The sequence below is a fragment of the Calonectris borealis genome, chromosome W, assembly GCF_964195595.1.
Source record: "Calonectris borealis chromosome W, bCalBor7.hap1.2, whole genome shotgun sequence".
NCBI classification, from domain to species: Eukaryota; Metazoa; Chordata; class Aves; order Procellariiformes; family Procellariidae; genus Calonectris; species Calonectris borealis.
Genome location: NC_134351.1, coordinates 48,722,806 through 48,866,984, shown reverse-complemented (window position 1 = coordinate 48,866,984; position 144,179 = coordinate 48,722,806). Strand labels below are relative to the sequence as shown.

Genomic DNA, 144,179 nt, shown 5'->3' with positions numbered 1-144,179 from the left:
ATTAATATTTATATTCATATTCATATTCAAAGACATTTGCCATTGACAAGGATTCAATAATAGGGGGAAAGGTAAGACTGAGCAAGAGAGAGCAGAATGCACCAAAGACGTGTGTTGAATGTCCTTTATATCTCCACCAGGGGGTATTTTGAGCTCTTCTTTTTCTAAACGTAGCATGGGTTCTCCAAGCCTGAGATATAGCCATCGAAATGAACAGAGGGCCCACTCTTCACCTTGAAAATTAGACCTGATTCTCCAAGCCCTTATGTCCAGGAGGTAACTTAGCGCTAGCTTTAGTTTGAAGTTGGACTTTTAACATTAATGGCAGCTGCTGCTGAGGTTTCCATTTTATTTTTTCCCTTTGGAGTTGCAAGAGATTTCCCTCCACTGGATATGATGCCTTGGGAATTCAGTAGAGTGGAACGCTGTCAGAGCTGTATAACAACTGCCCTAAATAAGACCAGCTCTTCTGATGATAGCTACAGTGTCATTGCAAGGTTGCATGCTCATCCACTAATAGGGAATACAACAACTGTTAAAAACGGATTGAATCATTACCCTGGTAATGGCCAATTTGGAACCAAGCTTTAGAAGCCAAACATTGTGTGGGAGGAATTTTAACTTATCTTGCACTTTCTGCAGACCACTGAGTGGTATGTTCTCTGTGTGTACATATGCACACACATACACAGTCTCCCAATTAGCTGCAATTGTTTCCTGATGTTCAGTGCATACTCAGTGACAGGAAAGGGAAAAAAATGATACAACAAGGCACTGTAGGATCCTTGTTTTCCATAGCTAAACAGCTTAACTGACAGACAGGTCAGACTATGTTACCCATTAAGCAGCTGCAAAATTGCCTGGATCCTCCCTTTGCAGCTGTTATACCTCCTTTTCTCTACCCTAGTCTCCTCCCAAATAAACAACCTATCACAAATTACTTTTCCCCCACTGGTCTGTTTTGCTACCTCTGTACCCAAATTTTGTATTTCTGATACCAGTCCCTAGGCGCTCTCAGCCTTATATGCTATTACTGCTATAGTTACCCATGCACTGCTGGCCTTGCAAGGTTTGACTCCCCAAAAGGCCCCCAATGCTCCCTGTCAGGTGTCTGTAAAGTCTGTCCATCTCTCACATAGCTCCCCCTTAACCACCTGTGCAATCCAGCCATTCCTCACAGTGCTGCCTTTAACTTTTGGCAGCTTCTCACTGTGTTATCTGTCATGTCCAGCAATTTCTCATGTCACGGCCAATAGTTTTCTACATTTTGTTCAGTTAGCTGAACCTCAGGCCAAGGCCTAGTCAGAGACCCAATCACTTGCCTGAAACTCTAACATTTATGTACCATCCACTGCCCCTGAGAGATGCTTATTTTGCTTAAAGCAAGTGACTGTGCTCTTCCCAAGTGTGAACTCTTCCAGGCGACTTATTAACTCCAAGAGGTCTTACATCTCTGTGAGAGTTTTGTCCCAGAGACTTTGCAAGCCAGAATTCTTTTAATAGGAAGAGGAGGAGATACCTCAATATCTGTTGTAACTATGGCCTTGAAGCCAACTTTAGGTTAGCTGGCTTTGCTGCTGATATCAAAGTAACTCCACATACTATAAGTACGTTTATCCAAGATAAGCAGTGACAGGTGCCACACCCCCACTTCCTGCAGAAGCCCTGCCCCTACTGGCTGTCACGTGTCCCACTTGCCCCAGAAGTCCCTCCCCTGTTCCAGTCATGTGCTTTTTGACTCCTACAGCTACACCCCCGAACAGCGCTGTCTTTCCTGAAAATATCATGGCCTTTTTAAAACAGAACACTATAGACATCACTTTCCAGAGGAAGCAACAGCAACATCCCCACTTGCAGATACCACTGTGCCTTTTTCCTACATCAGCATAGAAAGGGGCCTACCTTCTGAACAGCTTTTAAAACTGCATTCTAATGATTTAGTACAGAATGAATGGATGGTGATGCACTTTTGAAAAAATAACTATAGAGCTTTCCCCATGACCAGGGCTACTCAAAATATGTTTCAAAAGTCCCAGACCTGTATTTCCTGTAATGATTTTCATTAATACGTTATGTAAATAAAACTTACAACCCAGCTGAAGTGTTTTAAAAATTTCTCTGTGTGTGTGTGTGTGTTCTTTAACTGTTCTCCATGCAGGTGTGGGGTTTTTTTATTGTTTTTAAGTAGACAACAAAGTTGAAGGGTTTAGAAATTATTTATTTTCAGCAGTAAACTTTAGAGAGTCAGCCACTGGGGTTTTAGGTTGTTTTCTCTTCTTAGGTGGTGTGGGTGTTGTTCTTTGGTCCTCTCCAGTCACTTTAATTTTTTCCAAGAGATCCTGGTTTCTTGTACTACCCATGACAGAAGATGGGAAATTCACCACAGCCATGGTGTCAGGGCCTTAATGGTTGTGACCAGCCTCATCTGGGGTCTTCACCCACACCCTCTCCCCATGGGTCCAGAGACTCCACTTGAGTTCAGCCCTGGGCCTTCAGTCCCTGCTTGAGCTATGTCACAGGAGTAGCTGTCTGCAGCTGCATCATAGCCATTCCTGTGCCTGCAACGACATCAGCCAGCTCCTTCAACACCCTCAGATGTATCCCATCTTGTCCCATGAAGCTGTGTATGCCCAAATGGTTTAAGCAATCCCTAACTCTTTCTTCCCCTACTGTGGCTACTGCTTGACTCCCACAGATGCCACTAGGAGGCTTAGGGACCTGGGAGGCCTTAGGACAACTCTTCTGTGTGCTTCCTTTTTTTGTGTTTGAGCTCAGTCAGGAGTTCCCTGTTCATCCATGCTGGCCTTTTGCCGTGCTTGCTTGACTTCCTGCACTTTGGAATGGACTGTTCTTGTGCTCTGATGAGGCTGTCTTTGAAAACCAACCAGCTGTCATGAGCCCCTTTGCCCTCCAGTGTAGTTTCCCATGGGATCCTGCCAAGCAGGTCCCTGAAGAGGCTAAAATCTGCTCTCCTGAAGTCCAGGGTTATAATTCTGCTGTCTTGCTCATTCCTCTCAGGATCCTAAATTCTTCAGTCTCATGGTCACTACAGCCAAGGATGCCCTTGACCTTCACATCATCCATCAAGTCTTCCTTGTTTGTGAGGAGCAGGTCCAACATAACATCTCCCCTAGTCAGTTCATTAATTACCTGCATCAAGAAATTATCTTCAACATGTTCCAGAAATCTCCTGAATTGCTTGTGCTCAGTCACATTGTCCTTCCAGCGGATATCAGGGAGGTTAAAGTCACCCATGAATACCAGGGCCTGTGATTGTCAGGCTTTCTCCAGCAGCCTAAACAAGGCTTCATCTGCCTTCTCTTCTTGCTCAGGGAGTCTGTAGCAGACACCTTCTACAACATCATCTGTGCTGGTCTGTCCTTTGATCCTTACTCACAAGCTCTTGACTAGCTCATCACATGTTCCAAGGCAAAGCTCCATGCATTTAAGCCACTCCTTTGGAGAGATCACAACCCCTCCTCCTCCCCTTCCCACTCTGTCTTTCCTGAAGAGCTTCTATCCATCCATTGCATCACTCCAGTCATGAGAGCTATGCCTCCACTTCTCTGTAATCCCAATGAGGTCATAGCTCTGCATCTGTGCACAGGCTTCTAATTCCTCCTATTTCTTTCCCATGCGACGTGAATTTGGGTACAGGTGTTTGAGATGGCCCCCAAGTCATGCTGCTTTAACAGGCTGTGAGGCTAGTACTGCCTTCAGTAGTATAGGGACAACTTTTATCCAAGATAAGAAGTGATGGGTGCCCTGGCAGAAGTCCCACCCCCCTGCAGACAGTCACATATAGCATTTGTCCTGGAAGTCACTCCCCTCTTCCAGTCATGTGGTCTGTTGTGATTGCCTGGAAGGACCAGCCACCCCTTCCAGTTTACATCTGTGGTGTATGGTTGCACGGACTCTCACATAAGCATGCACAGAATCATTTATTGTTACAATACAGGAGAATATATCCTTTACCATAACGGGGAGGTCCCGCTGTCTCCCCCAATCATCACCCAATTCGTATCCCTTATTAACTAAGAAAAACAGTCTCTCTTCCTTTTGGCAAAGATCCACACGACTGCTCTCAGATCCGCTTATTCTCACGGTTAACCAGTTACATAATTCTCTTGATGTTTTTCAGTTTCCTTACAGAGGAGACAACTAAGCCAGGTGTTCAGGTCTTATCTCAGGCTTATGTGCGCGTCTGCTAGTTCTCAGCGCACAGGCCGAATTCCTGTCTTATCTTGGCCGAAACTCCCAACTCCACAAATCTTCTCCACATCTCCCCCTTTTTTGTTTATCACCACCCCATTGGTAAGTAAGGTCACCATGATGCGAGCTTCCATTTTGCGCACGTTGCGGATCGCAGACCGAAGGACCTGCAGGAACACTAGGAACAAAATAAACATTCCTGCCCCTATGCCAATAAACACCCACATGCGTAGACTGAGGCCATTAAACCAATTTTTTGGATTTATCCAAGACAAGTCTTGCTGTAACCTGTCAAACACACTTTGGCTAGTCAATTCCTGTAATCTGTGAATCTGATCCTGCAGCTGATCATGTAAAGATTGAATATTTCGCTGCAATGACAAATCGAATGCTCCCATCAAATGTCGCTGTCGTGGTTTAACCTGGCAGGCAGCCAAATACCACGCAGCCGCTCACTCGCTCCCCCCACCCCCAGCGGGACGGGGAGAGAATCGGAAGGGTAAGAGTGAGAAAAACTTGTGGGTTGAGATAAAGACAGTTTAATAGAACAGGGAAAAAGAAGGGAAAATAATAATGATAATGATAATGATAAAATATACAAAATGAGTGATGCACAATGCAATTGCTCACCACCCGCGCTGACCGATAACCAAGTAGCGATCGGTACTTCCTGGATCACGCCTACCCTTCATATACTGAGCATGACGTCACATGGTATGGAATACCCCATTAGCCAGCTGGGCTGGCTGTCCTGATTATGTTCCCTCCCATCTTGTGTACCTAGCTCCGTCAGCAGGCACGGGAGCTGTCCTTGGACTAGGAGGGCACTTAGCAACAACTGAAAACATCAGTGTGTTATCAACATTCTTCTCATACTAAATCCAAAACACAGCACTAGGAAGAAATTTAACCCTATCCCAGCCGAAACCAGGACAGTCGCTTAATAAAAGTCCAATCATGTTGTGATGAATTCCATGGTAAGGGGGTTACACATAAAGATTTGTGTACGTGTTCCCAATCACACGGCAGACTAATTCTCGTTTTTAACGCTTCCTGCCGATCCCCCAACCACATCACAGTAGCCTCTAGGGCTTGTAGCCGAGATAATACCTCCTCATCAACTTTCTCTTGAATTTGGAATTCTTTAGTAACATTGGTCAATGCCTCACTTACCTCATGTGCAGTTTTTACAGATTGTGTCAAGGAAGCGATAGCTGCAGTGGCACTTGCTAAAATAATAACAGCAGAAATAATTGCAAAAATTAACCAACCTAAGAATCGTTTTGCTCTTTTCTTAGACTTATCTATATCTTCTACTAGAATTCTAACAAATCTACCCAAACCATCCTCCCCTTCCCACTGTCTGGTTAAATTAACTGGTATCCATAGTTCTGCCCGACGTCGAAGGGGAAAAATATAAGCAGTTTCATTAAAATCATGTTTAGATATACAACTTCTAAAAGAAGGAGAATAAAGCTGAATACAAAAGGAGTGATTACATCGAGTAATGTTTACACGCGAAGTCATAGCAAAAAAGATAAGGATGAGTAGTACATACCGTCACATTAATTTCATGTATTATCCTCAGATTAGCTTGTGTTTTGTTGACAATCCATACTTGAGATAGTTGCCTCGTAAAAAAAGGCAAAGCTAAACGCCACACATTCGGTTGTGGAGGAGAAAATGAACCATTATACTCCATCTGCAGGATGGGTCCTGCGGACCCACCATTGTGCCAGACTATTGAATGATTGGCTTTCTGAAAAGGCAAAACAGATTGATTCAAAGATGGATCCCAAAATGACCCATAAGGGCCCCAATCTATAATACGACCAACGGTTAAATTTTGCTCTCGAGGCCGTTCTCCCAAGCATGGCTTCCAGCCAAATCGTGTGATCGATGAGAGTTTGTGCAAAATGCATTGCGGAAAATCAGGAACAAAGTCACCAATTAACATATCATTATTAATAGTATTTTTTGATGCCAACCCAGGAATGGTGACCATAGTAAGGTTCACCCGTTTTCCATGTGACACTGCTACTAAGTGTTGCTGTGTTTCAACGATCACACAATACTCTGACTTATTATCTACGGTAAGACATAATGGAGGAAAATCAGAAACAAACATTGTGTCATTAGCATAATATGTATCATCTTTCCCATCTAGAGATGGGGGAACCCAAATGCCACCTGACCATAAAGTATCACTATTGCTAATCGGTAACGACGCGTCCCACCATGTCAAAGGTCGGAAAAAAGGAGGGTCCACCACATGTGCCCAATAAACGTGAGCTTCCACAGGTTGAAACATCATGGTAGTGCCAATTCCCCATAGCATTATCGTGGGACAAGATTGAACAGAAAACAGCACTATAGACCATATTACTGATGTTGACCTGATTGCATTACTGAACTGTCGTAGGAGCAGCATCCTCTCGTTGTTTTTCCTCGGGTCCTTTTTCTGGGCCATCTGCCAACACTTGCGCTGGCTTGACATTCTTCGCAGGGACCCAATATGGGCCTGTAGGAAGAGAAACACAAGCGTATCCCCGTCCCCAGGTAAGCAAGGGAACTGGACCTTTCCATAGACCAGATTCTAAGTGTTTATAAAATACCTTCGGATACACTTCAGTAACCTCTCCTGTTCGAAAATGCCGGTCAGCAGCTGAATGATATTGCTGCTTTGTCCCTGACAAATTTAAAAAATTTAATACATATGTGGCTTTATCTAACATCTCTTGAGGGGTAGTTCCCAGCGGATTCCCCCTTTTTTGTTTTTCAAGAATCAGCTTTAAGGAAGAGTGAGCATGTTCCACAATTGCTTGACCTGTGGGGGAATGCGGAATACCTGTAACATGATACACGCCCCATGCCTGTAGGAATAATAACAACCGTTTAGAGACATAGACAGGTCCATTATCTGTTTTGAGTTTACGGGGGACCCCCGATACTGCAAAGCATCGAAGAAGATGTTTGATAACATCACGAACACGTTCACCCGTATGAGCCGTTGCGACCAAAAACCCAGAAAAGGTATCAACAGACACATGAACAAAGCGCAAACGACCAAAGGAGGAAACATGAGTAACATCCATCTGCCATAGTTCATTGGAAGTCAGTCCCCTGGGATTCACAGCAGATACTACTGGCATTGGCGTGAGCCGCTGACAATCTGGGCAAGCACGAACGATGTCCTGGGCCTGTTCAGCTGTAAGAGAAAACTGCTTCCGTAAGGAGCGAGCATTCTGATGAAAAAATTCATGGGATAATTTTGCTTGTTCCAAACGGCGAGGTAGGACTGCCATCAGAGTGAGTGCATCCGCAGCAGCATTACCGGAAATGAGCGGTCCTGGTAAATTAGTATGAGATCGGATATGCATAATAAAATACAGAAATCGTCTAACATGCAGCAGCTGTGCTAACTGTATTAGTAAAGAAAATAGTTGCTTATTATCTACTTCTCGAATAAATGCAGTCTCTATGCGCTGTACTATGCCTGTGACATAAGCTGAGTCTGCCACTATATTAAGTGGTATTTGAGAAAACAATTCAAAAGCGCGAACAGCAGCTGCTAATTCAACTACCTGCGTAGATCCAGGTAGAGAAGTAACATCCGAAGACCAGGGGGCCTGATCTGCTTCCTCTACTTGGTGTTCAGACGTTTTCCGTCCTCCCGGCGTCTTCCACGCCACTACAGCTTTACCTGTTTTTCCAGATCCATCAATGAAAACAGTTTGTGCCTGTGGAATAGGCACAGAACTTAATAGTATGCGTGGCTGTAGTGGTAGAGACTGTAAGGAATTCAAAAGTCGATGGCGTGGTAAGTTGTGTTCTATGGAGTTAACGTAATCCGCCATTGCAATCTGAAAACTCAGGCTGTTTTGTAATAATGTCCAAAATTCATCTCCTGTGAAAGGCAAATGCATAACATCTGGATCTCGACCTGTCAATTGTTGACATCGTAGTCGGCCTTGTGATATCAAACGAGAGATCATTTCAATTGCAGTGGTCAACGTCTTACTAAATGAGTGAGGTAAAAACAGCCATTCCAGAATGCGTAAGGCATCCTTTTCAGTTTGTGCCCTAGCATCCCATTGTCCCAGTAAGGCAAACGGCTGAAAAGAGTGGTAAATAAGGAACAATCGAACTGGCAACGATAGCCGGATTCGATGTGCGAAGGTATCATTAATTTTATCCATTACCTGTTGCAATGCTTCTTGGCCTGGTTCCGAAAGAGATCTGGGGGATGCCAAATCAGGATCCCCTTTCAGCAACGAGAACAAGGGTGACAGTTCATGAGTGGTAATTCCCAATAGAGGTCGCACCCAATTGATCGTGCCCAACAACTTCTGGAGATCGTTCAGAGTACTTACAGTAGTGGCAAGCCGCAAGGCTTGTGGACACACATGCGACTCGAAGAGTTTCCAGCCTAGGTATTTCCAAGGAGAAACTGACTGTACCTTCTCTGCTGCTATCTGAAATCCATATCGATGTAATTCTGTGGACAAACACTCAAAAATTTGAGAGAGATATGATTCTGTCTCAGCTGCCAACAAGATATCATCCATATAATGATACAATACAATATTTTTATACCGTTGACGAATTGACAAAAGTGCCTCTCCCACCACTATTTGACAAATGGTAGGACTATTCTTCATGCCTTGAGGTAAAACAACCCAATGGAACCGTTGCATAGGTCGATCATTGTTAATTGTAGGAACAGAAAAAGCAAACCGAATACAATCCTCTGGGTGTAGATAAATTGTAAAAAAACAATCTTTGAGATCAATAACTTTTAAATGCCATTCATCAGGGATCATGGTAGGATTTGGGGTCCCGGGCTACAAGGCCCCCATGGATACCATAACGGCATTAATAGCTCGCAAATCCTGTAACAATCTCCATTTTCCTGATTTTTTAGGTATGACAAAAATAGGCGTGTTCCAAGGACTGGTGGATGGCACTATGTGTCCTAATTGTAATTGCTCCTGTACTAATTCCCAAGCTTTTTCTAGCCGCTCACCTTTCAAAGGCCACTGGTCAACCCACACTGGCTTGTCTGTAAGCCAAGTCAGTTTCAGGCGCGGCTGTACTTCAGTGGCCTTCATTAAAAAATGTGTCGTAAGTGCTACATTCCATTGTTGCAACAGATCACGTCCCCATAGGGTACATGGGACATTTAAAACATAGGGTTTCAGCATGGCATGTTTATTTTCCGGACCTTCCACCAGTAAAGAATGCAAGCTCTGCCATGGTATTTGGGTACCACCAACTCCGGTAACGGCAGCAAAAACTTGTACTAATGGCCAATCAGAGGGCCATTCAGATCTCTGAATTATCGAGACATCTGCCCCTGTATCCACCAGTCCAGTAAAAGCACGGCCATTTACTTTACACATCAACATAGGCTGACCCGTAGTTATCTTTTGAGTCCAGAATATTCGAGGCAAACCTGTGCTTCCAAATCCTGCTGACCCCCTCTGCTGGCCTGATATAGGATCTCCCTTCTCCCTTTGAACATTAGGTAACAAAATTAGCTGAGCAATGCGCTCCCCCGTGGGAATAGTACACGGAGGAGTAGGAGTCCAAGCCATAATTTTAATTTCCCCAGTATAATCAGTATCAATCACCCCAGGAAGGACAAAAAGTCCTGCCTTGGAGGTTGAGGAACGTCCTATCAATAAGGCACAAAACCCTGCTGGTAAAGGGCCGTACACTCCAGTGGGGAGTATGTTAACAGATTGATCTCGTATTACTGTTGATTGGCTGGTGGCCAGATCCAACCCGGCGCTTCCGAGTGTAGCTGGCTTAAGGGCATGGACGGTTGGCAATTGTTGACATTTGCTTCGTGTGAATTCACCGCCCAGGTTGAGGCTTGAGCCACCGGCCTTGAAATCGGGGTCCTGTTGAAGGTTCTCGGGGCGCCGGACCTCGCGCCCCTCCTCCCGTTTCCCTGCATCAGTCCTGGGAGCAGGTTACCATTCTTATCAAATTTGGATCGACATTGGTTACCCCAGTGATATCCCTTCTGACAACGAGGACACAGCTGAGCGGGACCTTTAATTTGGCCCTTTGTTCCTTGTCTTGCTCTGGGGCAATCTTTTTTAATATGACCTTCCTGGCCACATACAAAACACTTAGTCGTCGCTCGAGCCACCGTTAGTTGTTGAGCCAACGCCGCTGCTAATATCTCCGCTTTAAACTGTTCTGACCCCACATTTTGACAAGCTCTGATCAAATCAGTTAAAGTCTTTGCCCGATTCCGAATGGGATCTATAGCTTTTCTACAATCAGAATTAGCATTCTCAATTGCAAGCTGAAAAAGCAACAACTCGGTGGCTTCAGGAGACTCTATCTGACGTTGTACAGCAGTTTGTAATCGATCTAAAAATTGCACATAGGGTTCTTGCGCCCCTTGCCGGATCGTAGCAAATGATGATTCCGGCTTGCCAGAATCCGGCACTCGCCTTAATGCTTTCATAGCCAAATCAGCCGCCTGTGTAAGCAGTTCACGGGGTAAGGTGGCTTGTGCAGCAGGTGACGCCCAATTCCCTTCTCCTAACATTTGATCTCGCCCATAGGGTAGTTGCAAATTGTCCAAATTGTCTACTACCTTTGCAATAACAAGTTCACGATACTCAAAAAACCACACAGAATACTGCACCGCTGACAAAACAAGGCGTAATACAGACTTCCAATCTAAAGGAGTCATCGTATAAGATTCCCCTATTGCTTGCAGTAAGTTTATAGTAAATGAAGCCTGTAACCCGTACTCCTTTATCGATTTGCGCACCTCCTTAATCACCTCATATGGTAAATGAGCATACTCTGGTGCTCTGCCAGGTTGATAAATTACAGGCATTGCCTGGAGAAGCGTTATATCCCCCTTTTTTAATGCCTCTGTACGACACTCATCAAAGGACAGCCTTGGCGCTACCGTACCTAAAGGCTGATATGTGGGGGGGGTGCGCGGATCCCTGCAGCGGATCTCCTTGGGCGGGGGGGAGGGGGCAAATGGTGGTGGTTTCATGACGGACAACTGAGAAAGTGTCTTTTGTCTCTGTCGATGTAAGATTTCATCCGCCGTTGGCGCAGATGCAGCCATTGCTTTAACTGGCGAAAGTGGAGGGTATAAATCAGGCTCTCGTTCGGGGTCTATCAAGCCCGTGTCAAGGGGATCGTCTGGCTCCGAATCATCCTTCAGAGGCGGGGGCTCCGCGTGAGGCATTACAGTTTCATCAGGAGCCAACAGTTCAAACGAATCTCCCCCATCTTTTGATTCTCCCCCCGGTATTGCTGGATCAGTCACATTTTGCAACACCTGTTCGGCAGGGCATAACTTTTGCAGAGCCGTATACACAACTCGCCAGGTAATCAATATTCCCTCTGGAACTTCTAGTTGCAAAATCTGTTTAGTCTGTAATTCCTCACCCACTTTTTGCCATTGCTTTAAATCATAACACCCAGCCGTTCCTACAGAAGGGAACCAAGGGCAGTGATCCCGGACCCACGCAAGGAGTCTCACCAATTGTATTGGAGCGACCTTAAAACCTTGTTCCTTTAAAATACGTTGAAATATTTCAAGTTGAAGCTTTTGTGACTGAGATGCCGACTGCCCCATGACCAATGTATAAAGTTCGTATAACTTCCCCGCGGCTGCTCACCTGAATCGTCCTGCGACCGGTGATGAATCGAGCTCGATATGTTGATCCTCCGTTTATCCTCCGTCCAGCTCAACAGGGGTACACCACCGGATATTTCTATTTCCTTTCTTCAAGACCTTCTTTCTTCAGGTCGCCGTCTCCTTTTTTCTTTTCTCTCTCAATCGTGCCCCACGTTGGGCGCCATTTGTGGTGTATGGTTGCACGGACTCTCACATAAGCATGCACAGAATCATTTATTGTTACAATACAGGAGAATATATCCTTTACCATAACGGGGAGGTCCCGCTGTCTCCCCCAATCATCACCCAATTCGTATCCCTTATTAACTAAGAAAAACAGTCTCTCTTCCTTTTGGCAAAGATCCACACGACTGCTCTCAGATCCGCTTATTCTCACGGTTAACCAGTTACATAATTCTCTTGATGTTTTTCAGTTTCCTTACAGAGGAGACAACTAAGCCAGGTGTTCAGGTCTTATCTCAGGCTTATGTGCGCGTCTGCTAGTTCTCAGCGCACAGGCCGAATTCCTGTCTTATCTTGGCCGAAACTCCCAACTCCACAATTCTTCTCCACACACCAGCACCAGTGTTTCATGCCTGTGATCAAAAATCCAGGAGGAGGGCAGGGCTATATTATCTATGAGATGGAATGTATGCAGGAAACCAGAACACATATCCTGAATGACATTTTTGCCATGGAGTTAGCACCGAATGCCCCGTGGGATGAAGAAGGGGCAGAAAGGAAAACTGAATGAGAGCGGGAGTTTAAAGGGGACACATGTCTTGTGGACTTTATTCAGTTGTTTATGGACACAAAGTTTTGGGGCTACATGTTCCTAGGGCATAACGCCAAAGGCTATGATGGCTACTTTGTTGTTACTTAGCTTCTGAAGGAAAAAATGGACATGCAATTAATCCCCCATGGTAGGAAATGCATGTGCATAGAAGTACCCAGCCTGAGTACATGTGGTGGGTTGACATTGTACTGCAGCCAGATGCCCACCCAGCTGCTCACTCACTCCCCCTCCTCAACAGGACAGGGGGAGAAAATAGGATGAAAAAACTTGTGGGCTGAGATAAAGACAGGGAGATCACTTACGAGTTACCATCACAGGTGTTCTGGGTTAAACCCAATAGGCAGCTAAGCACCACACAGCTGCTTGCTCACTCTCTCCCAGTGGGATGGGGAGGAAAATCAGAAGGGTAAAAGTGTGAAAACTCATGGGTTGAGATACAGACAGTGTAATAGGTAAAGCAAAAGCTGTGCGCGCAAGCAAAGCAAAATAAGGAATTCATTCACTCCGTCTCATCGACAGGCAGATGTTTAGCCATTTCCAGGAAAGCAGGGCTCCATCATGCATAATGATTGCTTGGGAAGACAAACATCAAAACTCCAAATTTCTTCCTCCTTCTTCCCCCAGCTTTTATTGCTAAGCACGATGTCGTATGGTATGGAATATCCCTTCGGTCAGTTGGGGTCAGCTGTCCCAGCTGTGTCCCCTCCCAACTTCTTGTGCACCCCCAGCCTACTTGCTGGCAGGGCAGTGTGAGAAGCAGAAAAGGCCTTGACACTATGTAAGCAATGGTCAGTGTTGTGGTTTAACCCTGGCCGGCAAATAAGCACCACACAGCCGCTCACTCAATCCCCCCACAGTGGGATGGGGGGGAGAACAGGAAGGGTAAAAGTGAGAATACACATGAAAAAAAACAGTTGAGAAAAAAACAGTTTAATAATTTTTAAAAAAATGTAAGAAAAAAAAAAAACCAAACCAACAAAGAGAGAGGAAAATAAAATCCAAGAAAAACAAGTGATGCAAGAGAAAACAATTGCTTACCACCAACTGACCAATGCCCAGCCAGTCCCCAAGCAATGGCAGACCCCGCTAACCTCCACCCCCCCAGTTTTATTGCTGAGCACGACATCATATGGTATGGAATATCCCTTTGGTTGGTTGGGGTCAGCTGTCCCAGCTGTGCCCCCTCCCATCTTCTTGTGCACCCCCAGCCTACTCACTGGCAGGGCGGTGTGAGGAGCAGAAAAAGCCTTGACTCTGTGTAAGCACTGCTCAGCAATAACGAAAACATCCCTGTATTATGGATACTGTTTTTGTCACAAATCCAAAACATAGTCCCATACAAGCTACTGTGAAGAAATTTAACTCTATCCTGGCCAAAACTAGTACAATGTCCACCTCTTATTCCATACTATTTACGTCATGCTCAGGTCCCACACTATCCAATACAACCTCATTAACCATCACCCCCTCCTTCCCATCCTTTGATATATACACAGATATCATTCCCTTAGTGTGGTGTATGATTGCACGGACTCTCACATAAGCATGCGCAGAATCATTTATTGTTACAATACAGGAGAATATATCCTTTACCATAACGGGGAGGTCCCGCTGTCTCCCCCAATCATCACCTGATTCGTATCCCTTATTAACTAAGAAAAACAGTCTCTCTTCCTTTTGGCAAAGATCCACACGACTGCTCTCAGATCCGCTTATTCTCACGGTTAACCAGTTACATAATTCTCTTGATGTTTTTCAGTTTCCTTACAGAGGAGACAACTAAGCCAGGTGTTCAGGTCTTATCTCAGGCTTATGTGCACGTCTGATAGTTCTCAGCGCACAGGCCGAATTCCTGTCTTATCTTGGCCGAAACTCCCAACTCCACAAATCTTCTCCACACCTTAGACTATGGACCACCCCTGTAAAATGTCCACTGAGTTCATTTAGTCCATGACTTTGGGCTCCATCTGTTATGGAGGTCACTCAGGACAGGAGAGGTGGTGTGTTGCGTGGAGTTATTGGGCACCAAAGCCAGCTCAGGTCGGGTCACTGCTGCACTTGCACTGCTTCTTGTAAGGCTTGTCCTCCATTGGTTCGGGTGGTTACTGCTGTAGTACTTCCTATAACATGCAACTCAAATCATGGGTTACAACAATTTAAAGGTATTTCCACTACAGTCTCCACCCCTGGTCCCTTTGGGCCAGGTTATAGGGTTTAACATTGCAATGAACTCCTCCACTTGCCTCTAGCCTGGCTAGCGGCTGGGGGTTCCTGCTATAATACCTTTGATATATGGCAGCCACAGCAGTGGTGACATACAGCATCATGTAACACTGCCATCATACAACTCAAATCATGGATTATTTTCACCCAGGATTAAATCCCCTTGAGGTACACATTGGACTCCCCCATCCTTCTGCATTACCCACCAAGTGCACCCAGGTCCTTGAGCAAAACCAATCCCACGAATGGGTTTGCCTTTTCCGGAGGAAGGAATAACCCAGACTGTTTTTCCCAACAAGTTCCTTATATGTACTACGGGGACCTTATCTCCTTCCACAGTGTGCAGGGGTTGTGGTTGGGCAGGGCCAGGTCGACTGGCAGATCCTCTACTGTTAACTAGTCAAGTGGCTTTTGCTAAATGTGTATCCCAATGCTTGAATGTCCCACCACCCATTGCTCTCAGCATAGTCTTTAGCAGCCCATTGTATCGTTCGATTTTCCCAGAGGCTGGTGCATGGTAGGGGATGTGATAGACCCACTCAATGCCATGCTCTTTGGCCCAGGTGTCTATGAGGGTGTTTCGGAAATGAGTCCTGTCGTCCGATTCAGTTGTTTCTGGGGTGTCGCGTCAACATAAAACTTACTTCTCAAGGCCCAAGATAGTATTCCGGGCGGTGGCATGGGTCACAGGGTATGTTTCCAACCATCCGGTATTCACTTCCACCATTATAAGCACATGGTGCTTGCCATGGCGGTTTCGTGGTAGTGTGATATGATCAACCTGCCAGGCCTCCCCATATTTGTATTTCAGCCATCGTCCTCTATACCAAAGAGGCTTTACTCGCTTGGCTTGTTTGATTATGGAGCACGTTTTGCATTCATGAATAACCTGTGCAATGTTGTCAATGGTCAAGTCCACCCCTTGATCAGAAGCTGATCTGTATGTTGCGTCCATTCCTAGATGTCCTGATGTGTCATGGGCCCACCAAGCTTTAAATAGCTCACCCTTATGTTGCCAGTCCAGATCCACCTGAGCCACTTCAATCTTAGCAGCCTGGTCCACCTGCTGGTTGTTTTGATGTTCCTCAGTGGCCCGACTCTTGGGTACGTCAGCATCTACGTGACGTACTTTTACAACCAGGTTCTCTACCCGGGCAGCAATATCTTGCCACAATGCGGCAGCCCAGATGGGTTTCCCTCTGCGCTGCCAGTTGTTCTGCTTCCGTTGCTGTAGCCACCCCCACAGGGCATTTGCCACCATCCATGAGTCAGTATAAAGTACTGGACGTTTTTCTCATTCAGCAATGTCCAAAGCCAGCTGGATGGCTTTCACCTCTGCAAACTGGCTCGATTCACCTTCTCCTTCAGCAGATTCTGTGACTTGTTGCGTAGGACTCCACACAGCAGCCTTCCACCTCCGATGTCTTCCCACAATACGACAGGACCCATCAGTGAACAGGGCATATTGCTTCTCATTTTCTGGTAATTTATTATACAGTGGGGCCTCTTCAGCATGAGTCACCTCCTCTGGCGACACTCCGAAGTTTCAGCCTTCTGGCCAGTCCATGGTCTCTTTCAGTATTCCTGGGCAGTTGAGGTTTTCCCCATTCAAGCCTGTTACATGACGAATACTACCCACTTACTCCATGTAGCAACAGTTCCATGATGTGTAGAGGGGACCTTCCCTTTGAACATCCAGCCCAGCACAGGCAATCGAGGTGCCAAAAAGAGCTGTGCTTCAGTACCAACTACTTCTGAAGCGGCTCGAATTCCTTCGTATGCTGCTAATATTTCCTTTTCAGTTGGAGTGTAGTGGGCTTCAGATCCTCTATATCCCCGGCTCCAAAACCCTAGAGGTTGACCTCGAGTCTCTCCAGGCACTTTCTGCCAGAGGCTCCAGGTGGGGCCGTTATCCCTGGCTGAGGTGTAAAGCGTTTTTCACATCTTGTCCTGCCCGGACTGGCCCAAGGGCTACTGCGCGAACTATCGCCCGTTTAATTTGTTCAAAGGCTTGCTGCTGCTCAGGGCCCCATTCAAAGTTGTTCTTCTTCCGGGTCACTTGCTAGAGAGGGCTTACAATCAAACTGTAATCTGGAATATGCATTCTCCAAAAGCCCACAACTCCTAAGAAAGCTTGCGTTTCCTTTTTGCTAGTTGGTGGGGACATGGCTGTTATTTTGTTGATCACATCCATTGGGATCTGACGACGCCCATCTTGCCATTTTATTCCTAAAAACTGGATCTCCTGGGCAGGTCCCTTGACCTTACTTTGTTTTATGGCAAAGCCGGCCTTCAGAAGGATTTGGACTATTCTCTCCCCTTTCTCAAAAGCTTCTTCTGCTGTGCTGCCCCATACAATGAGGTCATCAATGTACTGCAGGTGTTCTGGAGCCTCACCCTGTTCCAGTGCGGTGTGGATCAGTCCATGGCAAATGGTAGGGCTGTGTTTCCACCCCTGGGGCAGTCGGTTCCAGGTGTACTGGACGCCCCTCCAAGTGAAAGCAAACTGTGGCCTGCACTCTAGCATGTTCTGGTACAGCAGCACTCAGTGGTGGTGTGACTTCATTCAGGCCACAGTAGTCCACTGTGAGCCTCCACTCTCCATTAGATTTTTGCAGTGGCCGTATGGGGTTATTAAAGGGTGAGTGAGTCTTGCTGATCACTCCTTGGCTCTCCAGTTGCCGGATCAGCTCATGGATGGGAACCAGGGTGTCTCAGTTGGTGCGATAGTGTTGCTGGTGCACTGTTGTGGTAGCGATTGGTACCTGCTGTTCTTCGACCCACAGCAACCCCACCACAGAAGGATCCTCTGAGAGACCAGGCAAGCTTAATCTTCTCCATACTCAAGGCAGCTACACCAAAAGCCCACCGGTACCCTTTTGGGTCCTTGAAGTACCCTCTCCTGAGGTAGTCTATGCCAAGCATACATAGAGCCTCTGGACCAGTCACGATAGGATGCTTTTGCCACTCATTCCTTGTTAGGCTTACCTCAGCCTCCAACACAGACAGTTCTTGGGATCCTCCCGTCACTCCAGAAATACAAATGGATTCTGCCCCTTTGTAATCTGATGGTGTTAGGGTACACTGTGCACCAGTGTCCACTAGAGCTTTATACTCCCATGGGTCTGATGTGCCAGGCCATTGAACCCATGCAGTTCAGTAAACCCGGTTGTCCCTTTCCTCCACCTGGCAGGAAGCAGGGCCCCTCTATTCCTGGTCGGAGTCTTCATTACTTGATTTTTGTAACTGCAAAACAGAAGTCCCTTCATCAGGGTCAAAAGTATGATCAGCCCTTCTACTCTGCCCAACAGACACCGGAGCAGTAATTTTCCTGGAGGGATGCCTTTTGGCTGTTGTTTTTCCTTGCAGTTCCTGTACCCGAGCTTCTAGTCTCCAGGTAGGTTCACCATCCCACTTCCTCATGTCCTCCCCCTGGTCATGCAGGAGGAACCATGGGGTGGTACGTGGTGCGCACCACCGGTACCCTTTCCCTTGAGCAGAAAAAGGCTGACTCTTAATAGCTGAGGCCTTGGTTTGAGTGCGTGAGGAAGACCTATCCTTCTCTGACAATTTTTGGGTCAGTTCCTTCACAGCCGAGACGCAGGCCCACATGGAGGAAGCGAGATTATCTTCGTATTCTGGGAGTTGTCTGGCCAGTCCGTGTATACTTGGTGCCTCCGTGTCTGTCCAGCTCATTATCGCCAGGGTGTTGGCATATGATGTCAGTGCATTTTGTATAAACTTTTGCCACATGGACCACGTGCACCAGATTTCATCCGGGTCTTTGGACACCTGGTCATCATCCAGGTTGTTATAGATCACCTCCAACACAGGTAATTCCCTCAGATACTGGATACCTCCCTCAATGGATACCTCCCTCAATGGTGGTCCATTTGCTTTGGAAATTTGCAAGTTCTTCCTTGAAGGGATACCTGTCCTTCACACTTGACAGGAATTGCTGCCAAAGACCAAGGACTCCTGCCCTTTTTCCAATCCCTTTGTCAATGGCTTTATCCTTAGCAAGGGATCTCAGCTGCTGGGCTTCCTTACCCTCTAATTCCTGACTACTGGCCCCAATATCCCAGAATTGGAGTAACCAGCTGAGAATAAGCTCACCTGGTTGACAGCTAAAATCTTTTCGCATATCTCGCAGCTCATTTAGGGATAGGGATCGGGTGGTTTCTGACTCGTTTATGATTTCAGTCTCTTCCTCCTCCTGTTCTTGTGACTGCTCTGCTGCAGAAGAGGCTGCCTCTTCTGATTCTTTCTCCTGCTCCGTCTTAGGAGAAGCTTCTTCCTCCCTTACTAAACGAGTTGACTTCCGCTTCCATTGTTTCTTTTTAGTTATAGGGGTGACTGATATAGTGTCTGGTTTAGCCATAGTGTCTGTTGGTATTTTTTCAGATCTAGAGACCCTCTCTTCTCCCTGAGGGTGCTGCATAATATCGAGCAGTGTTTGGTAGATGCTGGCCAGGGCCCAGCACAGTGCGGTAAGTTGTGCCTCTTTGGAATAGCAACGACATTTTTTTTTCAAGCATTCTATCAGTTCATCAGGATCCTGCAGTTGTTCGGAAGTGAAGTTCCAGACTACTGAAGGTGAGAAGTTCTCTAGATACCTGCCCATATTCTCCCACATACCTTGCCACCCATGACCATCCTGTCGCGGAGCCTGGGTCATATTCCTAAATTGCTTGTTAACCTTAAACAAAACCGAAGCAATATTCCTAAGAAACACCAATAGAAGTATTTTAACTACCCAAGGATGTTCAAGATACTGAAAAGTTATTGTAATGAGGGAGAAAACATCACAGAAGAAGGTGGTGAAGGTGCCATTCTGTATTTCCTCCACAAAAAACCTCTCAGAGGAAGAAGTATAATTGTTAATTGTCTCCATGAGATGGTACAGTAACAGCTTCAGTACAGAGCCCAAATACCAGATTAAGCTCAATGCCAGTGTTTTAATAACAAATCTCCCAGGCAAAACATCACTAAGCACTACAGAGCAGAGCAAACTCCAAAAGCCAACACCAATCTTTAACATGTATAACAAAAAAAAGAGCATGGTGCAGATCAGATAAACTAGTATTGAGAACAGATGAATCAATATCGTGACCCGCAACTGCCAACACACATAAATCCCTTCTAATACGCTCTGGTCAATCTGTTATTATCTCAAACAATTCGAGCCCCACGTTGGGCGCCAAAAAGGACTGTTGTGGTTTAACCCCAGCCGGCAACTAAGCACCACACAGCTGCTTGCTCACTCCCCCACAGTGGGATGGGGGGAGAGAATCGGAAGGGTAAAAATGAGAAAACTCATGAGTTGAGATAAAAACAGTTTAATCATTGAAATAAAAATAAAAATTAAAAAATAATAATAAATTGTAATGAAAAGGAAAAATAACAAAGGGAGAGAAATAAAACCCAAGAAAGACAAGTGATGCAAATGAAAACAATTGCTCACCACCAACCGACCGATGCCCAGCCAATCCCTGAGCAGCGCCCCCCCCACCAACCTTTCCCCTAGTTTTATTGCTGAGCATGACGTCATATGGTATGGAATATCCCTTTGGTCAGTTGGGGTCAGCTGTCCCAGCTGTGTCCCCTCCCAACTTCTTGTGCACCCCCAGCCTACTCGCTGGTGGGGTGGTGTGAGAAGCAGAAAAGGCTTTGACTCTGTGTAAGCACTGCTCAGCAATAACGAAAACATCCCTGTGTTATCATCACTGTTTCCAGCAGGAATCCAAAACATAGCCCCTTACCAGCTACTGTGAAGAAAATTAACTCTGTCCCAGCCAAAACCAGCACAATGGTCATCCTGGTGGTTTGGGTCTGGCTGTGAGGGCCTCTTGTTTCAGCTCACAAGATTGGTCTCTTCTTTGCCCCGGGGCAGGGGTTACATAGATGTCCCTTAAGTAGCCTCCTAGGAGGGGTCCATAGCCCTTGTGCATGTTCAAACTTCTTTGTGTGTCTCCGATCCTTTAGGCACACCCCATTCTCTAAACTCCTCCTCACAGAGAACACAGAGAATAACAGATAGAGCAGGGGCACAAAGGGACCAAGCACTTCAGAATAGGAATGATGCTCTGGGCACTGGTGAGGACAAACAAGACCCTTCAGGGGATTCATCAGAGCTAGGTGAGCCAAAGCCTCATGTCTGCACGAAGGAGAAAAGGCATGTGATAGTTACTGGAGACTCCTTCCTGCAGGGGATGGAGGCATCAATCTGCCAACCTGACCTGATGTCTCAGGAGGTTTGTTGCTTGCCAGGAGCTAGGATCCAGGATGTTGCAGAGGGACTGCCAGGGCTTGTCCGGCCCTCTGACTATTACCCCTTTCCTGTTCTTCCATGTAGGCAGGAACAGTACTGTCAAGGGTATCCCAAAGTGTATCAAGAGTGACTACAGAGCTCTGGGGATGAGGGTAAAGGGCATGGGGGCTCAGATGGTGTCTCCTCAGACCTGTCAGTGAAGGGGAAAGTCTCATGTAGAACCGGACTCATTCAGCAGATCAACACCAGATGGGTTTACCTCTGCGCTGCCAGTTGTTCTGCTTCCATTGCTGCAACCACCCCACAGGGCATTTGCCACCATCCATGAGCCAGTATAGAGATAAAGTACTGGCCATTTTTCTCGTTCAGCAATGTCCAAGGCCAGCTGGATGGCTTTCACCTCTGCAAACTGGCTCGATTCACCTTCTCCTTCAGCAGTTTCTGCAACTTGGCGTATAGAACTCCATACAGCAGCTTTCCACCTCCGATGCTTTTCCACAAGGCGACAGGACCCATCAGTGAACAGGGCATATTGCTTCTCATTTTCTGGTAGTTTCTTATACAGTGGGGCCTCTTCAGCACGTGTCACCTCCTCCTCTGGGGATATTCCAAAATCTTTGCCTTCTGGCCAGTTCGTGATCACCTCCAAGATTCCTGGCCGACTAGGGTTTCCTATTCGGGCCCGTTGTGTGATCAGTGCGACCCACTTACTCCACGTAGCATCGGTTGCATGAGGAAGCAGATAATGACCTGCTACGCCACCTGGACGCTCACAAGTCTATGGGGCCGGATGGGATCCACCCAAGGGTACTGAGGGAGCTGGCGGAGGAGCTTGCCAAGCCACTCTCCATCATTTACCAGCAGTCCTGGTTAACTGGGGAGGTCCCGGACGACTGGAGGCTTGCCAATGTGACGCCCATCTACAAGAAGGGCTGGAAGGAGGATCCGGGGAACCAAAGGCCGGTCAGCCTGACCTCGGTGCTGGGGAAGATTATGGAGCGGTTCATCTTGAGGGTGCTCACAAGCCATGTGCGGGACAACCAGGGGATCAGGCCCAGCCAGCACGGGTTCATGGAAGGCAGGTCCTGCTTGACCAACCTGATCTCCTTCTATGACCAGGTGACCCGCCTAGTGGATGAGGGAAAGGCTGTGGATGTGGTCTACTTGGACTTCAGTAAAGCCTTTGACACTGTCCCCCACAGCATTCTCCTAGAGAAGCTGGCGGCTCATGGCCTAGACAGGTACACTCTTCGCTGGGTAAAAAACTGGCTGGACGGCCGAACCCAGAGAGTTGTGGTGAATGGAGTTAAATCCAGTTGGCGGCCAGTCACGAGCGGTGTTCTCCAGGGCTCAGTTTTGGGGCCGGTCTTGTTCAATATCTTCATCAATGATCTGAAAGAGGGGATTGAGTGCTCCCTCAGTAAGTTTGCAGACGACACCAAGTTGGGTGGGAGTGTTGATCTGCTGGAGGGTAGGAAGGCTCTGCAGAGGGAACTGGACAGGCTGGATCGATGGGCTGAGGCCAACTGTATGAGATTCAACAAGGCCAAGTGCCGGGTCCTGCACTTTGGCCACAACAACCCCATGCAACGCTACAGGCCTGGGGAAGAGTGGCTGGAAAGCTGCCCGGAGGAAAAGGACCTGGGGGTGCTGGTCGACAGCCGGCTGAACATGAGCCGGCAGTGTGCCCAGGTGGCCAAGAAGGCCAATGGCATCCTGGCCTGTATCAGAAATAGTGTGGCCAGCAGGAGCAGGGAGGTGATCGTGCCCCTGTACTCGGCACTGGTGAGGCCGCACCTTGAATACTGTGTTCCGTTTTGGGCCCCTCACTACAAGAAGGACATTGAGGTGCTGGAGCGTGTCCAGAGAAGGGCAACGAAGCTGGTGAAGGGCCTGGAGCACAAGTCTGATGAGGAGCGGCTGAGGGAACTGGGACTGTTTAGCCTGGAGAAGAGGAGGCTGAGGGGAGACCTCATCGCGCTCTACAACTACCTGAAAGGAGGTTGTAGCAAGGTGGGTGTTGGTCTCTTCTGCCAAGTAACAGCGATAGGACGAGAGGAAATGGCCTCAAGTTGCACCAAGGGAGGTTTAGACTGGACATTAGGAGAAATTTCTTTACTGAAAGAGTGGTCAGGCCTTGGAACAGGCTGCCCAGGGAAGTGGTTGAGTCACCATCCCTGGAGGTATTTAAAAGACGTGTAGATGAGGCGCTTAGGGACATGGTTTACTGGGCATGGTAGTGTTGGGTTGACGGTTGGACTCGATGATCTCAGAGGTCTTTTCCAACCTTAATGATTCTATGATTCTTTGTGTAGATGGGACCCTCCCTTTGAACATCCAGCCCAGCACCGGCAGTCGGGGTGCCAGGAGGAGCTGTGATTCAGTACCAACCACTTCCGAAGCAGCTCGAACCCCTTCATATGCTGCCAATATCTCCTTCTCAGTTGGAGTGTAGCGGGCCTCGGATCCTCTGTATCCCTGACTCCAGAACCCCAGGGGTCGACCTCGAGTCTCCCCTGGTGCTTTCTGCCAGAGGCTCCAGGTAGGGCCATTCTCCCCGGCTGCGGTGTAGAGCACATTCTTCACATCTTGTCCTGCCCGGACTGGCCCAAGGGCTACTGCATGAACTATCTCCTGTTTAATTTGTTCAAAGGCTTGTTGTTGCTCAGGGCCCCATCTGAAGTCGTTCTTCTTCCGAGTCACTTGACAGAGAGGGCTTACAATCAGGCTGTAATCTGGAATATGCATTCTCCAAAAGCCCACAACGCCTAAGAAAGCTTGTGTTTCCTTTTTGCTCGTTGGTGGGGACATGGCTGTTATTTTGTTGATCACATCCATTGGGATCTGACGACGTCCATCTTGCCATTTTATTCCTAAAAACTGGATCTCCTGTGCAGGTCCCTTGACCTTACTTTGTTTTATGGCAAAACCAGCCTTCAGAAGGATTTGAATTATTTTCTTCCCTTTCTCAAAAACTTCTTCTGCTGTGTTGCCCCACATGATGATGCCATCAATGTATTGCAGGTGTTCCGGAGCCTCACCCTGTTCCAGTGTGGTGTGGATCAGTCCATGGCAAATGGTAGGGCTGTGTTTCTACCCCTGGGGCAATTGGTTCCAGGTGTACTGGACGCCCCTCCAAGTGAAAGCAAACTGTGGCCTGCACTCTGCCGCCAAAGGGATTGAGAAGAATGCATTAGCGATATCATTTATGGCGTACCACTTGGCTGCCTTTGACTCCAGTTCATATTGGAGTTCTAGCATGTCCGGCACGGCAGCACTCAGTGGCGGCGTGACTTCGTTCAGGCCACGATAGTCTACTGTTAGTCTCCACTCTCCATTGGACTTTCGCACTGGCCGTATGGGACTGTTAAAGGGTGAGCGAGTCTTGCTGATCACTCCTTGGCTCTCCAGTCGACGAATCAGCTTATGGATGACAATCAGGGAATCTCGGTTGGTGCGATATTGCCGCCAGTGCACCGTTGTGGTAGCGATTGGTACCTGTTGTTCTTCAACCCTCAGCAACCCCACAACAGAAGGGTCCTCCGAGAGACCGGGGAAGGTGGACAGCTGTTTAATTTCCTCCATCTCCAGGGCAGCTATACCAAAAGCCCACCGGTACCCTTTTAGGTCCTTGAAATACCCTCTCCTGAGGTAGTCTATGCCAAGGATGCATGGAGCCTCTGGGCCAGCCACAATGGGGTGCTTCTGCCACTCGTTCCCGGTCAGGCTCACTTCGGCCTCCAATACAGTTAACTCTTGGGATCCCCCTGTCACTCCAGAAATACAGATGGGTTCTGCCCCTTTATAGCTTGATGGCATCAGGGTACACTGTGCACCGGTGTCTACGAGAGCCTTATACTCCTGTGGGTCTGATGTGCCAGGCCATCGAATCCACACAGTCCAGTAAACCCGGTTGTCCTTTTCCTCCACCTGGCCGGAGGCAGGGCCCCTCTAGTTCTGGTCATAGTATCCGTTTCTCACTTCCTGCAAACGTGAGTCAAGAATTCCTTCATTACAATCCAAAGTAAGATCAGCCCTTCTACTCTGTCTGGGGAACTGTTCACTGGAAACTGGACCATCATGAGACAGGTTTTTCCGGAAAACTGGAGCAGCATTTTTCCTGGGAGAACCCCCTTCTGTCATTGTTTTTCCTTGCAACTCACGTACACATGCCTCTAGGGTCAAGGTAGGTTTTCCATCCCACTGCCTCATGTCCTCTCCGTGGTCACGCAGGTAAAACCACAGGGTGCCCCGTGGTGTGTACCTTCTATATCCTCTCTCTTGAGCAGAAAAACGCTGACTCCTAATGGCTGAGATACTGGTCCGTACAGGTGGAGAATAGGACATATCCTCTTCGAGTTGCTGGACCTCCCGGGACAGTTTCTCCAGAGCTGAGACAAGGGAGGAGGAGATAGTTTCTTCGAAATCCCGGAGTCTGCTAATAACGTCATCCACCGTTGGTGCTTCTTCCTCTTTCCAGCACAGTACTGCCAGCGAACTGGCATACGACGCTGGTGTGCTCCGTACCAACTTCTGCCACATGGGTCACGTGCACTGGATATTTGGGCGCTTGCTCGTTGTCCAGGTCACTATAAACCACCTCCAGCATGGCTAATTCTCTCAGGTACTGGATACCTCTCTCCATAGTGGTCCATTTGCCTGGGCAATATATAACATCTTCCTTGAAGGGATACCTTTCCTTCACGCCTGACAGCAGTCGCCTCCAGAGGCTGAGGACCTGTGTCCCTCTTCCAATTGCTTTGTCAATGCCCCCTTCCCTAGCAAGGGATCCCAGCTGTTTGGCTTCCTTCTCCTCTAATTCCAGGCTACTGGCCCCATTATCCCAGCATCAGAGCAGCCAGGTAACAATATGCTTGCCTGGACGACGGCTGAAATCTTTCCGCATATCTCGCAACTCATTCAGGGATAGGGATCGGGTAGTTTTTGTCTCGTTTATGAGTTCTTCCTCTTCCTCCTCCTCTCCTCGTGATGGCCCTACTTTTCCATCATCCCTTTCTAAACGACCTGACTTCCGCTTTAAAGATTTCTTCTTCTGTACAGGGGCGACAGATACCGGCAAGGGTTGGTCCTCTGGTTCAGCTGTAGTACCCGTTGCTGGGGTTTGGGTAGCTGCAGTGCCTGTCGCGGGGGTTGGAATAACTGTAGTGACTGTTGCCGGGGTTTGAGTACCCACAGTGACTGTCGCGGGGGTTGGAGAAGCTGCAGTGCCTGTTTTGGGGGTTTGAGTAGCCACCGTGTCTGTTGCCGTGGTTGATCTCTGCACGATATTCCTAAATAGTTTTTTAACCCTAAACAAGACCTGAACCACATTCAGGAGACATAGCAATAGGAACATGCTTGTTTGAACATCCCAAGGATATTCAAAATTCTCAAGGAATATTGTGGACATCTTCATGAAGAGGATAGAAGAAAAAGGAGTTTCTGACAATATGGAAGGGAAGATGAACAAGTGGGAGAGAGTGTCCCATCCTGTCTCCCCTCTAAATTCATTCTCCGAGGAGAAAAAAGCGTAATTACTAATAGTTTCTAAGAGGTGATTCCCAAGGTACAGAGATGACGGCAGTGCCGTGTACAGATACCGTATTAGACTTACGACCAATGATTTTATCGCCTCATAAAACAGCAGCAAAATTATAATCTTGGCCCAGTTCTGAATAATGATAAACAGCACAAAAGGGAACATATACTGCAAGCAAGGTATTACATGACCCAACATTGAGAGCCAGCCCCAGAACTTTGACAGCCAATAAATCAGCATTTTGACCAATCAATATAATGGATGCTTATAACAATTTTGCCTTAACACACTTTGGTCAGATCTATCGTTATCTCAACCCTTCGAGCCCCACGTTGGGCGCCAAAAAGGACTGTCGTGGTTTAACCTGGCAGGCAGCCAAATACCACGCAGCCGCTCGCTCACTCCCCCCGCCCCCCCAGTGGGACGGGGAGAGAATCGGAAGGGTAAGAGTGAGAAAAATTCGTGGGTTGAGATAAAGACAGTTTAATAGAACAGAAAAGGGAAAATAAGAACAATAATGATAGAATATACAAAATGAGTGATGCACAATGAAATTGCTCACCGCCCGCGCTGACTGATAACCAAGTAGCGATCGCTATTTCCTGGAACACGCCTACCATTCATATACTGAGAATGACGTCACATGGTATGGAATACCCCGTTGACCAGCTGGGCTAGCTGTCCCCATTTTGCTCCCTCCCATCCTCTGCTTGGTAGTATAAGAGCTGTCCTTGGCAGGGTACTTAGCAACAACTGAAAACATCAGTGTGTTATCAACATTCTTCTCATACTAAATCCAAAACACAGCACTAGGAAGAAATTTAACTCTATCCCAGACGAAACCAGGACAGATGGCGACAAACTTTTTAGCAGGGCCTGTTGCGACAGGACAAGGGGGAATGGTTTTAAACTGAAAGAGGGTAGATTCAGACTAGATATAAGGAAGAAATTTTTTATAGTGAGGGTGGTGAAACACTGGAACAGGTTGCCCAGAGAGGTGGTAGATGCCCCATCCCTGGAAACATCCAAGGTCAGGTTGGACGGGACTCTGAGAAACCTGATCTAGTGAAAGATGTCCCTGCTCACGGCAGGGGCGTTGGACTAGATGACCTTTAAAGGTCCCTTCCAACTCAAACTATTCTATGATTCTATGAATATAATCCATGATTTGAGTTGTATGATGGCAGTGTTACATGATGCTGTATGTCACCACTGCTGTGGCTGCCATATATCAAAGGTATTATAGCAGGAACCTCTCGCTGCTAGCCAAGCTAGAGGCAAGAGGAGGAATTCATTGCAATGTTATAACTTAAGACCTAGTCCAAAGGGACCAGGGGTGGAGACTGTAGTGGATATACCTTTAAATTGTTGTAACCCATGATTTGAGTTGCATGTTATAGGAAGTACTATAGCAGGAACCATCTGAACCAATGGAGGACAAGCCTTACAAGAAGCAGTGCAAGTGCAGCAGTGACCCGACCTGAGCTGGCTTTGGTGCCCAATAACTCCACGCAACACACCACCTCTCCTGTCCTGAGTGACCTCCATAACAGATGGAGCCCAAAGTCATGGACTAAATGAACTCAATGGACATTTTGTGGAAATTTTACAGGGGTGGTCCATAGACTAAGGGAATGATACCTGCATATTATAATAAAGGACAGGAAGGGTGGTGGTGGTTAATGAGGTTGTATTGGATAGAGTGGGACCTGAGCATGACGTAAATGGTATGGATTAAGGGGTGGATATTGTCCTGGTTTCGGCTGGGATAGAGTTAATTTTCTTCACAGTAGCTGGTAAGGGGCTATGTTTTGGATTCCTGCTGGAAACAGTGATGATAACACAGGGATGTTTTCGTTATTGCTGAGCAGTGCTTACACAGAGTCAAGGCCTTTTCTGCTTCTCACACCACCCCACCAGCGAGTAGGCTGGGGGTGCACAAGAAGTTGGGAGGGGACACAGCTGGGACAGCTGACCCCAACTGACCAAAGGGATATTCCATACCATATGACGTCATGCTCAGCAATAAAACTAGGGGAAAGGTTGGTGGGGGGGCGCTGCTCGGGGACTGGCTGGGCATCGGTCGGTTGGTGGTGAGCAATTGTTTTCATTTGCATCACTTGTCTTTCTTGGGTTTTATTTCTCTCTCTTTGTTATTTTTCCTTTTCATTACAATTTATTATTATTATTTTATTCCAATTATTAAACTGTTTTTATCTCAACTCACAAATTTTCTCATTTTTACCCTTCCAATTCTCTCCCCCATCCCACTGTGGGGGAGTGAGCGAGCGGCTGTGTGGTGCTTAGTTGCCGGCTGAGGTTAAACCAGAACAGCCATGTAGTATTACTGGGGCAGCCTTTGGGCTTTGTGCTGTGTTGCAAGACACAGGCAACACTGTCCTCTAAAATGGAAACCCAGAGCAAAATGCCAATTTCAAAAGAACGTGTGCATGGTGATGTAGTGATCCTAACTAGAAGACAATTGTACATCGAGGAGTTAGTGATTCACACAACAATTAACCTAAGTAAGCCCAGGCCTGCATTATGCTGCACATATCACTTAGCCACAGGATAAACTTAGCCAGCTCATTGTAACAGAGGAGCCTGCAGGCAGCTCCCACCTGGTATCAGTGATTACACCCCCTGCATTTCCTTGCCTTGATCTAAAAGTAAAGCAGTGAGTTCTCACGTAAACATCCTTTCTGTTTGACAGTAGAAATGAACAGAGTTGTTTTCTTGTAAGAAATCCCTATAAGAGCTCAAATGACCAAAATGGGGTAACCCTTTCTACAGACAGGGTTTGCATGGTGTGCTGCACCCTCATCAGAGGCCCATTCAATGCTGCACAACTCGGGGTTCACAGCTTCTGAAGGGATGTAACATTATCTATACTATCCTCTCCTTCTTTATAGTGTTAGCGCTAATAAATAGCAGTTTTAATGATACGTTACAGAGTCTAAGCGCCTTTCTTACCGTGATCATCATGAACCAGCACCTCCTGGTGCAAAACACCCTCCTCCCTCTCTACTCCCGAATCCCTATCCCCCCAATCCCCTTCTGCTCTCTCCCCCACCCCTCCCTCTTTCCACCTCCCCACACTCCCTCCCCCTTACCCCCAACCCCCTTCTCCTTTCCCCCTCCCCCACAACCCCCTCTCCCTACTTTCCCCTCTTCCCCTTCCCTTCAACCCCACGCCCCTGTACCTCCTCCCCTCTCCCTCCCCTCCCCTCCTCCCTACTCTCCCTTCTTCTCCCCTCCCCATACCTCCCTCTCACTTCCTTTCCCCCTCCCCATTTTCCCCATCTCCCCCTTCCCCCCTCCCTTCCCCCTACCACCCCTCTCCCATCCGATCCATTCTTCCCCCCTCCCCCCATCTCCCTCTCCCCTCACATGATAGGTGTTTTACCTTTACAATTTCTTCTCTAGACTAATGTCTTTTCGCAAAAGACAAAAAGTTGCAGGGAAAGCAAATAAAATTCTGCAATTCACAAACTTTTTGCTTTTTCATCGTTCTTTATAAGGTTCTGCCTACCCCCTTCCCAACTATGTGGCTCTTACTTCTCGGGACACGTCTGTCACAGTAATCAGGCATGCTGCTGCTATCTTAGACCTCTTATGGGAAAGCTCCTGCAGCAGTCAGGGGCTGTGCAAGGTTTGGAGCTCCCCCTCCCCATTCTGAAACACACATCCCTATCCTTTGGAGCCTAACACTAGTAAGAGGCAGAATGGAAAAAAAAATGCACAGAAAAGTATGTGAAAATCCCACTAAAATGGCTTAGTTCATCTATGACAAATCAGCATGTTACCGTGGCCATAAGGTCGCCCTCTTTTCACCTCACTTCGCAGCCTAAGCAGAAACACTGAGAATTATCAAGACTAGGTAAAACCCACACGTGTGCAATATGGCACCTGTTGCAGGCAGGCTGGCATTTACCTTTCTCGGCTGATTAAGAAGTTACCCGAGTACCCTCAGCATTGCAGGAGTCAGGCAGCCAGGACGGGGCAGGAAGCATCAGGGCATGTGCCAGATTCATTACTGCTCGCTACACCTCCCCGAATTACAGAGAGGGTTTTGCAAGCCACACTGGAAAGGAGAGAGAATGGGAAGTACCGCGAACCACCTCGCTGAACTTGTCCCCCTCCTCAAGGCTGCTTTCGGGTTGCTGCCATTCCTCGCTCTCTGGCGTCCTTACTAGGGGACAAGGGCGGAGATCTCCGTGCACCCGCAAAGGCGCAGCCCCACCGCTACAGTAGTGTGTTCTACAACAGGAGCGAGCGGGATGACTCTTCTCCCTGCCTCCCACGGCACGCGGGCAGTTGTCAGAGGCCGAAATGGTGGAGGAGGCTGTGCCTCTGGTGAATGTCTGGAGACAGCGGTATTTCCTAGTTTGGAGGAAGAAGGGGAGAGCCCTATCCAGTACATGTAAGCTACGCTCAAACCCGCGGCTTTCCCTGCGTTGGGTGGTGCCGATCCTCCTTTCCATTGGCTGTGTATTTCCTCTTCCTTGTTGTGTGCAGTAGCAGCGGCTATTGGACAGAGAAGGAATGAAGAAAAAAAGAGAGAAAGAATTAAAAAAACCAAAACAGGTGGAGAAGGAAAGAAACTGGGAGACCTTGAGCCTAGGACGGGAAAGAGCTGAGGGGTGCAAGAAGGAGTCAGTAACAATAGAAGAGGGAACAGAGGTGGGGACTCAGGAAGGGGGGTGTAGATTAAAGCGGCGGAAGAGGAAGAGGGGCCTAAGATTCACTGTATCGCGGCGCCTGGGAAGTCATTGCTGGTGGATCCGCCCCCCCTGAGGGAGGGAGGGAGAGAGTGAGGCAGGCAGGCAGGCAGGCAGGCCGGCTGGCCGGCCGGGGCCGTTGGAACAGATATCTCTTTGCTTCACCCCCCCCCCCATTTCTTTCCCCTTTTTGTTGCTTGTTCGCTTCGCGTTTGGGGGTCAGTGCGTAAGGCGGGAGGGACCTAGGCTAAAGCGACGCCTGAGCAGCCCAGCGGGAGCCTAGGGACAGGCCTGGGCTGCAGCCTCAAAATTAGGATGTCCCGACATGAAGGTGAGAGACCCGAGGCCGCGGGGATGGGGGCGGGGAAGAGATGTCCTTGAGCCCTGTACGGCGTTAGGGCCTCGCATGCCGCCGTGTGAGGTGGGTCAACATGGCGGCGCCGCCGTCGCTGAGAGCGGGGCCTGTGGAGTCTGTCGCGGAAAGTGGCCATGGTGGGAGGAGGAAGGCGGCGGTCAGGCCTCGCTTTGCAGTGTCGCGGGAAGGGAGGTGGCGGCCGTGTCCATTACGGGTAGGCCCCGAGTCCCTTTTCTATCGCCACTAAGCACACACGTCAGGCCCGTGCTTGCTGAGGTTGAAGGGCCTGCTGCAGCTTGAAGGGGGTCTGGTCTCTGTCACCCCTCACTAGCCTGCGACTCGGGCCTTGCCTCCCCCCGGACAAGGAGTGTGTCCGAGGCAGATAATAGAGGGGAGGAGACAGGAGAGCTGTTTATTTTCACTCCTCTTACTTCACTGTTTGAAGGATGGGCCTGAGAGGTGGGCCTGGAGGAATCTGTTTTGGGGGAAAGGAGGAAGGTGTAAGGGGGGTGAGAGGTGTGTGGCGGGGTGGGAGGTGTGTGTCAGGGTGGCTTGCTGATGTGTCCTGGGAGTTGTGAATGGCATGATGAGAAGGGGTGCAGGAGGGGAAGGGGAGGCAAGCTTGGCATGATATGCTCCCTGTGAGGGGAAGTACCCCCAGGTTTCTTAGAGTAGGGAGGAGAAGGGACTGTGGGGCATGAGGCACGGGGAGGTGATGCAAGGAGGGTGGCCTGGCATCCAGGGTAAGTGGATTGGGGTGTGGTCTGCTTTGGTATAATGAAGGTGGGGGGGGTTGCGTGGCAGGTGTAGAAGGAACTCATGCACGTAATTGGCTGTGGTGTTGGGATTGGGAGAAAGAGTTTATGCAGTCTTCATGGCCTTGTTCAGGTGTAGTTTGTATTTTAGTAGCTTTGGCAGGTTGAGAAGTAATATATTCTTTTTTAGTTTTGTATTTTAAAAGAGGAAACATGCCGATGTAGTAGCAGCTTTTGTAGAGAGGTCATCATACAATTATTTTGTGTGTTTGACCTTGTTCTTCTGTTTGTGGTTTTTTTTTTGTTTGTTTGTTTTGTTTTGCTATGGGTAAGTGAAGTGGATAGTTAAGGATTAATAAAAAAAAAGTGAGAAGAATGGAGAGAAAAATGAAAGAAGGGAATTCATGTAGAGAGAAGTTGTGTGTGATATTTGTAAAGAAACTTGCTTGGTTTTCTACCTCTTCTTACCGGTAGTTGCACTAGTATAAAATATTCTGTAGAAGTTCTGCATTGTATCTTGAAAGGATAATTTTTTCCTCTGTTAGGAACTAAATTTAGCACCTGTCTCCATACATAATTTTGATTCTCCTAGAGCTGTGAGAATAATCTTTTTAAAAGGAATGGAGATATCTTTATTTAATCTTAATGTTTTGAAAGCAATGTGCTAGAAGACTTCAATGTTTGGGAGTAATAATATTGACTTCTAGATGAAGGGTTGGTAGCTTTATACTGAACTAGAGTAAGTATGATGGCTATTCAGTGTATAGCTACAGCATTTTGTTAGTGTGTGTGCTTGCCTATCTAAGACCAGTCTTGCCTGAATCTAACACTTTTTTTTTTTCTAGTAAAGGTACCAAATCCTCTTGGTTCTTTTCTGATTAAGATGTGGTTTTGTGTTTGTTTTTTGGTGGTGTGTGGTTTTTTGGTGTGTGTGTTGGGTGGTTGTTGTTGTTGTTGTTGTTGTTTTTTTTGTGTGTGGTATTTCCTCCCCCCCCCCCAAGGGGGGGTTGTTGCATTATCTGCATCCTATGCAGATAATGAGGCAAATGCTAACAACAGTGAGTAAAATAAGGGTTAATAAAAAGTTTTTGTTTGTGGCTTTGTTGGAGAAAGTACTCTGTAAACTGCTGCTGTGATAGATATCCATGGTATGCAATTTAAAGCACTGGTAGTAGGATGTGACTTGTTAGATTGCACTGGTTAAAGCTACAAAAGTGGTATGATGTGTTGTTCAGTGTTGCGATGTTTTAATAAAGGAGAAGAATTATCAAAACAGTTTTTTTAAAAAATGTGTTTCTGATTGATAGAGGTTATGTTTTGAGGTTTTTCTAGTGGATGTTAGGTTTTGTTTGTAGCATGGGGAATAATGTTTTTCTCAGTCTTTCTATTCATCAGCAGAAATCGAAGTATGGAAATAACGTTAAGTGTGGTTTTGTTAAAAATTGGAAACTGGTATATCAATGTTCTTTGAAGTTGCATGTTTTTAAAAATGAAAATAGTTATCTTCTAATAAACTGTTGATGGTAATGTTACATTGTTGACATAAATATCATCTTATATGAAGAAGGAAAAACCCCGTCAAAACTGAAAAGATATAAAGCTGCAGCAACAGTTGTGCTTTGTGATAGATTTTTTTTTTTTTTATAGGAACCTGGTTTGTCTTGAGTTTTCTTAATGTTTTTCTTTTATTCCCCATTTAATGTGTTTTAAGTGTTAATTTTATATTAGTTATAAGGTTAGAATAAGTTGCCTTGATGTAGGGTCTGTGGTTGGCTGAGAGTTCTCAATCTGTAAGTTGATGGAAGTTGTTTTTTGCAAGGATAAGATATAGGAGAAAACTGAGTTTCAATCATGTTAATAAATTGTATCTCTGCTGTGTATTTTTGTCAAAATGGCTTGTTCTTGCCAGAATCAGTTTTGTGATGGGAAAGGATGTATTTGAGAAGATAAATGCTGGAGAACTTGGAATTCCAATGTCTCAGGGCTCTAAATAAGTATCTGATAGAGGTATAAGCTTACTTTTCATCAGGGTCTCTTGACAATTTTCTTTGCTTTGTGGCAAGAAATTAAGTCATGTTGTGGATCAGAAGTTGGTTGGGAGACAGAAAAAGAGAGAGTAGAATTCAGCCATTGGCCTTTTGCCGTTGACTGTTTAATACCTTCAGAAATGGAACTGGTATAGAACTTTAAAAATTATCCAGAGTGGAGGATGTGGGGGAAGGGAATAGTGGGATAGAAATGTTTGCAAATAAGACAGTTATTTGAGGTAGTGGTGACTAGAAGGTCTTCCAAGGAACTTTAGAAAGAGCTAAATAAGCTCAGTGCATGAGCAGCACAAGATGAGTGAAATTAACTTGTGTTAAAAGGAAAAGCAATAGGGAGAAATTAACTCTTCAGGTACCTTAAAGTGTCTACTTCAGTGGTATCAACTTGGGAAAGGTTGTGGGGTATCACTGTAGATAATCATGCTTCTGTTTTTACTGCTACTGTGTTTGTTGGTAAGATGTGAAAAATATTACTGCATTCAAGAAGCTGCTCAGAACAGCAAGGTTGTCAAGTTGAGCACTCGGGAGTTGGGATGTGCCAGAACTAGCTTGCGCAGAAAAACCTAATTCAGCCCTCTTTGAGTACGTGCACTGTGAAATTACATAGCCACATATTATCTTCTCTGTTGTACCCTGCCTTGTCAAGGGTGTATAGAGAAGGAGGCCATTGTATGTAGGGGAGGACCCTTGTTCTTTTTTTGGAGGTGGACAGTAAACAAGGAGATGAGGCATTGTAGAAGGAAAGTATTTTTGTGATGTTGATAGTTGAATTTTGTTGTGGAAAGCTGGATTCATTCCTGCCTCTTCTATGGAGTTCTTGGGAAATGCTAGGCAAATCACTTGGACAAGAGTTTACAGGTGGCTGCTATCTGTGTGTTTCTTGTTTCATAAAGGCCCAACTGAAAATTTTGGGCATTCACAGCTGCAATTCTAATACCTGCAAATTAGTGGCTTTTCTCCTATTTTAGTTCTTAGAAATGTTTTGGCTTAAACTTCCAAACAAAATGCATTCTTGGCCTAGGGAACTTCAACTAGGTGGACAAATGTGGTAGTTAAAGGCTGTGAAAATGAGTCGTAAGGAGAAGACCAACAAACAGTTAAATTCAGGCAGCATTGTCAGATTTCAGTATAACAGTGTTATAAACTATTGTATGCAGCTTGAATCCCTTCCAAAGAACTCAAGAAGTGATGTGACTGGGGGGGGAGGGGGGAGACAAAGGACTATGGCATGAATAGAGACTGAAAAAAATCTATCTTCTAGGTTGACAAAGAGAATCTAAAAAGAATGAATAGCTTAAATATAGATGAAGAGTGCCTATAAGTGTTTTTTTATAATACAAGAACAGGAGGTTATACAATTAAGAGGCTGATGATTCAAAACTGATTAACAGAAGTGCTTTTTTCACACTGTGTAACTAGACTGTGCAATACTTTTTCTGTGAAAAAGTTATACCACCTGGTTTCTGTTTGAAGGATTAAAACTTTGGATTCTATCTCAAACTTCGTATTTCATGTCTCTTAACTATTTGAGACTAAAAGGTTGCTGTAGAGAATCTAATGTCTGATATTCTGTGATGTTCTTACAACTTTCCATGAATAGTCAGCTGAATCTCTGATCTGAACTCATGCTAATTCCTATGTTCTTATGTAAATATGATCCTTAATGTTATTCACATGTATTGGGTTTACGTGGTAAGGTTGTGGTGGTGGGGGGCTGCAGGGGTGGCCTCCGTGAGAAGAGACATGGGGCTGCCCATGTGCTGGACAGAGCTGGTTCTAGCTGGCTCTGCAAAGGACTCGCTGCTGGCCAAAGCTGAGCCAGTCATTGAAGCTGATGGCACCTCTGTGAAAACAAATTTAAGAAAGGGTAAAAATGCTGTACAGCAGTATGTGTAAGAAAGGGGGGAGGGGAGTAGAAGTATAAGAAACAATCTTGCAGACAGCAAGGTCAGAAAAAAAGTAGGGGGAGGAGGTGCTCTGGGTGCTATAGCAGGTATATTTCCCTGTAGCCTATGGAGAGGAGTGGGAGCAGGCCAGTGATGGGACCTGTGGCCCGTGGAGAGGACCACAATGGAGCAGGCTCCAGGAGGAAACTGGCCTGTGGAGAGGATCTGGTGCAGGAGCAGGCTAGTGGTGGAAACTGCGGCCCATGGAGAGGACCCCATGCTGGAGTAGTCTTTTCCTGAAGGACTGTAGTCCGTGGAGAGGACCTGTGCTGGAGCAGGGGAAAAGTGTGAGGAGAAGGAGCGTGTTGTGGTTTAACCCGGCGGGCAGCTAAACACCACACAGCCGTTCGCTCACTCCCCCGCCCAGTGGGATGGGGGAGAGAATAGGGGGGGGGGAAGGTAAAACTCGTGGGTTGAGATAAAGACAATTAAGACAATTTAATAGGACAGAAAAGGAAGGGAAAATAATAATAATGATAAAAGAATATACAAACTAAGTGATGCACAATGCAATTGCTCACCACCCGCTGACTGATGCCCAGCCAGTTCCCGAGCAGTGGCCGCACCCCCCCTGGCCAACTCCCCCCATATTTTTTTTTTTTGTTCAGTATGATGCCATATGGTATGGAATATCCCTTTGGCCATTTTGGGTCAGCTGTCCTGGCTGTGTCCCCTCCCAGCTTCTTGTGCACCTCCAGCCTCCTCGCTGGCAGGGCAGTATGAGAAGCTGAAAAGTCCTTGACTTAGTTGTTGCTGAGCAGTACTTACACTAAAACATCAGTGTGTTGTCAACATTATTCTCATCTTAAATCCAAAACACAGTACTATACCAGCTACTAGGAGGAAAATTAACTCTATCCCAGCTGAAACCAGGACAGAGCGGCAGAGACAAACTGTTATGAACTTACTGCAAACCCCAATTCCACATCCCTCCTGTGCCTCTTGGTTTGGGGGGAGGAAGTAGAAGAGTTGGGAATGAAGGAGTGAAGTTGAGCCTGGGAAGAAGGGGGGACGGGGGAAGGGAGGGAAGGGAAGGTGTTTTAGTTTTTTGGGTTTGTTTCTTGCCATCCTACTTTAATTGGCAATAAATTAAATTAATTTTCCCCAAGTAGAGTCTTTTTCGCCTGTGACAATAATTGGTAAGTGATCTCCCTATCTTTATCTCTACCCATGAGCTTTTCCATCCTATTCTACCCCCCCCCACCACCCCCTGCCCTCTTGAGGAGGGAGAGTGAGAGTGTCTGGGTGGCTATCTGGTAGCCAGCTGAGGTTAACCCACCACCACATGTTTGTTTCAAAGTTAATGATAATGCTGTGATAAAGTAACAATGAAATAAGATAATTTTGAATTTCTTTCAGTGCAGAGTATAGTGACGTGCTCAGTAGTTTCACTGGTTTCCAGTATGTGTAAATGAATTTCTTGGTTTTGAGCTATTTCATGAAGCTTTATTTTGCGTAAGCTCGACAACTGTCTAGAGCCTAAAAGTGAGTGAGGTCTCTGCAAAGTTAAAATATTGTTTTTCCCTCATAGAAGTGCCTTCAACTTTTCTTATCGCTTTCATAAGTGCTCTTCATTCATAGAATTCAGAACTGAATCTCAGAAGCGAGTACAAGCAGTTGCTTGACTCATATCTTTTGCAGTCTTTGGTTCAAGGTTGGAGCCCTTTTTGAGCATGAATAAAACCCTCAAGGTACTTTGAAAAGTGACTAGGTTTGTTGTTTAAACTGAAGCTGTCTTCTCTACCTCCGCAAAACATTTGAGTTGCTCTACAGATTCATGGTAGTGTGGCAGGAAATTGGTGGTAGCCTCTGTGAATAAATATATGGGCATGTGCAAGTGTGCTAGAAAGCCTTCAGTATTATTTGGGGTCTGGACATAAGTGTCTTGAAGGTATCCAACTGGATAGTCATGCTCTAAACTGCTTTATTAGTGATGTCTGGATACCTATCTCAAGTATCCCAGCCCCAGAAGCAGTGGATCATAGGAGTTTCTCAAGGTTGGAAATGTATTAGGAGATATTAGTAGAAGGGCTCATTGTGTACCTGTCAGTAATTTCAACCTTTGCTGGGAAAAAAAATTATTAAAAATAGTGTTCAGATTTATTTGCTACACATTTATTGCATAATTTATATACTTCTGTGTACGCTGGTTGTATTTTAGAAAATTTTTTGCTTGGGTGGATCTTGAAATTTCTGGGAGTCTCAATATAGATAAGCCTTTGTCAGCTGGACTTCTATGATTATTAAAAAGTCCTTGTAGCCAGACAACAGATTCATTTACAGCAGATTTCATTCTAAATTTGACTATGGAAAGGTAGGTGTCTGAAAGAAAAATTCAAGATGCCCTTTAAGAAGGGCACCAAAGCTTTGCCAAAGTAAGCCATAGAGAACACAACTCTTTGCAGTTTAAGCTTTTAAAACACACCCCCCAACTCTTAAGATCATGTGAACTACCTTATATACATTTTAATTCTGTCCCTGTCCCCTCCTATTGTATGTATTGCCCACGTAAGATGAAAATATCAACAAGTGTAAGTTGACTTGATTGCTGTACAGATAGAAGGCTCATCCTCAGACTCTTACTCCTGCTGTAAACCATGACCATCTTTCATCTTATAGACTTGTAATTGTAAGTTATATTCATTAAATCAATTGCAGATTTATTAAGTTGAATTTGAAGCTGGGTGGTATCAGTTGACTCCTAGAGGCTTAAGATATGCTTCCAAGCACTCTTCTCCCTTGGTTATCTTCAACTTCAGAGACCTCTAAGGATTAAAAGCTTTTTGCCCTGCGTTTTTGGATACTGAAAGCAGAATAGATGCAATGATCTGCAAAATGTTCTCTTTCGGGTCTCTTGGTATAAGGCCTACAAACTGCCAGACTATTTGGTAGGCAGGACCCAACAGTATAAAAAAAAAACTTCCAGGATAAGGAAGACTTGGTGTGAGGAACTGAAAAAGCAATATGGAACATTCTTATAGAAGAGTGCTTTATAAGTAAAGGATGTTCTTAGAGTAGTTCTGTGACCATCATGGGTCAAACTACTAGTGGTAGGTGTTGCTATAGATGTTATTCCAGATAGCTGTCTGAAGGAACAAGGGATCTGCAGAGCACAAGTTATTAGGCTTAATGCATGGCGGCATATTAAAGAAATCATATTTAAATGGTGTTTTCACATATATGGGCATGTTTTATAGTCTGTAATGGTGTGAGAAAAGTAAATTATTCAGTCTTTTACATAATGGAGAATCATGGCTTTCCAGTAACTGGTTCCTTGTAATATAGAGCTTAGTTACTCTTTTGTTTCTTGTATCCTGGAAGCAGGAACGATTTAAGCAGTGTGACCAAAAAGCTGAATAAGGAGCTCATCTCTGATAGGATTGTTGAGAATCATATGTAAAAATATGACAGTCTATTCAGGAATTAAAAACAACTTTGAAATAATAATTGGTTGGGGGTACAGAACTCTCAATTCTGGCTTGGAGGGATGCCACAATGGATGTTTTCCGAGCAACTGCATCAGATCAGCAGCTAATGGCTTCTGTTTGTGATGCTTGCATTGAATTTCATGTTAAACTTGCTCCAAACACATTTTCCCTTTCCTCAAATGTTCTTTTTGTTAACTAATGCTTTTGAAGACAATGGAATTTTTTTAAACTATGTAGGATAATGCGTTAAACCTCTCTAGACTGCAAGAAGTTGCCTGCGTTCTTTTTTGTGGCACTAAGGACTTGGATCTCAGCTGTATGATGCAGTTATAGTAGTCTATGCTGCTTTAGTTTCTTTTGGTTAAAATGAGGCAATACCTTTGAATTATTAGATTTATATAGTTCAAGCAAAAAAAAATTAGAAGTTCAGGAGGCTAGAGAAGTTGTGTATAAACAATAGGGTTGAGAATACTTTTGTTTTCTACCTGTGGTTGTTCTAAGGCCTCTGCAAATGGTGCAGAAGAAAAGCAGACCTGTTCATAACTTGAAAAAGCTCGAGCTATTTTTGTAAAATATATTCTGTGGTCAATATTACAGCTGCTACACTAGGGCCTTTGCTGTATCATACCTCTCTTTTCTTTGACAGGCTAATGCAGGATTAAAAAAGTTTTGGACATCTGTTGGTATTGTCAAGAGGCTGGTATGAGGTGCTGAGCTGCTTCTGAATTAGTGTTCTGCAAAGCAACATTGCCAGTGCTGTAAGGTGGTGACTGCTGTGGCGTGTGTGGCAGAACGTAGAAGGAGATCAATTCATCCTTAGGATCTCCTGAAGGAGCCAGGGTGGGCTAACTCTCTATATAGAGAGAGCTCATAAAAGATGTGAAAATAAGTTTGTTTAAAGTAGTACTAGGAATATGGAAGTTCTGTGCTACAGGTACACTTACTCTATAGGCTAGAGCGCCCCCCAAATGCCACCTTGTTAAAAATTGCTCTGAAATGAATTGATGGAATATCAAGCTCATGTATGTGTGTACATAATATCCTAGACTAGAGAACTGTGCTGTCTTGATGTGGTAAAACAATAGGGTGATAGTTGTACATTTGTGATGTGCATTCTTAAAAGGAAACTTGAGAATACAGCACATGGGTGAGACCATCTTATGTGCAGCATCAAATCAAAGAATGGTTTGGGTTGGAAGGGACCCTTAAAGGTCATCTAGTCCAACCCCCCTGACATGAGCAGGGACATCTTTCACTAGATCAGGTTGCTCAAAGCCCCCTCCAACCTGACCTTGAACACTTCCAGGGATGGGGCAACCTTCCAACTTCTCTGGGTAATCTGTTCCAGTGTCTCACCACCCTCATCGTAAAAAATTTCTTCCTTATGTCCAATCTAAATCTACCCTCTTTCAGTATAAAACCATTGCCCCTTGTCCTGTCACTACAGGCCCTGGTAAAAAGTCTTTCTCTGTCTTTCTTATAAGCCCCCTTTAAGTATTGAAAGGCCGCAATAAGGTCTACCCCAACTCAGCCTTTCTTCATAGGAGAAGTGTTCCAGCCGTCTGACCACTTTTGTGGTCCATGTCTGTCTTGTACTGGGGGCCCCAGAGCTGGATGCAGTACTCCAGGTGGGGTCTCACCAGAGCAGAGTAGAGGGGCAGAATCGCCTCCCTCAACCTGCTGGCCACGCTTCTTCTGATGCAGCCCAGGATATGATTGGCTTTCTGGGTTGCAAGCACACGTTGCCAGCTCACGTCCAATTTTTCATCCACCAGTATACCCTCTAGCATATCAACTGCACCACTCAGCTTGGTGTCATCTGCAAACTTGCTGAGCGTGCACTCAATCCCACTGTCTATGTCACTGATGAAGATATTAAACAGTATTAGTCCCAGTATGGACCCCTGAGGGACACCACTCTTATTGCTGGTTTCCACTTGGACATTGAGCCATTGACATCTGTCGTGGTTTAAACCCAGCCAGCAAAAATAAATGCCACGCAGCCGCTCGATCACCCCCCCACGGTGGGATGGGGGAGAGAATCGGGAGGGCACAAGTAGGAAAGCTCCCGGGTTGAGATAAAAACAGTTTAATAATTGAAATAAAACTAAGTAGAACAGTAATAATAACAATGAGAACAACAACAATAACAGAATACACAAAGCAGGCAATGCACAACACAACCGCTCACTGACCCTGTGTCACGAACGGGGGGCGAGCCCCCCCCCACACCTGGTTTTTATACTGAGCATGATGTCACATGGTATAGAATACCCCATTGGCCAGCTGGGTCCACCACCCCGGCTGTGCTCCCCCCTCCCCGGTGCAAGCATCACCCAGCAACAGCCAAAGCATCAATGGGCCATCAATGTTCCTTTCACACCCAACCCAAAACACAGCACACCCCCCAGGCTACTGGGAAGAAAGTTAACCCTGTCCCAGCTGGAACCAGGACAATATCCACCCCTTATTCTATACCATCTACATCATGCCCAGGTCTCACATTTTCCCATACATTCCAATTAGTCACCGCTACTTTTCCCTGCCTTTTCATACGTATACACACAGAGATATCATTCCCTTAGTCCATGGGCCATCCCTCTAAAACGTCCATTGAGTTCATTTAGTCCATGACTTTGGGTTCCACCTGTCATAACAGTCTTGCAGGGCAGGAGAGATGGTGTGTGGTGTTGGGCTCTTGCATGCGGAGGCCAGTTCTGGGCGCTCGTCCGGTTCTATCATTGTTGCACCTTGCTCAGTTTCATCGGAGTTCATCCTACATTGATCTGGGTGATTCTTACTGTAATACTGTTAATATGGCATATGGTAACCATAGAAGTGATGACATACAGTACTGTGTAATAACTAACATCGTACAATTCAGTTCATTGGCTATTTTCACCCAAAATTAAATCCCCTTGAGGTACACACCGGACTTGCCCATCCTTTCTCATCACCCACCAAGTGCACCCAGGTCCCTGAGCAAAAGCAATCCCACGGATGGGTTTTCCCTTGCCAGAGGCAGGAGTAACCCAGACTGTCTTCCCCAGCATATTTCTCATATGCACGACAGGGACTTTATCCCCCTCTACAGTACATAAGAGTCTTGATTGGGCAGGGCCAGCTCGATTGACAGATCCCCTGGTGTTGACTAACCAGGTGGCTTTTGCTAAATGTGTGTCCCAATGCTTGAATGTCCCACCGCCCATTGCCCTCAGTGTTGTCTTTAGCAGCCCGTTGTATCGTTCGATTTTCCCAGAGGCTGGTGAATGTTATGGGATGTGATAGACCCGCTCAAGGCCGTGCTCTTTGGCCCAGGTGTCTATGAGGGTGTTTCGGAAATGAGTCCCGTTGTCTGACTCAATTCTTTCTAGGGTACCATGTCGCCATAGGACTTGCTTTTCAAGGCCCAGGATGGTGTTCCTGGCAGTGGCATGGGGCACAGGGTATGTTTCCAGCCATCCGGTGGTTGCTTCCACCATGGTGAGCACATAGCGCTTGCCGTGCCGGGTTTGTGGGAGTGTGATATAATCAATCTGCCAGGCCTCCCCATATTTGTATTTCAACCATCGTCCTCCATACCAAAGAGGCTTTACTCGCTTGGCTTGCTTGATTGCAGCACATGTTTCACATTCATGGATAACTTGTGCAATAGTGTCCATGGTCAAGTCCACCCCTCGATCACGAGCCCATCTATATGTTGCATCTCTCCCTTGGTGGCCTGAAGTATCATGGGCCCACCGAGCTATAAATAATTCACCCTTATGTTGCCAGTCCAGATCTACCTGAGCTACTTCGATCTTGGCAGCCTGGTCCACCTGCTGGTTGTTTTGGTGCTCTTCACTGGCCCGACTCTTGGGTACGTGAGCATCTACGTGACGTACTTTTACAGTCAGGTTCTCTACCCGGGCAGCAATATCTTGCCACAACGTGGCAGCCCAGATGGGTTTACCTCTGCGCTGCCAGTTGTTCTGCTTCCACTGCTGCAACCACCCCCACAGGGCATTTGCCACCATCCATGAGTCAGTATAAAGACAAAGTACTGGCCATTTTTCTCGTTCAGCAATGTCCAAGGCCAGCTGGATGGCTTTCACCTCTGCAAACTGGCTCGATTCACCTTCTCCTTCAGCAGTTTCTGCAACTTGGCGTATAGGACTCCATACAGCAGCTTTCCACCTCCGATGTTTTCCCTCAAGGCGACAGGACCCATCAGTGAACAGGGCATATTGCTTCTCATTTTCTGGTAGTTTGTTATACAGTGGGGCCTCTTCAGCACGCGTCACCTCCTCCTCTGGGGATATTCCAAAATCTTAGCCTTCTGGCCAGTTCGTGATCACTTCCAAGATTCCTGGGCGACTGGGGTTTCCTATTCGGGCCCGTTGTGTGATCAGCACGACCCACTTACTCCACGTGGCATCAGTCGCATGATGTGTAGAGGGGACCCTCCCTTTGAACATCCAGCCCAGCACCGGCAGTCGGGGTGCCAGGAGGAGCTGGGCTTCAGTACCAACCACTTCCGAAGCAGCTCGAACCCCTTCATATGCTGCCAATATCTCCTTCTCAGTTGGAGTGTAGGGGGCCTCGGATCCTCTGTATCCCCGACTCCAGAACCCTAAGGGTCGACCTCGAGTCTCCCCTGGTGCTTTCTGCCAGAGGCTCCAGGTAGGACCATTCTCCCCGGCTGCGGTGTAGAGCACATTCTTCACATCTTGTCCTGCCCGGACTGGCCCAAGGGCTACTGCCTGAACTATCTCCTGTTTAATTTGTTCAAATGCTTGTCGTTGCTCAGGGCCCCATTTGAAGTCGTTCTTCTTCCGGGTCACGTGATAGAGAGGGCTTACGATCTGACTGTAATTTGGAATATGCATTCTCCAAAAGCCCTCAACGCCTAAGAAAGGTTGCGTTTCCTTTTTGTTAGTTGGTGGGGACATGGCTGTTATTTTATTGATCACATCCGTTGGGATCTGACGACGTCCATCTTGCCATTTTATTCCTAAAAAACTGGATCTCCTGTGCAGGTCCCTTGACCTTACTTCGTTTTATTGCAAAGCCGGCCTTCAGAAGGATTTGGACTATTCTCTCCCCTTTCTCAAGAACTACTTCTGCTGTGTTGCCCCACACGATGATGCCATCAATGTACTGCAGGTGTTCTGGAGCCTCACCCTGTTCCAGTGCGGTGTGGATCAGTCCATGGCAAATGGTAGGGCTGTGTTTCCACCCCTGGGGCAGTCGGTTCCAGGTGTACTGGATGCCCCTCCAAGTGAAAGCAAACTGTGGCCTGCACTCTGCCGCCAAAGGGATGGAGAAGAACGCATTAGCGATATCAGTGGTGGTGTACCACTTGGCTGCCTTTGATTCCAGTTCGTATTGGAGTTCCAGCATGTCCGTCACGGCAGCACTCAGTGGCGGCGTGACTTCGTTCAGGCCACGGTAGTCTACTGTTAGTCTCCACTCTCCATTGGACTTTCGCACTGGCCATATGGGACTGTTGAAGGGTGAGCAAGTCTTGCTGATCACTCCTTGGCTCTCCAGTCGACAAATCAGCTCATGGATGGGGATCAGGGAGTCTCGGTTGGTGTGGTATTGCCTCTGGTGCACTGTTGTGGTAGCAATTGGTACCTGTTGTTCTTGGACCTTCAGCAACCCCACAACAGAAGGATCCTCTGAGAGACCGGGCAAGGTGGACAGCTGTTTAATTTCCTCCGTCTCCAGGGCAGCTATACCAAAAGCCCACTGGTACCCTTTTGGGTCCTTGAAATACCCTCTCCTGAGGTAGTCTATGCCAAGGATGCACGGAGCCTCTGGGCCAGTCACAATGGGGTGCTTCTGCCACTCATTCCCGGTTAGGCTCACTTCGGCCTCCAATACAGTTAACTCTTGGGATCCCCCTGTCACTGCAGAAATACAAATGGGTTCTGCCCCTTTATAGCTTGATGGCATCAGGGTACACTGTGCACCGGTGTCTACGAGAGCCTTATACTCCTGTGGGTCTGATGTGCCAGGCCATCGAATCCACACAGTCCAGTAAACCCGGTTGTCCCTTTCCTCCACCTGGCTGGAGGCAGGGCCCCTCTAGTCCTGGTCATCATATTCGCTACCCACTTCTTGTAAGTATGAGTCAGAAGCCCCTTTATTAAGGTCGGAAGTGGAATCAGCCCTTCTACTCTGTCTGGGGAACTCACTGGAGAGTGGAGCAGCAGTTTTCCTGGAAGACCCCCTTTTGTGGTTGTTTTCCCTTGCAACTCACGTACCCGTGCCTGTAGGACTGAGGTAGGTTTTCCATCCCACTGCCTCATGTCCTCTCCATGGTCACGCAGGTAAAACCACAGGGTGCCCTGGGGTGTGTACCCACGATGTCTCCTCTCTTGAGCAGAGGGACGCTTGCTCCTAATGGCTGAGACACTGGCCCGTTCAGGTGGGGAGCAGGACATATCCTCTTTGAGTTGCTGGACCTCCTGAGACAGTTTCTCCACAGCAGAGACACAGGCCCGTAGGGAGGAAGAGAGACTTTCTTCATATTGCCGGAGTTAGCCAGCCAGTTCATCCACCGTTTGTTCCTCTCCATCTTTCCAGGTCATTATTGGCAATGAGTTTGCATGTGACGCTGGTGCGCTCCGTACAAACTTCCGCCACATGGGTCGCGTGCATTTGACTTCATCTGGGTCTTTGGATAACTGCTCATTGTTCAGGTCATCATAAATCACTTCCAGCACGGCTAATTCTCTCAGGTACTGGATACCTCTCTCCATGGTGGTCCACTTGCCTGGGTGGCATATAACATCTTCCTTGAAGTGATACCTTTCCTTCACACCTGACAGGAGTCACCTCCAGAGGCTGAGGGCTTGTGCCCCTTTTCCAATCGCTTTGTCAATGCCCCCTTCCCTAGCAAGGGATCCCAGCTCCTTGGCTTCCCTACCCTCTAATTCCAGGCTACTGGCCCCGTTATCCCAGCATCGGAGCAGCCATGTGACAATGTGCTCGCCTGGACGAGGACTGAAGTCTTTTCGCATATCTCGCAGCTCACCCAGAGATAGGGATCGGGTGGTCACCATCTCATTTACGGGTTCTGCCTCTTCCTCCTCCTGTTCTCATGATGGCCCTGGTTCATCTTCATCCTTTACTAGACGAGCTGATTTTCTTGTGCATTTTCTTTTTTGTATAGGGGCGACTGATACCGGCATGGGTTGGTTCTCTGTCGCAGGGGGCAGAGTAGCTGCCGTGCCTGCTATGGGGGGTGCGGTAGCCGCAGGGCCTGTTGCTTTGTCATCAGCTGCAGAGACGTTTACTTCCCCTTGGGGGTTCTGAGTGGTGTTAAACAGGGCTCGGTAGGCGTGGGCCAGGCCCCAGCACATTGTAGTAATTTGCGTCTCCTTAGAATGGCCAGGGTGACAGCATACTTCTTCCAAATATTGTACTAATTTTTCAGGGTTCTGCACTTGTTCAGGGGTAAAGTTCCAGAACACTGGGGGTGCCCATCTCCCTAGGCATTTGCCCATGCTATCCCACTCGCCCTGCCACTCATAACTGTCCAGCCTTGGGGCAGATCTCTGGATGACATTCTTAAATTGCTTACTAACTTTGGATAAAACCACAACAATATTCCCAAGGAGTACCAAGAGATGTATCTTAACTACCCAGGGATGTTCAAGGTACTGGCAGGTTATTTTAACAAAGGAGACGACATCATAGAGGAAGGTAGCGAGGGTGCCATTCTCTATTTCCTCCATAAAAAATCTCTCAGAGGAAAAGGTATAATTGCTAATGGTCTCCATGAGGTGGTACCCGAAATGCAGAAACGGCTTCATTACGAATCCCAAATACCAAATAACCCCCAATGCCAGCGTTTTAGTAACAAATCTCCCAGGCAAAACATCATTAATCACGGCAGAGCACAGCAGACTACAAAACCCAACTCCAATTTTTAACATGTACAGTAAAAACAAGAGCATGGTGCAGAACAAATTAATATGTTACCAGATATAAATTCCTTAATATGCTCTAAATAATCTGTCGTTATCTCAACCCTTCACTGCCCCACGTTGGGTGCCAAAAAGGACTGTCGTGGTTTAAACCCCAGCCAGCAAAAATAAACCCCACGCAGCCACTCGATCACCCCCCCCGGTGGGATGAGGGAGAGAATCGGGAGGGCACAAGTAGGAAAGCTCCCGGGTTGAGATAAAAACAGTTTAATAATTGAAATAAAACTTAGTAGAACAGTAATAATAACAATGAGAATAACAACAATAACAGAATACACAAAACACGCAATGCACAACACAACCGCTCACCAACCGCCGACCGCGTGTCACGAACGGGGGGCGAGCCCCCCCCCACACCTGGTTTTTATACTGAGCATGATGTCACATGGTATAGAATACCCCATTGGCCAGCTGGGTCCACCACCCGGGCTGTGCTCCCCCCTCCCGGTGCAAGCATCACCCAGCAACAGCCAAAGCATCAATGGGCCATCAATGCTCCTTTCACACTAAACCCAAAACACAGCACACCCCCCAGGCTACTGGGAAGAAAGTTAACTCTGTCCCAGCTGGAATCAGGACAACATCTTATGTGCATCTTATGTTTTTAAAGAAGGTGCTAAATACTGGAGGTGCATTTCATGTGAGGGTGGGCATTTCCTCACAGGCATCTGACAATTTCAGATTGCTCATAAATGTACTGAGCAAAAATGACCCTTTTGAATGGCATTTGAGTGAAGCTCAATAGAAAAGAAGATAGGGCTTATAGACTAGTTCTTCGAAATTTAAAGTTGGAGCTGTTTGCTCTTCAGTGTTTCAGCTGTCATCTATCTCTTTCCCCAAGATACTTTTGTATTGTTACCTCATGTTTTTTTCTGTATTTTCAGCGTGTCCTCTCCCTTTATTTATCTAGGTTTTCTTCCTGAGCATCTAATTTCCTTTCTACTTTAGTGGTCAATACATGTAAAAACATACTATGCTTGCAGCAAGAGAGCACTGGACCTTTCTTTTGAACTAACTTACAGCATTGTCTTTCTTCTTACCTTTTATATGCAGATCAGAGACTCATGCTTTTCCTGTTTCATGACATTAACATAGTCCAGAGATAATAATGTTTTCATATCTTAGCTTCTACAGGCAGTTTTTACCATACTGCTATTTATTGTTCAGTTGTGAGCTTCAATCAAATCTACATTCTCTCCTGTTATTTATCAGAACTACTGGGTCTTATTTTGCCACCTAGCAGACTTTTTAAGTCTGAAGTGCTGACTGTATCTCAGTTGTCATCCAATTCCTTTAGCTAAATATTAGATCAAAAAACTTGTTTCTCTGAATAAGTGAACAAGACTAAAATATACTGACTTAAAGATCAAGGGGAATCTTAGATAATCAATTGTGGTTTTTCTGAATGTGACTCTGCATCATATAAAAGGTGTAATTGACAGAGTAGCTGTCTCTAGGCTTCTAGCTTTATTTAAAATCTCCTAATTCTCAAGCATTTTGTAAGCTTTTATTTTCTAATAGACAGGTCACTGAAATCATAATTATCCTGGTGAAGATTTGTCAAACTTGTGTTAATATAGTTGACATCCCCCCCTCAGCCTGTTAAAATACTATTAAATAATATTATACTATTTTGTGCCTTTTCTTTTTGTAGTTGCACCTTGGAGTCTGAGTATATAATTAGGAATCACGAGACCTGGATTTTGATGCTCTCTTTGCTTGTGTCTCAATCTATGGAGTGGGATGCATGTGTGTTGATGCAGTGATTTATTAAATACAATGTTGCATCATATATTTCAACATAATAGTATAATAAAGTTTGTATTTTCAGAAAGCTAGTTCAGCAAATAAAGGAAAACATCTCTGTAGCATAGAATCACTTAAATTTAGGAAAAAGCTTTTTGGTTTCAAGTTTAATGTTCTAATTTTTAAAACTTGGTGTGTATGTGTCTTGTTCAGTAAGTCAATTACTAAATTTGGGATTCTGTACTAAGCCTTTTGAAAGGGGTTTATGTTGAGCATAAAACCACAGTGACTGTTTTAAGGGAACTACTTTGGAGTCATTGTCCCCAAATAAAAATAAATGCTCTAAGTAATGGTCTTAATGTGTTTTCAGTTTCTAGACATGCAGAAATAGATGAATTTTTCTTTTAAATTGCATGCGATTCTTCTGTTTTGCAGAAACAAAAGTGAATTCTCTCTTCTTGTCATGAAATTTCCTAATATGATTTGGATTGTATGGCACTGTAATAGTGAGGCTGATAAACTTGTATTTCTTATTTGTTCTCTACAGTATGTTGATCCATTGCTATCTGGTGTTGACAGAATTATGAATTTGCTTTTTCCCAACTGTAGTCAGTGATGTCTCTCCTTCTAGCTGCATTAGACTAAAAATGAAGCTGCATAATGTTTTTGTTGTGGATCAGATTTTTATTTTCAGAGGATGGGTTTTCACACATACTCTTAATTAAAAAAGCATAGCGGTTTCACTTAAGTGTTAATTTGTAGTGAAAAACTGAATTATGAAAGATTCTTCACCAAGAGGAAGTGGTGGGTGATGATAGTTGGAGGCCTCCTGTGGGGGACTGAGGCACCCATCCACCAGCCTGACTTGCATTCTTGGGAGGCTTGTTGCTTATCAGGGGCTTGGATTAGGGCAGTTGCAGAAAGAGCAAAGACTTATCTGGCCCTTGGAATATTATCCCTTTTTGCTCATGCATGTGGGCGCCAATGATAATGCTAGGGTGATCTTGAGTGTATCAAGAGTTTTTATAGAGCTGTGGGGAGCCCAGGATGTTGTCTGAGCATGCAGGGATGGTTAGGAAAGCCTGAGATCAGCTGGAGTTGCAATTAGAGAGGGATGTGGAGGACAGCAGGAAGGGTTACACTGGCAGCAAAAGGCCCAGTTTTCTCCTCAATGAACATGGTAAAAGGCTGAGGTACTTAGGTACTAGATGCCACTTTGCCTTGGTTTTCACTGGTAAGGTCTGCCTTCTGGCCTCTCAGGTCTCAGAGCCTAGTGACAGTCTGTGGGAGTGAAGTATTGCCCACAATAGACAAAGACAAAGATTAAGTTAGGGACCACTTAAGCCAATTGCAGATTCACAAGTCCATGGGACCAGATGGGATGCATCTGAAGGTGCTGAGAGAACTGGCTCATGTTATTGTGAGCCTACTCTGTCATCTTTGAAAGGCCATAGTGATTGGGAGAGGTTCCTGATGACTCGGTTGGGGGGGGGAGAGAAGGCAAAGATTATTCCCATTTTCAAGGAGGAGGATCTGGGAAACTACAGGCTGGTTAGCCTTGCCTCAGTCCTTGGAAAAGTTAAGGAATAAATCCTCCTGGAAGTCATGTCTGAGAAGAAGTGCAAGAAGGTGATTGCGAGCAGCCAGCATGGGTTTACCAAGGGTAAATTGTGCCTGATTGCCCTCTCTGCGATGACTGGCTGTGTGGACAAGGGGGAAAACAGTGGATGTTGACTTTAGAAAGGCTTTTGATGTGGTCTCCATACCTCACAAATTTGGTGAAGTGGATGATAAGGTGGGTGGAAAATTAGCTGGACTGCTGGACTCGGAGGGTTGTGATCAGCAGTGCAAAGTCCAACTGGTGGCCAATTACTAGTGGTATCTTCTAGAGATGGATATTGGGGCCAATACTGTTTAATGTCTATTAACAACTGGATAATGCAACTTTGTCCACTCTCTGCAAGTTTGCAGATAAGACCAAATTGTGGGGAGCGGTCAATATGTTATAAGGCTGGGCTGTTATTCAGAGGGACCTCAACAGGCTGGAGAAATGGGCTGGCAGGCACCTCGTGCAGTTCAACAAGGACAAATGCCAAATCCTGCACCTGGGGAGGTATAACACACCACACCAGTTCAGGCTGAGCACCAACTGACTAGAAAGCAGCTTTGCAGAAAAGGACATGAGGGTCCTGGTGGACAAGTTGAATATGAGACAGCAGTATGCCTTTGTAGTGAAGGCCAACCAAATACTGGGCTGTGTTAGCAAGAGTGTAATAGCAGGTCGAGGGAAGAGAATCTTTGCTTCTATTCAGCACTTGGGACTCCAGGTGTGATCTTGTGTGTCCAGTTCTGGGCTCCCTAGTACAAGACTGACATGGACACGTGGTGCGGTTGACATGCCTGAGGGATGGGATGCCATCCAGAGGGACCTGGACAAGCTCGAGAAGTGGGCCCGTGTGAACCTCATGAGGTTCAACAAGGCCAAGTGCAAGGTCCTGCACCTGGGTCAGGGCAGCCCCCGGTATCAATACAGGCTGGGGGATGAAGGGATTGAGAGCAGCCCTGCCGAGAAGGACTTGGGGATATACTGGTGGATGAAAAGCTGGACATGATCAGGCAATGTGCGCTCGCAGCCCAGAAGGCCAACCGTATCCTGAGCTGCATCAAAAGAAGTGTGGCCAGCAGGTCGAGGGAGGTGATTCTGCCCCTCTACTCTGCTCTGGTGAGACCCCACCTGGAGTACTGGAACGAGCTCTGGAACCCTCAGCACAAGAAAGACGTGGACCTGTTGGAGCGGGTCCAGAGGAGGGCCACGAAGATGATCAGGGGGATGGAACGCCTCTCCTCTGAAGAAAGGCTGAGAGAGTTGGGGTTGTTCAGCCTGGAGAAGAGAAGGCTTCGGGGAGACCTTATTGCGGCCTTTCAGTACTTAAAGGGGGCTTATAAGAAAGATGGGGACAGACTTTTTAGCAGGGCCTGTTGCGACAGGACAAGGGGGAATGGTTTTAAACTGAAAGAGGGTAGATTCAGACTAGATATAAGGAAGAAATTTTTCACGATGAGGGTGGTGAAACACTGGAACAGGTTGCCCAGAGAGGTGGTAGATGCCCCATCCCTGGAAGCATTCAAGGTCAGGTTGGACGGGGCTCTGAGCAACCTGACCTAGTTGAAGATGTCCCTGCTCATTGCAGGGGGGTTGGACTAGATGACCTTTAAAGGTCCCTTCCATCCCAAACCATTCTATGATTCTATGACATATTGGAGTGAGTCTAGCAGGGGCCACCAAGATAGTTGGGGACTGGAGCATGTGATATGTGAAGAGAGGCTGAACAAACCCAGATCTCTTGAAGAGAAGGCTCGGGGAGATCTCATTGCTGTCTAAAACTACCTAATGGGAGGGAGTAGAGAAGATGGAGCCAGTCTCTTCTCAGAGGCATGCAGGGATAGGACAAGAGGAAATGGGCAATGAGTTGGAACATGGGAAATCCTGATTAGATAAAAGGAAAAACCTTTTTCCCCCATGAGGGTGGTTAAATGCTGGAACAGGGTCCTGGAGAGGTTGCGATATCTTCATCCTTGGAGGTATTCAAACCTCAACTGGACAAGGCCCTGTGCAGTCTGCTCTCACTGGCCCTACTTTGAGTAGGGGGTTAGACCAGAAACCTTCAGAAGTCCCTTCCCACATAAGTTATTCTGTGATTGCATCAACTGTGATCCATAGGTCAGTGATGGCTCTTAAAGTCTTTATTGGTATATGTAAAGTTGTTTTGTCATTTGTTTTTACTACTTTCCTTGTGTTCATGTACTGTTAGGGAGGAATGTTTAGGCACTTTATGTTGAGAAATAGGTCTGAGGCATGTAAAAATGATGCGAGACTGGAAGGGGAACATATTGTGGTATATTTTGGATACTTCCTGTGTATGCCAACAGGAGAGAAATTAGAAACTTTGAATCATGAAGCTAATGGGGTGACCCTTACTTATGAGACCAAGAGAAAGCAAGATGGATGTGTGGTACGGCAGGCAGATGTTTGGGTTGTATATTTGGGGAAAGAACAAGCCAATAGCTAAGAAGCATGTACAGTGGTGAGTGAAAGAAGGGGGGGAGAGGAACAGAACAAGTTTAAAGCTTGACTGAAGTAGGCGTGAAAGTTCTTGAGGCTTTTTATCATAAAGACTGTACAATTCCCATATTAAAGACAGTACTTTCTTAGTATTGCTTTTCCTTGTAAGCAATTGTAGTTTCTGCGGGTGTGTTATCTGACTGAAAAGAGAGATTCTCTGTGATGGTGAGTGGGAGTGGTTGTGAAGCCATTCTCTTCGTTATGTTTCCATTGTAAGAAAATGTTTGAGTATTCCTCAAGGTAGAACATGGGTAATATTTAAATGATCCAGTGTAGGTTTTTTTTATGTTCTACTATAATTTTTTTCAGTACACTTGTGTCGTGGTTTAACCCTAGCCAGCAACTAGACACCACACAGCTGCTCGCTCACCCCGCCCCCCCGGTAGGATGGGGGAGAGAATCGGGAGGGCACAAGTAGGAAAACTCGTGGGTTGGGATAATAGCAGTTTAATAATGGAAATAAAACAAAGTAGAACAGTAATAATAACAATGATAACAACAACAATAATAGAATATGCAAAGCAGGTGATGCACAATAGAACTGCTCACCACCTGCTGACTGACGTCGCACCTGTCCCGAGCACCCCCCTTTCCTGGACCACGCCTCCTAATTATATACTGAGCATGATGTCACATGGTATGGAATACCCCATTGGCCAGCTGGGTCAGCCATCCTGGCTGTGCTCCCCCTGCCCAGCTTCCCGTGCACCTGGCAGAGCATGGGAAGCCGAAAAGTCCACTGTGTCCTCGGTGCAAGCAACGACCAAAGCATCAATGGGCCATCAACGTTCCTCTTGTACCAAAGCCAAAATACAGCGCCCTCCCCAGCTACTAGAAAGAAAGTTAACTCTGTCCCAGCCAGAACCAGGACAACTTGTATTATTTTGGGTTCAAAGAAACCCTTATTTTTGCAAGTCAGCCCATTGTCTGGGTGTGAGACCTGCTGAGAGGAGTCAACAAGAAGAGAGGCTCTCCTTATATTACTGTGCAGACTCTGGGGGATGGGGGGGTGTGTGTTCTGCCTTCAGGGATATAGGATGCAGGGGAAAAGCATTTTGGGATTGTGCAAGACTTAGTATGGGGTATTTAGGGGAAGGCCCAAAGGCAAGGGGAGGGGAGGTATCAAGGTGGATTGGAAAGGAATAAGTATGGGAAAATAGAGGGATAAGGGGATAAAAGGCCCAGTCACATGTAAACAGGTTGCTGATCAGTATGCTTGTCTGTCCACGCCCTGTGCCTGATCAATGCAGCCTGTCCTGTCTTATTAAACTCCCTAACTATTTTTCCTAGGTGAGGAGGTTCTCTATTTTGTGTGCATGTGTGTGTATGGAGGTCTAGATGTCAGCAACTGGAGAAGGGGCCATGGAATTATAGGGGCTCATGAGCCTGAGGTCCCAGCAACTGGAGTGCTTTCCAGTTGTGTGGGTGCATGTAATAGCTAGTAAACTTCAAGCTGGACTAGCCAGAAAGTAGGATGAGATGCTTGGGAGACAGGTATCGGAGAGGTTGTAAGTCTGAGTCAGTTACTGGAGAGACCAGAGGGTCTGAGAGACAGCTACTGTAGAAAGGCCATAAGTCTGGATGAGCTACCAGAGAGACCTGTTTGTGTGTGTGTGTGAGGCAATTGGAAGACCAGGGGATCCAGGGGCCAGCTACTGGATAGACTGAGTGTCTAAGGCCAGTTACTGGAGGAATCCACAGTATGTGTGTGTGTGTGTGTATGTATGTGTGCATGCATGAGGTCTGAGTACCAGCAGCTGGAGTGGGGCTGCAGGCCTTGGGAGTTCATTGGGAGTTCACATGCCCAGTTGCTAGGAATGGGGGAGACTAGGGATATAGGGGCCAGCTACTGGAGGGATTCATATTGTACATATGTATGTATTTTCCATTAACGGGCTTTCATCCTGATCAGCCAGAGAGAGGAACAGGCCATTGGTGCTGTTTGTGAGAGTGCTGCTGTATTTTTCTGTCAGTGTTGATCTGTGTGTCTGGCTTTGCGTGTATGTATTGTGTGCATATGTGCCTATTGGAAATACATGCTCACTCAGTCTTGCTACTCTTTGGACCTGGGGGTATGGCACTGTGGTAGCCTTGCCTTTATTGAGCTACCAGCTTCAGCACCTCCTAACAGAGTGTACCTTTTAAATAGAATAGCCAATTTCCACCTAGCCTTATGTAAAGGTAAGAGTTTACAAGGAAAATTGAGTTGTACTATTGCCAGATGTGTTAAGTAATCAGTGGCTGAAAGAAAAAGCTTGGTTAAGTCTATAAAAGTATGAGTTAAGGTGAAGGCAATTTGTCTGCTCAACTGAGCCGTACTACTTAGTTCTCTGAAACCTAATTGGGTATATCACTTGTTCCCATTGTTTGCTTTCTCCTTTTTTGTCACTCTTCTGTGTGTGTTTTGTTGTGTCTTAAGGCAAGTTCTTAAAAACCTTCAAAACTTTTCTTCAAGAAGACAACCCCTAAGCCTTGCAGGACTCAACAGAGAAATGTCAGTTCTTAATTTTTGTTTTGTCTACCCTTAGGATTTTTTGTGTTCCTTCTCTTCACACTTATTCTAACTATAAAATTAATTTTCAGGTGATTCCTTCCCCCCCGCCCCCCTTTAGCCTGTGTTCTCTCCCAAGCTGAATCTTTGTTGTCCTTTCCACAACTACAGAAACCTCAGGACCTTGATCCCATGCTATTAAATGAGAAACTTCACCATTGATTTTAATGAGTGCAGGGTTAGGGTGCTGCTATTAATTTTTTCTTGCACTTGTTACTGTTTAGAGCTCTCCTCAGTTCAAGTATTCTCTGTTCATCAAATTCATGTGCTGTTTACCAATTTCCAAACTAACAGAAATGTTAAGTAAGACCACGCACAGTGCCAATTCTTATGCTGCCACATAAGTCTTTCTGTGCTGATATAATGCATTGCTGTTTACTTAAATTACTGTATTTATAGTAGTTAAGCAAGCTTTCATGTTGTGATGGTGTTTGAAGACTAAATTATCTTAATTGAAAGATAAGGCTACTGAGACAACATCAGATATTTAATTAAAACAAAGTCTGCTTGATTACAAGTTCTTGCATTGTCCGCTAAGTTTGTAATTCTATTTTATAAAATTATTAGGTATGAAAAAACTTTTATTGTAAATAAGTTTTGCTTATAGCTTATGACTTCTGTTATCTTCTAAATGTTTAGATATGTTAAATGTAATATTTTGAGAAGATACCTAACTTTTTTCTTAAATGCAAAGGTCTATAGTAGTCTGAATACAGGCATATCTGTGTGCTGTAGGAGGAAGTGCTTTATTAATATTTCTTTAAACTAACTCAGAGAAAAGTAGACTATAATCATAAACAGACTGATTAGGGCATCAGGCATAAAGAATAAATTTTGGATGGTCAGTATTACCAATGTGAAGTTCTTTGCTTCTTTAATTGTGAAAAACGTGGTTTTACTCTTTTGCAGTGTTTTCTGGAGGTCGTAAAGCTAGCAAAAAAAAAAAATGTATAGAAGGCAGCAAATAGAAGTGTTATTCTTGGAGGTTTCAGCAATAATGGCTCTTCTCCAATAATGTGAATTAAGCAATTGCATGTTGCTAAACAAACTAAAGCATTCTTGAGATGAAGAGAGTTTTCTGCAGCTGTTTTATCTAGATGAGTTGCCTGGGAATCCTATAAGCATATTAAAATTGTCGTCTCATCCATGGTTGCTTTCTGAATTTGCCATAAGGGTGTCCAGTTCTTTTGTCTGTGCTTTCTCTTTAAAGTGGATAAAGGTTTGCTCTTCACTAGAGCTGAGACTGAGAAGTGTTCATCCTGGCTTGTCAGGAAGATAGTTGTATTAGATTGTAGGCCATATGATGATTTTTTTTTTTTTTTTTTTTTTTGGTGTGTGTCTGTGTGTCAAATGCTGTCTAGAGAGCAGGTCCAGTTTTCAAAAGTGTCTAACTAGAGGAGTCTCTGATTCATGTGCTTGGTGTCCCAGAGGTATACTTGAAGTGCTGAAAGCATCTGCAGATTTGCATGTAAATCCTTAGAACTGATTTATCTTCTTGGCATATTGAGAGAGAGTATATGTTTAATATTAGCAGAAACTGATCCAAGTTATACCTAGAGTGTTTTGATATAGAACCCATTCTGGTCTACTTCAGTATAAATGGGTAATGTTTATATTTTATCCCATAGAAGTACTTGTATTGTATCCTCTCAGTGGCTTGGTTCTTGTGATAATCAACTTGATAACATCAGTGGTGAAGTGATTTGGGGGGGGGGCGGCGCACAAAGTTCAGTGAACTTGATCACTTGTTAGAATGTAACCTTATATTGAATACATTTAAAAATAAACTGCATTCCCTGGGTCTACTAGTAATCTATGTTATGACATCCAGCTACGACTGTAAGAAAAAAAACTTTGGCCAACAGACTGTTCCACCTAGGGTGGTAGTGAAACTGTTTGGGTGACATAATATAAAAGGGAAAAATTAAGCACTTGGTGTTTATACTTGGGTTGCAAGATTATTCTTAGGCCTGTAGCATTGGTGTTAGTTGTGGCATGCCCTCTCCTGATATGATAGATGTACTCAAGAGGTACTCAACAATTTTTTTTGCCTCAGTTTTCACTGGCAATCTCTCTTCCCACATCTCTCAAGCCCCTGAATCTCAAAGCAGGGATGGGGAGCGAAGTCCCTCCCATTGCAAGAAAAGATCAAGTTTGAGACCACCTGAGGAACCTGAATATAAACAAGTCCATGGGACCTGATGAGATGTATCCCAGGGTCATGAGGGAATTGGCTGATGTAGTTGGCAAGCCACTGCATCATATTTGAAAAGTCATGGCAGTAAAGTGAAGTCCCCAGTGACTGGAGAAAAGGGAAACATCACACCCATATTTTAAAAAGGGTAATAAGGAGGCCCCTAGGAACTACTGACCCGTCAGCCTCACCTCTAACCCCAGTAAGATCGTTGAACACATGTCAAGGCATATGGAAGGCAGGGAGGTGATTAGAGACAGCCAACATGGCTTCACCAAGGGCAAATTGTGGCTGACTAATCTGGTGGTCTTCTATGATGGAGTGACTGCATCAGTGGACAAGGGAAGAGCTATGGATGTCATCTACCTAGATTTCTGTAAGGCCTTTTGATACAGTCCCCCATAACACTCTTGCCTCTAAACTGGAGAGAGGTGGGTTTGACGGTTGGACTGTTAGATGGATAAGGAATTGGCTGGATGGCTGTGTCCAAAGAGTTCTAGTCAATGGCTCAATGTCCAAGTGGAAACCAGTAATGAGTGGTGTCCCTCAAGGGTCCGTACTGGGACCAATACTGTTTAATATCTTCATCAATGACATAGACAGTGGGATTGAGTGCACGCTCAGCAAGTTTGCAGACGACACCAAGCTGAGTGGTACGGTCGACATGCCTGAGGGATGGGATGCCATCCGGAGGGACCTGGACAAGCTCGAGAAGTGGGCCCGTGTGAACTTCATGAGGTTCAACAAGGCCAAGTACAAGGCCCTGCACCTGGGTCGGGGCAGCCCCTGGTATCAATATAGGCTGGGGGATGAATGGATTGAGAGTAGCTCTGCGGAGAATGACTTGGGGATACTGGTGGATGGAAAATTGGACATGAGCTGGCATTGTGAACTTGCATCCCAGAAAGCCCATCGTATCCTGAGCTGCTGTTGTGGTTTTAACCCGAGCCAGGAACTAAACGCCACACAGCGTCTTGCTCACTCCCCTGACCTTCGGTGGGATGGGGGAGAGAATTGGGAGGGTAATAGTAAGAAAACTCGTGGGTTGAGATAAAGACAATTTAATAATTGAAATAAAGTAAAATAATAATAATAACAATAATAATAATCGAATATACAAAGCAAGTGATGCATGATGCAATTGCTCATCACCCACTGACCGATGCCCAGCTAGTCCCTGAGAAGCGATCACTGCTTTCTGGACCACACCTCCTAGTTTATATACTGAACATGATGTCATATGGTATGGAATATCCCTTTGGTCACTTGGGTTAACTGTCCTGGCTAGGCTCCCTTCCAGCTTCTTGTGTACCTGGCAGAGCATGGGAAGCTGAAAAGTCCTTGACTAGGGTAAATGCACTACTTAGCAACAACTAAAACATCAGTGTCTTATCAACATTCTTCTCATTAAATCCAAAACACAGCACTATACCAGCCACTAGGAAGAAATTTAACTCTATCCCAGAAAAAAACAGGACAATATCCACCCCTTATTCTATACCATCTACATAATACCCAGGTCTCACATTTTCCAATACATTCCAATTAACAATTACCACTTTTCCTGCCTTTTGATGTATATACACACAGATATCATTCCCTTAGTCCATGGGCCATCCCTCTAAAATGTCCATTGAGTTCATTTAGTCCATGACTTTGGGCTCCATCTGTCAGAACAGTCCTTCAGGGCAGGAGAGATGGTGTGTGGTGTTGGGCTGTTGCATCCTGAAGCCAGTTCTGATTCCATTATTGCTGTGCTCGTCCGGTTCTATCATCGTTGCACTTTGCTTGGTTTCATCGGAGTTCATCCTACATTAATCTGGGTGATTATTGCTGCAAGACCGTTGATATGGCATATAGCAACCATAGAAGTGATGACATACAGTATTATATAGCAAGTAACATCATATAATTCAGTTCATTGGCTATTTTCACCCAAAATCAAATCCCCTTGAGGTACACACCGGACTTCTCCATCCTTTCGCATTACCCACCAAGTGCACCCAGGTCCTTGAGCAAAAGCAATCCCACGGATGGGTTTTCCCTTGCCAGAGGCAGGAGTAACCCAGACTGTCTTCCCCAGCATATTTCTTATGTGCACGACAGGGACTTTATCCCCATCTACAGTACGTAAGAGTCTTGATTGGGCAGGGCCAGCTCGATTGACAGATCCCCTGGTGTTGACTAACCAGGTGGCTTTTGCTAAATGTGTATCCCAATGCTTGAATGTCCCACCACCCATTGCTCTCAGTGTAGTCTTTAGCAGTCCGTTGTATTGTTCGATTTTCCCAGAGGCTGGTGCATGGTAGGGGATGTGATAGACCCACTCAATGCCATGCTCTTTGGCCCAGGTGTCTATGAGGGTGTTTCGGAAGTGAGTGCCGTTGTCTGACTCAATTCTTTCTGGGGTGCCATGTCGCCATAGGACTTGCTTTTCAAGGCCCAGGATGGTGTTCCTGGCGGTGGCATGGGGCACGGGATATGTTTCCAGCCATCCGGTGGTTGCTTCCACCATGGTGAGCACACAGCGCTTGCTGTGGTGGGTTTGTGGGAGTGTGATTGTAGTGGTTTAACTCGGCAGGCAGCCAAACACCAGACAGCTGCTCGCTCACTCCCCCCGCCCCCACAGTGGGATGGGGGAGCGAATCAGAAAAAAAAAAGTAAAATTCATGGATTGAGATAAAGACAGTTTAATAGAACAGAAAAGGAAGGGAAAATGATAATAATTATTATAACAATAATAATAATGATAGAATATACAAAATGAGTGATGCAAAATGCAGTTGCTCAGCGGGTGGTAAGCAGTGACCAAAAAACAGCAATCGCTACTTCCTGGAACATGCCTACCATTTATGTACTGAGCATGACGACACATGGTATGGAATACCCCGTTGGACAGCTGGGCGAGCTGTCCTGGCTATACTCCCTCCCAGCCCCTTCCAGAGCATGGAAGCTGAATGTCCTTGAGTAGCAGAGTACTTAGCAACAACTGAAAACATCAGCGTGTTATCAACATTCTTCTCATACTAAATCCAAAACACAGCACAAGGAAGAAATTTAACTCTATCCCAGCTGAAACCAGGACAGTGATGTAATCAATCTGCCAGGCCTCCCCATATTTATATTTCAACCATCGTCCCCCATACCAGAGAGGCTTTACTCGATTGGCTTCCTTGATTGCAGCCCATGTTTCACATTCATGGATAACCTGTGCAATGGTATCCATGGTCAAGTCCACCCCTTGATCACGAGCCCATCTATATGTTGCATCTCTTCCTTGATGGCCTGAGGCATCATGGGCCCACCGAGCTATAAATAATTCACCCTTATGTTGCCAGTCCAGATCCACCTGAGCCACTTCAATCTTAGCAGCCTGGTCCGCCTGCTGGTTGTTTTGATGTTCTTCAGTGGCCCGACTCTTGGGTACGTGAGCATCTACGTGACGTACTTTTACAACCAGGTTCTCTTCCCGGGCAGCAATATCTTGCCACAATGTGGCGGCCCAGATGGGTTTACCTCTGCGCTGCCAGTTGTTCTGCTTCCACTGCTGCAACCACCCCCACAGGGCATTTGCCACCATCCATGAGCCAGTATAGAGATAAAGTACTGGCCATTTTTCTCGTTCAGCAATGTCCAAGGCCAGCTGGATGGCTTTCACCTCTGCAAACTGGCTCGATTCACCTTCTCCTTCAGCAGTTTCTGCAACTTGGCGTATAGAACTCCATACAGCAGCTTTCCACCTCCGATGCTTTCCCACAAGGCGACAGGACCCATCAGTGAACAGGGCATATTGCTTCTCATTTTCTGGTAGTTTGTTATACAGTGGGGCCTCTTCAGCACGTGTCACCTCCTCCTCTGGGGATATTCCAAAATCTTTGCCTTCTGGCCAGTTCGTGATCACCTCCAAGATTCCTGGGCGACTGGGGTTTCCTATTCGGGCCCGTTGTGTGATCAGTGCGACCCACTTACTCCACGTAGCATCGGTTCATGATGTGTAGAGGGGACGCTCCCTTTGAACATCCAGCCCAGCACCGGCAGTCGGGGTGCCAGGAGGCGCTGTGCTTCAGTACCAACCACTTCCGAAGCAGCACGAATCCCTTCATATGCTGCCAATATCTCCTTCTCAGTTGGAGTGTAGCGGGCCTTGGATCCTCTGTATCCCCGACTCCAGAACCCCAGGGGTCGACCTCGAGTCTCCCCTGGTGCTTTCTGCCAGAGGCTCCAGGTAGGGCCATTCTCCCCGGCTGCGGTGTAGAGCACATTCTTCACATCTTGTCCTGCCCGGACTGGCCCAAGGGCTACTGCCTGAACTATCTCCTGTTTAATTTGTTCAAATGCTTGTCGTTGCTCAGGGCCCCATCTGAAGTCGTTCTTCTTCCTTGTCACTTGATAGAGAGGGCTTACGATCTGACTGTAATCTGGAATATGCATTCTCCAAAAGCCCACAATGCCTAAGAAGGCTTGTGTTTCCTTTTTGCTAGTTGGTGGGGACATGGCTGTTATTTTGTTGATCACATCCATTGGGATCTGACGACGTCCATCTTGCCATTTTATTCCTAAAAACTGGATCTCCTGTGCGGATCCCTTGACCTTACTTTGTTTTATGGCAAAACCGGCCTTCAGAAGGATTTGAATTATTTTCTTCCCTTTCTCAAAAGCTTCTTCTGCTGTGCTGCCCCACACAATGAGGTCATCAATGTATTGCAGGTGTTCCGGAGCCTCACCCTGTTCCAGTGTGGTGTGGATCAGTCCATGGCAAATGGTAGGGCTGTGTTTCCACCCCTGGGGCAGTCGGTTCCAGGTGTACTGGACGCCCCTCCAAGTGAAAGCGAACTGTGGCCTGCACTCTGCTGCCAAAGGGATGGAGAAGAACGCATTAGCGATATCAATTGTGGCGTACCACTTGGATGCCTTTGACTCCAGTTCGTATTGGAGTTCTAGCATGTCCGGCACGGCAGCACTCAGTGGCGGCGTGGCTTTGTTCAGGCCACGATAGTCTACTGTTAGTCTCCACTCTCCATTAGACTTTCGCACTGGCCATATGGGACTGTTAAAGGGTGAGCGAGTCTTGCTGATCACTATTTGGCTCTCCAGTCGACGAATCAGCCTATGGATGGGAATCAGGGGGTCTCGATTTGTGTGATATTGCTGCCAGTGCACTGTTGTGGTAGTGATTGGCACCTGTTGTTCCTCGACCCTCAGCAACCCCACAACAGAAGGGTCCTCCGAGAGACCGGGCAAGGTGGACAGCTGTTTAATTTCCTCCGTCTCCAGGGCAGCTATACCAAAAGCGCACCAGGACCCTTTTGGGTCCTTGAAATACCCTCTCCTGAGGTAGTCTATGCCAAGGATGCACGGAGCCTCTGGGCCAGTCACAATGGGGTGCTTCTGCCACTCATTCCTGGTTAGGCTCACTTCGGCCTCCAATACAGTTAAGTCTTGGGATCCCCCTGTCACTCCAGAAATACAGATGGGTTCTGCCCCTTTATAGCTTGATGGCATCAGGGTGCACTGTGCACCGGTGTCTACGAGAGCCTTATACTCCTGTGGGTCTGATGTGCCAGGCCATCGAATCCACACAGTCCAGTAAACCCGGTTGTCCCTTTCCTCCACCTGGCTGGAGGCAGGGCCCCTCTAGTCCTGGTCATAGTAGTCATTACTCACTTCTTGTAGATGCGAATCAAAAGTCCTTTTATTAAGATTGGAAGTAAAATCAGCCCTTCTACTCTGTCTGGGGAACTGCCTGCTGGACACTGGAGCAGCAGTTTTCCTGGCAGAACCGCCTTTTGTGGTTGTTTTCCCTTGCAACTCACGTACCCGTGCCTCTAGGGTCGAGGTAGATTTTCCATCCCACTGTCTCATGTCCTCTCCGTGGTCACGCAGGTAAAACCACAGGGTGCCCCGGGGTGTGTATCCACGATATCCTCTCTCTTGAGCAGAGGGACTCTGACTCCTAATGGCTGAGATACTGGCCGGTGCAGGTGGAGAATAGGACATATCCTCTTTGAGTTGCTGGACCTCCTGAGACAGTTTCTCCACAGCAGAGACACAGGCCCGTAGGGAGGAAGAGAGACTTTCTTCATATTGCCGGAGTTGGCCAGCCAATTCATCAGGTGGGGAGTAGGACCTATCCTTTTTGAGTTGCTGGAACTCCTGGGACAGTTTTTTGGACAGTTTCTCCGCAGCCGAGATGAGGGAGGAAGAGAGACTTTCTTCGTATTGCCCGAGTTGGCCAGCCAATTCATCCACCGTTTGTTCCTCTCAATCTTTCCAGGTCATTATTGCCAATGAGTTTGCATGTGACGCTGGTGTGCTCTGTCCAAATTTCCGCCACGTGGATTGTGTGCACTTGACTTCATCTGGGTCTTTGGATAACTGCTCGTTGTTCAGGTCACTATAAACCACCTCCAGCACGGTTAATTCCCTCAGGTACTGGATACCTCTCTCCATGGTGGTCCACTTGCCTGGGTGACATATAACGTCTTCCTTGAAGGGCTACCTTTCCTTCACGCCTGACAGCAGTCGCTTCCAGAGGCTGAGGACTTGTGCCCCTCGTCCAGTCGTTTTGTCAATGCCCCCTTCCCTAGAAAGGGATCCCAGCTGTCTGGCTTCCTTCCCCTCTAATTCCAGGCTACTGGCCCCATTCTCCCAGCATCAGAGCAGCCAGGTGACAATGTGCTTGCCTCGACGATGGCTGAAATCTTTCCGCATATCTCACAGCTCACTCAGGGATAGGGATCGGGTGGTTACCATCTCATTTACGGGTTCTGCCTCTTCCTCCTCCTGTTCTCCTGATGGCCCTGGTTCATCTTCATCCCTTACTAAACGAGCTGATTTTCTTGTGTGTTTCTTCTTGTATATTTCTTGCGTATAGGGGTAACTGATACCAGCATGGGTTGGTTCTCTGTTGCAGGGGTTGGAGTAGCCGCAGTGCCTGTCGTTTTGTCATCACATCCAGAGACCTGTTCTCCTTGGGATTTCTGAATAGTGTTGAACAGGGCTCGGTAGGCATAGGCCAGGCTCCAGCACGTTGCAGTGATTTGTGTCTCTCTGGAATTGCCAGGGTGACAGAATACTTTTTCCAAATACTTTACTTGTTTTTCTGGATTCTGCACTTGTTCAGGGGTGAAGTTCCAGAACACTGGGGGTGCCCACCGTCCTAGGCATTTGCCCATGCTATCCCACTCACCCTGCCACTCATAACTGTCCAGCCTTGGGGCAGATATCTGGATGATGTTCTTAAATTGCTTATTAACCTTAGACAATTCCAAAACAATATTCCCAAGAAATACCAATAGAAGTATCTTAACTACCCAGGGATGTTCAAGATGATACTGAAAAGTTATTGTAATGACGGAGGAAACATCATAGAAGAAGGTAGCGAAGGTGTCATTTTGTATTTCCTCCATAAAAAACCTGTCAGAGGAAGAGGTATAATTGCTAATTGTCTCCATGAGGTGGTACCCGAAGTACAGTAATGGCTTCAGTACAAAACTTAAATACCAGATTATGCTCAAGGCCAGTGTTTTAATAACATATCTCCCAGGCAAAACATCGCTAATCACTGCAGAGCACAACAGACTGCAAAACCCAGCACCAATCTTTAACATGTACAGCAAAAACAAGAGCATGGTGCAGATCAGATAAACTAATATCGAGAACAGATGAATCAATATTGTGATCGGCTACTGTTAACAGATATAAATTCCTTAGTACGCTCTAGTTAATCTGTTATTACCTCAAACCCTTTGTGCCCCACGTCGGGTGCCAAAAAGGACTGTCGTGGTTTTAACCCTAGCCAGCAGCCAAACACCACACAGCCGCTTGCTGTCTCCCCCCACCTCCGGTGGGATGGGGGAGAGAATCAGGAGAGTAAAAGTGAGAAAACTCGTGGGTTGAGATAAGAACAGTTTAATAATTGAAATAAAGTAAAATAGTAATAATAATAACAATAATAGAATATACAAAATGAGTGATGCACAATGCAATTGCTCACCACCCGCCGACTGATGCCTAGCCAGTCCCTGAGGAGCGATCGCTGCCCCCCAGCCAACTCCCCCCAGCTTATATACTGAGCATGATGTCATATGGTATGGAATATCCCTTTGGTCAGTTTTGGTCAGCTGTCCTGGCTGTGCCCCCTCCCAGCTTCTTGTGCACCTGGCAGAGCATGGGAAGCTGAAAAGTCCTTGACTAGGGTAAATGCACTACTTAGCAACAACTAAAACATCAGTGTGTTATCAACATTCTTCTCATCCTAAATCCAAAACACAGCACTATACCAGCTACTAGGAAGAAAATTAACTCTATCCCAGCCAAAACCAGGACAGCTGCATCAAAAGAAGCATGGCCAACAGGTTCTCCTTTCTATTCAACTACAAATCTACCTTGCCTTTGGCTGCAGCCTCAGTCATACCAATTAATTTTGGAAACACTTCAGTCTCGTTGCTTCCTTTCCCATGCTGCTGTAGGATGATGTTGCATGTTGAAATTCAGTGGTATTCTTGCATGTAATTCCATTAGTCTTTGAGAAGGTTGAACCTACTTAGCACTCCATGTAAGTTAGGAAGAAAAGTTTAGATAACTGGCACTTTTCTTTTGGAGAAGACATCATTGTTAGGCTAGTTTTGTATGTACATAGGATACCAAAAGGATTTGGTAATCCTTAGTTTGTGTATTGTTGAAGGAAGGACTGTAATAAAGTTACAGGCCAGAAGGCTAGTTCTTGAACACTTAACTCGAATGTTACATTAGTGGAACTACCCACAAACATCACATTGCTTCAGTGTCCTGGTAAAACTAAAGGGTTTTAGTCTAAATTGTTTTTCTAACCTTGAGATACTGTTCTGTATCCACAGCTATATCTTGCTGTCCTCATTGAGCTTTTTCAGCCAGGAACATTTTCTACTTCAATACCTTAGATGCAGGTTTCATGTCCATTTTAAGTAGGTTTTATAGTGATTAGGGGATAATCTTTTCTCCCTTTGGTATTTCTAAAAGTTAAACATATGCATCCCAAAATATTGCTAAATGTGCAATGTTTCATAATGTTTCAGGCAGAGAGCAAGAAACAACTGAATATTTCAGTTGCACTGTATGATTCCCCTTGACCATGCATTCTTCATAAGAAAACTAGCTACTGAGTTCTAGTTCTGACTTAGTCTATTGATGAGTGAAATTTGCACTGCTTTATAGTTTTGGCAGCTTAGATCTTGAGCTTTTCACTTCAGATGACAATTCATCTTCAAGACATCTTTCATGTGGTTTGAAAATATCCTTTACATGGCTGCTTTAAGTCATGCCAATTGAAATAGAATCATAGAATCATTTAGGTTGGAAAAGACCCTTAAGATCATCGAGTCCAAGCGTTAACCTAACACTGCGAAGTCCATCACTAAACCATGTCCCTAAGTGCCACGACTACACGTCTTTTAAATACCTCCAGGGATGGTGACTCAACCACTTCCCTGGGCAGCCTGTTCCAGTGCCTGACAATCCTTTCAGTAAAGAAATTTTTCCTAATATCCAGTCTAAACCTCCCCTGGCATAACTTGAGGCCATTTCCTCTTGTCCTATCGCTTGTTACTTGGGAAAAGAGACCAACACCCACCTCACTACAACCTCCTTTCAGGTAGTTGTAGAGCGCGATGAGGTCTCCCCTCAGCCTCCTCTTCTCCAGGCTAAACAGTCCCAGTTCCCTCAGCCGCTCCTCATAAGACTTGTGCTCCAGGCCCTTCACCAGCTTCGTTGCCCTCCTCTGGACACATTCCAGCACCTCAGTGTCCTTCTTGTAGTGAGGGGCCCAAAACTGAACACAGTATTCGAGGTGCGGCCTCACCAGTGCCGAGTACAGGGGCACGATCACCTCCCTACTCCTGCTGGCCACGCTATTTCTGATACAGGCCAGGATGCCATTGGCCTTCTTGGCCACCTGGGCACACTGCCGGCTCATGTTCAGCCAGCTGTCAACCAGCACCCCCAGGTCCTTTTCCTCCGGGCAGCTTTCCAGCCACTCTTCCCCAAGCCTGTAGCGTTGCCTGGGGTTGTTGTGACCCAAGTGCAGGACCCGGCACTTGGCCTTGTTGAACCTCATACAGTTGGCCTCAGCCCATCGATCCAGCCTGTCCAGGTCCCTCTGCAGAGCCTTCCTACCCTCCAGCAGATCAACACTCCCGCCCAACTTAGTGTCATCTGCAAACTTACTGAGGGAGCACTCGATCCCCTCATCCAGATCATTGATGAAGATATTAAACAGAACTGGCCCCAGTACTGAGCCCTGGGGAACACCGCTCGTGACCGGCCGCCAACTGGATTTAACTCCGTTCACCACAGCTGTCTGGGCTCGGCCGTCCAGCCAGTTTTTTACCCAGCGAAGAGTACACCTGTCTAAGACATTAGCAGCCAGTTTCTCCAGGAGAATGCTGTGGGAAATGGTGTCAAAGGCTTTACTGAAGTCCAGGTAAACAGCCTTTGGATATTTGGTACCCCGAGAACAATTGGTCTTGCTATTAAATACTGAGGCAAAGAAGGCATTAAGTACCTCAGCCTTTTCCTCATCCTTTGTCACTGTTTCCCCCTCACATCCAATAAAGGATGGAGATTCTCCTTAGCCCTCCTTTTGTTGTTAATGTATTTATAGAAACATTTTTTATTGTCTTTTACTGCAGTAGCCAGATTAAATTCTAGTTGGGCTTTGGCCCTTCTAATTTTCTCCCTGCATAACCTCATGACATCCTTGTAGTCCTCCTGAGTTGCCTGCCCCTTCTTCCAAAGGTCATAAACTCTCTTTTTATTTTTTTTTTCCTGAGTTCCAGCCAAAGCTCTTTTTTTAGCCAGGCCGGTCTTCTTCCCCACCGGCTCGTCTTTCAGCACATGGGGACGACCTGCTCCTGTGCCTTTAAGATGTCCTTCTTGAAGAATGTCCAGCCTTCCTGGACTCCTTTGCCTTTCAGGACTGCCTCACAAGGGACTCTGTCAACCAGGCCCCTAAACAGGCCAAAGTCTGCCCTCCGGAAGTCCAAGGTAGCAGTTCTGCTAACCCCTCTCCTTACTTCTCCGAGAATAAACAACTCTATCATTTCGTGATCGCTGTGCCCAAGATGGCCTCCAACCATCACATCACCCACAAGTCCTTCTCTGTTCACAAACAACATGTCCAGCGGGGCGCCTTCCCTAGTTGGCTCCCTCACCAGCTGTGTCAGGAAGTTATCTTCCACACCCTCCAGGAACCTCCTAGACTGTTTCCTCTCTGCTGTATTGTATTTCCAGCAGACATCTGGTAAGTTGAAGTCCCCCATGAGAACAAGGGCTAGTGAATGTGAGACTTCTCCCAGCCTCTTGCAGAATGCTTCATCTGCCTCTTCATCCTGGTTAGGTGGTCTATAACAGATTCCCATCATGATATCTGCTTTGTTGGCCTTTCCTCTGATTCTTACCCATAAACATTTGACCCTTTCATCACCATTGTCAAGCTATAGACAGTCAAAGCACTCCCTAACATACAGGGCTACCCCACCGCCTCTCCTTCCTTGCCTCTCCCTCCTGAAGAGTTTATAGCCATCCATTGCAGCACTCCAGTTGCGTGAGTCATCCCACCATGTTTCCGTGACTGCAACTATATCATAGTTTTCCAGCTGCACAATGGCTTCCAACTCCTCCTGTTTGTTGCCCATGCTGCGTGCATTGGTGTAGATGCACTTCATTTGGGCTATTGATCCTGCCACCTTTTTGGGGGAAAAGCCCTAATTCCTATGTGTCTATTCTCAGGTGCCTCCGTGGTTTCTAACACATCAACAACCCTTGCGTCTTTGCTGCCGTATGGATCTCCATCCCCTACCTCCACCAAGATGGCTAGGGTGCTGCGCGCATTAGTACAGGGACGTTTCAAATGTGCCCCGGTGTACTCAGCACATCGTGGAGAAGACTGAAGGACCTCGCTAGCACACCGTCCCTCAAACATTGGTGTGCCGCCCCCAGGCTTATCTCTACTGAGTCTGGTTTTATCCCTTTCCCCCTTCAAATCTAGTTTAAAGCTCTTTCAATGAGCCCTGCTAACTCCTGCACAAAGATCCTTTTCTCCCTTTGAGACAGGTGTACCCCATCTGTTGCCAGCAGGCCTGGTGTTGTGTAGAATGACCCATGATCAAAAAACCCAAAATTCTGCTGGTGACACCAGTCTCGGAGCCAGTTATTGATCAGCTGGCTCTTCCTGTTTCTTCCCTCATCCTTCCCTGCAACTGGAAGGATAGAGGAGAACACTACTTGTGCTCCTGATCCCTTAACCAGTCGTCCCAAGGCCCTGAAGTCTCTTTTGATTGCCCTCGGACTTTTTATTGCAACTTCGTTGCTGCCTACATGAAAAATCAATAATGGATAATAATCCGAGGGCTGTACCAGGGTAGGAAGTTTTCCTGTAACAACTTTAACCGAGGCCCCAGGGAGGCAGCAGACTTCCCTAAGAAATTGGGCCTTCTGTTCCTCTCAGAAGAGAGTCTCCTATGGCAATAACCCGTCTTTTTTTCTTTATGGAAGTGGTTTTGACACAGTGCATAGGCCGACTTAGCCTCGGTGACACCTCCAAGCTAGATGGACCATCATCCTCATCATTGTTTGGTTCCATTTGCAGAGCTTCGTACCTATTGTACAAGGGCACCTGGGAAGGTGAGGTAGTCACAGAGGAGATGCACCTGCTGCACTGGGCAGGAACTTGTCGCCATTCCCCCCTATCCTTTAAGTCACTGCGTTCTGCCGGGTGGAGAGAGGATAGGGAACCCTCCATATCATGTGTCCTGTCTGCCTGACAGGCCTGTCCCAGGGAAGGTAGGGTGCAGTTCCAGTAGTCTCTCTCTCAGACTCCCTGATACTCCTCAACCTACTCACCTTCTCCTGGAGCTCTGTCACTAAGCTGAGGAGTTCCTCTACCTGGACACACCTCCCACAGGTGTACTCACTGCTGCCATCCAGTACTGGCATAAGAGTAGGGCACACCTTGCAGCCTGACACCTGGGTGGCAGCGTGTTCCCATAGGAGCTCTGTCTGCGAAGCTGTGTCAGTCATGGTGGGTGCAGAGTTTAGAGAGGCCATGGCCTTCTGCCGGGTAGATACTATTGCTCCGTGGTTGGGCCAGCAGAGTTACAGCACCCTTCTGTGCAAACTGCTGTGCCACGCCCTGTTTGCCCCCCCCCCGGTTGCTAGTGCTCTCTAGGAGCTTCTTTTATACATGTGGCGGCTTGGCCACTGTTGCTCCTGGCCCTGCCCAGGTCTCATCAGCCGCTGTCATGCGAGCTGCAGGCTCCTGGCGGGTCTCTCCACTCCCCTGAGGTTTCCCTGGTTCAGGAAACCCCCTTGTACACCACGCTAGAGTACTCCGCTGCGGATCATGCCGGCACCAGAGCTGATCACCTTGGCAAACATAGACCATGTCTTTTAACTCATCCCTTCACAGTCAAATTATTACTCTCTACTTTGCAACTGTTCCTTATTCTAATTAAAATTTGTTATCTTTCCAAGATATCCGGCTGGGATAGGGTTAAATTTCTTCCTAGTGCTGTGTTTTGGATTTAGTATGAGGAGAATGTTGATAACACACTGATGTTTTCAGTTGTTGCTAAGTGCCCTCCTAGTCCAAGGACAGCTCCTGTGCCTACTGACTGAGCTAGGTACACAAGATGGGAGGGAACATAATCAGGACAGCCAGCCCAGCTGGCCAATGGGGTATTCCATACCATGTGACGTCATGCTCAGTATATGAACGGTAGGCGTGATCCAGGAAGTGCCGATCGCTACTTGGTTATCGGTCAGCGCGGGTGGTGAGCAATTGCATTGTGCATCACTCATTTTGTATATTCTATCATTATTTATTATCATTATTCTCCCTTTTCTGTTCTATTAAACTGTCTTTATCTCAACCCACGAGTTTTTCTCACTCTTACCCTTCCGATTCTCTCCCCGTCCCACTGGGGGGGCGGGGGGAGTGAGTGAGCGGCTGCGTGGTATTTGGCTGCCTGCCAGGTTAAACCACGACAGTCCTTTTTGGCGCCCAACGTGGGGCTCGAAGGGTTGAGATAACGATAGATCTGACCAAAGTGTGTTAAGGCAAAATTGTTATAAGCATCCATTCTATAGATTGGTCACAATGTTGATGTATTGGCTGTCAAAGTTGTGGGGCTGGCTCTCAATGTTGGGTCATGTAATACCTTGCTTGCAGTATATGTTCCCTTTTGTGCTGTTTATCATTATTCGGAACTGGGCCAAGATTATCATTTTGTTGCTGTTTTATGAGGTGATAAAATCGTTGGTCGTAAGTCTAATCTGGTATCTGTACTCGGCACTGCCGTCATTTCTGTACCTCGGGAACCACCTCTTAGAAATTATTGGTAATTGCACTTGCTTCTCCTCGGAGAATGAATTTAAGGGGGAGACGGGATGGGACACTCTCTCCCCCTTGTTCATCTTCCCTTCCATATCGTCAGAAACTCCTTTTTCTTCTATCCTCTTCACAAAGATGTCCACAATATTCCCTGAGAATTTTGAATATCCTTGGGATGTTCAAACAAGCATGTTCATATTGCTATGTCTCCTGAATGTGGTTCAGGCCTTGTTTAGGGTTAAACAACTATTCAGGAATACTGTCCAGAGATCAACCCTCAGGAACAAGAAAAGAGGGAGGGCAAGCAGCGGTGCCTCATCGGGGCGGGCGGAGCGGCGAGTCTCGGGGGCGGCTACAGACACGGTGGCTACTCAAAACCCCACGACAGGCACTGCGGCTACTCCAACCCCCATGACAACCCCTGTGGCTACTCAAACCCTGGCAACAGTCACCATAGCTTCTCCAACGCCTGCGACAAGCACTGCAGCCACTCAAGCTCCGGCAACAGGCACTACAATTACTCCAACCCCCATGACAAGCACTGCAGCTACCCAAACCCCAGCAACGGGTACTACAGCTGAACCAGAGGACCAACCCTTGCTGGTATCCGTTGCCCCTGTACAGAAGAGGAAATCTTGGAAGCGGAGATCAGGTCGTTTAGAAAGGGATGATGAAAGAGCAGGGACATCACGAGGAGAGGAGGAGGAAGAGGAAGAACTCATAAACGAGACGGAAACCACCCGATCCCTATCCCTGAGTGAGCTGCGAGATATGCGGAAAGATTTCAGCCGTCGTCCAGGCGAGCATATTGTTACCTGGCTGCTCCGATGCTGGGATAATGGGGCCAGTAGCCTGGAATTAGAGGGGAAGGAGGCCAAACAGCTGGGATCCCTTGCTAGGGAAGCGGGTATTGACAAAGCAATTGGAAAAGGGACACAGGTCCTCAGCCTCTGGAGGCGACTGCTGTCAGGCGTAAAGGAAAGGTATCCCTTCAAGGAAGATGTTATATATCGCCTAGGCAAATGGACCACTATGGAGAGAGGTATCCAGTACCTGAGAGAACTAGGCGTGCTGGAGGTGGTTTATAGTGACCTGGACGACGGCCGAACACCCAAAGATCCAGATGACGTCCAGTGCACGCGACCCATGTAGCGGAAGTTGGTACGGAGCGCACCAGCGTCGTATGCCAGTTCGTTGGCAGTACTGTGCTGGAAAGAGGAAGAAGCACCAACGGTGGATGAGGTGGTTAACAGACTTCGGGATTTTGAAGAAACTATCTCCTCCTCCCTTGTCTCGGCTGTAGAGAAACTATCCCGAGAGGTCCAGCAACTCAAAGTCGATAGGTGCTATTCTCCACCTGTACGGACCAGTATCTCAGCCATTAGGAGTCAGCGTTTTTCTCCTCAAGAGAGAGGATATCGAAAGTACACACCACGGGGCACCCTGTGGTTTTACCTGCGTGACCATGGAGAGGACATGAGGCAGTGGGATGGAAAACCTACCTTGACCCTAGAGGCACGTGTACGTGAGTTGCAAGGAAAAACAATCACACAAGGGGGTTCTCTCAGGAAAAATGCTGCTCCAGTTTTCAGGAAAAACCTGTCTCACGACGGTCCAGTTTCCAGTGAACAGTTCCCCAGACAGAGTAGAAGGGCTGATCTTACTTTGGATTGTAACGAAGGAATTCTTGACTCACGTTTGCAAGAAGTGAGAAGCGGATACTATGACCAGAACTAGAGGGGCCCTGCCTCCGGCCAGGTGGAGGAAAGGGACAACCGGGTTTACTGGACTGTGTGGATTCGATGGCCTGGCACATCAGACCCACAGGAGTATAAGGCTCTCGTAGACACTGGTGCACAGTGCACCCTAATGCCATCAAGCTATAAAGGGGCAGAACCCATTTGTATTTCTGGAGTGACAGGGGGATCCCAAGAGTTAACTGTATTGGAGGCCGAAGTGAGCCTGACCGGGAACGAGTGGCAGAAGCACCCCATTGTGACTGGCCCAGAGGCTCCGTGCATCCTTGGCATAAACTACCTCAGGAGAGGGTATTTTAAGGACCCAAAAGGGTACCGGTGGGCTTTTGGTATAGCTGCCCTGGAGACGGAGGAAATTAAACAGCTGTCCACCTTGCCCGGTCTCTCAGAGGACCCTTCTGTTGTGGGGTTGTTGAGGGTTGAAGAACAACAAGTACCAATCGCTACCACAACAGTGCATCGGCGACAATACCGCACCAACCGAGATTCCCTGATTGTCATCCATAAGCTGATTCGTCGACTGGAGAGCCAAGGAGTGATCAGCAAGACTCGCTCACCCTTCAACAGTCCCATATGGCCAGTGCGAAAGTCTAATGGAGAGTGGAGACTAACAGTAGACTACCATGGTCTGAACGAAGTCACGCCGCCACTGAGTGCTGCCGTGCCGGACATGCTAGAACTTCAATACGAACTGGAGTCAAAGGCAGCCAAGTGGTACGCCACAATTGACATTACTAATGCCTTCTTCTCAATCCCTTTGGCGGCAGAGTGCAGGCCACAGTTTGCTTTCACTTGGAGGGGCGTCCAGTACACCTGGAACCGACTGCCCCAGGGGTGGAAACACAGCCCTACCATTTGCCATGGACTGATCCACACCGCACTGGAACAGGGTGAGGCTCCAGAACACCTGCAGTACATTGATGACATCATTGTGTGGGGCAGCACAGCAGAAGAAGTTTTTGAGAAAGGGGAGAGAATAATTCAAATCCTTCTGAAAGCCGGTTTTGCCATAAAACAAAGTAAGGTCAAGGGACCTGCCCAGGAGATCCAGTTTTTAGGAATAAAATGGCAAGATGGGCGTCGTCAGATCCCAATGGATGTGATCAACAAAATAACAGCCATGTCCCCACCAACTAGCAAAAGGGAAACACAAGCTTTCTTAGGCGTTGTGGGCTTTTGGAGAATGCATATTCCAGATTACAGCCTGATTGTAAGCCCTCTCTATCAAGTGACCAGGAAGAAGAACGACTTCAGATGGGGCCCTGAGCAACAACAAGCCTTTGAACAAATTAAACAGGAGATAGTCCATGCAGTAGCCCTTGGGCCAGTCCGGGCAGGACAAGATGTGAAGAATGTGCTCTACACCGCAGCCGGGGAGAATGGCCCTACCTGGAGCCTCTGGCAGAAAGCACCAGGGGAGACTCGAGGTCGACCCTTAGGGTTCTGTAGTCGGGGATACAGAGGATCCGAGGCCCGCTACACTCCAACTGAGAAGGAGATATTGGCAGCATATGAAGGGGTTCAAGCTGCTTCAGAAGTGGTTGGTACGGAAGCACAGCTCCTCCTGGCACCCCGACTGCCGGTGCTGGGCTGGATGTTCAAAGGGAGGGTCCCCTCTACACATCATGCAACCGATGCTACGTGGAGTAAGTGGGTCGCACTGATCCCACAACGGGCCCGAATAGGAAACCCCAGTCGCCCAGGAATCTTGGAGGTGATCACGAACTGGCCAGAAGGCAAAGATTTTGGAATATCCCCAGAGGAGGAGGTGACACGTGCTGAAGAAGTCCCACTGTATAATAAACTACCAGAAAATGAGAAGCAATATGCCCTGTTCACTGATGGGTCCTGTCGCCTTGTGGGAAAGCATCGGAGGTGGAAAGCTGCTGTATGGAGTCCTATACGCCAAGTTGCAGAAACTGCTGAAGGAGAAGGTGAATCGAGCCAGTTTGCAGAGGTAAAAGCCATCCAGCTGGCCTTGGACATTGCTGAATGAGAAAAATGGCCAGTACTCTATCTCTATACTGACTCATGGATGGTGGCAAATGCCCTGTGGGGGTGGTTGCAGCAGTGGAAGCAGAACAACTGGCAGCGCAGAGGTAAACCCATCTGGGCTGCCGCATTGTGGCAAGATATTGCTGCCCGAGTAGAGAACCTGGTTGTAAAAGTACGTCACGTAGATGCTGACGTACCCAAGAGTCGGGCCACTGAAGAACATCAAAACAACCAGCAGGTGGACCAGGCTGCTAAGATTGAAGTGGCCCAGGTGGATCTGGACTGGCAACATAAGGGTGAATTATTTATAGCTCGGTGGGCCCATGATGCCTCAGGCCATCAAGGAAGAGATGCAACATACAGATGGGCTCGTGATCGAGGGGTGGACTTGACCATGGACACTATTGCACAGGTTATCCATGAATGTGAAACGTGCGCTGCAATCAAACAAGCCAAGCGAGTAAAGCCTCTTTGGTATGGGGGATGATGGTTGAAATACCAATATGGGGAGGCCTGGCAGATTGATTATATCACACTCCCACAAACCCGGCACGGCAAGCGCTATGTGCTCACCATGGTGGAAGCAACTACCGGGTGGCTGGAAACATATCCTGTGCCCCATGCTACCGCCAGGAACACTATCCTGGGCCTTGAAAAGCAAGTCCTATAGCGACATGGCACCCCAGAAAGAATTGAGTCAGACAACGGGACTCATTTCCGAAACACCCTCATAGACACCTGGGCCAAAGAGCACGGCATTGAGTGGGTCTATCACATCCCCTACCACGCACCAGCCTCCGGGAAAATCGAACGATACAACGGGCTGCTAAAGACAACACTGAGGGCAATGGGTGGTGGGACATTCAAGCATTGGGATACACATTTAGCAAAAGCCACCTGGTTAGTCAACACTAGGGGGTCTGTTAATCGAGCTGGCCCTGCCCAATCAAGACTTTTACGTACTGTAGATGGAGATAAAGTCCCTGTCGTGCACATAAGAAATATGCTGGGGAAGACAGTCTGGGTTACTCCTGCCTCTGGCAAGGGAAAACCCATCCGTGGGATTGCTTTTGCTCAGGGACCTGGGTGCACTTGGTGGGTGATGCGAAAGGATGGAGAAGTCTGGTGTGTACCTCAAGGGGATTTGATTTTGGGTGAAAATAGCTAATGAACTGAATTTTATGATGTTAATTGTTATATGATATTGTATATCATTATTTCTATGGTTGCTATCAATGGTATAGCAGTGAAAATCACCCAGATTAATGAAGAATGAACTAACTCCGATGAAACCGAGCAAAGTGCAACGATGATAGAACTGGAGCGCAGCAGTACCGAAATGAGAACTGGCTTCAGGATGCAACAGCCCAACACCACACACCATCTTTCTGGCCCTGAAAGACTGTTATGACAGATGGAGCCCAAAGTTGTGGACTAAAAGAACTCAATGGACATTTATATATATTTATGTATATATATGTATGTATATGTATTATATATGTATATATATATAAAAAAGATAGTGGTGATTAATTGAAAGGTATCGAAAAAATGTGAGACCTAAGCATAACGTAAATGGTATGGAATAAGGGGTGGATACTGTCCTAGTTTCGGCTGGGATAGGGTTAAATTTCTTCCTAGTGCTGTGTTTTGGATTTAGTATGAGGAGAATGTTGATAACACACTGATGTTTTCAGTTGTTGCTAAGTGCCCTCCTAGTCCAAGGACAGCTCCCGTGCCTACTGACTGAGCTAGGTACACAAGATGGGAGGGAACATAATCAGGACAGCCAGCCCAGCTGGCCAATGGGGTATTCCATACCATGTGACGTCATGCTCAGTATATGAACGGTAGGCGTGATCCAGGAAGTGCCGATCGCTACTTGGTTATCGGTCAGCGCGGGTGGTGAGCAATTGCATTGTGCATCACTCATTTTGTATATTCTATCATTATTTATTATCATTATTCTCCCTTTTCTGTTCTATTAAACTGTCTTTATCTCAACCCACGAGTTTTTCTCACTCTTACCCTTCCGATTCTCTCCCCGTCCCACTGGGGGGGCGGGGGGAGTGAGTGAGCGGCTGCGTGGTATTTGGCTGCCTGCCAGGTTAAACCACGACACTTGGGTATACGTTCTGAGTAGGAAGTAATTGTGGCTTAATGTCTTCAAGTAAAGAGTGCTTCTTTGTTTATAATGGACATGTTCTCTTTAACTGTTTTATATTTACATCAAAGTGTTGTTCCTACTTTGTCTAGTAGTTAAGTGGGATTCAATATTTCTTTGCTTTTCCTGTGAAATACTGAAACAGGATAGAGCCAGTCATGGATAATACTGACAAAGGAAGCAAGTTATTTAAAATGTTATCTCAGATTGATGTCCTCGAAATGCTATTCCTGAGGTCTTTTGATAAGCCTGAAGTCTTGCATATCTTGTGTGAGCTGAATGTGAAATTTCCAATGTTATTTTTACCTGCTCCTAATATTATCTTGATTGTCTATAGTATTTGGGGAAGTCAAATGGAAAAGTCTTTTACTGTTCAGAGTGAAAACAAGTCGTTATTTCTGCTTATCCAAGGCTACTCATTTTTTCATTTTGGATGTTCAGGTTATCTTATTATATGTCACACCTGAGTTTTGTTTGTAGTTTTAAAAATTAATCCCAGTGCAAGGTGGTATTTGAACCCTAATATTATTCAGCACTATTCTCCTTTTCTTGATGTTAGATCAGATGTTCATCTTAATCTGATAAATACTTAGCTCCTCATTTCTGTTTATTTTTATTAGAAATTAACCAAATTTTATAGCATAAGAAAAAATTATATTTGATTGGGAAGATGAAAATAAATATGGAACTATATATATTTTTAATATGTTAGTATTAAGCATGTTGCATATAAAATGCTTCTGTGATAACTTCTCTGAAATTTTCAGCCATGATAGAGGTAAAAAATGTGGTTAACTTGGCATACCAGGATAGAGAGTCCAATGTGTTAAAGGAAAACAACCTTTTTTTTTTTTTTTTTTACTTCATGGGACTGTTATGCATCTCTTGATTCGTCCATAAATTCAAAATGCTTACCTGTAGAAATTGATTGATATTACCGAGAAGGGAATACCGGAATACCGTTGAAAATACTTTTAGGAGTGAGGTTTGATCATTAAAAGGTATAATGAGTAAAAAATCTTTAGGCTTTTAGCTCAATGCTACCCTCTGGTGGAATACTGTTGCATTAAAAAGCAAGCACATTTTTGTCCATGAGCAACAAGTTTTTTAGCTAGACCTGGTAGCCCCAGTTATTCTGATTGTGAGGAGAGGGTACATTGGTATAAATGTCATTATTTGGGCCTGTTTATCAGTCTACATCTGTATTTGTGTATTGATAATTGACAGTAGAAAACCTGAAAAAGTCTCCTTGCTATTCTCTACGGTAAAATGCATCAAAAACTTTATTTAAAAATAAACTGGATTATTTCTCTTCTGTGGTCATTTCCATAAGGTCATTCTGGAGAAGATGCAGGAGAACAGTTTCCATTGAATAGGAATTAATTTTAAAAGCTTTTAAAAAGTCGCTAAAATGTCATGTAAATCAGAACTTCGTGAAGAATCTGAATTATTTTCACAACTTCTTTATTTGGTTGCTCTTTTTGTTCCCTGCTTATAACAGAACCCTTCCTGAGTGTGTGTTTTTCCTCAAAACCTGAGATTAATATGGATGCATCAAGTTCAATTTGGCATTCTGTTATCTTTCAGTGTGGGGGTTTTTTTAAGGGGCAGAAAGGCAAACTTCTAAAATTTTAATTAACACAGTGTATGGGTTAAAAAGAACAGAGCCGAATTTATAAGGCTTTTTTTTCTTGACACTTTCCTCTCCTGTTACATTAAAGGATATGAAAGTAGTGTGTTATGCTACCTGCTGTCAGGTTATCAAAATGAAAACATGGTAATTTAGAGTGATATGAAGAAATACTAGCTTGGAGAGATGTTGAGAGAATTCTCTCTATGTAATTTAATTTTGTCCTCTGTACCTGACGTTGCAAGTAGTAGTGGTGACTTGTGTTAATACTAGATTTTTATCTGATCATAGAATTTACAGTTAGGAAATGATCATTGGGATATTTGCAGGTTTGAGACCTTGTTGATCTTCCTCTACTAATCCTCTTGGAGTCAATGTCGGTGCTTTCTTCCAAGAACATTGTTTCTATAATGTTTTCTGCATTTGCACTGAAGTATGAAAAGCTTGTTTAAATTGATCCTGAAAGAGGACTTCAATCAAAATATTGCATGTGTTGTACACGCTAGTTATTTTCATGAAGGCCCTTAATTTACTACTGCAAGTGAAAGAAGTTTTCGTGGGCCTTGACAGATGAAAAGATTATGATGCTTCCTTTGCCCTTAACTAAATTAACAGCAGAGAGCTGAAATGACACAGAGAAAATTGCAAAAACATTTATAAGATAATGAAGCCTTTTCCTGACACAGGCAGCATGACTGATTTACAGTGCAAAGATTGAACTTCCAAAAGGAAGAAGCTGAAGAGCTGATGCAACATAAAATTAAGATGTATTCAAAGTTCTTCCGTACTTCAAAATAGAAGACCCAAATTTCTGCTCCCAGATATGTATACATTGTGAAAAATGGTTGTGGCATTCTTCAGAACTGAACTATTAGAAAGTATAAAAAAAACCACAAAAGCCAGGGAGGGATAGTATTATGTGGTGGTGGTGTGTGTTTTTGTGTGGCTTGTGGGATGGTCTGCTGTGGGCTTTTTCTTTGTTTGCTTGTTTTCACAAAAATTCCAGATCAACCACTGTACAATTTAACCTCGAGAGTATTTTCAACCAAGCTTCTGAACAGGGGAAAAAAGTGATTAAAAAGAATTTATAGCCTAACCAATTATCATTTTGAGTGCTTGACTGGTTTTTATTTTACTTTGAGTTTGACTTTCACTTTGGATGATTATTACCTTTTTAAAGATATAAATATGCTTAAAATTGAGTCTTATTGTGCATCAGTTGCATAAAAGCTTCTCAGCTGAATTCCTTTTGTTGTTGGGGAGCGATAGCAACAATGTGAAATTACTGTTGTTTTCAAGCAATTTTCTTTGTTCACAGGTGTCAGCTGTGATGCATGTTTAAAAGGAAATTTTCGAGGTCGCAGATACAAGTGTTTAATTTGCTACGATTACGATTTGTGTGCAACTTGTTATGAAAGCGGTGCAACAACAACGAGGCATACAACTGACCATCCAATGCAGTGCATACTAACAAGAGTAGATTTTGGTAAGTAATAATTTAATTCATATTAGAACTGTTTGCAGTAGTTAAAAACTTGTATTTTTGTTTCACTACTTAGGAACTTTTTTCCCCAAATAGCGTGCTGAAAATTATAGCAAGTTCCTATCTCTGTGATATAATGCTTGTTTTCATAGAATCAAAGAATCATAAAATAGGTTGGAAAAGACCTCTAAGATCATCGAGTCCAACAGTCAACCCAACACTACCATGCCCACTAAACCACGTCCCTAAGCACCTCATCTACACGTCTTTTAAATACTTCCAGGGATGGTGACTCTACCACTTCCCTGGGCAGCCTGTTCCAAGGCCTGACCACTCTTTCAGTAAAGAAATTTCTCCTAATGTCCAGTCTAAACCTCCCTTGGTGCAACTTGAGGCCATTTCCTCTCGTCCTATCGCTTGTTACTTGGGAGAAGAGACCAACACCCACCTCGCTACAGCCTCCTTTCAGGTAGTTGTAGAGCGCGATGAGGTCTCCCCTCAGCCTCCTCTTCTCCAGGCTAAACAGTCCCAGTTCCCTCAGCCGCTTCTCATCAGACTTGTGCTCCAGGCCCTTCACCAGCTTCGTTGCCCTCCTCTGGACACGCTCCAGCACCTCAATGTCCTTCTTGTAGTGAGGGGCCCAAACCTGAACACAGTATTCGAGGTGCGGCCTCACCAGTGCCGAGTACAGGGGCCCTTTTCTCTTTGGTTCTAGCATATGAAATCTGCTTTACTCTTTTGGTTTAAGTGTTTTGGCACACAGCAAATTATCAGACTATTAGATATATATCTGATAAAAAGGATTACTCCTAAATTAACTTCCAGTTCAAAAGGTGCAACAAAACTACATGCACCACCACCCCCCCTTCCCCCAATATGTTGTACCAGAAAGTACCATGGTGAAGAAGAGAAATAGTGGTGAGAGTTTGGGGAAAATGTTGTTTTCTAGTTACATCAGGGGATGTTAATGCAGCAGGGGTGGTAGGCTGTACTGAATGTGGAAGACTAGTTGCAAGGGCTAGGAAGTAGTCCTCTTAGTTGCTGTTTTCTCTTCCCTGAGTGTCGTGGTTTAACCCCAGCCAGCAAATAAACCCCACGCAGCCGCTCACTCACCCCCCACCTCCGGTAGGATGGGGGAGAGAATCGGGAGGGCACAAGTAGAAAAACTCCCGAGTTGAGATAAAAACAGTTTAATAATTGAAATAAAACAAAGTAGAACAGTAATAGTAACAATGAGAACAACAATAACAGAATATACAAAGCAGGCAATGCACAATGCAACTGCTCACCAACCGCCGACCGCGTGTCACGAACGGGGGCGAGCCCCCCCACCCCGTTTTCTATACTGAGCATGATGTCACATGGTATAGAATACCCCATTGGCCAGCTGGGTCAACCACCCCAGCTAGGCTCTCCCCACCTCCCCGCCACAGCTTCCCCTGCATGTGGCAGGGCATGGGAGGCCGAAAAGAGAAACAAAAACTCAAAAACTCCCCGGTGCAGGCACCACCCAGCAACAACCAAAGCATCAATGGGCCATCAACGCTGGAAACACAGCACACCGCCCAAGCTACTGGGAAGAAAGTTAACTCTGTCCCAGCCGGAACCAGGACAGTATCCACCCCTTATTCTATACCATCTACGTCATGCCCAGGTCTCACATTTTCCCATACATTCCAATTCGTCACCACTACTTTTTCTGCCTTTTGATATATACGCACACAGGGATATCATTCCCTTAGTCTATGGGCCATCCCTCTAAAACGTCCATTGAGTTTATTTAGTCCATGACTTTGGGCTCCATCTGTCATAACAGTCCTTCAGGGCAGGAGAGATGGTGTGTGGTGTTGGACTGTTACATGCTGAAGCCAGTTCTGATTCCATTATCACTGCACTTGTCCAGTTCTATCATTGTTGCACTTTGCTTGGTTTCATTGGAGTTCATTCTTCATTAATCTGGGTGATTTTTACTGCAATACCATTGATATGACATACAGTGTGATATAGCAGTTAACATCGTACAATCCAGTTCATTGGCTATTTTCACCCAAAATCAAATCCCTTTGAGGTACACACCGGACTTCCCCATCCTTTCGCATTACCCACCAAGTGCACCCAGGTCCCTGAGCAAAAGCAATCCCACGGATGGGTTTTCCCTTGCCAGAGGCAGGAGTAACCCAGACTGTCTTCCCCAGCATATTTCTTATGTGCATGACAGGGACTTTATCCCCCTCTACAGTACGTAAGAGTCTTGATTGGGCAGGGCCAGCTCGATTGACAGATCCCCTGGTGTTGACTAACCAGGTGGCTTTTGCTAAATGTGTATCCCAATGCTTGAATGTCCCACCACCCATTGCTCTCAGCGTAGTCTTTAGCAGCCCGTTGTATCGTCCGATTTTCCCGGAGGCTGGTGCATGGTAGGGGATGTGATAGACCCACTCAATGCCATGCTCTTTGGCCCAGGTGTCTATGAGGGTGTTTCGGAAATGAGTCCCGTTGTCTGACTCAATTCTTTCTGGGGTGCCATGTCGCCATAGGACTTGCTTTTCAAGGCCCAGGATAGTGTTCCTGGCGGTAGCATGGGGCACAGGATATGTTTCCAGCCACCCGGTAGTTGCTTCCACCATGGTGAGCACATAGCGCTTGCCGTGCCGGGTTTGTGGGAGTGTGATATAATCAATCTGCCAGGCCTCCCCATATTTATATTTCAACCATTGTCCTCCATACCAAAGAGGCTTTACTCGCTTGGCTTGCTTGATTGCAGCACACGTTTCACATTCATGGATAACTTGTGCAATAGTGTCCATGGTCAAGTCCACCCCTCGATCACGAGCCCATCTGTATGTTGCATCTCTTCCTTGATGGCCTGACGCGTCATGGGCCCACCAAGCCATAAATAATTCACCCTTATGTTGCCAGTCCAGATCCACCTGAGCCACTTCAATCTTAGCAGCCTGGTCCACCTGCTGGTTGTTTTGATGTTCTTCAGTGGCCCGACTCTTGGGTACGTCAGCATCTACGTGACGTACTTTTACAACCAGGTTCTCTACCCGGGCAGCAATATCTTGCCACTATGCGGCAGCCCAGATGGGTTTCCCTCTGCGCTGCCAGTTGTTCTGCTTTCACTGCTGCAACCACCCCCACAGGGCATTTGCCACCATCCATGAGTCAGTACAGAGATAAAGTCCTGGCCGTTTTTCTCATTCAGCAATATCCAAAGCTAGCTGGATGGCTTTCACCTCTGCAAATTAGCTCGATTCACCTTCTCCTTCAGCAGTTTCTGCAACTTGGCATATAGGATTCCATACTGCAGCTTTCCACCTCCGATGCTTTCCCACAAGGCGACAGGACCCATCAGTGAACAGGGCATATTGCTTCTCATTTTCTGGTAGTTTGTTATACAGTGGGGCCTCTTCAGCACGTGTCACCTCCTCCTCTGGGGATATTCCAAAATCTTTGCCTTCTGGCCAGTTCGTGATCACCTCCAAGATTCCTGGGCGACTGGGGTTTCCTATTCGGGCCCGTTGTGTGATCAGTGTGACCCACTTACTCCACATAGCATCGGTTGCATGATGTGTAGAGGGGACCCTCCCTTTGAACATCCAGCCCAGCACCGGCAGTCGGGGTGCCAGGAGGAGCTGTGCTTCAGTACCAACCACTTCTGAAGCAGCTTGAACCCCTTCATATGCTGCCAATATCTCCTTCTCAGTTGGAGTGTAGGGGGCCTCGGATCCTCTGTATCCCTGACTCCAGAACCCTAAGGGTCAACCTCAAGTCTCCCCTGGTGCTTTCTGCCAGAGGCTCCAGGTAGGGCCATTCTCCCCGGCTGCAGTGTCGAGCACGTTCCTTACATCTTGTCCTGCCCGGACTGGCCCAAGGGCTACTGCCTGAACTATCTCCCGTTTAATTTGTTCAAAGGCTTGTCGTTGCTCAGGGTCCCATTTGAAATCGTTCTTCTTCTGAGTCACTTGATAGAGAGGGCTTACAATTTGACTGTAATCTGGAATATGCATTCTCCAAAAGCCCACAACGCCTAAGAAAGCTTGTGTTTCCTTTTTGCTAGTTGGTGGGGACATGGCTGTTATTTTGTTGATCACATCCATTGAGATCTGACGACGTCCATCTTGCCATTTTATTCCTAAAAACTGGATCTCCTGGGCAGGTCCCTTGACCTTACTTTGTTTTATGGCAAAACCGGCCTTCAGAAGAATTTGAATTATTCTCTTCCCTTTCTCAAAAACTTCTTCTGCTGTGCTGCCCCATACAATGATGCCATCACTGTACTGCAGGTGTTCTGGAGCCTCACCCTGTTCCAGTGCAGTGTGGATCAGTCCATGGCAAATGGTAGGGCTGTGTTTCCACCCCTGGGGCAATTGGTTCCAGGTGTACTGGATGCCCCTCCAAGTGAAAGCAAACTGTGGCCTGCACTCTGCTGCCAAAGGGATTGAAAACAACACATTAGCGATATCAGTTGTGGCGTACCACTTGGCTGCCTTTGACTCCAGTTCGTATTGGAGTTCTAGCATGTCCGGCATGGCAGCACTCAGTGGCGGCGTGACTTCGTTCAGGCTATGATAGTCTACTGTTAGTCTCCACTCTCCATTAGACTTTTGCACTGGCCGTATGGGACTGTTAAAGGGTGAGCGAGTCTTGCTGATCACTCCTTGGCTCTCCAGTCGATGAATCAGCTTATGTATGGGGATCAGGGAGTCTTGGTTGGTGCGGTATTGCCTCCGGTGCACTGTTGTGGTAGCGATTGGTACCTGCTGTTCTTCGACCCTCAGCAAACCCACAACAGAAGGGTCCTCCGAGAGACCAGGCAAGGTGGACAGCTGTTTAATTTCCTCCATCTCCAGGGCAGCTATACCAAAAGCCCACCGGTACCCTTTTGGGTCCTTGACATACCCTCTCCTGAGGTAGTCTATGCCAAGGATGCACGGAGCCTCTGGGCCAGTCACAATGGGGTGCTTCTGCCACTCATTCCCGGTTAGGCTCACTTCGGCCTCCAATACAGTTAACTCTTGGGATCCCCCTGTCACTGCAGAAATACAAATGGGTTCTGCCCCTTTATAGCTTGATGGCATCAGGGTACACTGTGCACCGGTGTCTATGAGAGCCTTATACTCCTGTGGGTCTGATGTGCCAGGCCATCGAATCCACACAGTCCAGTAAACCCGGTTGTCCCTTTCCTCCAGCTAGCTGGAGGCAGGGCCCCTGTCGTTCTGGTCATCGTATTCGCTATCCGCTTCTTGTAAGTATGAGTCAGAAGCCCCTTTATTAAGGTCGGAAGTGGAATCAGCCTTTCTACTCTGTCTGGCGAACTGCCCATTGGAGACTGGAGCAGCAGTTTTCCTGGCATAACCCCCTTTTGTGGTTGTTTTCCCTTGCAACTCATGTACCCCTGCCTCTATGGTTGAGGTAGATTTTCCATCCCACTTCCTCATGTCCTCTCCGTGGTCACGCAGGTAAAACCACAGGGTGCCCCGGGGTGTGTATCCACGATATCCTCTCTCTTGAGCAGAGGGACGCTTACTCCTAATGGCTGAGACACTGGCCGGTGCAGGTGGAGAATAGGACATATCCTCTTTGAGTTGCTGGACCTCCTGAGACAGTTTCTCCACAGCAGAGACACAGGCCCGTAGGGAGGAAGAGAGACTTTCTTCATATTGCCGGAGTTGGCCAGCCAATTCATCAGGTGGGGAGTAGGACCTTTCCTTTTTGAGTTGCTGGAACTCCTGGGACAGTTTTTTGGACAGTTTCTCCGCAGCCGAGATGAGGGAGGAAGAGAGACTTTCTTCGTATTGCCGGAGTTGGCCAGCCAATTCATCCACCGTTTGTTCCTCTCAATCTTTCCAGGTCATTATTGCCAATGAGTTTGCATGTGACGCTGGTGTGCTCTGTCCAAATTTCCGCCACGTGGATTGTGTGCACTTGACTTCATCTGGGTCTTTGGATAACTGCTCGTTGTTCAGGTCACTATAAACCACCTCCAGCACGGTTAATTCCCTCAGGTACTGGATACCTCTCTCCATGGTGGTCCACTTGCCTGGGTGACATATAACGTCTTCCTTGAAGGGCTACCTTTCCTTCACGCCTGACAGCAGTCGCTTCCAGAGGCTGAGGACTTCTGCCCCTTGTCCAATTGCTTTGTCAATGCCCCCTTCCCTAGAAAGGGATCCCAGCTGTTTGGCTTCCTTCCCCTCTAATTCCAGGCTACTGGCCCCATTCTCCCAGCATCAGAGCAGCCAGGTGACAATGTGCTCGCCTGGACGAGGACTGAAGTCTTTCCGCATATCTCGCAGCTCATTCAGGGATAGGGATCGGGTGGTCGCCATCTCATTTACGGGTTCTGCCTCTTCCTCCTCCTGTTCTCCTGATGGCCCTGGTTCATTTTCATCCCTTACTAAACGAGCTGATTTTCTTGTGCATTTTCTTTTTTATATAGGGGCGACTGATGCCAGCATGGGTTGGTTCTCTGTGGCTTGGAGCAGAGTAGCTGCCGTGCCTGCCGTAGGGGTTGGGGTAGTCGCAGTGCCTGCCGTGGGGGGTGGGGTAGCCGCAGGGCCTGTTGTTTTGTCATGAGATGCAGAGACCTCTTCTTCCTCTTGGGGGTTCTGAGTGGTGTTAAACAGGGCTCAGTAGGTGTGGGCCAGGCCCCAGCACATTGTAGTGATTTGTGTCTCCTTAGAATGGCCAGGGTAACAGCATACTTTCTCCAAATATTCTACTAATTTTTCAGGATTCTGCCCTTGTTCAGGGGTGAAGTTCCAGAACACTGGGGGTGCCCACCATCCTAGGCATTTGCCCATGCTATCCCACTCGCCCTGCCACTCATAACTATCCAGCCTTGGGGCAGATCTCTGGATGACATTCTTAAATTGCTTACTAACCTTGGATAAAACCGCAACAATATTCCCAAGGAGTACCAATAGATGTATCTTAACTACCCAGGGATGTTCAAGGTACTGGCAAGTTATCTTAACGAAGGAGATGACATCATAGAGGAAGGTAGTGAGGGTGCCATTCTCTATTTCCTCCATAAAAAATCTCTCAGAGGAAGAGGTATAATTGCTAATGGTCTCCATGAGGTGGTACCCGAAATACAGTAGCGGCTTTATTACGAATCCCAAATACCAAATAACCCCCAATGCCAGCGTTTTAGTAACAAATCTCCCAGGCAAAACATCATTAATCACGGCAGAGCACAGCAGACTACAAAACCCAACTCCAATCTTGAACAGGTACAGTAAAACCAGGAGCATGGCGCAGAATAAATTAATATGTTAACAGATATAAATTCCTTAATATGTTCTAATTAATCTGTTGTTATCTCAACCCTTCGCTGCCCCACGTTGCGCGCCAAAAAGGACTGTCGTGGTTTAACCCCAGCCAGCAAAAATAAACCCCACGCAGCCGCTCACTCACCCCCCACCTCCGGTGTCATGGGGGAGAGAATCGGGAGGGCACAAGTAGGAAAACTCCCGGGTTGAGATCAAAACAGTTTAATAATTGAAATATAACAAAGTAGAACAGTAATAATGACAATAAGAACAACAACAATAACAGAATACACAAAACACGCATTGCACAACACAACCGCTCACCGACCGCTGACCGCGAGCCCCCCCACACACCTGGTTTTTATACTGAGCATGATGTCACATGGTATAGAATACCCCATTGGCCAGCTGGGTCCACCACCCGGGCTGTGCTCCCCCCTCCCGGTGCAAGCATCACCCAGCAACAGCCAAAGCATCAATGGGCCATCAATGCTCCTTTCACACTAAACCCAAAACACAGCACACCCCCCAGGCTACTGGGAAGAAAGTTAACTCTGTCCCAGCCGGAACCAGGACACTGCCCTAGCTTCTCCTGCTTGTGGCAGGGCATGGGAAAACTCCTGCCCAGCAACAACCAAAGCATCAATGGGCCATCAATGCTCCTCTCATACCAAACCGGAAACACAGCATACCCCCCCAAGCTACTGGGAAGAAAGTTATCTCTCTCCCAGCAGGAACCAGGACACTGAGTCATTTCTATCACATTGTATTTATAACACCAGTGTTGTAATTCAGGAGATACTTCCATAGCAAATCTTTACATTAAGATGATGTTGACATTGGATGCTTATTTCTTTTTATACCTGTTTTAAGCCTACAAGGCTAATGTTTTAGTAAAAACTGTTTGTAGTGATTCAAACTATATTGTTTTTGGTTTTTTTCAGCTCTGTTAGTCATTTTTTTACTTTTTTGATTTTAAAAAAAAAAGTATTGAATATACACATTATGCCACTTCCTGTATGCATTTAAAGCTCGGAACAGCTGAATATACCAATATACAGCTTCTTTCTCAGAGGTCTCTTTGAGCACAGAAGCATCTCGTTCACGTGTAATTCTCAAGTAGCTGCTTGCCCTAAGCCTGCCTTGTAATGACTTTGAAATCTATGCTCTGAGAATCCAGAGTTTGGAATGACAATTTTAAATATACAAATATTTTTTTGAAAATGTATATATCACTTAAGTTTCTAGATATTTCTTCTTGGGCTTCTTTTTTTTGCTTTTCCTTATTCATGAGTTAAAAATATTTGTGTAACAGTATATATTGATTCAATGTTCTGGTCACTATTTGAGATATATGGTTCAAACTTATTTGTCCCCTGATGACAGTTATTCTTGTATATTACATATAGGGTTAAATGGCAGCATCATCATAAACATTAAGTGTACATGATTCATAGGGAAAAGAGGACTGATGTATGCTTGCTGTGGAGCCATAAGTTAACATTCAGTGCTAAAAGTTTAAATGTAATACAATGGGAAAATTTATTGCAAGTCATTTAAGTTTTTAAAAGTCCTTCCAACCAATCTTGTGCGTGTTCTGTGCATCTAGAAAACATTTTGTTTCTTGGAAACCTCAATATTTTTCTTTGAAAGCCTCTAAGTAACCACATGTTTGGATTAGGGTGTGTTACTCATATAATTTTAAAAACCCCACTAGGGATACATGTGGACAAGTAGAGGCTTGTCTGAACAGGGGGCGTTCCCCAAGCAACTGACCCCAGACCTGCTGATTGGAAGAGACAGCAAGGGGCGGAGCCTGCACCCGGCAGCACGGGAGATTTAAGCAGGCAAAAACAATAGCCCAGCTGATTGCAACAGATGAGCATATATATTCCCAGCGGGCAGGCGCGCGGTGCGTGGCAGCATGGTGACCACCCGGCAAAAAGCAGTGTCCTCTGCTGCTCCTGAGCTTCTAGCACCCAGTAGAACCAATGCAGCCACACAGACAGAGCTCCTGTTCAGGCATGCGCCCACCCAGGTTTCCGGCTGTGGGATGTGTGAAGGGATATTCCTAGAGGTGGAAAGTGATTGCAAGCAAGACTGTGGGAGGTGTGACCAGATTGATGAACTGCTCTGCTTGGTGGCTGAGCTGCAGGAGGAGGTGAGCAGACTGAGGAGTATTCGAGAGTCTGAGAAGGAGATTGATCAATGGAGCCGTACTCTGCCATCTATGATGCATAGAAGCCAACTCAGTGTGGCAACTATGGAGGCGGGTCCTGGATCTGCTTTGTGCCAGGAGGAAGGCAGTGTCACAAGGGATAAGGAGGGGTGGAAGAAGGTTACAGCACAGAGCGGTAAGAGAAACCCCTCCTTACCCTCTAAGATAACCTTACAGAATAGGTACGAGGCCCTGGGTACGGTAGATGAAGCGCATAATGAGAAAGAGGAGGAACCTGTGCAAGCAGTCTTGCCAAGATCAGAGAGACCAACCCCTCGCAACAAGACCTGCATTAAGACCAGTGCCGAGAAGGAACAACGGCGAGTTATGGTCATTGGTGATTCCCTCCTGTGCAGAACAGAAGCACCCATTTGCAGACCGGACCCTCTTTTCAGGGAAGTTTGCTGCCTCCCTGGGGCCCAAATTAGGGACGTCACCACAAGACTGGAGAGCCTAGTTCAACCTTCAGACTACTATCCATTCCTGCTCTTTCACGTGGGTACAAATGATGTCGCAACAAAAAGTCTGAGGTCAATCAAAAGAGACTTCAGAGCCCTGGGAAGAATGCTAAAAACTTCGGGAGCACAGGTAGTATTTTCCTCAATCCTCCCAGTAATGGGGGGAGACCTTGGAAGAAACAGGCGAGACCAGGATATCAATACCTGGCTCCAGGACTGGTGCCTCCGCCAAAACTTTGGGGTTTTAAACCACGGAAGAGCCTTCAAGAGACAAGGTATGCTGGGGCCTGACAGGATCCACCTGTCCCGATGGGGAAAACACGTCTTTGGGCGTAAGGTGGCAGGGCTGATCGAGAGAGCTTTAAACTAGAATCGATGGGGGAAGGGGATACCAACAGGATTGCCGTAGGTAAACCAAGGGTTGCCCATGGCAGGGGGGTTGGACTAGATGACCTTTAAAGGTCCCTTCCAATCCAAACTATTCTATGATTCTATGGCATTGCCTGAGGGTGGACATGCTAATGGGAGCATTTATGCTGCTCCTGGGAGCACGGAGGGCTCAGGAGCGTATCTGAAATGCTTGTACGCCAACACATGCGGTATGAGAAACAAACAGGATGAACTGAAAGGCACTGGTTAGTTCCCAGAGCTACGATATCATTGGTATTAGTGAGATTTAGTGGAATGAGTCCCACAAATGGAGTGCTACAGGCTGTTCAGGAGGGATAGGCTGGGCAGGTGAGATGGAGGTGTCGCACTATATGTAAGGGAGAGGTTTGATTGTACGGCCCTTACAGTTAGTGATGATGTGGTAGAGAGCCTCTGGGTGAGGATTAGGGGGATGGAAAACAAAGGAGATGTTGTAGTGGGTGTCTACTGCCCAGCCAGGATGCTAGCACTGGTGAGTTACTCTATAGGCAATTAGGAGACATCTCTGGATCGGTAGCCCTTGTCCCTATGGGAGATTCCAACTTCCCAGACATCAACTGGGAATACCATACTGGTGTGACAAGCAAGTCTGGGAAATTCCTGAAGTTTGTGGAAGATAACTTCTTGTCACAAGTACTCAGTGAGCCAACTAGGAAAGATGCCCTCCTAGACTTGTTATTTGTGAATAGAGAAGGACTCGTGGGAGATGTGATGGTAGGTGGCTGTCTTGGCCACAGTGATTGCAAAATAATTGAGTTTAAATTTTCGGTGTAGTGAGAAAAAAGGACAGCAGAGTTGCTACCCTGGACTTCAGGAGAGCAAACTTTAAGCTACTCAGGGAGCTGCTTAGCAAAGTCCCCTGGGAATCTGCCTTTGAGGGCTTAGGAGTCCGCGAGTGCTGGTCAGTCTTTAAGAACCACCTTTTAGAAGCACAGGAGCAGGCAATTCCACTGTGTTGAAAGTCAAGCAAGCGGGGCAGAAGACCAGTTTGGCTGAACAGGGAACTCCTCGTGGAACTCAAGAGGAAAAAGAAATTGCGTGATCTCTGGAAGCAAGGTCAGGCTTTGCAGGAAGATTACAGAGCCATGGTTTGTATATGCAGGGAGAAGACACAAAAGGCCAAAGCTCAATTAGAGTTGAAACTGGCCAGTGTTGTGTCAGACAAGAAGAAAGGCTTTTTTAAGTATGTTAATAGCAAGAGGAGGTCTAAAGAATACATTGGACTGATACTTGTTGAAGATGGTCACCTGACAAATAAGGATGAAGAAAAAGCAGAGGCATTCAATGCTTTTTTTGCCTCAGTCTTTAATAATACTGATAGACCTTGGGCTGCCTGGTCCTCTAAGTTGGAGGACCACGACTGCGGGAACAGTGACTTTCCATTTGTGGACACTGAAATTGTAAGGGACCAGCTGTATCAGCTGAATGTTCACAAGTCCGTGCGACCTGATGGGATTCATCCCAGAGTACTGAAGGAGCTAGTGGATGTTACGGCAGGACCCCTCTTGATCATCTACCAAAGGTCTTGGGAGTCTGGGGAGGTCCCCGCTGACTGGAAGCTAGCCAACGTTATTCCAATTTACAAGAAGGGCATGAGGGAAGACCCAGGAAACTACAGACCTGTTAGTCTAACCTCAGTTCCTGGAAAAATTATGGAGAAGATCATACTGGGTGCTACTGAAAGGCATTTAAAGGACAATGCAATCATCAGGCACAGTCAACATGGGTTCACAAAGGGAAAGTCCTGTTTAACTAATTTAATATCCTTCTTTGATAAGGTCACCCACCTAGTGAATGAAGGGAAGGCGGTGGATGTAGTTTTTCTGGATTTTAGTAAGGCTTTTGATACTGTCCCTCACAGCATCCTTCTGGATAAGTTGTCCAACTGTGGGATGAGCAGGTACACGGTGCGCTGGGTGAAGAACTGGCTGAAGGGCAGGGCTCAAAGGGTTGTAGGGAATGGGGACACATCTGGCTGGCGACCAGTCACCAGCGGTGTTCCTCAGGGGTCAATTCTAGGGCCAGTCCTGTTCAATATATTTATCAATGATCTGGATGCAGGAGTTGAATGCACCATTAGCAAGTTTGCTGATGATACCAAAATGGGAGGTGCTGTTGACTCTCTCGAGGGACAAGAGGCCTTGCAGAGGGATCTGGATAGATTGGAGCATTGGGCTATGATTAATGGGATAAAATATAACAAGTCCAAATGCCGGATTCTGCACCTGGGACAGAGTAATGCCGGGCACAAGTATAAATTGGGAGAGGAGTGGCTGGAGAGCAGCCCTGCAGAAAGGCATCTGGGGGTGCTGGTTGACAGCAGGCTCAATAGGAGTCAGCAGTGTGCCCTGGCAGCCCAGAGGGCAAACAGCATCCTGGGGTGCATCAAACACAGTATAACCAGCCAGTCAAAAGAGGTGATTATCCTGCTGTGTTTAGCATTTGTGTGGCCTCACCCTGAGTACTGTGTGCAGTTCTGGGCCCCACAATTTAAGAAGGATGTGAAGGTCCTTGAATGTGTCCAGAGGAGGGCACCAAAGCTGGTGAAAGGGCTGGAAGGAATATCCTATGAGGAGCAGCTAAGGACTTTGGGCTTGTCTAGTTTGGAGAAAAGGAGGCTGAGGGGCGACCTCATTGCTCTCTACAGCTTCCTGAGGAGGGGAAGTGGAGAGGGAGGTGCAGATCTCTTCTCCCTTGTATCCAGTGACAGGATGCATGGGAATGGTTCAAAGCTGTGCCAGGGGAGGTTTAGACTGGACATTAGGAAGTAGTTCTTTACCAAGAGGGTGGTCAAACACTGGAACAGGCTTCCTAGAGAGGTGGTCAATGCCCGAAGCCTGTCAGTGTTTAAGAGGCATTTGGACAATGCCCTTAACAACATGCTTTAACTTGGTCAGCCCTGGAGTGGTCAGGCAATTGGACTAGATGATCGTTGTAGGTCCCTTCCAATGAAATAGTCTATTCTATTTTATTCTAAATCTGCTTGAAGAATCAAGCCGGGAAGGTGGAAGAAACTTTGCAGTTGTCGTGGTTTAACCTGGCAGGCAGCCAAATACCACGCAGCCGCTCACTCACTCCCCCCACCCCCCCAGTGGGACGGGGAGAGAATCGGAAGGGTAAGAGTGAGAAAAACTCGTGGGTTGAGATAAAGACAGTTTAATAGAAAAGAAAAAGGGAGAATAATAATGATAATGATAAAATATACAAAATGAGTGATGCACAATGCAATTGCTCTCCACCCACGCTGACCGATAACCAAGTAGCGATCGGTACTTCCTGGATCACGCCTGCCATTCATATACTGAGCATGATGTCACATGGTATGGAATACCCCATTAGCCAGCTGGGCTGGCTGTCCTGATTATGTTCCCTCCCATCTTGTGTACCTAGCTCAGTCAGTAGGCATGGGAGCTGTCCTTGGACTAGGAGGGCACTTAGCAACAACTGAAAACATCAGTGTGTTATCAACATTCTCCTCATACTAAATCCAAAACACGGCACTAGGAAGAAATTTAACCCTATCCCAGCCGAAACCAGGACAGCAGTGAAGTAGGGAGGGGGGCTGATCCAAAAGATTTTTAGGACTACTTCCAAATTGTTTGGTTTCTTTGGAGTATAGGAGACATTTCTGTTTCTATAGCTACTTTAAGTAAGAAGAACTAAAAATATATTCTTCTAGCATTTTCATGTGGCTTAATACTTGAACACTGTTCCCTTAGAACCAGTGTTAGTAAGAGGAGAAGAAAATGCTGAAGCTCGGCCCTTCAACAAGACTTTTTGTTTTATTAAACCTGGAACAGCATGAGAGGAAAGCACGTCACTGTATTCTGAACCGCAACAAGGGCTAACGGCAGAGAACACCAAAGTAGAAGTCACCTTGTTGATTTATGCAGCAGAGTAAAATAAAAAATGTTTATAAATGTCTTTCTGCTTAGGCTTTAGGAAGGATTATGATGTCGTTCTGAAAATATTTATGCCTTGTATTACAATCCTGTATGGAATGTAATGTAAGAAAGAGTATGTACAGTGTGGTTAAAAATCAGATGCTTAGAGAAAGTGTAATAACTTTTTAAAGGGCATTTTATAAATAAGGAGATCATGTGACTTAGAGGAACATAGAGGAATTTAGTAGATAAGGAAAAAATATAATTAATGCTGGAGTTAGTCTAAACTTGTTTCAGAGTTGTCAGGTTAGCTGTTCTAGTGAAACTAAAAATCACGAAGCAAAGATGTACAAGAAGGTTAAAAGAAAACATCCTGAAGGGAAACATCAGCAATATAAAACTAAATGAAAAAAGATGGAACTGGAAGGAGATGTCATTTGCCATCTATGGAAGTATGAGTGGGAAACATAAGAATAAAGAACACTGGGAGGAAAACACCTGAAGTAAGAACATAGAATGGAAGACTGTTAATGGAGGTAGATGTGTGATTACTAGAATACCTTTCCATTGACAAAAATCAGAGTTATTGCTTGCAGTCAGATTTGAATAAAAGATGCAAGGTTATGCATGTGTGAAGACTGTTTTAATGGGAATAAACTCATTGTGGTTGTTATTAGTTGATGGAGTTGGGGAGTGGACAGTAGGGAAGATGGTGAACACTTTATTTTGTGGTAAAGAGGAGGCAGGACACTGTATTTTTTTTTTTTTTTTAATTGGAAAACTGAAAGTTCAGAGGAGGTCAATATCCTCACCCCCCCCTTTAAAGATGGGGGGGGAGATGTGTCATAGGAATGATTTGTTTAAGATCCGTCTGTAGTTGATGACGAAGATGGACCTAAGGGAAGGACCTAAGTATCTCTAGTTCCATTCAGCATGCTACCCAGTAGGCAGCACTGTCTCTATATAGAAACCTGTGGAGACTATACTAGTAATCTGTGCTTGAAACCTTGTTCAAGTTCTAGTTTGTGATGGGGCAACAAACCAAATAGATTCTCCTAGGTGTCAGGGATAGCTTGGACATCTAATGAAATTAGTGTGCAGTTGTATAACTCTAAGAATACTTGCCATGTAAACCCAATACACCAGGATTTGGTAGCGGGGTGGGGGGGATGCAGGGGTGGCTTCTGTGAGAAGACACCAGAAGCTGCCCCCATGTAGGATAGAGTCAGTTCCAGCTGGCTCCAAGACAGACCCACCACTGGCCAAAGCTGAGCCAATCAGCAGTGCCGGTGGTGCCTCTGTGATAACATATTTAAGAAAGGGTAAAAAACACTGTGCAGCAGCTGTGAGAGAAGAGTGAGAAAAATGTGAGAGAAACAACCCTGCAGACACCAAGGTCAGTGAAGAAGGAGGGGGACAAGGTACTCCAGGTGCCAGAGCAGAGGTTCCCCTGCAGCCTGTGGAGGACCACACACCAGGCTCCTGGCAGGAACTGTGGCCCGTGGAGAAGAGCCTATGTAGGAGCAGGTTTTTCTGGCAGGATCTGTGGCCTATGGGGGACCCATGCTGGAGCAGTCTGTTCCTGAAGAACTGTACCCTGTGGAAAAGGACCCATGTTGGAGCAGTTCGTGAAGGACTGAATCCTATGGGAGGGACCCCACACTGGAGCAGGGGAAGAGCGTGAGGAGGAATTAGTGGCAGAGATGAAGTGTTATGAACTGACTGCAACCCCCCATTCCCCATCCCTCTGCGCCGCTCGGGGGAAAGGAGGTACAAGAATCATGAGTGAAGTTGAGCCTGGGAAGAAGAGGAGGGTGAGGGGGAATGTGTTTTTAGTTTTGTCTTTGTTCCTTACCATCCTACTCTATTTTTAATTGGCAATAAATTAAGTTGATTTTCCCCAAGTAAGAGTCTGTTTTGCCCATGACAATAACTGGTAAGCAATCTCCCTGTCTTTATCTAGACCCACAAGCTTTTCCATCTTATTTCCTCCCCATGTCCTGGTGAGGAGGGGGAGAGTGAGAGCGACTTGGTGGGCACTCAGCGGCCAGCCAAGGTCAACCTGCCACACCTGGTCAATTATTATAGTGCTTTAGGAGCTTTAAAATGCTGTGAAATATATACTAATGAGAGGTTCCTGGAGGAGCTTTAGTCATGGCTTTGAATTTCCAGAGACTTGGACCAGTATAGGAACTCATGTGAGACTGTTGGAAATGAATAAGAAGCACTAGTGACTTCCAGCTTCACCCATGTTCTTGTTTATGAGCCTAGTTGGCTCACTTCTTCTGCAAGTCAATGTGCAATCTAGTATTTCTTCTGAATGAGGATGGTGGAATTCTGAACGGTGACAGCTGTATTATTCTTCAGTTCCTAGAGTGATGCTGGGAAATGATGCTTGTTAGACATAAACTTTAAAATGCTGAATGGGCACAAACATAGGTATGCTGTCATAGCAAAGGACAGAACAGCATTGCAATAGGTTTATTTAAAGAATAGGGATGTGCATATCTAGTAGTCTCTGTAGAAATTATACTTTTTGCTAGAACAGCATAGAAGTTCAGAGCAGACGTCCCAGTTTTGGTGTTCCTGAAAAAGAATTGCTGGCAGTGAGCCACAAACTCTACATTCTAAGCTGTTAGGATGCTTTATGATTTGTATTATATGGAAGCATGTTGTTTCCTCACTATCCCTGCCATTTTCAAGGGGTTAGACTAGGCAAAGAAAGTAATATGATTTTCCTGGAAAATTGTATTAAGAACTTATATTGTGTTACTTCTGTTTAAGTCCCCAGTGTAAGTTCAGCTCAGGTGCTTATAGGGTACAAGATCAAAACCCTCCAGCTACCTTTTGCAAAAACGTGAGCTGCTTACATGAAGTTTAAGCTTAAAAATGCCAAGTCTGAGATCTGGATAGATTGAATAGAATTCAGCTTGAGGCTTGTCATGGTTTAACCCCAGCTGGCAGCTAAGCACCACACAGCTGCTCGCTCACTCCCCCCACAATGGGATGGGGGAGAGAATCAGAAGGGTAAAAGTGAGAAAACTCGTGGGTTGAGATAAAGACAGTTTAATAGGGAAAGCAAAAGCTGTGCATACAAGCAAAGCAAAACAAGGAATTCATTCACTACTTCCCATCGGCAGGCAGGTGTTCAGCCATCGCCAGGAAAGCAGGGCTCCATCACGCGTAACGGTGACTTGGGAAGACAAACGCCATCACTCCGAACGTCCCCCCCTTCCTCCTTCTTCCCCCAGCCTTATATGCTGAGCATGACGTCATATGGTATGGAATATCCCTTTGGTCAGTTGGGGTCAGCTGTGTCCCCTCCCAACTTCTTGTGCACCCCCAGCCTACTCGCTGGTGGGGTGGTGTGAGAAGCAGAAAAGGCCTTGACTCTGTGTAAGCACTGCTCAGCAATAACGAAAACATCCCTGTGTTATCAACACTGTTTTCAGCAGAAATCCAAAACATAGCCCCATACTAGCTACTATGAAGAAAATTATCCCAGCCAAACCCAGCACATTCTCCACCCCTTATTCCATACCATTTACGTCATGCTCAGGTCCCACACTATCCAATACAACCTCATTAACCACCCCCACCCCCCTTCCCATCCTTTGATATAATACACAGGTATCATTCCCTTAGTCTATGGACCACCCCCCTTAAAATGTCCATTGAGTTCATTTAGTTCATGACTTTGGGCTCCATCTGTTACGGTGGTCACTCAGGACAGGAGAGGTGGTGTGTTGCATGGAGTTATTGGGCACCAAAGCCAGCTCAGGTCAGGTCATTGCTGCACTTGCACTGCTTCTTGTAAGGCTTGTCCTCCATTGGTTCAGGTGGTTCCTGCTATAGTACTTCCTATAACATGCAACTCAAATCATGGGTTACAACAATTTAAAGGTATATCCACTACAGTCTCCACCCCTGGTCCCTTTGGGCCAGGTTATAGAGTTTAACATTGCAATGAACTCCTCCCCTTGCCCCTGCTCCAGTTTGGACTTATCCACAGTCTGCAGTCCCTTAAGGTTGTACCTGCTCTAAGTGTGGCTCTATGAGCCACAGTCTCTCCAGGGGTATACCTGCTGCAGCATAGATGTATCCACAGCCAGTCGCTTTGAGGTGCACCTGTTCCAGCGTGGCCTTATTCATAGGCCACAATGCCTTCAGAGATATACCTGCTCCAGTATGGCCTTACCCACAGCCACAGTCCCTTCAGAAGTAAACCTGCTCTAACATGGCCTTACCCATGGCTGCAGTCCCTCCAGGGGTGTACCTCCCCTGTCATGGGCTTATCCATGGCCACATGCTTTGAGGTGCTCCAGCATGGCCTCATGCACAGCCACTGACGCTTCAAGGTGTACTTGCTGCAGCATGGACTTATCCACAGCCACAGATGCTTCGAGGTGTACCTTCTCCAGCGTGGACTTATCCTTGGGCCACAATCCCTTCAGAGGTATACCTGCTGCAGCACAGACATAACCACGGCCACAGACACTTCGAGATGTACCTGCTCTGGTGTGGACTTATCCACGGCCACAGATGCTTTGGGGTGTCCTGCTCCTGCGTGGACTCATCCACAGGTCACAGTCCCTTCAACTCGAGTTCACACCGGAGTTCCAGCCTGTCCAGCACAGGAGCACAGAAATAGCAGCGATGCCCTGGCCATCTGCCAGCCCAGGCGCATCCCCATTGCTGTTATCAAAATGTTCCCAGGCACAGCAGAGTAAGACGATCAGCAGTACAGCAGCACAGCAAAAGCAAAAAGCAGCCACTAACGAGCACTAGGGTCTAATATACAGTAAGGCAAGCAAGCCCCATGGCAAGCACAGGAGCCTGTCAATTAATAGCTAAACAGCAGTAACAGCTATAAATTCAATCTAGCACATTCCAATCAAACCTGTTGTTATCTCGAACCCTTCAAGCCCCACGTTGGACACCAAAAAGGCTTTACCAGTCTTAAACTATTAGAAGATGATCCATTTAATCTTGCATGTCTTGCTAAGTCAAGTAGTGACAGCTGTGTTGGCAGCATTAGGTGTTGACAACTGGGCATCAAATCAAATCCTTTGTAATCTGCATCATCACCTGTGTGTGTTTATGGCTTTGGTATGAGGCATCAAAAACAGAATGTCCAGCTACTGCTGGATGAATTAACTGAATCCCTGCCATGGGGTCTCTGTCAGACCCAGCAGAGTGTTTCTGATTCTCAAGTAGTTAGCCCAGTAAGCACTACTTAGCTCTGTAGCTGAACACCGAGAAACTAATAAATTTGCATGAAGAAAAACAGAGAACGTGCTGTTTCTTGCTACTGGACATGGCGGCAAAAACCGCGAAGGCAAAAGCGCAGGGAGCGAGAGGGTGCCCCAGCCCCCGCCTCCCCTGAGCCGGAGGAGTGAGCTCCTGACGAGCGACAGCTCTGACTCAGCGTGGGCGGGGACAGGAAGGACGGCGGCCAAACCCCCTCAGATACAAGAGCAGCCCCCAGGGAGCGTGAGCGACCTGGAGCGCGGCGCGGCAGTTTGCGCAGGCAGGGTGTGCGGGGAAGGTGCAGCCCCCCTCCTGGCTCTAGGGGCTCGCTCAACTTAGTGGTCATCGCCCTCCCAGAAGAGGACCTAGCCATGGTTTCCACTCGGCCGAAAGCCATCGCCAGAAGAAACGTGGCGACCCAGACGGAGCCCCCACACAAACACACATCTGTCCAGGTCTCCGGCTGCAGGGAGTGCCTGAGCCTGTCACTTGTACCGGAGGGCAGCAGAGACGACGCCTGTGTGCGCTGCGACCAGGTGGATGATCTGCTCAGCCTGGTGGCAGAGCTGAAGGAGGAAGTGGAGAGGTTAAGGAGTATCAGGGAGTGTGAGAGGGAGATAGACTGGTGGAGCCACACCCTGCCATCCCTGAGGCAAGGGCAGCAGATGGAGGCTCCGCAAGAAGCAGAGGATCCCCTGCCCTCTTGCCACCAGGCAGAAGGAGGGGACCCAGGAGACGGGGGGGGAATGGGCACAGGTCCCTGCTCGGGGCGCGAGGCGAACCCCCGCCCGGCCTCCCTCACCTCAACCTTCCCAGTTGCCCTTACACAACAGATATGGGGCCCTGGAACTTGAGGGCCAGACAAATGAGGATGTAGATGAAGGTCCATCCAGGGGGTTGCTCAGGGCGAGTCAGTCAGCCCCATGCATTACGACTGCCTCCGCTAAGAAAAAAAGGAGGGTAATTGTCATAGGTGATTCCCTTCTGAGGGGGACGGAGGGCCCAATATGCCGGCCAGACCCATCCCACAGGGAAGTCTGCTGCCTCCCTGGGGCCTGGGTTAAGGACATTACTAGGAAAATCCCTGGACTGGTACAGCCCTCCGATTACTACCCACTATTGGTCATACAGACTGGCAGTGAGGAGGTTGCAGAGAGAAGTCCCGAAGCGATCAAAAGGGACTTCAGGGCACTGGGGTGACTGGTGGAAGGATCGGGAGCACAGGTAGTGTTTTCCTCAATCCCTTCAGTGGCAGGGAAGAATACTGAAGGGAATAGGAAAACACACCTGATTAACACGTGGCTCAGGGGCTGGTGCCCTCGGCGGAATCTTGGCTTCTTTGACCAGGGGGAGGTTTACACGGCACCAGGCCTGCTGGCGACAGACGGAGTTCAGCTGTCTCATAGGGGGGAAAGGATTCTCGCGTATGAGTTGGCGGGGCTCATCGAGAGGGCTTTAAACTAGGTTCGAAGGGGGAAGGGGATAAAACCAGACTCACTAGAGAAGAGCCTAGGTGCGGCACGCCAATGTCGGGGGAGAAATCGGTAGCCCAGCTCAAGTGCATCTACACCAATGCACGCAGCATGGGTAGCAAACAGGAGGAGCTGGAAGCCATTGTGCAGCGGGGTACTTATGACTTAGTCGCCATCACGGAAACATGGTGGGATGAGTCGCACGGTTGGAGTGCTGCAATGGATGGCTATAAGCTCTTCAGAAGGGACAGGCGAGGAAGGAGAGGCGGTGGGGTAGCCCTGTATGTTAGGGAGTGCTTCGACTGTCTAGAGCTCAATGGTAGTGATGATTAAGGTCGAGTGCTTGTGGGTAAGGATGAGGGGGAAGGCCAACAAGGCAGATATCCTGCTGGGAGTCTGTTATAGACCACCTAACCAGGATGAGGAGGCAGACGAAGTATTCTACCAGAGGCTGGCAGAAGTCTCCCAGTCGCTAGCCCTTGTTCTTGTGGGGGACTTCAACTTTCCGGATGTCTGCTGGAAATACCACACAGCAGAGAGGAAACAGTCGAGGAGGTTCCTGGAGTGTGTGGAAGATAACTTCCTGGCACAGCTGGTAAGTGAGCCTACCAGGGGAGGTGCCTCACTTGACCTGCTGTTCACAAACAGAGAAGGACTGGTGGGAGATGTTGTGGTCGGAGGCCGGCTTGGGCTTAGCGACCATGAAATGATAGAATTCTCGATACTTGGTGGAGTAAGGAGGGGGGCCAGCAAAACCACTACCATGGACTTCTGGAGGGTAGACTTTGGCCTGCTCAGGACACGGGTCGAGAGGGTCCCTTGGGAGACAATCCTGAAGGGCAAAGGGGTCCAGGAAGGCTGGACGTTCTTCAAGAAGGAAGTCTTAAAGGCACAGGAGCAGGCTGTCCCCATGTGCCCTAAGAAGAACGGGCGGGGAAGGCGACCGGCCTGGCTGAACGGGGAGCTCTGGCTGGGACTCAGGAAAAAAAGGAGAGTTTACCACCTTTGGAAGAAGGGGCAGGCAACTCAAGAAGAGTACAGGGATCTCGTTAGGTCGTGCAGAGAGGAAATTAGAAAGGCAAAAGCCCAGCTAGAACTCAACCTGGCCACTGTCGTGAGAGACAACAAAAATTGTTTTTGCAGGTATATTAATGACAAAAGGAGAGCCAAGGAGAATCTCCATCCTTTATTGGATGCGGAGGGGAACATTGCCGCCGAGGACAAGGATAAGGCTGAGGTACTTAACGCCTTCTTTGCCTCAGTCTTTAATAGCCAGACCAGTTATCCTCAGGGTGTTCAGCCCCCTGAGCTGGAAGACAGGGACGGAGAGCAGAATAAACCCCCCATAATCCAAGAGGAAGCAGTTAACGACCTGCTACGCCACCTGGACGCTCACAAGTCTATGGGACTGGATGGGATCCACCCGAGGGTGCTGAGGGAGCTGGCGGAGGAGCTTGCCAAGCCACTCTCCATCATTTATCAGCAGTCCTGGTTAACGGGGGAGGTCCCGGATGACTGGAGGCTTGCCAATGTGACGCCCATCTACAAGAAGGGCTGGAAGGAGGATCCGGGGAACTACAGACCGGTCAGCCTGACCTCGGTGCCAGGGAAGATTATGGAGCGGTTTGTCTTGAGGGCGCTCACGAGCCATGTGCGGGACAACCAGGGGATCAGGCCCAGCCAGCACGGGTTCATGGAAGGCAGGTCCTGCTTGACCAACCTGATCTCCTTCTATGACCAGGTAACCCACCTAGTGGATGAGGGAAAAGCTGTGGATGTGGTCTACTTGGACTTCAGTAAAGCCTTTGACACTGTCTCCCACAGCATTCTCCTAGAGAAGCTGGCGGCTCATGGCCTAGACAGGTACACTCTTCGCTGGGTAAAAAACTGGCTGGACGGCCGAGCCCAGAGAGTTGTGGTGAACGGAGTTAAATCCAGTTGGCGGCCGGTCACGAGCGGTGTTCCCCAGGACTCAGTACTGGGGCCGGTCCTGTTCAATATCTTTATCAATGATCTGGACGAGGGGATCGAGTGCTCCCTCAGTAAGTTTGCAGACGACACCAAGTTGGGCGGGAGTGTTGATCTGCTCGAGGGTAGGAAGGCTCTGCAGAGGGACCTGGACATGCTGGATCGATGGGCTGAGGCCAACTGTATGAGGTTCAACAAGGCCAAGTGCCAGGTCCTGCACTTCGGCTACAACAACCCCAGGCAACGCTACAGGCCTGGGGAAGAGTGGCTGGAAAGCTGCCCAGAGGAAAAGGACCTGGGGGTGCTGATTGACAGCCGGCTGAACATAAGCTGGCAGTGTGCCCAGGTGTCACGAATAGGTGGTTTTAAGGCCGCGTTAAGAATCACTGGCAAAGGTATTGGCAAAGGGTGATTTTAATAGAAATTTATAGAAACGTGACTTAACAGAATTTTATGGCAAGGTTCACTCTATTACTTATTACATGGATTAAGTTTACACAGGGGAAAATCATATTAGAATTGTGTTGGAATGATTTGTACAGAGATTAAGGATAAAAGGGTAAAAGGGGGACCCTCCCGTTGAGTCACGAGGTTCAGAAAAGATCCAACTGGACCCAATCTTAGTCTCAGACTTGGACAATGGTTTGTGTCTAAAGGGTTAAGGGTTTTAGCAGCAACTTAGAGTCTTACAACACTTAAACATTAATCAATTTGACAGCTATACCAAGAATTAGTCAAGTTACTACAAATACTAAAACAACTTAACTACAGATTATACTTGTTAGTAACTGTACAGATAAGCGTGCAAAAAGATCTAGATCAATCAATACGTGTATATATATGCATATGAATATGGTACCAAAGCTAAATGAAAGGCCTAGAGTTAGCTAATTTATAAAGGTATACCTGTTAAAAATTCCCCTTGAGTACCGTGAAAGACTCACGTTAAATGCTTTGGCATTTCCCAACGGGCGAAGAGTTGAGCCCCGAGAAGCGTCTCAGCCCAAAATCTCGGTGATCCTCCGAGTATCGCAAATTCGAGTTTGCGGACTCTGAGAGGCGTCCCACTCAGAGGGAGGTTCTGGATGCAGCCCGCTGCGGTCCAGGAGAGCTCAAAGGGTCTCACTTGGTACCGCTGTTTATAGGTTTGCAAGATGATTGGCTTCAGTCATCAGTAAATTTCCATTTTGGCTACTATCTGAGGTGGTCCAGGGTAGTAATTATGGTATTGTTTCACGGTAACAATGGTATTGTTCCACTTGAGCTATGATCCAGGTAGGGAAAGCTTCAGAGCTGTCAGAGATGACGAATTATTTCTTGTTTCTGTTCCCTACTTTGATCATGTAGCTAGTGTCCCTGGTACGATCAGTGTTGTTCCCCACCTTAGCCATGCAAGAGTGCTTGGTACGGCCAAGGGACGCTTAACTGCCCAACTCATACACAATGGCTAAAGCTTAACAGAAGGTTCTGAGATCGTATCGTAGCCCAGAGGAAAAGAGGGGGAGGAATGCACCACCACACCAGGTGGCCAAGAAAGCCAATGGCATCCTGGCCTGTATCAGAAATAGTGTGGCCAGCAGGAGTAGGGAGGTGATCGTGCCCCTGTACTCGGCACTGGTGAGGCCGCACCTCGAATACTGTGTTCAGGTTTGGGCCCCTCACTACAAGAAGGACATTGAGGTGCTGGAGTGTGTCCAGAGGAGGGCAACGAAGCTGGTGAAGGGCCTGGAGCACAAGTCTTATGAGGAGCGGCTGAAGGAACTGGGACTGTTTAGCCTGGAGAAGAGGAGGCTGAGGGGAGTCCTCATCGCGCTCTACAACTACCTGAAAGGAGGCTGTAGCGAGGTGGGTGTTGGTCTCTTCTGCCAAGTAACCAGCAATAGGACGAGAGGAAATGGCCTCAAGTTGTGCCAAGGGAGGTTTAGATTGGACATTAGGAGAAATTTCTTTACTGAAAGAGTGGTCAGGCCTTGGAACAGGCTGCCCAGGGAAGTGGTGGAGTCACCATCCCTGGAAGTATTTAAGAGACGTGTAGATGAGGCGCTTAGGGACATGGTGGTGTTGGGTTGACTGTTGGACTCGATGATCTTAAGGGTCTTTTCCAACCTTAATGATTCTATGATTCTATGATTCTATATTTCAAAAAGGTTGAAATATTGATGCGCTATATGGAAGCAGTTGGCAACTTTTTTCCAGACTCTGCCAAACTTACGTTTTACTCTAGCAAATGTGGCTCTTGTGCTGCATTTTTATTGAAAAGGGAGGTTTCTGTTAGAGATTTCTAAATAAGGTGAATAGAAATTCTACTTGTTGGGATTAGATCACTCCATTCAGTAAAGCAGGACAAAAAATGGTGATTGACAAAATGTTAGAGACTATATGAAAGATGTAGTTATATTATTATATGTCTTTATGTGAGTATTTACAAAGTGGGGGAGATATAAAGAGGTATGCATTGTTTCTTTATGCTTTTGGCAGGGTACCTAGCCAGAGGGCTTGGGAAGCTTTTTAGCTAGAAAATGTGAAGCAAAACGGAAGATGCAGTAGCTTTAAGGGTAATACTGTTCTGATTAATGAAGCTTATTGATCAGTGTTAAAGTACCACGTCAAAAAAAAAAAAGGGGGGGGGAGGGGGCAAAAAGCTTGTCAGCATTCAGTTTCTTCAACATTTTAGTTCAAATATTAGTGTGAAATCAGCATATTACTTGTATGATGTCAACAGTTTTAGTTTACGTATATTAAATTGAAATGAAGTTGTATGAAAATAAGTCTTATTAAAATTCCTCTGTCTTCTGTGTACCTTCTTAAAGTAATATGTCTCCTCGGTCTACAAGGACATATTGTTACATTTAGTTCTGAATTGGCTCCTTGAAATACTGGTTTTGTCTGAGGAATGCTAGTGTATTTCTGAATGAGTGCCAGGAGGTTTGCAACCAGAGAGAAGAATGTGCTAGCTCTGTGGTTGATGAAGCAAAATTGTTCTTTTTCTTCCCCATTGAGATTGTCAGATGTCCTGAAGCCATTTCCTTTAGGAAACACTATAGTTTCCAAATACCCTTAGGCTTGAAATCTAATTTAGTATGCCATCGAGTCTCCTTTAGAGAGCCTCCTTTAGAGAGCATTCTGAGCCTAAGCATCATCTTAGTGCTCTTCCTCTATAAGCAGTGAAGGAAAATTTTCCTGGAGTGATGCAATTTAGTATGAATTTAGCATGGTTTGTTAAATTTTCGTGATTGGTTTGGCTCATGTTAATTGCTAAATTAGCAGCTTAAGGGAGGCTGCTACTTTGGTAGTCAAGAAGTGCTGAAGTATTGAAACTGGTACGTAACATCTCACTCCTTTTGCTTCACTAAAATTTCCCCTTATTGTTAAACACTGGTTCAGCTACAGCACCAATATCAACATATGGAGTGCTGGTGTCACTGAGGCATTTTAAATTACGATATTTAACATAGATTTGCTGCAAGTAAGGCTGTGAGAGCACAGCGCATCTACAGTGATCTTATCTGTAGTACAAGCTCACCTATGGTAAAAAACAAGGATGGGGGAAAAGTGATGGTTCGGCAGCACCATCAGACTTTGCTCTTCCTGAATATTAGAAAGTTATGTTGTTTGCTAGTGAAAATTATGTAGTCTGTCTATTCTTTTGGAAGTTGAGTCATTGAACAACTTTATAATATTGGCATATGCACTTTGTGCAGAATTAAAATGTTTATTTTGATTAAATAATGAATGAATTTGACAGTGATTACATGCACATAGGTGTATATATAAAGAGGTTGTATAAATAAAATAATGAGCTATGCTGCTTGAAAATAACCCCTCCTAAAACATCATCTTTTTCCAGATTTGTATTATGGTGGAGAAGCTTTCTCTGTAGAGCAGCCACAGTCCTTTACTTGTCCTTATTGTGGAAAGATGGGTTATACGGAAACATCTCTTCAAGAACATGTTGCTTCTGAACATGCAGAAACATCAACAGAGGTGGTAAGCCGCTTCAGCATTGCTTTTCAATTACAATGAAAGTATATGAAAATTTCCAGGAAATGAGTATATTTTTTTTTTCTTGAAGTATGTGTTCATTTAAATGCTGACTAGGAAGGTATGTACCATACATATACACCATGCTGGTGTTTTCCCTCTTGACTCCTTGAGCTATTAACAGTCCCCAACTCAACGATCCTACATCTGCCTACAACATCACCTTTACCTCTCTACAGACTTTCTCACAGCTCTCTCTCAGCAGTCTGAGTCAAGGTTATGCAGCTGAGTCCTTGGATCCTTGGTACGCAGGCCACTAAATCCTGGTGATACAGAGAGGGTTAAACCCTTGTAAAAATAAATAGCTTTTAAATATATTGACTTTTTATAAAGTGGCCCTTGCTGTTTCCCTTTACCCCCTACCACTTCATTTTCCTGATGATTTCAACAGTAGTAATTGGTGCAGAGCAATTATACACCGTATAATAGACTACTGGAACAATTGTTTTGCTTCTGTTTTTGTCAGTAAGCGTTCTGATCTCCTCAAGTTTTTATATCTAGATGTTACTGTTGCTTGTGCCAGGTGGTCTGAAATTTTTCCGAAATGTGAGGTGACTTCTTTGCTATGTAAACAATAAAATAATAAATAACTTGGATTTTGATACTATTAGAAATGGTTTGTTCTCAGCCTTCATTACAATGTTGAGAAACTACATGCTTGCACTGCTTAGTGTTCAGACTATTTTCTTTTTAGAAAAGTCTGTAGCCCTGTTTTTAGATTTCCCTTTATGGTGCAGGGGTATGCTTTGTATTTATTTTTGAAGCCCACTTCACTAATTCAACAGTTATGTGTGTTAGCAATCCTAGATTAAATTCTTGACCAAGAAGTTTGGGTATCTTTCCAGCAGTGGGGGATATATTCATGTTTGTGTGTGAATACTGTTTATGCACGAGGAATGTATGATTATAGAAGGATGTTCAGGGAACTGTTGTCTAGTTATTTTTGCTGTAGATTCCTATAAAAATGTGAATGCTTGAGGAAAATTATTAAAATCTTAATAAGTTGTGGAGAAATGACTCATGATTTTGAACTTGTTTGTTCTGAACTCTAAGCTCTCTTCACTTCTTGAGAAATTATGTGGGGGAAGGAGAATCTCTCTCCTTAGAGCCTGCTAAGGGCCTTATGTGAAGGAGTAGTAGAGGAGGTAAAATTGGTCAACCTGTTCTGAGACTCAAAGGTGTCCTGGTCTTTCCTAAGAACATATGAACTATTGGCATATATTTCTTTATATTTAGAACTAAAACCTCAGTAATTATTATTTCTCCATTAAATGATCAAGGATAATTGTCAGCAATACAGGGCAAGTGCAGATGGACGTGGCTGGCATTATGATGATTGTTACTGTTGCTACTGGGTTTCAGTAGAGTGGAGTGATTAACAAATAAAACACAGCATTCGGGTAGAAGTTTTTTAGGGTTGCAGCTCTGAAAATTGTAAGAAATGCCATCAGATATCATCTTTGAATCAAGTTTCAGAATGAAGACATCAGTTTTCTGCTACTCAGTCACACTTAGATTCATTCTGTATTTAGTAAGGCAGCAACTAGACTGAAGTGAAAGGACCAGGTGGGGTGGGTTGACCTTGGCTGGCTGCCAGGTGCCCACCAAGCTGCTCTATCTCACCTCCCTCCCCAGCAACAGGATGGGTAGAAAATAGGGCGAAAAGCTCATGGGTCAAGATAAGGACAGGGACATTACTCACCAATTACCATCATGGGCAAAACAGACTCGAATTGGGGAAATTAGTTTAATTTATTGCCAATTAATAAGAGTAGGATAGTGAGAAATAAGAACAAATCTAAAAACACCTTCCCCCCACCCCTCCCTTCTTCCAAGGCTCAACTTCACTCCCAACTCTTCTACCTCCTTTTCCCTCCCTGAGTGGCACAGGGGGACAGGGAATGGGGGTTGTGGTCAGTTCATAACGCTTCATCTCTGCTGCTCCTTCCTCTTCACACTCTTCACACTCTTCCCCTGCTCCAGCATGGGGTCCCTCCCACGGGATACAATCCTTCATGAACTGCTCCAGTGTGGGTTCTTTCCACGGGGTGCAGTTCTTCAGGAATAGACTGCTCCTGCATAGGTCCCCCACGGGGTCACAGTTCCTGTCAGAAAATCTGCTCCAGCGTGGGCTCCTCTCCACAAGCTGCAGCTTCCTTCAGGGCACATCCACCTCCTCTGGCGTGGGGTCCTCCACAGGCTTCAGTGTGGATATGTGCTCTGATGTGGTCCTCCATGGGCTGCAGGGGGACAACCTGCTTCACCATGGTCTTCTCCACAGGCTGCAGGGGAATCTCTGCTCTGCTGCCTGGAGCATCTCCTCCCCCTCCTTCTTCACTGACCTTGGTGTCTGCAGGATTGTTTCTCTCGCATTTCCTCACTCCTCTCTCACAGCTGCTGCTGTGCAGCTTTTTTACCCTTTCTTAAATATGTTACCACAGAGGCGCTACCACCATCACTGATTGGCTCAGCTTTGGCCAGTGGCGGGTCTGTCTTGGAGCTGATTGGAACTGGCTCTGTTGGCCATGGGGGCAGCTTCTGGTGTTTTCTCAAGCCAAAAAGTGTCTTTAACATGTACAGCAAAAAAGGGAGCATGGCACAGATCAGATAAACTAATATCGAGAACAGATAAGTTAATATCGTGGTCAGCAATGGTTAAACAGCTATAATAATTATATGTTCCCTCTAATATGCTCTGGTCAAATCTGTCATTATCTCAAACCCTTTGAGTCCCACGTTAGGTGCCAAAAACACTGGTTGTGGTTTAACCCCGGCTGGCAACTAAGCACCACATAGCTGCTTGCTCACTTCCCCCCTGCCCCTAGTGGGATGGCGGGGGGGAGAATAAGAAGGGTAAAAGTGCAAAAACTTGTGGGTTGAGATAAAGACAGTTTAATAGGGAAAGCAAAAGCTGCCTACACAAGCAAAGCAAAATAAGGAATTAATTCACTCCTTCCCATTGGCAGGCCATCTTCAGGAAAGCAGGGCTCCATCACGCGTAATGGTTACTTAGGAAGACAAACACCATAACTCTGAACATCCCCCCTTCTTTCTTCCCTGTGGTTTTTATTGCTGAGCACGATGACATATGGTATGGAATATCCATTTGGTCAGTTGGGATCGGCTGTCCCAGCTGCATCCACTCCCAACTTCTTGTACATCCCCAGTCTATCTGTTGTTGGGGCAGTGTGAGAGCAGAAAAGGTCTTGATGCTGTGTGAGAGCTGTTCAGCAATAGCTAAAACATTGGTGTGTTATCAACACTCTTTTGGTCACAAAGCCAAAGCATAGCACTATATGGGCTACTATGAAGAAAATTAACTCTATCCCAGCCAAAACCAGTATACTTGTATAAATAGGGAGGTGGTGGTAATAAGAGAACAGATCTGGAAACTGTCAACTGTGATGTTTGGAGCCTAACTGGCTTAAGGCTTTTTAATCATCTCCTAGATTTCATTCAAAGTAATATGGTGATCTGTTAATTTTAAGGGATGTTAAGAGCGTGGCCACCTTCTCCAGCCCAGGACTCCCTTCTGCTCAGCTGCTGAAGCCCAGCCCGGGGACCTGGGGCCTCTGCCTAGGCTGAGGGATGCAGCTGCCACTTTCCCATTTGCAGGTTCAACCAGTAGTGAAGCTGAGCATGTATGCCAGAGACCCATACACACACAGAGGACACTGACATGGCCCATCACACAGATGACCACAGACACGGTGCTGCCTTCAACAGCACCTACATGTAGGACTTGCATAAAACATAAGTATAGGCAGCCAAGTCCCCTTCTTCCTCTTCAGCTGGTAGAGATAGAAGGTCACTAGTGAAGGTACACACATGATACTCTCTAGATTCACAAGCACACACACATTCACTGTGATCCCTCGAGTACCGGCATGGCCCCCTTTGTCTGTCTAGTACCCCTGCCTGGATCCCAGGCACTCTTACCTGCTTCACAAGTCTCCTACTTGCCAGCTAGTCCAGCTTGATGATCAATAGCAAACACACATGCACTCATCCCACAGACACTCCACATTCGTAAGTCCCCCTGGGCATACCAGCACAGACCCTTGCCTGCTTCATACTCCTGCCTAGACACGAGGCTCCTCCCTACTCATTAGCTAGTCCAGCTTGAAGTTTGCTAGCCAACACACATGCATACCAGGTTTGAGGAAGATGCAGATACCCACCCCCCAATTTCCCCCAGCAGCTGGCACCAGGCACCACATGGGCTGTGACTGGTGGTCCTGTTCCAGCCACCAGTGCTGAGCCCCTCGCTCACTCTGGTTCCCTTCCCATTAGCTGTTTTTTGGGACACACACCATTCCTGCCCCAGTGGCTGAAGGCAGAGACCACGACTCGCTCCAGTTGAGACCCTGCTCAGTCCAGTAGCTGACACCACAGGCCAGGGGTACCTGCACCCCTGGTCTGACTGGAGTAGCTGTCACCAAATCCACTCATGACAGGCCCCCCTAGTAGCTAGCACTCCAGGCACAAAGTTTGTAGTACCCACCCTAGGTCTAGAGAGCTATGGCCCCTCCAACTACTGATGCTAGGACCCTCACTTGTTTCAGTAGCTGACACCACAGGCCACAGGGGCACCTACAGCCCCAGTCCGACTCCAGTAGCTGGCACCAAATTTCATTCACACATACACAGGTCTCACCAGTAGCTGGCACTTAGTCCTTGCAGCATACATACACATGGGGTAGAGAGTAAGATTATGCAGAGAGATTGTTAAGATTTAATAAGAAGATATAAGAAGACAGGACAGACTGTGGTGATCAGGCTCAGAGCTCAGCCAGACAAACATACTGACCGGCCCACTTTATACCCCTTTCTGTCTACCCTCCCCTTTGTTCCTCCCTGCTCTCCCTTCCCCCTGCATGTCTCTTCATCGGTTTGTATGGTTCTATTGATTCCCTCACCCCTCCCAGTCTGGTGTCCAGGGTCTCCCCTCTAGTTTACAGTCTTATCAGTTGCAAAGTCCAGGTTGATCTCCCTGGAAGAGTAGTTAAGACCTAACATACTGTGTGGAAGTTTCTCCTTTCTGGCTTATTAACCTGTGATCTGTCAAACTTTAAGGCTGGCCTGCAAAACTGTTGCAAAGGACTTTTAAGGCACACTTCTCTCAGGTGGATGCAAAGTCATTGGGAGGAAAAATAAAAATAATAAATGAAGGTTGCTATGGCAGTAAGTGTCCCTAGACTTTTTTTAAATGTGTGTTTAGGCTTAAGGAAAAAACAAAACTATAATGCCATCTCCCAAAATACTTGGTAGGAATAAGGAGTTTCTCTTCTCTGCCAAATCTCTACTTGCATGTTACCCCAGTGGGTGGTCTCAGTGGTGATACTTTAATGAATATTCACATCTGGTTTCATTCTCCTTCCCACACTTCTCTGGTGAGATGAATGAGAAGTTGCTTGGGGATTCAAAGAGCAGTAAATGAACTTGATAATGTCATATGCAGGTACATACAAGCAGTAATCCTGTGTAACCAGACCTACTGTCTGTGCTAGAATTGACATATAAAGACAAGTTTGAAAGCCGAAACATTGCAGATAGGATTTGAAAATTTTACTTTTTGGTTTCCATGGTATTTTTAAAAGCATAATTACAAGGAAAAGTGGATCTTAAAAAGATACTAAAATTAACAGCTGCATTTGAACACATTTACTGTTTTAAACCTGTGGCTGTTTAGATATAGGATTAGAATGTGATATTTAAAGTATAAGAATCCATGTCAAGTGATCAACTCTGAATTATGTGTTTTGTGATTTGTGTAAAGTTGGTTGTGTTTGGTTTTTTTCTCACTTTGTTGTTTCAGATTTGTCCAATATGTGCAGCATTACCTGGAGGGGATCCTAATCATGTCACAGATGACTTTGCAGCTCATCTTACACTGGAACACAGAGCTCCTAGAGATTTAATATCCTTTCTTAAGTTGAGGGAAAAGGGATAGACTATTCCTTATGATAGCTGTAACTACTTGTTTTGACTTCTGTAGTCAAGTGGCTACATCACTTTTGCTTATTTTTTAGAATTGGTGTTTAGTTATAGGGGATCTGTATGTCTGAATTTTTTATATGTATATATATTTATATCTATCAGACTGTGAATGGGCTTTAGGTGTAGCTTGACAGTGTGGGTGTGTGTTTTTGTTTTATTCCTGATAGCAAAACCTTTTAAAGGTGTTTTTGACACGCAGCTGCTTCTTTCTGCACTGCAGTTTTTACCCTTCTTGGTCATTAGTTCTAATGCCATTTTGTGTATGGGAAAGCAGCAATCCAGATGCAATAGCGTATTATAGATAATTATGAGACTGAAAGCAGTAAATTTCACCAAAAGCAAATGTGTTAGAGAATGCTTTGAACTTTGAAATTGAGTGATTTTAAGTGTTTGTTTAGTTTTATCACTATATTTCAATAGGGTAGTTTCAGCCTGTTATTTATTGACTTTTTTTAAGATATAACTAGAAGAGCTATCAGGAGACTTCCTAGGGATTAGGACAATTTTCTTTTGCATTACTTGGTCTTAGGAATAGTAATGTGGCTTGTTTTTTGCTGTACAAATACCTACAACATAATTTCAGAAGGTACTCTTACTTCATGGAAGTACAGGCCATCATGAAAAACTCTCGTTAAGTGATCTCTATAAATTATTTATCTTTCTGTATCTCATTTAAAAAAAAATACACTCCTAGTGTAATTTGATAGTGCCTTTTTTGTTCAGGGCTTCTTAAAAGAAAAAAAAAGGCCTAACAAATCAAGTTCATTATATCTACTGCTAGCAACATTAGAGGAAATGATTTCACTTTGGTTGTGATCTGTATTTACATTTAAATTTGTTAGCATTTAAATTGTCAGTCCCAATTACACAGTGAAATTAACTTCCTATTGAAGTGGATGAGGTGTTGGATTAGAATTCATGGTTCTGGAGCTTTTCCTCCCCCTCCCACATCAGTGACGTCAGATAACTTTTAATTGGGTAATGTATGTTTATTACTAGCTACATAAGAGCTAGAGAAATCAGAATTATCTTTTCAGTTATTAAGTAAGGCCACAGTGTCAGTCATCACAAAACTAATGGGGGGGAGCTTTATAAATTGGACCATGTTATAAATAATTATAGGAAATGCATGTGGAAGTTTCTGTACAGCGTTGCTTTAGCAATCAGTGTTGCCAAGTCCACAAAACTTGATAGGGAAAATTTTTCTGGACTAGCTGTTCCATGTTGGGTGCTATTTCATGTCTTCTGACAGCTAAGACTAAAAGGAAGAAAAAGGGGGAGAGAGTTCCCCCCGCCCAGTTGCTAGCAGTTTAGGAAAGGATATTGTCTTCTGTGTAGCAGTTAGAAGGGTTTTTTAAGCTGTTTTAAATGGCTGCACATATTTCTTGTGAAGAATCCTGTGCAGCCACTGCAAGATATCACCTTTATCCTTGGAGAATCTGGACAGCTCTTTAAATTCCAGTTTCTTTCTTAAACAATTTTCAACTGCTTTACTGTTTAAAACATGACTTTAGTCTTGACCATGTAAATGGTTCTAGCTTGGTTGTTTTCAGTATATGTTTGCAATGAGTTAAGAGTTCCAAATGCTTTTCTAACCCCAGCATAGTTGGGTGAGACATCAATATACTCTTAACTAGTATTTAAATAATGTTGTTTATCTTAAAAACACTTTGAAAGGTGCAGTTAGCAAGCTACTAAGATCCTTTTCTAAATGAGACCAAGGCTGGAATTTTTGAAAGGATTTATATTAAGGATGTTCTGGTTATCTTATTTCCCAAGTTTACTTTAAAAAAATCCCAGAATGGGGGCATTTTTCTGTCAGATGTAGCTATGAAAAGCTTCCCAAACTGCATGAGAGCAGTAGTCAATCAGTAAAATATTAGTGACAATGTTCTGTCACTACCAGTATCCAGTATCAACAGATTCAAAGGAGGAACAAACCAATCTGTGCTAGACAACTATATTCTGTCCCAAGGGAGATTCCCCCTCCCCAAACCCTGCAAGTGAAATGTTTTATGCTCTATAGCATAATAGATTTGAAAGAGTTAATTCTTCTTGAAAGTATTTATTATAGTAACTGGATATTCTTACTTGCCAAAAGAGGTCTAATAATTTTTCAGTCTTAAATTTCTCAACTTGGTGATATCATGAGGAAATGAATTCTACACCATAATCATACGTTGTGTGATAAGTACATTGGGCACCAGTCTGATACAAATAATAGATTTTATACAAGTGATAAACATGCTATTTCTGAAAATAAGAAAATTGGAGATAAGGTGAGCTAAAGCTACTAATTTAGAAATTGGAAAAATAAGATATGTCCAAGTACATTATTTCCTAGCTTAGTAGTTAATTGCACTAGTGCTTCTTAAGATAAAAGGAAGCTTTAGCTAGACTGTCTTGGGAGAACTCATATGTTAACACTGTTCTGGGAAAGATCATCTTTAAACGATTTGCTGATAGTCTCTTAGTATGTATGAAAAAGCTTATATTTCAAGTCATAGCTTTTATAGACATCTAAGAAACGTGGGAAATAAAGAAAGTGAAAGGGCTTGTTTTCATAATTGGAGCAAATGGAATTTGTGTGGAGAAAGAGAGGGAAGATGAAGCAAAGGGGTATGACAGAAGTGCTGAATCCTCTGTTGACCTGCAATTCCTTGAAGACTGGAGTGGGTGAAATTCCTTGGATAAAAGTATAAAATGCAATAATTACTGTGTGCTCTTGGTAAGAATGGCAATAAAACTTTTTAGATTATTTTCAGTATTTAAATACACTTCTTTCCCAATTTTGATGTTAAAATCCTTATGTCTGTTGAGTAATGTGTTCTGCTGAATATGCATCATCAGTTTAAATTACCTAGTAGAAAACTTTGATCCAGAAGACAGGAAATCCATCCTGACATTTTTTAGACATGATAAAAAGCCTGGGAAAGATGAATTTGGTGCAAACAGCCCTGGGTGCCTTGGGTTCAGATCTATAGGTCTGACTGGCACCATAGCTATGACTGCATTACACTTATAAAGTTGAATCATTGTTTTATGAATGAGGAATAGTGTGTTGCCTGATTATTCCACCTAGTAAATATTCTTGCTGTTTAATACTTGATGGCAAAAGACTTTTCTTAACTGCTTGGTTACGATGAATCTAGTGGCGTTCGGCACGTACGTAGAATGTTTCACCCAGGCCGGGGTTTGGGAGGCCCCCGTGCACGTAGATCAAACATGCACTTTACTAGCAGTTCCACTGGTGGGCTTTCATCTTCTCAGAGTTCATATTCTCCAAGCAATAGAGAAACCATGGATCCTATAGCTGGTAAGAGCTGTAACCACTGATTTTAGCTCAGAGTTCTTAAATAGACTTTGAAACAAAATCCAAGATGATAATAGTTGCCTTGTTTTCCTGTGTTTTGTAAAAAAAAATATATATATATGCTTCCCAATGTCGAAATTGATGGGTGTTTACTGATGAAAAGTATACTTAATTGGATTGTCTACAGGGATTGAAGCTGGAACTTCTGAAATGAAAAACACTGCCCCTTTAGCTTGTGCTTTTAAATTTAGAGACTTCTAGGCTCATTCCCATGACTGACCTGTCCACAGGTGGTATCAAAGAATGGTTGAGGTTGGAAGGGACCTTTCAAAATCATCTAGTCCAACCCCCCCACCCCCCCCAAGCAGGGCCACCTAGAGCAGGTTGCCCAGGACCATGTCCAGTCAGGTTTTTAATATCTCCACGGATGGACTCCACAACCTCTCTGGGCAACCTCTTACAGTGTTTGACCACCCTTACAGTAAAAAGCATTTTCTTGTGTTCAGATGGATTTCATTTCTTTTAATTTGTGCCCATTGCCTCTTGTCCTGTCAGTGGGCAGTACAGAGAAGAGTCTGTCTCCCTTTCCTTCATTCCCTCCCATCAGGTATTTATATATACTGATAGGATTCCTCCCCCTTGAGCCTTCTCTTTTCCAGGCTGAAGAGTCCCAGGTCTCTTAGCCTCTCCTCATATGATATGTATGTATGTATTTTTAAATGTAATTGTTTCTAACCACCATTACCTACTTCAATGCATCTAGCTTTAATTTGCCGTGTGCATAGAGGTGTTAGAGATGAATCTTAATTTTTTTAGCACAAACCAAGTGCTGTACTTAGGTTCATCAAGATGAAATTGGTTCAATTGGAATATTATTGATAGACATTTAAAATGAGCTCAGTTTACTTTCAGATTACAGTTCGGATGACAGGCTTGCTGATTTTTAGGAGGTCTTATAACTCTCTTTTAAAATTCTTAAATAACTGTATTTTAATAAGTATTTTATATAGAGCTGAGCGACAGCCCTGCCTTAAGGCTGTGCAAGGGGAAGGTAAGCCTGAATTCAACCTCGAGCTGACTGACACAGGAAACTCACAAGATGAAGGAGACCGGACTCTTGTCTCTGCTCGGGGCAGAAGGAAGAACCTTCCCCCTTCCCCTAAAGTGCCCCTACCTAACAGATACGATGCTCTGGGGTTGGAGAACGAAGAGCACATGAGTAACGGACAAGATCCAGGAAAAGCTGACCATGCAAAGTTGATCCAACCACCCACCCGCATTAGAACCAGCGCCACCAGAAAAGCACGGAAAGTATTAGTAAATGGAGACTTCTTACTGAGAGGCACCGAAGCACCCATTTGCCATCCAGACAATTTCTCTAGAGAAGTTTGCTGCCTACCAGGAGCTCGCATTCACGATGTCACTGAGAGGCTACCTAGCCTGGTGGACCCTACAGATTACCATCCACGCCTACTATTCCACGTAGGGTCCAATGATACTGCGACGAGGCAACTTAGAAATATCAAAAGAGACTATATGTCCCTCGGAGCAATGTTAAAAGGATCAGGAGCACAAGGGGTGTTCTCCTCTATCCTCCCAGTCAGAGGAAGGGATTCAGGAAGGAGGAAATGAATTGAACAGGTGAATGCCTGGATGTGTGGCTGGTGCCATACTCAAGGTTTTGGCTTCTATGACCATGGATCTACCTTTGAGAAGCTGGGTTTGTTGGGAGCTGATGGGATTCACCTAACCAAGTGGGGCAAGAGGGTCTTCACCAACAAGCTGGCCAGACTTATAAGGAGGGCTTTAAACTAGATTTAGCATTGGGAAGGGGATGGAGTTCTGAGCACCAGACAGGAGCCAGGGGCTGCTGAGGTATTAGGAACCAACAGGGGAACACCTGTGAAATGCCTCAAAGGAATTAGGGCATGTTCCTCTAAAAAGGTGACAAGGCTGATAGCCCAGCTGAAGTGCCTCTATCCCAATGCACACAGCATGGGTAACAAAGAGGAGGAGCTGAAAGCCACTGTGCAGCTAGAAAGGTATGATCTAATTGCTATCGCTGAAATGTGGTGGGACGAATTGCACGACTGGAGTGCTGCAATTGATGGCTCTAAACTCTTCAGAAGGAAGGAGGGGCGGGGGGGTTGCCCTCTATGTAAAAAAAAAAAAGAAAAACAGGACTGACTGCACAGAGCTGCCTTTGAAAAACAGCAATGAACAGGTTAAGAGCTTATGGGTAAAAATTAGAGGCCAAGCCAACAAAGGAAACCTTGTGGTTGGTGTTTACTACAGACCGCCCAACCAAGGGGAGCCTGTGGACGAAGCATTCTTACTTCAACTGCGGGAAGCATCACAATCGCAGGCTCTGATCCTGCTGAGGGACTTCAATCACCCTGACATCTACTGGAAAATTTAGATATTTTTTTAATCCAGATGATAGACAGCCCAACCAGAGGAGAAGCATTACTAGACCTGTTGCTTACCAACACAGATGAACTAATTGGAGAGGTCAAGATTGGTGGCAGCCTGGGCTGCAGTGTTCATGCCCTGGTGGGATTCACAATCTTGAGGGATACGGGCCAGGTGAAGAGTAGAGTCAGGACTCTGAATTTTAGGAAAGCAAACTTTCAGTTGTTTAAGGAACTAGTGGATGGGACCCCCTGGGAAACTGCCCTCGGGGACAAAGGAGCAGAAGAGAGCTGGCAGCTCTTTAAGGACATCTTTCTTAGACCACAAGAGCTCTCGATTCCCATGTGCAAGAAATCAGGCAAGGAAGGCAGGAGACCAGCATGGCTGAGTAAGGACCTTCTGGTCAAACTAAAGTGTATGAAGGAAATGCACAGGCAGTGGAACCAGGGACATGTATCCTGGGAAGAATATAGGGACGCTGCCTGGATGTGTAGAAATGGGACCAGGAAAGCTAAGGCGCAGCTGGAGCTGAATTTGGCAAGGGATGCAAAGAATAATAAGAAGGGCTTCTACAGGTATGTTGGCCAGAAAAGGAAGATTAAAGAAAATGTACCCATCCCTGATAAAAAAGACAGGGGACCTGGTGACAACTGATGTGGAGAAGGCTGAGGTACTCAACAATTTTTGGCCTCAGTTTTCAATGGTAATCTCTCTTCCTACATCTCTCAAGCCCCTGAACCTCAGAGCAGGGACTGGGGGGAAAGAAGTCCCTCCCATCGTAGGAGAAGATCAGGTTCGAGACCACCCGAGGAACCTGAATGTACACTAGTCCATGGGACCCGACAAGATACATCCCAGGGTCCTGAGGGAACTGGCTGATGTAGTTGCCTAGCCACTCTCCATCATATTTGAAAAGTCATGGCAGTCAGGTGAGGTCCCCAGTGACTGGAAAAAGGGAAACATCACACCTGTTTTTAAAAAGGGTAAGAAGGAGGGCCCTGGGAACTACCAACCAGTCAGTCTCACCTCTGTGCCTGGTAAGATCATGGAACAGATCCTCCTGGAAGACATGTCAAGGCATATGGAAGGCAGGGAGGTGATTAGAGACAGCCAACATAACTTCAGCAAGGGCAAATCGTGCCTGACTAATCTGGTGGCCTTGTACGATGGAGGGACTGCATCGGTGGACAAGGGAAGAGCTACGGATGTCATCTACTTGGACTTCTGTAAGGCCTTTGATATGGTCCCCCACAATATTCTTGCCTCTAAACTGGAGAGATATGGGTTTGACGGTTGGACTGTTAGATGGATAAGGAATTGGCTGGATGGCTGTGTCCAAAGAGTTCTAGTCAATGGCTCAATGTCCAAGTGGAAACCAATAACGAGTGGTGTCCCTCAAGGGTCTGTACTGGGACCAGTACTATTTAATATCTTTATCAACGATGTAGACAGTGGGATTGAGTGCACCCTCAGCAAGTCTGCAGACAACACCAAGCTGAGCAGAGCAGTTGATTCACTAGAGGGAAGGGATGCTATCCAGAGAGACCTTGAGAGGCTTGAGGAGTGGGCCCATGTGAACCTCATGAAGATCAACAAGGCCAAGTGCAAGGTCCTGCATCCAGTGTGCGTCCAACTCTGGGGTCACCAGTACAAGAAAGACATGGACCTGATAGAGTGGGTCCAGAGGAGGGCCACAGAAATTATCAGAGGGCTGGAACACCTCTCCTATGAAGAAAGGCTGAGAGAGTTGGGGTTATTCAGCCTGGAGAAGAGAAGGCTTCGGGGAGACCTTATTGTGGCCTTTCAATACTTAAAGGGGGCTTATAAGAAAGATGGAGAGAGACTTTTTATCAGGGCCTGTAGTGACAGGACAAGGGGCAATGGTTTTAAACTGAAAGAGGGTAGATTTAGATTGGACATAAGGAAGAAATTTTTTTACGATGAGGGTGGTGAGACACTGGGACAGGTTGCACAGAGAAGTTGGAAGGTTGCCCCATCCCTGGAAGTGTTCAAGGTCAGGTTGGACAGGGCTTTGAGCAACCTGATCTAGTGAAAGATCAGGGCAGGGGGATTGGACTAGATGATCTTTAAAGGTCCCTTCCAACCCAAACCATTCTTTGATTTCTGTGTCATATTTTGGTCAGGTTTAGGAGAATTTTCAAGGGGAAGATGTCTCATTTTTAACTTCCAACAGTCACACAGCATGTTTTTAGGATTTACAGATATAATCTGTAAGTATTTTTTCAACTTTGTGATTTTCAAAAATAAGTTCTTTATAAAGAGGTAAAAATAAAAATTGACCAAGAAGTTGATTTTTAAAAGAGCTATAATTTGTCCTAATGTAAAATCTTAAGAGAGCCATCTTATACTCGTATAGTGGAAGATGATAAGTGTCAGGGAAACTTCAGAACTTCCTGCACTTATCTAAGTTCCTGCTATTATCTGCCTTTACTTCAGACCCTGGAAGGGCATGAATGTTTAAACTGGAGCTTCTTATTGTTAGGCTATGATTCCTTGAGAGGCAGTGAACCAACTTAAGAGTGCATTGCTTTTGAAAGAAGAAGCTGCAGCTTCACCCCCACCCCCCCCCTTTCCATAGGCATAGTTCCTTTGCCTCTGTTGTGCTGGCCGCTCTTCAGGTCCTCTGTGAGCTGATTTAACTCATTGAAATGGCAGAAAAATAATAGAAAAATTTAGTTTGGAATTGATCTCTGTAGGTTGTTTATTTCCAACACGTTTCTCAAAGGAGGTCTGTTTAGATCAGGTTGCTCAGGTTGCTCAAGGCCTCATTCAGTTGAGTTTTGAATGCCTCCAAGGACAGAGATCCTACAGCCTCTCTGGGCAACCTGTTCTAGTATTTAAAAACCTTCATGTTTTAAAAGGGGGGAGTGGGGGGGATACAAAAAATAAAACCCTTTGGATGCAATTGGAATTTCCCATGTTCCCTTGTCTGACTCTTGTCCTATTGTTGTATGCCTCTGAGAAGAGTCTAGCTTAGTCTTCTCTGTATATTCCAATTGGGTAAATTCAGACAGCAATAAGATATCTTCCAAAGTATTCTTTTCCAGGCTGAACAAACCCAGTTCTCCCGCTCTTTCCTCATGTACTGTGTTCCAGCCTCCTGATCATCTTGGTGGCCCTCCACTGGACTTATGTCCATGTGTCTCTTGTCCTGGGGAGCCTAAAACTGGACACAGCACTCTGGATGTGGCCTCGCCAGTGCCAAATAGAGGGGAAGAATCACTTCCCGGGACCTGCTGTCTGTACTCCTACTACTAAAAATATCCCAGCAAACGAGGATGAAAAAGTTTCTGTCATCTTAGTGAGTTAAGTTAGGTCATGGGTCTGTAAAGCACTAAAGTTGGTGCAAGAAGGGAGGATGTTTGTGTGTCCTGGAGTGCAAGACTTCCTCTTACCTTTATAGTGGGTGTTAGTTCAGCCGAGTTAAATGTGAAGTGACTGCCTTGGTTTGTTTCAGCCTCACAAGACCTTCCCATTTAGGAGCATGTGTAATAAAATGGTATTCCTTTGAGTCTTGTCTTTTTTGTTTGTTTTTTTTTTTGGGGGGTGGAAGTAATATGTTTTTTGCATTCAGAGAATGTAGTGTAGCCTGGCTGGGTGTCTGTGTCATGCCAAGGTTCTGTTAAGCTGTACTCAAAGTGATCTTACAAACAGTGAGGATAAATACATCTGTCTTACCTGGCAGTGTTATGAGTCTTCCTTTGTATTGGGGTAATAATTAGTACATACTACCAGAAGTTAGAACTTGTGCTTGTAACAGACCTGTAAACATTATTTATTTCTTTTTCTCCTTGTGGTGGTTATCAGTAATTAGTGAAATAAAATATTATTGGTAGTTAATCTTGATATGATTAGCTGTGCTGATTAAAAGTGACTTGAGCATTTACTGTTGGCATTCCAAGTGTTCCTGATGCAAAGAGCTACTGCATTGTGCTTTATTCCCCTAAGAAAAGCCTAGTTTCAAAGGATTATATCTTGAAAGTAAGATGGAAGGAAAATTTTTATGACCTGTAATAACAACTTGCAGCTTTAATGAGGGTTGGATGGATAGGGGAACAAAATAATCTACTACTTCTGCCCTCCTTGCATCAAACACAAAAAAGTAGTACTCGCAACTTTGTATGGAATATAATCTGTAGTAAATCACTGAGCAATAACTTAATAATAACATTTATTTTGGGAAATGCTTAGCACGGACAGAATTTGTCAGTGTCTTGAACTTTAGAGGAAAGGAATCCAGGCTAGACTTATTTATCTAATTTTTTTATCGTTAGAATTTCTCTTTTTCCAGCAGACCTTGAAAGTCTCACAAAAAAGCCCTGCTGTGGTCAAATATTTTTCATATAATACAACATTTGAAAAACCTTTCTGAACTGAATATTTTCTAAAAATATCTGAAATGATGCTGTAATATTTGTCTTTTCTGCAGCACAGCTTCCCTCTGGAATATGCATTGAAGGTGCATGGGGGGATATAAAGCCACCAACTGAAGTCAGAATTGAAGTGGTTTCTCAGTCAATAACTATTTTGACTTGAAGATAAAATTTTAGAGAATTGTTGCACAGCATATTGCTTATATGGTATTCCCCATAGGTTGACTCTTATTGGTTTAAAAAGCTTTAAGCTTTGACTTTCCTATTTATGCACAGTTCTTTACTCTAGATGATTCTTAATCTTCCTTACCCTATGGGCTTTGAGACATGGGATGCTTGTAATGGATAGCCCATGAAGCTTTTCAAATCAATAAGATTTGTTCATTAATTTCATTGATGAAAGGTTTTAGAAAGCAAAGGAATTGATATACTGGTATTCGGGACATATTTATGCTGTTGTGTTATATGTATTTAAGCAGATTTCACTGTAGAAGCTTCTCTCTTTTCTGGCAGAGCTTTTATCTCAGTTATCAGGCGTGAGACGATCTGCAGGGCAGCTCAATTCTTCTGGCCCTTCTGCTTCTCAGTTACAGCAGCTGCAGATGCAACTGCAGTTGGAGCGACAGCATGCACAGGCAGCAAGACAACAACTGGAGACTGCACGCAATGCAACTAGACGCACTAACACAAGCAGCATCCCCGCCACTCTTACACAATCTATAGCAGCAGCCAATACATCTAACACAGAAAACAATCAGCAGACTATACAGAATTCACAGTTTCTTCTTACGAGGTAACTTGTTCTGTGGGTTTAACTCTTCTGCCATTTCTGTTTTCCTTGGTCCTGTTATGGACATAGAGTTCAGTGAAACTACTGCTAGATCCCTAATGAAGTTTGTAGTTGAGATACTATGCTTTTGTTTGCATTTGTAACATCTCCTTTTCAACCCTGCTGTGTGTTTGTTCCTAGGCAATGAATAAATATTACTTGCTGTTTCTCAGTTTGAAGAGAAACATAAGGGATATTACTTTGGTAAACTGTGCTTGTTTACCCTACTTCTTCTGATAAAACAAGAGCCTTTACAGTAATATGTTTCAAACTTTTATGCTGATAATGTGAGGGGAGAGAACTTAAAAGGTAGTTTTATTTAATAGGAAGTGAATCTTTAATGAAGGCTGAAGGTTGAATAGAGGTTTATATATAGAGTATTTTGGATGAAAAAGGCAAATAAGGAATGTGCTATTAATAAGCAGAATACATATCTGCTTCAGAAAGTATAGTTAGATCCTAGAGTTCTATAGAATAGAATAGTTCAGTTGGAAGGGACCTACAACGATCATCTAGTCCATTCTGCTATAGAAGAGTTGCCCACTCTCATTTCAGCTCTTTTAGGAGGTTTAGAATATTGATTTTCTGGATTCAAGGGGGGAGTGTTTTTCAATTCGATGTTGAGAAAGAGCACAGGCATTTAAACAGTTTCTGTGTCTAGAAACCTGGGTTGGGATGAGTTATTGCTGTCATGCTGGTTTTTATCAAAACTTGTGATAATATCTCAATCCAAAACTTTTTGAAAAGAATAACTTTAGTGAAAGTATCAGTCAGTCACTGATCTTGTGAGCTAGGATAGAATTGGAGCAAGCTTGCTTCTATTAGGTGATGGTGCATGCACTGATAAGTGAAGTGAATGATGTACTGTGCTTTGGGAATCTCTGGGCAAATTAGCACTTAAGGGATGACTAGAGAATTTTAACACCCCTTAAAACAAAACCCCTCTGAAGGGAATAGCTGTTCTTCAGAAATAGCTATTTTTTTCCTTCAGCCTTAGAATCCACTTCTATGAAGTTTTTTGAAGCATCTAGGAACAAGTTTGTTAAATGTCTGTATTCTTGCATCAGGAGTGCCAGGTGTTGTCATATCTGTACATGTCAAAAGAAGTGCAGCAGTACCTAGGTTGTTTCTCAAAGGAATGGCTTTTAGATGTTATTCAGCATGCGTCAGTCCAGCTGTTTAGGCAATTAGTGAAAGCCCATTTTGTTGATGATACTACTAAGCCTGTCTTCTCTCTTTCTTTGATGCTATGCAGGTTGAATGATCCTAAGATGTCAGAAGCAGAGCGTCAGTCAAAGGAAAGCGAACGGGCAGACCGCAGCTTGTTTGTTCAAGAGCTTCTGCTGTCCACTTTGATGCGGGAAGAAAGTTCCTCCTCAGATGAGGATGAACGGGGAGAGATTGCTGATTTTGGTGCTATGGGCTGTGTAGATATTATGCCTCTAGATGTTGCTTTAGAAAACCTAAATTTAAAAGAGAATAATAAAGGAAATGAGCCTCCTCTTTGATGGCATCCCACTTTGCAGACAATGTCCTCTGTGCTGTATTTGCCAATGAAAGTGGACAACAACTATCTTGGGTTTGTTTTGGTGATTGTAATTTCAGGTCTGTCACTCTTGTTACATTGTGTACATTCAAAGGAAGAGAGAAAAGATATATATGATAATCATTTCCACTTAACCAATTTTTACTTTTAGCAGGTAAATATAGGTTGCAGTGCGGAGAAAAAAGCTCTGCGTCCTGTAGCTTGACGTGCAAAAAGCTCTCCTAATACTCCACATTCAAACTGAAGAGGAAAAAATGAAAAATCTCTAATGAAGCTGCTGTGTGTATTTATGAATATTAATGAATAAAAATTGCTTGGATGGTTTACCTTAACTACTGCATGATTTTTTTTGCAGCGTGCATGAGTTTTAGTGACCTTGTCATTTAAAAAATGTAAGTACAAGGAGTAAAACTATAAAACCCCAAAGCTTTCCCATTATTCAAAGGTACTGTGACAAAAAAAAGATTAATGCTCACTAGCAGTTTGTGGCCGTGAAGTAGCCTTTGAGTAACACATGACCAATGACTTTTTTATGTGCTCTCCCTGCGTATTAATGCAAACTCTGCAGTGGGCTATATTTTTGCTTCCAGAGTGTGACGTTTTGCTATAGCGTGACCACTATGTTGCCCTGTTAGACATCATATCCATGTGGAATTGAACTTTGTATTCATCTGTAGGAGACAAAAAACAAGGGCCACTACTGGAATCTAACACAAAGGGCTTCTGTGTGCCCTAAAACCAAATTTTGTTCACCTTTCTTTAAAGTTTTCCTTTTTGTGTTAAATATACTTTATTTAGGTCTAAATGATTCATATATTCACTGTTGGGGGGGGGAGTTAACCTGGATTATGTTGTCTTAGTCCTAAGCCTTCACAGTCCTTATCATTTTGAGTTATTTATGTATTTGCTTCATAGTTTGCAGAGACTCCTTAGTATCAGGAGAGCTTGAGGATTTGACTTCCCAGATATCTCCATATGTTACAATTGAATTCTTAATGCTAACTTCCTATCAACCTTTATTTATTGGGGTTTTGGGTTATATTTCTGACATAAAAGATAAAGCCTTTTTAATTGAGTCATGCTACCTATTTGCCTATACTGTTAATCCTATAAGGTTTTTTTGTATGGATTATTATAATAGCCCCAAAGCAAGGGACAGCAAGGCTTTAGTTTTTTGGAATGTAAAGTTAGCTTATAAAGATAAAAATGCACACAACTTCTGAAAATTAGCCTTGAAAACCTGATGATGTTCCTAAGAGAACTGTGATATGTATGTTAATCTAAGATAACAGCAACAAAAGAAGCTACCCCATAGGTTGATATTTGAGTTCCATTCTCATTTTCTCAATTCTCAAATTCTGATTGTTTCCATTTAGTACTGTATTAGCGTTGTTTTTCTTTTAGTCTCTGCAACAGAAAATGTTTTAAGGGAACTTTTTACACTAGTCTTCTGGTTATCTCAGGAGTTACCCTCAATAAAGATTCATTTTTAATTGATTGTTGAGGATATTAACAATAAAAAAAAAATCAAACTGCAGTCTTTTCGGACACATCTCTGCACATTACAAAAAGACTCAGTTCAATAAAGCATTTTAAGGGCTGTAGTTCAGCTGATTCTTTGGTGATGATGTATTATCCAGATAGCTGTAGAAGAAATTCTGGAATTAAACTGTCCTTCACAACTGTATGCAAAGGCATTTCGTGGCGAAACCCTGGGTGATTTACATAAAGACTTTTTTAAAAGTGCATATTCTGTGCAGTGCATGTAGCAGTGATTAAGCATGTAATCTTATAGCTTCATAGGTACGTGCATTGAATTTCTAGAAAAGACTTGTTTAAAAACAGTATCTTAATGAATATTAATTTTTTTTAAAATCTAAATATAGCTGGTCTATTGAGGATGTTTACATTGCAGGGTTTGCAAACTCCATTCTGCTTTTACATAAAGCACTTGGAAAGTCTGCAAACTCTTACTGTCCATGTTTATTATTAGAATCTGAGTATCTGCTGGCTTACATTTAAAATTAAATTTAGTTACTGCATTAACTTCTCTAAGAATCACAAGTGTGTTAGATTTTGTTAGCTTAGAAATAATGCCAAACAGTGACTGGGAGAGTGTTGTTCTAGCACTCTGCTGATGAGTATTTGCAGGGAAGCGTTCTTCATTGAAAGAATGTTTCCCAGAATTATATTTTTGTTACTTTCAAAATACTGATGTTTATTTTCATAATGCTGTGGGCTATAGTGAAAATAGCCTTTGAGAACTTTTCAAGGGGAGCCTGGAGGGGATGTCACATAATTTCCTACCTTAAGACCACCGCTTCAGAAAAGAGGGCCCTAGCATTCAGCATACCTGACATTCACAAGAAGTCTATTGAATACTGTGCATTTGTGTGCGAGAAGTTTGTTTTCCCAAAAATGTGGCACAGCCTGTGACAATCTTTGCAGAGAGGCTACATCTATGAATAGAGATCACATCTGGAATTTGGTGTGCTCTCCTATGAGTTTGCACCTCAGCTCAGACGTGGCTTGCTTCTGCTTCCTCTGTTTAATCAGCCAAGAATCTGTATGTTGCCTTATGGAGTATGGAAGTTGTGTTGAATTTGCAGGGGAGGGTAGGGTGCCCATGTGCCCTTAGACTGAGTCTTGCAAGATGGTAAATGAGACTCTACCTGTGTGAGGATGTTGACCTTTGTGTGTGTATGTTAGCTCTGGAGACCAGTGAGACTGTTAGGTCAGCTCGGTCTTTTACCTGCATTCTGTGCTGACTGAAAGCACTGTAGCTGTCCTTAGTGTGATGCTGATATTGAGCTTACAAGTGCTGCAAAAATGATCCCTTTGGGGAGATAAGGGCATATTCATATGTAGAAATGGGAAGAGATGTGAACTTTTTTGAAGCTGTTGGGGAACAAGTCCTGCTTTAGGTGCCTGTAGGTACTTATGTTTAGTATGTATGGTGCAATTCAGACTATTTGCAACTCTTCTAATCTGATTTAACCAGGTTTTTCATCTGTTTGGTACTGTGCCAGAACCAGACGTTTGCATGAGGTGGGTGGAACATGGAACAGAATGAAATTGCATTTTAACTTAAACATCTCTGGGGACTTGGAGGTAATCAGTCAAATGAGATGGCCAGGAGGTAAAGTGGTTAACTACATCTTACTATTATTATAACTGGTTCTGGAGACTGTCAGACCTACTAAACCTCTCAGTAGAAAGCCTTTATGGCTGTCACTACTTCTACTGGGTAGTTTCTTTTGGAAATGAGGCTTTGTTCTTCCTATAGGAGCTTCTTGGTTCTCTCACTTCTATAATGTTGTTGTTAGCCTTTGCCAGCTTCACCTGCTGGAAGCTTTTCTGTTTTGTGGGAGTTAAGAGTATTGGCTCTGATCGGGTCATTGTTCCTGTTTATTGAGAGGGACAAAGTTATTACTGCTGTAGCAGGGAAAGGACAGTCTGTCCCTTAGCAAATACTTTGTCTGGGAAATGAGTGGGGGAAGAAACATGACATTTGGTCTGGATGAGATTTGGGTCTTGGATGGAAACGTGATGGGTTGCAAACTAAGCATGGGAAGTGCTCAGCAGTCTGGGCTCAGCACACGAAGGTAATGTTTTCATAGTGATTCTACACAGAAGGGACCAGCATGATTGCTCATCTGATGTGCAGTGAGGCTGGAAGTGAAACTGTGAGCTTTGGCAGTAGCTCTAACTTGTATATCTCCCTCTGTCTTTGAAAGAAATGAGAGCCTTTTTTTAACCTATCTTGGGTGTATTATTTAAGGGTGTGGACTCTTACTCACAGATTACTTAAGGACACTGTAGCTTGCCTCAAAAGCCAAGTGTCTACATGTGCATGCGTTTCTGTCTTGGGGCTCCTGTCTGTTCATAGAATCGTGGAACGGTTGAGGTTGGAAGGGACCTCTGGAGGTCATCTGGTCCAACCCCCCTGCTCAAGCAGGGCCACCTAGAGCTGGTTACCCAGGATCGTGTCCAGATGGCTTTTGAATATCTCCAAAGAGGGAGACTCCACAACCCCACTGGGCAACCTGTTCCAGTGCTCAGTTACCCTCACAGTGAAAAAGTGTTTCCTGATGGAACCTCCTGTATTGCAGCTTGTGCCCATTGCCTTTTGTCCTGTCACTGGGCACCACTGAAAAGAGCCTGGCTCCACCTTGTTTTCACCCTCCCTTCAGGTATTTATATACATTGATGAGACACCCCCCCCGAGCCTTCTCTTCTCTAGGCTAAACAGTCCCAGCTCTCTCAGCCTTTCCTCATAGGAGAGATGCTCTAGTCCCTCAGTCATCTTCGTGGCCCTTTGTTGGACTCTCTTCAGTATGTCCATGTCTCTCTTGTACTGAGGAGCCTGGAACTGGACACAATACTCCAGGTGTGGCCTCACCAGTGCAGAGCAGAGGGGAAGGATCATCTCCCTCCACCTGCTGGCAACATTCCTCCTAATGAAGCCCAGGATACCGTTTGCCCTCTTTGTGGCAAGGGCACACTGCTGGCTCATGTTCAACTTGGTGTCCACCAGGACCCCCAGGTCCTTTTCTGCCGAGCTGCTTTCCAGCTGGGTGGCCCCCAGCATGTACTGGTGCCTGGGGTTGTTCCTCCCCAGGTGCAGGACCTTGTACTTCCCCTTGTTGAACTTCATGAGGTTCCTGTCAGCCCATTTCTCCAGCCTGTCCAGGTCCCTCTGGATGGCAGCGCGGCCCTCTGGCGTATCGGCCACTCCTCCCAGTTTTGTGTCATCTGCAAACTTGCTGAGGGTACACTGTGGCCCATCATCCAGATCATTAATGAAGAGGCTGAACAGGACTGGACCCGGTATTGACCCCTGGGGTACACCGCTAGTCACTGGTATCCAACTAGACTTTGTGCCACTGATCGCCACAGTCTGGGCCTGGCCATTCAGCCAGTTTTCAATCCACCTCACTGCTCATCCAGCCCATACTTCATCAGCTTCTGCATGAGTATTTTATGGGAGACAGTGTCAAAAACCTTACTCAAGTCTAGGTAGACAATATCCACTGCTCTCCCCTCAACCACCAGGCCAGTCATTTCATCATAGAAGTTTATCAGGTTTGGTCCATGCTGGCTACTCCCAATCACCTTCTGGTCCTTCGTGTGCATGGAAATGGTTTCCAGGATTAGCTGCTCCATCACCTTCCCAGGAATGGAGGTGAGGCTGACCGGCCTGTAGTTCCCTGGGTCCTCCTTCCTGCCCTTCTTGAAGATAGGAGGGACATTTGCTTTCCTCCAGTCCTCAGGCACCTCTCCCAATCACCATGATCAAGCAAAGATTATCAAGAGTGGCCTTGTAATGACATCTGTCAGCTCCCTCAGCACTCGTGGGTGCATCCCATCAGGGCCCATGGACTTATGTATGTCCAGGTTGCTTAAGTATTCCCTGACCTGATCCTCTTCCACCAAGGGTACATCTTCCTTGCTCCAGATTTTCCCCCTGGTCTCTGGGACCTGGGATTCCTGAAGGCTGGTCTTGCCAGGAAAGACTGAGGTGAAAAAGACATTTGGTACCTGAGCCTTTTCCATGTCCTGTGTCACCAGGTCCCCTGCCTCATTCAGCAGCAGGCCCGCATTTTCCCTAGTCTTCCTTTTGTCACCTATGTACTTAGAAAAGCCCTTCTATTTGTCTTTGATATCCCTGGCCAGGTTCAATTCCATTTGGCCTTCGGCTTTCCTAACCTTATCCCTGCATGCTCAGACAATGTCTCTGTATTCCTCCCAGGTTACCCATCTGTGGTGGATTGACCTGGGCTGGCTGCCAGGTGCCCATCAAGCTGCTCTATCACTCCTCCTCCATCTACAGGACAGGGGGAGAAAATACATCAAAAAGCTCATAGGTCGAGATAAGGACAGGGAGATCACTCAGCAATTACCGTCACGGGCAAAAACAAACTCGACTTAGGGAAACTAATTTAATTTATTGCCAATTAAACAGAGTAGGACAATGAGAAATAAGAACAAATCTAAAAACTCCTTCCCTCCACCCCTGCCTTCTTCCAAGGCTCAACTTCACTCCCAACTCTTCTACTTCCTTTTCCCTCCCTGAGCGGCACAGGGGGATGGGGAATGGGGGTTGCGGTCAGTTCATAACACTTCATCTCTGCTGCTCCTTCCTCCTCACGCTCTTCCCCTGCTCCAGCATGGGGTCCCTCCCATGGGATACAGTCCTTCATGAACTGCTCCAGCATGGGTCCTTCCTACGGGCTGCAGTTCTTCACAAACTGCTCCAGCATCGGTCCATTCCACAGGGTACAGTCCTTCAGTAACGGACTGCTCCAGTGTCTTTTACCCTTTATTAAACATGTAAGCATGTAAGTAAGTAAGTAACATCTTGTGGCAATTCCTGTGAAGTTCCCGCTGACTGGAAAAGGGGAAACATTACCCCCATTTTTAAAAAGGGAAAAAAGGAAGACCCGGGGAACTACAGGCCAGTCAGTCTCACCTCTGTGCCTGGGAAGATCATGGAACAGATCCTCCTGGTGTGGAGGAATCAATGTCTGAGAGTACAAGCAGTATCATAGCGTTGGTAAACAAGAAGCCATGGGAAGATGGGAAGTGAAAGAAGCCGCAGGGAAAAAGGGAGATAAGAGGTTGCAGTTCACGGTTCTGAGGGCGTGACAAAGATAAGGAAATTAGCGGAAGAGTGTCGAGATGACCTTTGCTTAGGGGATGTACTAGGGAATTCTTTGAATTGCATACGTGGCATAATGTGAGGTATAAAAAGGCGCTTGTGCTGTATCATAAAGGATTTTCGTCTTCGTCTTCGTTCCCTCTCAGACGGAGTCCGTGTCCTTATTCGCCACAAATGGCACCTGAACAGGGACTGGGACATTCTGTCTGAAGGGCCATAAAGTCGGCAATTGCCGATCCGGTGGCGAGCCCCCGCTTAACTGCAAAGCTGTTGAAAGGAAACAGGATAAAAGCAGTTGAAAGGAAACGGGATAAAAGCTGTTGAAAAGAAACAGGAAAAAAGCCATTGAAAGGAAACGGGACAAAAGCTGTTGAAAGGAAACAGGATAGCGATGTCGCATAATCGTCTCTGCAGAACAGAGGTGAGCAGCGGGGGGCAGTAGTCATGGGTTTAAACATGACAAAGGAGGAAAAAACTGTTTGCAGGACCATGGAATTGATCCTGAAAAAACATCAAGTAACCATGGATAATGGGGACTTGAGACGACTCCTGAAGTGGGTGACAACCACCGTTAAGGGAGTCGATTCTACTAACATTTATGATCCAAAAATTTGGGATGAAGCAGGCACCCAGCTTTGGGATGCTGCCACTCGTTCGGACTCGGTGGCTGCGGGACTGCTAGCGCCTTGGAGGACTCTGTATGAGACCCTAAAAAAGCATGTCAGTGCTAAAGACGAGCTGAGAGGTGAAAAGTCAGGAGGGAGCGCATCTGTGGCCGAAGAGCCTTCTGCGCCCTCGGCCACTGAGGCTGGAGTGGTGGCTGCCTGGGGGGAGCAGGGTAGTGGCAGTGATGATCCCAACCCGTTCGATCCGGGACCGGTCGACCCAGAGAAAGAGCCGGATTTATATCCCCCGCATCTGCATGATGTGTGGAAGGGGATTCAAAGGGAGGCAGAGAAAGAAGGGGACTCTGACCTCGCGGTTAAGCTCCGTGAGGTCCGGGCGTTCCCGGTGATTTATGAAGCTCATCAAAGGTCCCGGTGGGAGGCTCTGAATTTCCAAGTAGTGAAGGAGTTGAGAAGGGGAGTGATTGAATTTGGCCTTAATGCCCCCTACTCTGCGAACATGCTAGGGTCAGTCATGAGGAGTTATACGTTATGTCCGCTCGATTGTAAAACGCTGGCGCAATTGTTGCTCTCCTCTGCTCAGTTTATGCTCTGGAATGGGGAGTGGCGGCGACTCTGTGAGGCCAAAAGCCCTGGACTATTTGGGGCGGCCCGCGGCAGATCCACTGAGATTCTTGGGAGTTGAGGCATTGGTAGGAGGGTCGATATGCCACTGCCCCTGCCCAGGTACAACTCCCGATGGAAGCCCTAAATGATTAAAAGAATCTTGCCTACCAAGCATTTATGAAGGTCCCCGATGTAGGGAAGCCCCAACGCTCGTTTACTAATATTAGGCAGGGATCGCAGGAACCGTATATGAAATTTATCGAGACATTAAAAGATGCTTTGGACAAACAAGTAGAGAATGAGGAAGCGCGGCAAATATTATTACAAAAATTGGCAATTGAAAACGCTAACGCAGATTGCCAGAAGGTGCTCCGTCCGTTAAAAAACCCTACGGTAGTTGAAATGATAGAGGAATGCAACCGTGTGGGGACCACGGAGCACCAGGCTGTGGCGATGGCTGCTGCTTTTGCAAACATCAAGCTTAGCCAACAGACGTGCTTCACCTGTGGCCGTCCCGGTCACTTTAAGAGACAGTGCCCGCAGGCAGGCAGGCGGAGGCGGGAACCGGCTGACTCACAACTGGGAACGTGTCCAAAATGTAGGAAGGGCCGGCACGTTGCGAATCAATGCCGGTCGCGGTATGATAAAGACGGTCAGCCTACCCAGGGAAACGGTCGCAGGAGCGCGGGGAGGGGCCGCGCGATGACACAAGCAACCCCCCGTGTGATGATGCAAGCTGCCCCCAGCCCCCCGCTGGCATCCGTGCCTCCGAATTATCCGCCCGGACACGGGGAAGTGCCGGCGTGGACTTGGCCCCCTCCCACCCAGTGAACCCGACTTCTACGGCTGTTCAAGCGGTGCCCGCCGGAGCGCGGGGGCCGCTAGGTGGCGGTTACAGCGCACTCGTACTGGGACGTTCATCCGCCGCGTTACAGGGCTTGTTCGCTCTCCCGGGGGTTATCGATGCAGGCTATACGGGAGAAATTAAAATCATGTTGTGGACGCCTACTCCGCCCTGTTACGTGCCGGCAGAAGCACGAATAGCGCAGCTCGTCTACTTTCGAGCTGCCCCTCCTGCGGCGGAGCCTCAGGAACGGGGGGGTGAAGGTTTTGGTTCCACCGGCACGCCACAACTGTGGTGGGCGCAGCCTGTCGCTGCGGGGCGACCGCAACTGCCTTGCTGCCTGTCAGGCGGTGGCCCTCAGCAGTCTGTGCGCATCAGCGGCCTTATTGATACCAGAGCTGATGTGACAGTCATTGCGCAGTCACACTGGCCAGCTCAATGGCCAACGAAACAGGTCCCGATTGCCCTTACAGGTATCGGGGGGCAAACAGCACCACTGCAGAGTGTTCAATTAATTCAAATCGAGGGACCGGAGGGTCGGCGGGCCAATGTCCGACCGTTCGTTCTTCCGGTTCCTCTCACGCTGTGGGGACGAGACTGTTTGTCACAATGGGGAATCATGCTGGGGACAAATTTATCCTAGGGGCTACTGATCGGCAGCACACCCTGAAGTTGCAATGGTCCTGTGAAAAGCCTATATGGGTGGATCAGTGGCCCCTCCCCACGGATAAGCTGCATCACTTGCAGGACCTAGTTGCTGAGCAGCTGCGCGCTGGGCACATTGTGCCATCCACGAGCCCATGGAACTCACCAGTTTTTGTCATCCAGAAGAAATCAGGAAAGTGGAGGCTCCTTCACGACCTAAGACGTATAAATGAGGCTATAGAGGACATGGGAGCTCTACAGCCAGGTCTCCCTTCACCAACCATGATACCTATGAACTGGCACATCACTATAATAGACCTTAAGGACTGCTTTTTTACCATTCCGCTACACCCAGATGACGCGCCGCGGTTTGCTTTTACTGTACCCGCGACTAATGTAGCCCAGCCGAGTCAACGGTACCATTGGACGGTGCTCCCGCAAGGCATGAAAAATAGTTCCACCATATGTCAGTGGTTCGTGGCACGGGCCCTTAGTCCAGCCCGCACCCAATTGCCTGAAGTCGTAATTTATCATTATATGGATGATATCCTTGTAGCAACCCCCTCTGAGGCCATGATACGAGGAGCCATGGAGGTTGTCGTAACGAGCCTCCAGCGTAACGGCTTGATAGTTGCCCCAGAAAAGGTGCAGCAAACCGCTCCCTGGAAATATCTAGGGTGGCGCATTACTGAGCAAACTGTGATACCGCAAGGGCTCAAGATCAGTAGTCAGGTCCACACCCTGACTGATTTGCAGAAATTATTGGGCACCATCAATTGGGTAAGGCCTCTGTTGGGAATCAACAACGAGCTGTTGAGACCTCTGTTTAATTTGCTAAAAGGTGATCCTGCGTTGGGATCTCGACGAACGTTAACCCCCGAGGCTCAGCAAGCGTTGCAGCGGATTGCTACAATGATATCGGCTCGGCAAGCACAGCGCTGTGATCCAGAGCTTCCTTTTCAGTTAGCAATAGTGAACACTGACTTCCAACCATATGGTTTGTTGTTTCAATGGAAGCCAACACCCAGCGGCGAACAGTTGTTGGTCATAGAATGGGTGTTTCTTCCCCATCAATTTGGAAAAACCATCACCACTAGAGCAGAAATGTTTGCATCCCTGGTCATGAGAGGGAGGCAACGGTTGATAGCGCTGTGCGGAAAAGAGCCGCACACCATTTACATTTCTGTCGTGATGCCTATGATTAACTTGGTTGATGCAAATGTCTGTACCTTTTCAAATGGCTATGGAAGGTTTTACAGGAGCAATTTCTGTTCACCCACCCAGTCATAAATGGCTGCAGTCCCCGCTACCACTGCAGCAATTGCCGAAATGTAGCGTGACCCCTTTGGACGCTCTAACGGTCTTCACGGATGGGTCCGGGCGCACGGGTAAGTCTGTCATTGTCTGGAAAGACGACCACGATCAATGGCAATCTGATATCCGGAAACAAGACGGTTCACCACAAATCGTGGAGTTGGCGGCAGTGGTACGAGTGTTTGACAAATGACAATGCCCCGTCAACATCGTGACTGACTCTGCATATGTTGCAGGGGTAGTGTCCCGCATGGAGTTTGCTTATTTGAAAGATGTAAATAATGCCCAGCTTTTTGCTCTGTTTGAAACCCTCAGAGAACGCATTCATCGAAGGATCCATCCTTTTTTTATATTGCATATCAGATCTCATACTGCATTGCCGGGGCCCCTGGTTGAGGGAAACCGGTTGGCTGATTCGCTTGCAGGGGCTGTTGTTGTCCCAGGGAAATTTGAGCAAGCGAGGCGTTCACATATCATCAGAACGCTAAGGCCTTGGCTAGAATGTTTCATTTACCACTTACGCAAGCACGCCAAATTGTCACTGCATGCCCTGAGTGCCAGTGTGCGGGCCCTCCACAGCCGGGGGGAGTCAACCCTCGTGGCTTGCAGGCGCTCGAACTTTGGCAGACTGATGTTACACATCTTCCCGACTTTGGTCGACTCAAATGTGTCCACGTCTCAGTGGATACATTTTCGGGAGCAATTGCAGCCACAGCCCACACTGGGGAAAAGTCCCGGGATGTCCGAAAACATTTTCTTCTCGCTTTTTCCATTCTCGGAGTACCGAGCAAAATAAAAACAGATAACGGCCCCGGGTACGTTGCCCAAGCCACACGGACCTTCCTGCAAACGTGGGGAATCACTCATATCACGGGAATTCCACACAGCCCCACAGGGCAAGCCATTGTTGAGCGTGCGCACCGTTCGCTCAAAGACATGTTAACAAAACAAAAAGGGGGAGTAGGGGACTTAACCCCACAGGAAAGATTGGCAAAAGCCGTTTATGTTCTTAATTTTCTCAATCGGTGGGCTGAGGAAGGTGGACCCCCGATTTGCAGACATTTTGATTCTGTTGAAGGTCATGAGGCAATCATAAGGGACAAGGCGTGGGTAAAGGTGAGAAACCTGGAATCTCATGAGTGGGAAGGCCCGTTTTCATTGATAACCTGGGCTCGAGGGTATAGAATCATAGAATCATAGAATCATTAAGGTTGGAAAAGACCTCTAAGATCATCGTGTCCAACCGTCAACCCAACACCACCATGCCCACTACACCATGTCCCTAAGCGCCATGTCTACATGTCTTTTAAATACTTCCAGGGATGGTGACTCCACCACTTCCCTGGGCAGCCTGTTCCAAGGCCTGACCACTCTTTCAGTAAAGAAATTTCTCCTAATGTCCAATCTAAACCTCCCTTGGCGCAACTTGAGGCCATTTCCTCTCGTCCTATCGCTAGTTACTTGGGAGAAGAGACCAACACCCACCTCACTACAACCTCCTTTCAGGTAGTTGTAGAGCGCGATGAGGTCTCCCCTCAGCCTCCTCTTCTCCAGGCTAAACAACCCCAGTTCCCTCAGCCGCTCCTCATAAGGCTTGTGCTCCAGGCCCTTCACCAGCTTCGTTGCCCTCCTCTGGACACGCTCCAGCACCTCCATGTCCTTCTTGTAGTGAGGGGCCCAAAACTGAACACAGTATTCGAGGTGCGGCCTCACCAGTGCCGAGTACAGGGGCACGATCACCTCCCTAGTCCTGCTGGCCACACTATTTCTGATACAGGCCAGGATGCCATTGGCCTTCTTGGCCACCTGGGCACACTGCCGGCTCATGTTCAGCCGGCTGTCAACCAGCACCCCCAGGTCCTTTTCCTCCGGGCAGCTTTCCAGCCACTGGAGAGGTATGGATTTGATGGGTGGACTGTCCGGTGGGTGAGGAATTGGTTGGATGGTCGCATCCAGAGGGTAGTGCTCAACGGCTCAATGTCCAGATGGAGGACGGTGACGAGTGGTGTCCCTCAGGTGTCCGTATTGGGACCGGTACTGTTTAATATCTTCATCAATGACATAGACAGTGGGGTCGAGTGCGCCCTCAGCAAGTTTGCAGACGACACCAAGCTGAGTAGTGCGGTCGACACGCCTGAGGGACGGGATGCCATCCAGAGGGACCTGGACAAGCTCGAGAAGTGGGCCCATGTGAACCTCATGAGGTTCAACAAGACCAAGTGCAAGGTCCTGCACCTGGGTCGGGGCAACCCCTGGTATCAATACAGGCTGGGGGATGAAGGGATTGAGAGCAGCCCTGTGGAGAATGACTTGGGGGTACTGGTGGATGAAAAGCTGGACATGATCAGGCAATGTGCGCTCGCAGCCCAGCAGGCCAACCGTATCCTGGGCTGCATCAAAAGAAGCGTGGCCAGCAGGTCGAGGGAGGTGATTCTGCCCCTCTACTCTGCTCTGGTGAGACCCCACCTGGAGTACTGCATCCAGCTCTGGAACCCTCAGCACAGGAAAGACATGGACCTGTTGGAGCGGGTCCAGAGGAGGGCCACGAAAATGATCAGGGGGATGGAACGCCTCTCCTCTGAAGAAAGGCTGAGAGAGTTGGGGTTGTTCAGCCTGGAGAAGAGAAGGCTTCGGGGAGACCTTATTGCAGCCTTTCAGTACTTAAAGGGGGCTTATAAGAAAGATGGGGACAAACTTTTTAGCAGGGCCTGTTGCGACAGGACAAGGGGGAATGGTTTTAAACTGAAAGAGGGTAGATTCAGACTAGATATAAGGAAGAAATTTTTCATGATGAGGGTGGTGAAACACTGGAACAGGTTGCCCAGAGAGGTGGTAGATGCCCCATCCCTGGAAACATTCAAGGTCAGGTTGGACGGGGCTCTGAGCTACCTGATCTAGTTGAAGATGTCCCTGCCCACGGCAGGGGGGTTGGACTAGATGACCTTTAAAGGTCCCTTCCAACCCAAACTATTCTATGATTCTATGTTACCAACATCGCTGATTGCTGGCCAAAGCTGAGCCAGTTGGTCCATCTTGGAGCGGGCTGGAACCGGCTCTGTTGGACATGGGGGCAGCTTCTGGTGTCTTCTCACAGAAGTCACCCCTACGGGCCCCCCCGCCAAGCCTTGCCACATAAACCCAGAACACCGTCCTTGCTTCTACCTTCTGTATGCTTCCTTTTTTGTGTTTGAGTTTGGCCAGGAGCTCCTTGTTCATCCACACAGGCCTCCTGGCATTTTTGCCTGACTTCCTGCTCATTGGGATGGACCGCTCTTGAGCTTGGATTAGGTGATCCGTCAGTATCAACCAGCTTTCTTGGCTGTCAGGGCCTTATCCCATCAGACTCTTTCAAGCAGATGGCTGAAGAGGCCAAAGCCTGCTCTCCTGAAGTCCAGGGTTGTGATCTTGCTTTTTCCCCTGCTCCCTCCCCTCAGGAGCCTGAACTCCGCTATCTCATGGTCACTTGCAGCCAAGGCTGCCTTTGACCTTCACATCCCCAACAAGCTCCTACTTGTGGTTGAGTATGAAGTCCAGCAGAGCCCCTCTCCTCCTTGGCTCCTCTACCGCTTGGATGGGGAAGTTGTCGTCAATGCTCTCCAGGAACTGTCTGGATTGCTTCTGCCCTGCTGTGTTGTCCCTCCAGCAGATATCGGGGTGGCTGAAGACCCCCATGAGGACCAGGGTCTGCAAACGTGGGCCCTCTTTTGTTGATTTTGTGGTCCCTTTCAGTCACATCACTCCAGGTCCTTTGCATGTCAACCCTGTCTGTCACTCCCTCACAGGGCTGCTGGTTACTCTCTCCCTCCTCTCTCATTCTTGGTTTAAAGCCCTTCTTATGAGATCAGCCATCCTGCTGGCAAACATACCTTTGCCCCGCTTAGTGAGGTGGATCCCATCTCTCCCAAGCAGACGCTGATCTGCAAACAGGGTCCCATGGTCGTAGAACCCAAAACCCTGGCGCCAACACCAGTTCCGCAGCCAATTATTGACTGCATTATCAGCGCCCTCCTCCTCACACCCTTTCCCCTCGCCGGCAGGAGGGAGGAGAACACCACCTGGGCCCCCATGCCCTTGACTACCGCCCCCAGAGCTCTGTAGTCACTTTTGATACTGTCCAGGTTTCCCCTAGCAGTATCATTGGTGCCCACATGGAAGAACAGCAGGGGTTAGTAGTCGGAGGGTTGGACGAGCTTCGGCAGTCCCTCCACAACATCCCAGATCCTGGCCCCCAGCAGGCAGCAAGCCTCTCTAGATGATAGGTCAGGTAGGCAGATGGGTGCCTCTGACCCCTGCAGCGGGGAGTCGCCCATTATGATCACTTGCTGCTTCTTCCTGGTAGTCTTGCACGGTTTAGGGCCAGGTGGACCAGGTTCTTTGCTTGTGGGCACATCTGGCTCCTCTTCAACTTTGAGGGTGGTGAACCTAGTTTGTAGTTGTAAACACTTAGGTGGGTCAGGAGCCTTCCTCTGCGTGCCAGAAGTCACCAGCTTCCATCCTTCGCCTTCTCCAGAATTTGCACTTACCTTAGTACTAGGGGTGGACACTGCCTGCGTCTCTACTGCAGCTGGGGTCCAGGCCTTTTCAAGCTATTGCATCTCAGAGAACATATTGTCTCTCTCTCTTTCATCTTCTCTGATGCCATGCAGCCTGCTCACTTCCTCTCGTAACTCCTCCACTTGGCGACACGGCTCCTCCAAGACAGCACATCTTCTGCAGGAAAGAAGGCCGTCTCTCCTGGCATCAGAGAGAGGCCCCAGGCACTCCCTGCAGCCTGGGACTTGGAGGGCTGCATCCACCATACCAAGCTCTAATGGTAAGAGAAAGAATGGGGAAATGGCCTTTGAGTAACAGTGATGATCAATTCAATGTTGATCACCTCTTTTTTAAGATCTACTCTCCTTATCTGAATTCATCCTTCCTTCCTGGCAGTGCCTGATTTGTATTGGCTCAGAGGGCTACCACTTCTAATATATCTAACATCCTTTTTACTAAACCTTCCATTAACAGATTTTCTGTTGAAAACCAAGTGGTCACTTACAGGGAAAATTATAAATTCCTGAATCCCTTTATTGATGGTAAACTGAGATAGCAGAGAGCTTCAAAGGCAAATAATGCTAAAGAAACCCAAGTAATAAAAATCATAGGACTTTCTAAGAAAAAGACACAAAATGTCTCCTCTAAAATACTCTGTTTAAGATGACTGACACAATTTGGTCTTTTTCTTTTTTTTTTTTTTCTTTTCTTTTTTTTTTACAGGTTGGAAAAGACCTCTAAGATCATTGTGTCCAACCGTCAACCCAACACCACCATGCCCACTACACCATGTCCCTAAGGGCCTCATCTACACGTCTTTTAAATACCTCCAGGGATGGTGACTCCACCACTTCCCTGGGCAGCCTGTTCCAAGGCCTGACCACTCTTTCAGTAAAGAAATTTTTCCTAAAAAAAAATTGCTCTGTCTGCAACAAAGCCTCTGCCCTGGCAGGGGCAGCTGCTCCAGCACCTGCTGGGGAAACCGCCCTGTGGCATGTCACCACCTGTGGTGGTGCATTCATACCCCCCCTTTTCTTCCCTGGGCCACTTGTTGATCTGGGCCGCTTGTTGATCTCAGAAATTTCCATGAAACCTCGGCCTTGGTGTGTTGAAGTCTGGCAGTTGAGCGCTCCTTGACTGTATCAGAAACTCTGCATAGCTGAGGCTGGGAACATACTCCTACTGCCTGGCCCAGGTGTCCAGCAGAACACCACCGAAACCTTGAGAATTTTTTAGTAATTACTAGTAATTACCACCTGGGACTGTGGCCAGGATGGAAATTTACGGATGACTAAAGCCAACCATCTTGTGAACCTATAAACGGTGGTCCTAAGCGAGGCCCTTTGAGCTCTCCCGGACTGCAGTGGGCTGCACCCAGCATCTCCCTCTGAGTGGGACGCCTCTCAGAGCTTGCGATGTTTCGGGCCTGCGATATTCGGAGGACCGCTGGGTCCTGGGTGAGTCCCTTTCGAAGCTCAACCCTTTCGCCTGTTGAGAGGGAATGCCTAG

The 144,179-nt window shown here is 46.2% G+C and overlaps 1 protein-coding gene across 9 annotated transcripts; it reads left to right on the top strand.

The window, feature by feature from the left end:
* The first annotated feature begins 30,808 nt into the window (after positions 1-30,808).
* LOC142074828 (E3 ubiquitin-protein ligase KCMF1) lies at positions 30,809-127,773 on the top strand. Of its 9 annotated transcripts, none has more exons than XM_075135714.1 (7): positions 30,809-31,130; positions 81,783-81,950; positions 108,754-108,893; positions 114,766-114,867; positions 118,089-118,263; positions 125,580-125,859; positions 127,151-127,773. In XM_075135714.1, the coding sequence occupies exons 1-7, from the start codon at positions 31,040-31,042 to the stop codon at positions 127,401-127,403; spliced, it is 1,209 nt and encodes a 402-aa protein (XP_074991815.1). In that variant the 5' UTR covers positions 30,809-31,039; the 3' UTR covers positions 127,404-127,773. The 9 variants fall into 9 exon arrangements, with proteins under 9 accessions (XP_074991815.1, XP_074991816.1, XP_074991819.1 ...); XM_075135715.1 differs by lacking the exon at positions 30,809-31,130 and adding an exon at positions 31,447-31,759; XM_075135718.1 differs by lacking the exon at positions 30,809-31,130 and adding an exon at positions 31,768-31,849.
* The last annotated feature ends 16,406 nt before the right edge of the window (positions 127,774-144,179 follow it).

Coding starts and splice junctions, on each gene's coding strand:
- LOC142074828 (XM_075135711.1), top strand. CDS start 91,152: ATGGTGACCACCCGGCAAAAAGCAGTGTCCTCTGCTGCTCCTGAGCTT. Junction 108,894..114,765: donor CAGAAACATCAACAGAGGTG/GTAAGCCGCTTC, acceptor TTGTTGTTTCAG/ATTTGTCCAATATGTGCAGC. Junction 125,860..127,150: donor TCACAGTTTCTTCTTACGAG/GTAACTTGTTCT, acceptor GATGCTATGCAG/GTTGAATGATCCTAAGATGT.